A 118,110-nucleotide genomic window follows, 5' to 3' on the forward strand; every position below is an offset into this window, starting at 1 on the left:
GATCTCACACGATGTCTCTCACCCTAGAAGTTATGAGTGAATTGTTACTAATTAAAAGTTTTTCGAAAAGGCAATAAATTTTACGGTCGTTGCCGGTGAATCGGCGTTGATGGAAGATACATAAAGACTCACAGCCCTGGTTTTCTTTTCATAACAGTTGAACGCGTCTGGGCGAGTTTGGAGGTATTAGCAATTTAACGTATTATCAACCAAGTAACTAACCACGTCGGTAAAAAAAGTTCTTCATTACCGACAGCTATCCCGTGCAAAACGTTGGTAACATACCATCGTCATTGCAAAATTAATAAGTTGATGAAATCTTGCACAACAAATGTGTACACCGCAATTGTACAACGGAAAAATAAATGTCAATCAAATACACAGATGTGCATCGTTTATATTTACTCGAATATACCAAATCTTTTATAGGCATTAGCACAGCAGTTTCTATGAGATGATGAATTTATTTTTGCAAAGTTTTTTAAAAAGAAAACTTTAAGCTGGAGATATTTTTAAGAAATTCTGACTACTTTATTCTTAGTTCCAATCGATTCAAGAATGTTCCTATCAAGATTTAATTTTTTTCATTTGTAATTAAAATTATGTAATTAAAATTATGAATTTAAAAAATTGAATTTCTCATGTTACGAAAATATCCCAAAAATTGGGGAACACTTTTTTCTTCACTAGAAGTGCCTTGAAGATACGTCGAACCTATTTTCTGGATTTCTGGCAAAATTTGATAGCACTGATTGGGTTTTGATTGGGAGAAATCATGCAAGTGCTTGACTGAATATAAAAATGAATAATGAAAATGAACCTATCATGAAGTTCGTTGCAAATGAATAGGAATGAAGGATAGAAGTCTAGTGAATTTATTTTACATTTTGTTACAGTGTTAATACTACCTTTCAGTGAAACAAATTTTTGGAAATGTGAAAAAAAATAGCTAAAAACAATTTATCTTACCATCTACATGAGATTTTTAAGAGTACTGAATTCCATTCCATGATGTATATTTTGCAGGAGGAATTTATTGCGCGCAGTTTGGAATCGCTGCGAACAACAGATTAAAAATTATGTACAAAATACGTGACATTTGCACAGAATTGTCGCAGAGGTGGGGAAAAGGAATCAAACAGCTATAGCCACACAGTTTCAGACTCAGTCCAGTACAGTTTATTCAACATGCCTTAATTCTAGTACGAGTGTTTGAGTGTTAGACTCTAGCAATGTCACAAGTCGACAAATAGGATGGAAGTGACAGACAAGAAGAAATGCAAAAATATGATTCATGATTCCATAAGATATCTGAATATGATATGTCAAGATAGGTGTACTATATCAGATAGTGATTATAGCAGTATTCGAATATAGCTTAAGTTTTGGCCTGCGTTAAGGTACCACACACTTCTGTGAGACCTGATATGCGATGTATAATATTGTATTGCCACTATTTCATGTCACCTGAATTGAAATAAATGATGAATAAATTTTTTGCGTATTTTCTTTGTAATTCTTCAGCTGTTGGTGTTTTCCTGTTCTAGACATCTTCTTCGAATTCCTGAGGGACCGATTCGTCTACAAAGAATTATATAATTCGATTCAAAGACGGAAGATTTTTTGCTCAAAAAAAAGTAGGGACCGTTTGGATTTTTAGTGAAAATTTTGATAACACTTAGAAATGTGGGAAAAAATTCTTTGGCGCACTATATTCAGGTAACTTTGCGAGAGGAATCGATTAGGCGCAGTACAAATACGCTCCAAGCAACGCCTGAGAAGTAACAGCTGAAAAACTGAAGAATTTGATCGTCATTTCTCTGCCGCTGGTCCTACGCTGTTTTTGACGTGTTTTCTAAGTTCCTGAGGGTCCAATTACTCTAGTGATGGTCATACAGATCGATTCCGGAACGGAAAATTTTCGGTTCAAAAAATGACGGAAAAAGTAAGGATAACCCCTTTGGATTTTTGGCGAAAATTTCGCCGATTTTGGAAAGTGATGCAATCAACTTTTGCATGCCGTATTTCGACGTAATTTTGCGAGAGAAATCGATTAAGCGCAGTCCCAATACGCTGCGAGCGATAGCCGAAAAGTTGCGGCCGAAAATCTCATGATTTTCGTCGTCATTTCTCTGCTGCTGGTCCTACGCTCTTTCTGATGTGTTTTCTGAGTTCCTGGAGGTCCAATTACTCTACAGATGGTCATACAAATCGATTCCGAGACGAAAAATTTTCGGTTCAAAAAATGACGGAAAAAGTAAGGCTAACCCCTTTGGATTTTTGGCGAAAATTTCGCCGATTTTGGAAAATGATGCAATCAACTTTTGCATGCCCCATTCCGACGTAATTTTGCGAGAGAAATCGATTGAGCGCAGTCACAATACGCTGCGAGTGATAGCCGAAAAGTTACGGCCGAAAAACTCATGATTTTCGTCGTCATTTCTCTGCTGCTGGTCCTACGCTCTTTTTGATGTGTTTTCTGAATTCCTGGGGGTCCAATTACTCTAGAGATGGTCATACAAATCGATTCCGAGACGAAAAATTTTTGGTTCAAAAAATAACGGAAAAAGTAAGGCTAACCCCTTTGGATTTTTGACGAAAATTTCGCCGATTTTGAAAAGTGCTGCAATCAACTTTTGCATGCCCTATTCCGACGTAATTTTGCGAGAGAAATCGTTTAAGCGCAGTCCCAATACGCTGCGAGCGATAGCTAAAAAGTTACGGCCGAAAATCTCATGATTTTTGTCTTCATTTCTCTGCTGCTGGTCCTACGCTCTTTTTGACATGTTTTCTGAGTTCCTGGGGGTCCAATCACTCTAGAGATGGTCACACAAATCGATTCCAAGACGAAAAATTTTCGGTTCAAAAAATGATGGAAAAAGTAAGGCTAACCCCTTTGGATTTTCGGCGAAAAATTTTGCCGATTTTGGAAAGTGATGCAATCAACTTTTGCATGCCCTATTCCGACGTAATTTTGCGAGAGGAATCGATTAAGCGCAGTCCCAATACGCTGCGAGCGATAGCTGAAAAGTTACGACCGAAAATCTCATGATTTTCGTCGTGATTTCTCTGCTGCTGGTCCTACGCTCTTTTTGATATGTTTTCTGAGTTCCAAGGGGTCCAATTACTCTAGAGATGGTCACACAAATCGATTCCGAGACGAAAAATTTTCGGTTCAAAAAATGACGGAAAAAGTAGGGCTAACCCCTTTGGATTTTTGGCGAAAATTTCGCCGATTCTGGGAAGTGCTGCAATCAACTTTTGCATGCCCTATTCCGACGTAATTTTGCGAGAGAAATCGATTAAGCGCAGTCCCAATACGCTGCGAGCGATAGCTGAAAAGTTACGGCCGAACGTCTCATGATTTTCGTCGTCATTTCTCTGCTGCTGGTCCTACGTTGTTTCTGATGTGTTTTCTGAGTTCCTGGGGGTCCAATTACTCTAGAGATGGTCATACAAATCGATTCCGAGACGAAAAATTTTCGGTTCAAAAAATGACGGAAAAAGTAAGGCTAACCCCTTTGGATTTTTGGCGAAAATTTCGCCGATTTTGGAAAGTGCTGCAATCAACTTTTGCATGCCCTATTCCGACGTAATTTTGCGAGAGAAATTGATTAAGCGCAGTCCCAATACGCTGCGAGCGATAGCCGAAAAGTTACGGCCGAAAATCTCATGATTTTTGTCGTGATTTCTCTGCTGCTGGTCCTACGCTCTTTTTGACATGTTTTCTGAGTTCCAGGGGGTCCAATTACTCTAGAGATGGTCATACAAATCGATTCCGAGACGAAAAATTTTCGGTTCAAAAAATGACGGAAAAAGTAAGGCTAACCCCTTTGGATTTTTGGCGAAAATTTCGCCGATTTTGGAAAGTGCTGCAATCAACTTTTGCATGCCCTATTTTGACGTAATTTTGCGAGAGAAATCGATTAAGCGCAGTCCCAATACGCTGCGAGTGATAGCCGAAAAGTTACGGCCGAAAAACTCATGATTTTCGTCGTGATTTCTCTGCTGCTGGTCCCACGCTCTTTTTGATGTGTTTTCTGAGTTCCTGGAGGTCCAATTACTCTACAGATGGTCATACAAATCGATTCCGAGACGAAAAATTTTTGGTTTCAAAAATGACGGAAAAAGTAAGGCTAACCCCTTTGGATGTTTGGCGAAAATTTCGCCGATTCTGGAAAGTGCTGCAATCAACTTTTGCGTGCCCTAGTCCGACGTAATTTCGCGAGAGAAATCGATTAAGCGCAGTCCCAATACGCTGCGAGCGATAGCTGAAAAGTTACGGCCGAACGTCTCATGATTTTCGTCGTCATTTCTCTGCTGCTGGTCCTACGCTGTTTCTGATGTGTTTTCTGAGTTCCTGGGGGTCCAATTACTCTAGAGATGGTCATACAAATCGATTCCGAGACGAAAAATTTTCGGTTAAAAAAATGACGGAAAAAGTAAGGCTAACCCCTTTGGATTTTTGGCGAAAATTTCGCCGATTTTGGAAAGTGCTGCAATCAACTTTTGCATGCCCTATTCCGACGTAATTTTGCGAGAGAAATTGATTAAGCGCAGTCCCAATACGCTGCGAGCGATAGCCGAAAAGTTACGGCCGAAAATCTCATGATTTTCGTCGTGATTTCTCTGCTGCTAGTCCTACGCTCTTTTTGACATGTTTTCTGAGTTCCTGGGGGTCCAATCACTCTAGAGATGGTCACACAAATCGATTCCGAGACGAAAAATTTTCGGTTCAAAAATGACGGAAAAAGTAAGGCTAACCCCTTTGGATTTTCGGCGAAAAATTTTGCTGATTTTGGAAAGTTATGCAATCAACTTTTGCATGCCCTATTCCGACGTAATTTTGCGAGAGGAATCGATTAAGCGCAGTCCCAATACGCTGCGAGCGATAGCTAAAAAGTTACGGCCGAAAATCTCATGATTTTCGTCGTGATTTCTCTGCTGCTGGTCCTACGCTCTTTTTGATATGTTTTCTGAGTTCCAAGGGTTCCAATTACTCTAGAGATGGTCACACAAATCGATTCCGAGACGAAAAATTTTCGGTTCAAAAAATGACGGAAAAAGTAAGGCTAACCCCTTTGGATTTTTGGCGAAAATTTCGCCGATTCTGGGAAGTGCTGCAATCAACTTTTGCATGCCCTATTCCGACGTAATTTTGCGAGAGAAATCGATTAAGCGCAGTCCCAATACGCTGCGAGCGATAGCTGAAAAGTTACGGCCGAACGTCTCATGATTTTCGTCGTCATTTCTCTGCTGCTGGTCCTACGTTGTTTCTGATGTGTTTTCTGAGTTCCTGGGGGTCCAATTACTCTAGAGATGGTCATACAAATCGATTCCGAGACGAAAAATTTTCGGTTCAAAAAATGACGGAAAAAGTAAGGCTAACCCCTTTGGATTTTTGGCGAAAATTTCGCCGATTTTGGAAAGTGCTGCAATCAACTTTTGCATGCCCTATTCCGACGTAATTTTGCGAGAGAAATTGATTAAGCGCAGTCCCAATACGCTGCGAGCGATAGCCGAAAAGTTACGGCCGAAAATCTCATGATTTTTGTCGTGATTTCTCTGCTGCTGGTCTTACGCTCTTTTTGACATGTTTTCTGAGTTCCAGGGGGTCCAATTACTCTAGAGATGGTCATACAAATCGATTCCGAGACGAAAAATTTTCGGTTCAAAAAATGACGGAAAAAGTAAGGCTAACCCCTTTGGATTTTTGGCGAAAATTTCGCCGATTTTGGAAAGTGCTGCAATCAACTTTTGCATGCCCTATTTTGACGTAATTTTGCGAGAGAAATCGATTAAGCGCAGTCCCAATACGCTGCGAGTGATAGCCGAAAAGTTACGGCCGAAAAACTCATGATTTTCGTCGTGATTTCTCTGCTGCTGGTCCCACGCTCTTTTTGATGTGTTTTCTGAGTTCCTGGAGGTCCAATTACTCTACAGATGGTCATACAAATCGATTCCGAGACGAAAAATTTTTGGTTTCAAAAATGACGGAAAAAGTAAGGCTAACCCCTTTGGATGTTTGGCGAAAATTTCGCCGATTCTGGAAAGTGCTGCAATCAACTTTTGCGTGCCCTAGTCCGACGTAATTTCGCGAGAGAAATCGATTAAGCGCAGTCCCAATACGCTGCGAGCGATAGCTGAAAAGTTACGGCCGAACGTCTCATGATTTTCGTCGTCATTTCTCTGCTGCTGGTCCTACGCTGTTTCTGATGTGTTTTCTGAGTTCCTGGGGGTCCAATTACTCTAGAGATGGTCATACAAATCGATTCCGAGACGAAAAATTTTCGGTTCAAAAATGACGGAAAAAGTAAGGCTAACCCCTTTGGATTTTTGGCGAAAATTTCGCCGATTCTGGAAAGTGCTGCAATCAACTTTTGCGTGCCCTAGTCCGACGTAATTTCGCGAGAGAAATCGTTTAAGCGCAGTCCCAATACGCTGCGAGTGATAGCCGAAAAGTTACGGCCGAAAAACTCATGATTTTCGTCGTGATTTCTCTGCTGCTGGTCCCACGCTCTTTTTGATGTGTTTTCTGAGTTCCTGGAGGTCCAATTACTCTACAGATGGTCATACAAATCAATTCCGAGACGAAAAATTTTTGGTTCAAAAAATGACGGAAAAAGTAAGGCTAACCCCTTTGGATTTTTGGCGAAAATTTCGCCGATTTTGGAAAGTGCCACAATCAACTTTTGCATGCCCCATTCCGACGTAATTTTGCGAGAGAAATCGATTAAGCGCAGTCCCAATACGCTGCGAGTGATAGCCGAAAAGTTACGGCCGAAAAACTCATGATGTTCGTCGTCATTTCTCTGCTGCTGGTCCTACGCTCTTTTTGATGTGTTTTCTAAATTCCTGGGGGTCCAATTACTCTAGAGATGGTCATACAAATCGATTCCGAGACAAAAAATTTTTGGTTCAAAAAATAACGGAAAAAGTAAGGCTAACCCCTTTGGATTTTTGACGAAAATTTCGCCGATTTTGGATAGTGCTGCAATCAACTTCTGCATGCCCTATTCCGACGTAATTTTGAGAGAGAAATCGATTAAGCGCAGTCCCAATACGCTGCGAGCGATAGCCGAAAAGTTGCGGCCGAAAAACTCATGATTTTCATCGTCATTTCTCTGCTGCTGGTCCTACGCTCTTTTTGATGTGTTTTCTGAATTCCTGGGGGTCCAATTACTCTAGAGATGGTCATACAAATCGATTCCGACACGAAAAATTTTTGGTTCAAAAAATAACGGAAAAAGTAAGGCTAACCCCTTTGGATTTTTGACGAAAATTTCGCCGATTTTGGATAGTGCTGCAATCAACTTCTGCATGCCCTATTCCGACGTAATTTTGCGAGAGAAATTAATTAAGCGCAGTCCCAATACGCTGCGAGCGATAGCTAAAAAGTTACGGCCGAAAATCTCGTGATTTTCGTCGTTATTTCTCTGCTGCTGGTCCTACGCTCTTCTTGATGTGTTTTCTGAGTTCCAGGGGGTCCAATTACTCTAGAGATGGTCATACAAATCGATTCCGAGACGAAAAATTTTTGGTTTTAAAAATGACGGAAAAAGTAAGGCTAACCCCTTTGGATTTTTCGCGAAAATTTCGCCGATTCTGGAAAGTGCTGCAATCAACTTTTGCATGCCCTATTCCGACGTAATTTCGCGAGAGAAATCGATTAAGCGCAGTCCCAATACGCTGCGAGCGATAGCTAAAAAGTTACGGCCGAAAATCTCATGATTTTTGTCGTCATTTCTCTGCTGCTGGTCCTACGCTCTTTTTGATGTGTTTTCTGAGTTTTTTAGGGTTCCGTTAGTCAAGATAGAGTCTTACAAATCAAATCGTGGACAAAATATTCGGGGCTCGAAAAAAAGTAAGGCTACGCTTCTGGATGTTTGGTAAAAATTCTAATCATTTTGGATGGTGCTGGAATTTATTTTCCCAAGATAATTCACTGTACCTTGAAGCATGAAAAGTTTATTTTCTGTATCAGTCCCTTTTTTGCTGACGATAAAAATATTAGTCATGTATCTCAACCTCATCAATAAATACGGTACATATCAGTACAACTGTCTAATTATATCTCTCTGTCATGACTTCTTTAGCCATTTCCTACTGGTACCGGTTTTTAACATCTAATCGTGTATATCTATATTGTACGCGTATTTAAATAATTTATTTTTTCCGTCAATGTGATCGAGATGCAGTATAAGAATAACGTTGCTGAATTCGTCTGAAACGAATTGCCTCTCCTAAATAAAACTGCACAGCTGTAGAAGGTATTCGGCGTCTCTTCGACGGTACACGAAAATTTCAATCGGTGGTCATTTCATCGTAATAATAATATCCGACACTGCCCTATCCATCTGGTCACACGTGATGGTAACATTAGTTCTTATCGTCTTCACGTTCTGACCCGCTTACCGACTCAGGTTGCGCTACGCAGACGACGCCGCGCCACTTCACGATGTATTTATCTCGTCCATTTTTGGTCACGGAAAGCCCCCTAGTCTAGCAGTTTTAATACATCTTCAGTCGATGGAATTGGTAGGGATAAGTTTTCAAATTGTTTTAAGCTTCAAATGGTAAAGAGAGAAAACACAAAATTGACTGGACAGCAAAAGTTCCATGTTACCGACTGGGAAATACAGTAATAGGTAGCGATACTTCAAGAATATATTGGTAATATGTCAAGAAGCTGCTGTACTTAGTTTCTTACCGACCGAGTCGCCGACCCACGGTCACTCATTTCGCGCCCATCAATGCCGGACAAAAATATCCGAACACTTTTTCGTTTCACACGAGAACAATGCTGGAAATGGAGTTCTACAACTATCAGAAACAGAATTGTTTTTTGGATACCTCTTTGGCATTGCATGCAGAATTTTGTTAGCTGCCAAATTTCTTCGATCAACGATGCAAACTGATCTTGTCGTTAACCAAAACAAGAGGCCTTAAGATTTAAGGTGGTCGGTAGACACTGACCACAGCATCCTCTTAAAGGCTTCCAAGTCACAAGGTAAATAAAATCTGCCCATAAGTTCGCGCTTAGGATAAATAATGAACTTATTTCGTCTTTGTGCAGATTTATTGGTGATATAGGCCACGTATAAGATTCGCACGAATCAACAATTTGCCTGATCAGAATAGAGCTACAGACTAAACATATTTTATATCACCCGGATATGGTAAAAATAACCGTTCCATAAATCGTTGAAATATACGAAAAATTTATGTATATAAAACATGAATATAAAGCTGATGATATTTTAACTGCTGTGCATTTCATTTTTATTCATTTTAACTGCATAAGTGACATTGAATCTTGAGAAATTAAACATTTGTCGGAATTCCTCAAACATCTCAGTGACGAAACTCTAATAACTTACTCAGTCCGTGAGTCAGTAAGTCAGTAGACTTCTTAACAGGATTTGAAGAGTCTAAAAGTTGTTTGTTAGGATTGGAAGTAAAGGCGCACTCCGTTGTTCATTCATTTTAATACGGTATAAAATCAAGTCACATAATATAGTTATCGAATGATAAGAGATCACAAAAGATATTTAAATTGTGACAAACGGTATTTTTGAAAATATACCCACGTTTCCCATTCATAAATAGCATATTTTTATATTAATTAATCGTAGTATCTTCAATTATAACTTTTTTCATAGTACCATTCGTTACAATATTTACATAAACCATACGTACAACTTAAAAATTAATGGTTGAAATAAACGTGACACAATAAAATATTTCACTATTACTATACCGTAATTCAAAATTGAATATAATTTTGCCAATTGCACTATATATATGCTCGTCGAAGAACAATTGATTTAAAATCTTAATTCACTATTAATTTTCAATATTTCAATAATTTATCTAAACGTTAGGAAACATTTTGTCTAGGCGGTATGAAAACGATTTTATTCCTCAAACACGCATTACGGTAATTGTGAGTTCCACCCTACAAAGCCGATCACCTGAACGTGTCACAAAAATTACATATAAAAAAATACTCCATGTCCGAAGTAAATTTTAAGACAGCTGCAGACAATCACTCAAGTAAATTCAATCAATGAAAAACAGGATTAAAATTGGCTCAAGGATCTGCCTAGAGGAAACTTGTCACCAATTTATTCCAAGATAACTCAGAGTATAGCTCAATCCATGGCTCATTACGATATTCGCTAAGTTTGGAAATTGCAATATGCGCAAATGACCTTCGTAAAAAATTGCGTTATGAAACTACCGGGAATTCGGTGAATTAGCGGAAAGATATCCGCAGGGATACAGTAATATAACGTTACTGCGTGGTCGTTGGTAAATAATTTCTACTTTTCCACTGTGAATCATATTATTATCATCTATATGATTTCAGGTGCTTTTCTTATTTGCATTTTCTTAATTATTTCATAGTCTTCGTATTATTTGATGGTTGAAGTACTTATTGCTATCCGTCATGCCAAAGGCACGGATCTTTTTGTGCGGCTGCGCAGAGCAAAGATTATCATACGTTTAGTTATAGATTACTGTAAAGATTATTCGAAAAGTTGAGGAATAATGAACTCGTATGATTGATACTCGCCTCGCCAAACTCTAAACAATGTAATATGCAATCCTATTTAATCTCAATTGGATCAAAACGCGAAAAGTACTTTGGCCGCAAAGTAGGTATTTATTTAGGCTTTAGCAAGCCGTCTCACGATCAGTAGTTTTGAGAAGAGAACGCGAGAATTAAAAATAAGAAAGGCATTTAAATTTCTTTAACCTTGGAATAATTTATCTCGTTATACATCATTTCGATACACCCTGACTTATTATCAGTACCGTTGTTTACAATATCATGTATTCATTCAGAGAAATATCCGAATGGCTTTAGTTCATTATTTTTTTTTTTTTTATCGCAATATAGATTCAATAGCTCGTTACGAGATCGTTGGAACTCTATAGTCAGATATTATGGTTATTGCCGAACAAAAAAATTCGGGACACACTTAACAGATCATACATACTTACATTGTTAGAATTATAAATGTAGAAAGTAATCATAAAAAATCTTTTATGTCAATAAAACACGCATGTATAAATTCGTATTCATAGGATGCGCGTATTACACAATATACATATGAAATATGTGTATAATATAGAAGTAAAGAGAACGGAAGCAATATAATCGCCATGCAGGGCAGAGTAAGTTTTTGGCATTTCTTTCAATTGTCAATTGTTCGTATGCAAAGAATCAGACAAATCATGAATCCGAAACTGAAGAACAGAATCGAATAAATAATTGTTTCAAAATTATTCCCTTTCTTTGCGATACTGGAGAATTCTATTCGAATAAATAACATTGTCTGCATGGCAATTTCACATTATCGCCCTCCGCTCCTTGCGACACATCGCGTTGAATAAAAAAACATCGGTTTTTCGTTTTTCTACTTTTCACTCCGTGAATATATTAGGAGAAAGTATAATTTTTCATCTCTTTCCGTATTAAGTTCTGGATGAATAGCTAAAGAAAATCCACCTGGTTTATCCATCATAGATAGCTTAAAACGTCTGCAATGTATGTATGGACAGGTAGGTAGTTACGGTGGGATTTATATCATATTTGTTCATCAGCGTTACAGCGGCTTACCCATCACCGATCAAGTGACGCATTTCAGTTTTGACAAACGAGTATGCATACGTATATGTATATAATATATATATATATATATATATATATATATATATATATATATATATATATATATATATTTATATATGTATATTGTGCGTGCCTGTGTAGATACTTATAAAAAAAATGGCATAAACGAGATCTCCGTGGTTATAAGAGAAGGTTCGATGACCAAATGCTGTACTTGTTCCGGTATATTGTCACATTTTTACACATCAAACGCAACAGCAAGTATGCATAATGTTACATACGGTGTACATACATGTAGAAACTTAGATCACACGTCAAGAATAATCACCTAAATTTATATAATCATATTATGTTCACGTTGTGTGTTAATTGCAGACTGTAGGCTGTAAGGTAGTGGATTGCAGACGATATTCTATGTACATATTCGCATGTATGTGCTTGGATGTGTAGCGCGTTCATCGCTCTATGAAATTATAGCCTGTTCCATAATAATCTCACCAGCGTAATTTCATCCTTAAACGTGACAATGTTAAAACCACAATTTTTCTCCTTTATCCTGGATCTCAAAAGAAGACTACGGCTCTCCAAACCTGTAATATGAAGATTATAGTTTCAGTAGCTAGATTCATTATTTTTTTTTTTTGTCACAACTTTGTGAACTTTAACTAAATATGAATAAGTAATAATGAAAAGTTTAAAATAGTAAATAAATAATCAACTGTTTTGGCACCTGCAAAAGATTAGAAAACTTATAGTTTTCATATTTTTAACACGTTCATAAATAGGCAATAGTCTCAAGGATACCAGATAATGGAGAAAAATTTTACATTCGTAGCTAGGATGTGAGCATAATGACCCGTAGGTGACATTATCACGTTGCCTTTCCGTGGAACATTGAAGAGTCAATCCAAGAACACTTTATTACTGTATAGACGCTTGGGCAGTATGATTTAACATATTATTATTATTGTTGTTGTTGTTATTATTATTATTGATATTCTTACATAAACTCACAGTGTGTTACATGTTATATAATATATATTATATTATATATATATATGTATATAATATATATATATAATATAATATATACACACATACACACACACACACACATATATATATATATATATATATGTATAAAGCACCTTGATTAAAAAAATCTGTGGTCTATCTCCTACTTCGTTCCATTCGCACCTCCTTCTTTTCCTTCTTCGACGTGTTAGAAAGTGTAATAAAAAAAGTATCTGACGCCTTGTCTGTTTAACCATCATCTTTCCATTGATCTATCGTCTCGCTTCTTGAAAACAACATTGCCGCGAATTAATTTACGGAGGGAATTTGGTAGATTTAACACGAAACCATCACAAAAAATAGTTCGTGGTTTCGACAATAAATTTTTGTCCAACACCTCCAGGACACGTAATCATATCCCGGGATGTAGTCACATATAAAATATGCTATCTACCCACTGCCTCGGTAAACAGGGTTCCTTAAATTTCAACGAATTATATCAGCACGTTCTTGTGGTTCACCCCTGTCACTACCCTTCCCCTACCACGGCATTTCCACTTGGTGTTACCTATTTAATGCTTCCACCAGGTGCAGAGGCAGCAGGTCCACCCGCATCGGCGTCTCTCCGGTGCGAGGTCCTCCTCGAAGCGAGATTTGATCGTAGGCTATTGTCAGTGCATGGCTCTCGTGGTGAGGTGAGTTGTGTCAGCCCTCTTCGGGGGTGGTGGTGGTGGCCGTCGTTTCCCAGCAATGGCGTTGGCGATGTTGTTCGTGCGATTTTCGTCCGCGAACCTGACGCTCGCTGTATTTTTCGTCGGACTACTCGCGTATTCTACGGGGGCATTGGGGTCCGTAGCGTAAACGTTTTCGTAAAGATTGTAAGCACCATAGTGCTCCTGAACCCAGTTGGAAACGTTGGTTTCCCTGTAGTCAGCGATAGCTGGGGGAGGATCCCGGAAGCCGAGTACCTCGTGTGGAGTCGTCGTCGTGTCGAGTTTGCACTTTTGGGCAACCTGCCACTTCTTACGCATCACCCTCTGCAAATCCTTTAAGAAATCCCTAGGCGGCGCCTGGTCAGAGGCGGCCAACTTTTTCGGCGACGTGAGCTTCGTGCTGTTCGACCTCCTAGGAGGCATGGGTTTTCTCTGCGGCAACGCTGGACTTCCCTGTTCCTGTTGCGGTGGTAAATTGAAGGTGATCTTTTTCCCGGTACCGGTCTTCGCCTTTGGCGATGTTGGGGGCTCCTGTATGGTTACCCTCCTCTGTGGCTGGGGGCTGGCAGCTGCCTTTAGCTCGGCGAGGTACGGGGGCGCTGCGTAGTGGCTGTTGCCTTGCTTCATCGCACTGCGCCGCACCGTGTCCATGTTAGGGTTGGGCCTTATGGGCTGGCTGCCGTGCTGAAGAGATCCGCCGTATATCGACTCCACTTTCGAGTTTTGCCTGCCAGGCAGAGAGTTGTGCTGAGTGCCATATGCCGGGGGCGGAACGAACGGTGGCGGGGCCGCCGCGAAACACGGGCTACCGGGCATCGCCAAGGAGGCAGGCGACATGGGAGCAATGCTCGGGGGGTAGGAGTTGGTGGGCGTTGAGCAGTTCGAACCGTTCGAGCTGCTGGTCCCGTTGGCACCGTGGGATGTCAGGCTCTCGGAGTAAATCTGCCCGTTATTGGTCGCCGTCGCGTAAATCTGGTTCATCATCTCAAACGAGCGTGTCGGTGTTCCATCCGGCGATAGTGAGTTCGTCGGCGTTGACTGCTTCGGCCTGGCCCGTCTTATGGTCCCAGTTTCACCGACCAGGGGACTCGGCGGTGGCGGGAGAGACGCGAGACTCAACGAAGAGCCACTCAGGTCGGGACTATGGCAAGTTGGAAGTTCCCCAGGCGCGGGAGGTGGGGGTAGACTATCTAGGGAGAGGTTCGATCGGAACATCTCCGGGGGTGGCGGAGGCAGGGGTTCACCGTCTGATTCCGCCTCGTCAGCTCCTCTGGGCGGTGAGGGTGGTGGCGGCAAAGACGTTATCGAATCCATCTAAAGAAAAAGTAGGGACGGAATGAGTGTTAAGTGATAAATATGTTGCAGCCAGTAGGATTCTACGACTTGTGTCAGGTGCAGGGAGGAGAGGGGGGTGAAATTATATAAAGTGATTTGGAATAAGGTTTTCCCGATCAAAAATTTCAGTCTAGTTAAAATTAGGGTCTGATCAGAGGTATATCATGGCTCGTTAAGCAACTGCTTGATTACACTTTGGAAAGCGATTTATCACACATATGAATTGCCAAATTTCTGTAACTAATGATAGCATATTGAATCGGTACAGTGAAAAAGCTACCGTAAAGGAGTAATTGATATCTGTAAGTAAATGTTCATAAAAAAATATAATGTGAAATGATTTTTCGTACAATTTTGGAGGTAGACGGCCACATGTTATTACAGTCATGTGATACAAGTCTATCCTGCAATCCACTTTCAATGACTTTCTCAAGCTTGTACTAAATGGTTGCAGGTTTGGGAAATGAATAGGTTTTGACGTTTTACTTTGTCCTTGCTTTCGTTTCTCATCCTTTCGATATACGAAAGTGTACAAAGTGTGGAAAAACTTTAACAATTTTTATATTTTGGACATTTCAAGTAAGCGTCATATAGTGACAAGTCATAAGTCAAAAATAAATTCCGAGAACCTCGTTACTTTCACTGGACTGCCCACCAAACATAATCAGCCATTGAATAACAAACGAGTATCAAAAACATCTTCAAAACTGATTGATCATTCGACAAGGAGAACAAAAACAGTCCCAACGACAATCCAAGACCCAGTCTATAAACTGAACCGTAAGTTTTGTCGAACGCCTTGAAAAAAGCAAGAAATTCTTGTTTTTCATTTACCATGCATTGCTGTATTGGGCTGGTCGGAGTCTTAGATTCGATGCTTTCCGTCCTAGAATAGGCAATAGGACTAGCTCTTTCCCTGACCGGTGTTCCCGGAGGGACAGGGCTGACGGGAGTTGCATTTCCCGATCTGTGATGTCTTTTCAGAGTCCCAGACCCATCGGAGTCAGTCCCGCTTCTCCTTCTACTGTGTCTTCTGGTTAAAGTGCCTGAACCTGAACTGGTAGGGCTCGGACAGCTATCCGGTTCATCGCGTACCGTTTCTCCGACTTCCTTGAGCTGTCGAGTTATCGAGGTAAGCGGTAGCTTCGGATTCATTGACGGTTTCCGTTTAATCGTACCCGTCGGGAACTCCCCGCACTCAAAGGCCACCTGTCGGCGATAAATCGGTGTCATTGCAAGAAATTAGTCCAAATTAGATCATCGCGATCATACCGATGATTCAACCGTCTCAACTTACCTCACAACTGCTTGAAGCTCCATCGGACATGCAGCCAGAGGAACTAGAGCTGCTGGCTCTACTGAGCCTTCCTTCGCTTGCCGCGTTTCTAGAATTCTCTGTGAACTGTCTTGCGTTGTCGTTCGTCGTATTGTACTGTGTTTGATTTGGGGGCGTTGCTATCGAGCTGACCGAGCAGGACCTGGCGTGGGCCAACAGGTCGAGATCTTCCTGTGCCAGTTCGTCCACGAGAGTTCTGTAGTTCTCCATAAGTTGCCTGCCATATTTTGCTATCCGTATACCGACCATCCACCTCTCCAGAGCGGCACTGTCTTCCGCGCACAAGAACTTTATGTACTTTGTAGATTTTGGCTGCTGAAGCCTCGGGTGTTTAACGGCAAAGCAGAAGTCAGTTGGAGCTTTGTATTTCTTCTTCCAACTAACACCGTAGTACACTTGGTTGACGTCGAACGTTGCCAGGCACACGAGGTCCCGAGCGCTTCTCGCCTTCTCCTTCGGCCAATAATAAAGACCAGATGCTCGCAAGATAAAGTGATACCTTTTCCAGCCCTTTTTACTGTCCGATTTCAAATACAGCGGACCTTCGATCTGAGAGAGTAAAGTAATGTATGATGTATTGTAATTGTTAGATAACGATTGTCAAACTCTATATTAGAGTGCGTAACATCGGGTCAATTCAGACGTGAAACATCAATACGTTAATTTTAAATAATCAGCAATTCTACCTCAGGCACCCCCGCGTTACTGCTGGAGAAGAATTCCTCCAGTAAAATATTTCGCGAGTGATCGTCGTACTCGGCGTTACTTCTGTCTGATGGCCCAAGAAGGAATTTCTCTGCTGCGAGGAACAACTGCGTTCTGTCGGGCCGTTCTACGAAGAGTAACTTATTTTTGGAGTCCCTTGTCCATAGGAGCAGGTTTTCTACCAATAGCTCGTGGTCTTCGTATACCCTTTCTAGAAAATGCAAGAACAAGAATCGTTAATATTGACGTTTTAAAACAGTGTTAACAAATTTTTCTTCACGAGCTAAAGCGAGTGACTAACCCATGAAAAGATCAGGGAGATGCTCCACCACTGCCCATTTGGGGTCCATCGGTACGTGATTTTTGTCCGCCAATAGCCTGCATACATGTGCAACGGTCATTCCCTCATCGACCAAAAGGCTCTTACCACTGCCGTCCAGCGTGAAGGCTTTAATGAAAAGTTTCTGCACGCTTGCCTCTCGGATCTTTTCCAGTGCGAGCCGAATTTTTTCAGCCTTCGCCCTGCCTGCGGCGTCTGGAAACAAAGGCATCGGTTAGCTACGGGCTATACACGAAAATCAAAGTAAGAGAACAAGCAACTTACCCATAAGGTGATGCGGTTGCTGTTGCGGAACGGTGTGCATATTGTTCTGAGGTGGTTTGTGTCCGGAGCCGCTGCTGCTGGCCGAACTCTCGCTGGACAACATCGACACCGTGTCTGAGAAGGCGCTGTCATTGTCAGGACTATCCGTGCGCATTCCTGATATGCAAAGTTTACAAGTGTTATACAAGTAAAAGAATAATCCCGTTTATCTCATCATCTCGAAGAGCCTCGCAAGAAAACTTACCTCCGTCATTTTTACTAATGTCCGTACTGTCCGCGGGGTTGATTCTCGTACTGTTTGGTCTTCCTTGCCTCTGAGAGTCCGGGGCTGGAGTTGCCGCGATATCACCGTCGCAGCGTCGCTCCAAAGCACACAACTCACCAAGGATGGCATCCAGATCAACATCTTGAGAATCTGGAAAAAATATAAAACAGCCTTGTTGGTGGTCTCAAGATTGTAGAGGATATTATCTGCAGAAGACATCTCGGCAATTACACATGTACGTTTACTCAACCATTCCTTATTCAACTATATTTGCGCTCGAATACACCCTGCCGATCGTAAGACTATGCAGTTTATCCTCCCCGAACCGAATGGTGCAACCTGTGGCTGGCTAATTTACTGAGAAAACCAGTTTCACGCTAATTGCTTGGATATTTCTTTCTCTACTCCACGCCTTACCACGCCTATACCTGCGCTTCTAACGACGGTACGGTGTATCTTTTTACTCCGAACATCAGAATATTTTATACTTTTTCTCACTTAAGAATAATGTCTATACGACAGGATAATGAAAGTTTAAGTTGGAAGAATTTTATGTACTAACATTAAGGGGTGTGCGTCAGCAGAGTATGTGTTTTACATTTACACGAATGACATAAAAATAATAAAGATAATAATATCTGTTGCAAAGAAACTGGCAATTTCTGTGTTTTGTAGCATGACCTACACTGCTAATCTCTACTTGGAATGATTTGTTGAATACAAAAGTAGCGTAAATACGACATGGAAGTTAACTTGGATTATCAAATTCGTGCCATATCTCAAACTAGGGTAGTTCTGTTTGTGAAACAGTATTTCAGTATTTCCGACTGCTCTTTCGTTTCAAAGATGATCTAGTACTTAGCTTGTCGGACTGCAACACATTTACTCCATGTGCCCAGTTCACATTATACATCAGGCAATATAATAATACAAAGAGAATTAAATAGACTTTTAGAATAGGCAAAGGGTAAAAAAAAAGATTTCCTTCGCTGTCGTTGTTATATACCAAAAAAACCCAATTATTGCATTACTTTTAAGCTCTACATGCCTGTACGTATACACGACATGTACGATCAAACTCTTCGACATCAATTTCGTTCAATTTTTTCAATCTGAGCATAAAGCTACGAAGTCACATAACGCGATATGAGTGAAGCGCCGGATGGAATCTGCACAAGGAAGTTAATCAGCCAGGAAATGCGTAATTAGATCCAACGACAACGCATAAATACGCTGTCTTATCTGACCAGAATATGAACTGGCATTGTTCGACGGTGATAAGGATAACGGGATTCGATAACATTGAAATAAAGCACAGCATTTCATAAAAACACACGCACTACATGTATCCATCGGTGCAAAGTAGCGAAGGAGACCATAAGTACAGTAAAGAGGCTTCGAAGTCCAAGGATGAATAAATTATTCTTTTTTTTTCTAACATACTAGTACAACTAGTTGAGGGTAATTTGGGTGATTCAAGTATCATTTAAGTGAGCACAAAGGCGTAACATTCCATCGCGTAAATAGTCGCGGTCAGACGTCACTCGCGTGGGATTTCCGACTCTTCGTTTTACCCTGGAATGTGCGACAATTAATATGTATACACACGTAAAGTATATCATCTTTTGCAAGCACAAGCTCTATAACATTTGCGATCATAACAAGGTATTCTTCAGCATTTTACCCCAACGCACGGTAACCGCTGTTTTTCGACTTATTGTGCAGACATTCTTTCAGGGATTCTTGAAATTTGTCTATCTTTAGCGTATATCATCCATATCGAGTAATAAACCGTTCGCCCGGTAAATGCGTTTTCTTTTACGATTCAACATTCGGTCTGAGTCACCATTATTCACCTATAAGAAATTAGAGGTACGGTAGTCTGCACGCTCGAAATGAATACTGTTCTTGTTACACGTAACGGAGTCTTTTCAAATAGGTATACAGCGTTTTAAACAAAGAAAGATTTTTAGTCTCTCTCTCTCTCATTCTCCCTACTTCCCTGTCTTACGAAGAACAAAAAAAAAGCGAAGAATGACGACCGATGAAAAATGAGGTGGATTGACTGGAGTTTTTTCTGCATCGATGCTTGCATTCACCACATAACGCGCACATTTGCACATCAATGTGCCACGGGCAAGTGATGCAGGCGTAAGTGTTGAAACAGGCATGTCAGGAGAGCGAGAAAGGAGAAGAGGGGTCAGTATGAAGATTATTCTATCATACCATTGTATCATATGCAATCGGGATAACAGAAAAAAAAAAAAAAAATATGCGATGAGCTATAAGTACATGGATTAAATACAACTAGCAATTGGAATAATGTACGAAAAATGAACTTGAATTTAATAGACGGAAGTCTCCAACTCATAGATAGAGTATCGGGTTTGCATGTCACAGCTAGATAGCAGGCAGAATGAAAATATTTCATAAGTGTAAGAGATACGTCTCTGAACATTGAAAACGCATATGCGATAAATTATATGAAGCACGCAATAAGCAATTGCGCTATCCGAACTACGTGTGCGAATAACTCGTGCAGGTAGCTAGAGTATGGTCGCCATTTAGTGGCACGTGTAGGTGAGTGGCTCAGAGGCAGGAAAGAGAGAAAGAGAGGGAAAAGGCTTTGTCTCGAGGGGAAATTACCTTTGATGGTGAAGTATCCAAGTATGCTCTCGTTGCCGCCAGGATAAACGAGCATTTTCAATGAATTAGTCAAACTCCAAAGCTTGCCCGCAATGGTACGTATTTTTTGAATTTACCAACCAACAACTACTAAGCCGAAAATTATAGAGACTGTAATCTACACTCACTGGTTAAAGAAGTGAATGTTAAAGTACCATTGCACCACCCGGTAGCGTGAACTCCAGAAATCGGTCGCCGGGCAACGTTTCTTTCACTTGCCGGAAATTTATCGATAGTGATGCGGTTGTCGCGGTTACGGTACACTGAAACACTTTGTTCCATCTCATTTTTTATTACTCATCAAGTATCATCGCACACTCCACATTGATGAAAATTCAAACCACACATTCACTTGGACGCAAAATAACAATAGCCTTTACCTTGTGATTAAGGTGAATAAATGCAGACGATGATTCGAAACAGAGGTAACTCTCAATCAGGGGAGAAACATCCGATGCACACGAGTAATCCTAAGAGTTAAAATTCACCACTTGCAGATTGTGAATTACGTGAGAATTCCGGTACACAGGATGGCGTAACAATTACAATATTTCCGTCAGCAAATCAATTAACGTTCACTTTCACATGGAGCACAACATCGACTAATAAAATGTCTAAAAGTACACAGGTAGCAGAGAACAACGAAGGAACAAAACTGCAGAGCCGACAAATATTTTGCTAGCTTCGCACGAGGCTTCGCATGTCAGTGGTAGAAGGAGGAGGGGATGCGGAGATGGACTTTGTCAAGCGGTGACGGTACTACGTAGAAGAAAAAAAGGTGCGGGTCAGACGCGTTTCTCTCCCACGCAAAAATTGGTGATATCAGGCGGCGGGCCCACGTAAGAAATTTGAATGGTCAAGCCAAGCGATGGAACACGGCGTTCGCCTTGTCGTAGCCCGTGCGACACGCGCATGCGACGGCGAGTAACTAGCGTCGCGAGTAGCGCTTCGCTTCGCCCCTACTTCGCTCGCCGCGACCGGTCATGTGATCTACGGTGTTCGCGTGTGCGGGTGTACCGAGTGCCCATCATAAACGTACACGATCCAACCATTGTTACCAGTGCCTCGCCAGCGCACATCGACTCATAGCATGAGACGGTTCGATGCATCGTCACGCATCACACGCCACGCACCGCATCAACCTCTAGCGTTAGCCACTTTTTCTCTTTCTTCTTGCGCTGTCTTCTTCTTCTTCTTCCTACCGTTTTCGTTTTCATTAGCGCTATGTGATTATCGACGAGAAGAGTCTTATGTGGGACACGACTGCGAGCCAGACTCGTACTGAGTTCATCTAGGTGCACTTGGCTACTTTTGGCATTATGTGCCAAAACGGTAAGTGATTGGTCTCGGCGTCTTGGACCTCGCGAGGATCCATTAGTATCCGTCACGGTCATCGCAGGAATACTTGGGTTACTGAACTGTTGAGAGTTCAATTTTGTGTATTACACCAGCATAACAATTTGCTGTCACCAGCAAGACTCGAGTTCAAGTGATACAAGTCTAAGCACCTGAACAAGGTTTCGGAAATAATGAGTGATTGAATATATTCTAATAGGGCCCAAGCTTAAATCTGAGATCTTTGTTCTCGAATGCAATGTATAACCATCGCCGTTGAACGTACGGCATGCAGTACATGCTCGGGAATGTTACAGAATGTTCCATATCTCTCCGTTGTTGTTAGAAATAATTTTCAAACAATATAAACTTACGATCGCACTGGTTATACCGCGGTAACGGTAATTTCACCTTGGGCGTGTACAATGTGTTGTACGGAACCTGCAATATAGCGAAACCGTATTATTATTCGCGAATACTTTTTCGATGTCCGCTGACCGTCGTAATATATTTGCCAAGAATTTATCCCTTCTCACGAGGACGATCACCTCTGTGCCAAGCTGTTTGCTCCACGCAAACGTGTGCGTGAAATTTATACGTCTGTGCACCGCGCTCAAATAGACTACTCAAGCTCCTGTCGTAGCCGTACGATGTTGCTGCAGTAATTGAAGTTGTTGCGCTGAATTGCCAGCCGATTTCTTTTGCTGTGGTATTAAGTCTGTTGTCAAAAGAAAAAATCGGGGAACACAGCGTGATGAGACCATCGAGTCTGATGAGAAAAAATAAAACAATAATTGAGCTCTCCGCGTATTTGAATGTCAGAAAACCGAGTCAATAACACGCCCTAACTTTTAGGTATACAGCAGCTGGGAATAACATCAATTTTAACGCCTTTGAAATGTTTTCGTAAAAAATATCATGTCACGTCTATCGCAATTGTACTAATATGCTGTGAATTTGGCTTTAATTCAAAGTAGATCAGATAAATATAATCCAAATTCACGCTTAATAATTGAAATGAAATTCTAACTGGAAACGATGCAATTGTTTATTAGGTAAAATGCAATTGGCCCTTACAGATTCCGAGGATATAACAAAGATGCATTCATTGAATGAAAAAATTCACACATTTATGTCACTTCATGAATTTCATCTACAAAAAAACATGATTCCTCTTTTTAACGCCCTCGCATAACAGCTACAATTACCGAAGCAATTACGTATACTATAGTTATCGCTCTTCGGCAACGAAGTATCGAATTTACACGATTCCAAAGGCATCCCTGTCGCGAGTCCTTCGCATAGGTATGCTTTCACATACGTGCCTTACGGCACTCGCATAGACAGCGTCTATAGTAACAATCCCGTGAGGCGATATACACGCGTGTCCACGGCCGGTCAGTTCGTTTAATTAACTAACGAGCCCCGCCCTTGGTCACGCGGTGACCCTTACGTTCATACGTGTTTAACTGCGTTACATGCACGCTATCTGAATCAACCCCGATGTGCCATCGTTCCACACATCGTGTTTCCTTATATCTATAGTTATACATATATCCGCTGCAGTAACTGTCTGCTGATTGATCGCGCGTGTTTGCAGTCACATCGCTGTACTCGCAACCTTGGAAAAACGTCATCGCGAATTCAGAATCGGTATATACATAATTCCAGTCCCTATATTTCGTTTTTCAACTCTTATTCAGACATTTTTTTCCTCTCTTTATGTTACGCATTCACTTAAAATGTATGACTCGCACTTCAATCGTAGGTTTGAGGTTCACTAGATGATTTTTCAGTTCAGTTCGAATTGTGAAGGAACATCGTCCTCCGGGATACCGTAGCGACTCCTAACGAGAAGTAATACCTTCGCACAGCAGGGAGGATCTCTCTCCCGAGTGTTTACTCCGTATAGCCACCAACCTTTATTTCCGTAAACCCGCCCTCAATTCTCGTCTGCAGTAGAGTAGAGAATCTTTTCGCTAGAGAAAAAATTTCTCACTAGAGAATAAATAAATTATACAATTTGGAAAGTACTCCAGGCGCTGGCGCTTCTGGGAGGAACGCATTGGATGTGGTGAACGCTAGTTATGTCCTGCCGAAGCATGCAGACACTTCTAGCGCAGTCTTAGCGAAACTAGCCCAGAAAAATTTTCAGTAAAACCAGGTCATCCAATAATAACATAAATAAAACGTGAACGTGCAGAATTTGTTTCGGTGTTTTTTTTCTCCCTCTCTTCTTCTGATATTCGACATGAATTTTTTTTATCGCAGATGCAAACGACTAATTCACCATGGATCCACAAGCGGTAGACGGACGGTCGATTACAGGAAATATCAGAGTAATTACAGTTATCATTTGGGTCTGTGTATTGGTCGTAGCTGCTTGTTCAAGTTAACGAGATATTATACGATGTGGGTACAAAATAATCTGGACTGTCGGGATCGAATGCAAAGGTGCGCCGTAATCCTGATTTGAAAAAACGCGCGTATCTATGGATAACGGTTAGTAGTGAAGGTATTATAATTACAAATATACATCGTGCGTACACCTATCAGAAGTAAACGTTCATAAGTATCTACGCAGGCAGCCATCATAAGGCCATACTTTCGCTGTCCGTATAATAGTTACCCAATACCGATATCGGCGCCCATGAGGCTACATGTGTCACAACAAAAACTGAGCAAAGTGATAATATGAAAGAGACTTGAGTCAGGACCTGTGACAGTTGCACAGGCGGTTAGTAATAAACCATTAGGGAGAAGAGAATTTAGTAATTACGGTGAAGTAGCGCCCGCGGCGACAGAGCCCGTTAAGCGCTCGCGTAACCTTAAGCCACACTTCAACAGCCCAACCGCGGCGGTAATCGCAACTTCTGTCGTTCGCAACGAGTACAGGCAAAGATAGTCGGTTGCTGGCTTAGCAAGTCCCTGCATTGCCCGGAATAAAACCAGGTCACCATTCTCAACACTACGGATGAAAAATGGGGCTGAAATTGTCAGAACGAAACTTCTTCGAGGAACAGTTAAGCCAAGCGGGACGTTCTTACCCTTCATCCCCCTCTGAAATGAAAAGTATTTTCTCAAGAATAATTAGGTCGTTTCTTTAGGGTGCTGCGAAATGAGGAGAGCCATTTGGCAGCTGAAAAATTTTTCTCCGAGGGGGAGAAGGGAACTTTTTCAAGATTTAGTAAACAAAGACGTTATTCGATTTAGCACCAATATCTTGGTCGTGGTTTTCGTTGGCCGAAATATGCATGTAGCGTTAGTTGCCTAGGCTAAGGGGTTCCATCTTTTGCGCCGGAATTCTTACTGAAAAACTGAAGAAATGAAATTTTAATTCATATAAGAAGTTATGTTCTCGCACGTCTCTGTACTCAGCGGCGATAATTCTATAGCAATGGCATATTTCAGTTTCGCGATTTCTATAATTAAAGAAGACATACAAAAATCTTATAGCCATTCGCGAAGATTGACGAAAACATGTAAAATAGTGAATTCTATATCTACACCTACGTAATCTGGTGTGCAAAAATTTACTGGTCACGGCTGATATAAATGCCGCAATTTTGTGTATTCAAGCAAACGCGAATTTCGTTGGTCAATAAAGAGGTCGGAGAACAATTTCCTGAACATTTTCAATACACTGAACGCGCCGCATCTTTATCCGCGTTATTACCAAGAATAAGATGGTTTCGTTGTATATATGGTTGAATGTGAGTAAATTTGCACGGCGCGTTGATTCCAGCGCACTTTGATGGTCAGCTATACTCGTGAAAGTAGCCTGAAGTTTTATCCCCCGCCGTCGACTAGTTGTTGCAAAGATGGTACATGTATAAGGCTTCACGTGGCTGCAGGAATCACCGCAGCAATATCCCTGCAGCTGCTAGCAGAGCCGGAGAATATATTTTTATCCATTGCGGAATGGAAAGTAAAGAATTTCCGACGTCGCGTCCCGTCGCATTCCGCGGCCATCCAGCTCCACGGCGATCCTTTAAAGTGCACAGCGAAATCGCGACACAAGAAGGACCAAAGTTTGGCGCTCGTCCAGTGCTGCAGACGGTAGAATCGCACCGACCGCAAAATGTTTGGGACCCTTTTCAGACATCAAAAGGTCGAAAAGAAGCCCGCGCGTCGCCGGGTATGCTGGAGATAGAAGATTAGACTTGACTACGAGCCATTTTCAATTCTGAATAATCGACTCGGCAATTTTTAACATCACTCGAATAAGTATAATCCCGCTTTGACTAGCTCCTGGACATTTGACGCGGAGTCAGATTTGGTTCGGATTCAGGTAAACGAGATAAACGTTAGCGCATGGGTAGCGTCGGTATTGATTGCCGGACATTTGGTTGTTAGTGCAGATGGTGCAGATTAACGGGCAAATCCGGTATACATGGGGGTAATCAACGTGTAATATGAATGATGAAGTAATCATTTCAAAGTCCGTATACGTTGTGCACTTTGCCGAGGAAATGATACCGTGACTCATACCTTTAAATGTGTAAAAAGTCGCAAATATCTTTCAGTCAATTTCCGTGGATACAGAAGAGGAAACAAAAACAAGCGAACAAAGTAAGGCGTTGAATAGAAGAATTTATATTGAGAACGTCAAGCACTTATAAATTTTTTGCCATGGGATAACAAGAAGACGGGGAAAGTTTGATGGCGCCGATATGTCCACGTCTAGAATGAGTTGGGAAAGTTTTTCAACTTTCCGGTAAATTTTTTGTTTATCTACGCGTACGAATTATCCATCTTTTACGTGTAACGGAAACCAGCCACTACGACGATACCATTGAAAAATGTCTCCCCTTCCCAGAACGGAAATCGATCCATTAACAACTCCCAGAATTGGACAATTCACAAACCCTTAGTATTTGTCGTAAACTCACCTTCCAGATTGGCCATGGAAAATCTGTAGCTATCGATTCTCGGAGTGTTGATATCCGAGTTGAATGGTCTTAGCGTTGCCGAGCTGACGTTCTCCAAGCCCTGAAATAGAAAAGGAAAAAATCAGTAATCAGACACAAGGAGCAGAAGCAGAAAATTTCCGAGATATTTCATTGATCGAAGGAAGCTTAAATTTCCAATGTTCCGCAGATGACCTAGGGCATTATATTTATCATTTATTTAAATATAATTCTCATCGGCGAGATTCGCTCTCCTACTTCGTTTTAAGCTTTCCTATATAAATTTACACGTGTGTGCTGAGTGTGTATTAGAGATGCAACATTCGCGTATGTCACCCACATTCTTTCGGATTATCACCTGACGTAAGAAAATGCAAAGTGTGGAAGAGACATGAAAGAGAACAATGGTGGCGCCAGTGTAATACCTCTTGGAAGCGTTTGTCTCGTGCGAAAAGGTGTGGAAGGAAGGAAGGAAGGAACACAGGTGAAAGTAGAAGGTAAAGCTATTGCTGGTATCCATTTCTACGTGCTGAGGTGGAACAGCATTAGTCGCCGTGATATCGGCAGTCTCAAATTCTCTTCTCCGGCGACGAGCTTCCGCGTTTCCGAAGTTACCAGCTATGGATAACACGAGCGTGCGGCCATACCGGACCAGAGTACATGAAACACGAGGATCATAGATGCGCTCGGACGCCCCCCAGACACGACGCGTTCACTCGCACACGGAGGAGGCAGCGGAGCGCAAAGCCAAGCAGTTAATCGGGCAGTGTTCAGTGTTGTGTTCACCGTTCACCGTTCACCGTTCACCGTTCAACGTTCAACTTCATTCTTCGCTCCTCGCCCTCCTCCAGCTACCTCCTCGTTCTCCATGACGACGACAACTACGACGGCGACGGCGACGACGACGACGACGACGACGACGACGCGGTCGCGTCGGTCTCCTTGTTCTCTTTATGGAGCAACGTTTCTCGAAGGTACACATAACCGAACTATACCTATAGTGCATACCTATGGTATATACTTATGTATATTTGTACGAGCTGTGCGTTGTGTGCGTTCGTACAGACAAGTGTTGCGCACACTTGCGCACCCTGCGCTAAGCCGCGCTGGGCGACAACTACGGTAAACGTAAATATACTCAGTTGCGTGGGAGCGATTATTCAAAGAGCAGCTCAACAACTAAAGTCTATTATCAGGAGTGGAGTACGGAGTAGATATTTGTCTTTTTACTGGTTGAAGTCATCTTTGCTTTTTCACGGATCAATTGTCACTTTTGGTTGCGATGATAATGCGTACCGCGTACGATGGAAAAAGGTACATATAATGCTTGATGAGTTACAAGTTTCCCGTGAAATCAATTTCCATTCTCACATCAGCATTTGCTAGGACTCGTTTTCTTAGCAGGGCATATAATACGTGAAAGATTTATAACTCAAGGGACTCCAGAATGTTCTCTGATTGAGGAATCTAAGCTCAACTTATTTTTAATTCGTGAAAAGTTGGAATCAATTACCGAAAACAGTAACTATCTAAAGTTCACTCGTAAAGTCGTGAAAATCTGAATTACATTGTTAAGTGTTTATAAACATATGTTTTGTAGCAGATATACTGAGGAAGGCATCCCAGATGGAGGAGTCAATGAATTGACTTGTTTCGGTGTTAACGTCTAGAAACCTTACATCCATGATCTTGGTAGTTTAAACGCAAGAATAACTACAAAGCGTTTCACCAATTTTCTACGAGGATCATGATTCAGAATTTTGCTAGATCTAATTGAAATACAAGCACAATGAACGTCAAGATCCTTTGTGAGGGTCGCAAGATTCTGTGGCACATTTCTCAGTTGAGGGACGTTGACGAACGAGAAAGATATCGGGTTGAGGTTACGCTAACTCGTTTAAAATAAATAAAAATAAGGATAATGCAAAAATCGCTAACCTCCATAGATTGCTCGTTACTTCGAATGAGAAATGAGATCACTCTGCGTTCCTCGAGATCGATTGAGACATGCCTCTTTAGCCGCAGCGTAAGGGTGACAGTCCCTCGGAGATGAGATTTGAGTTATGTTTATTCGGATGGATCTCGGGGCGTATTATTGTGAAAGCATACTGTACCCCATGGAAATTTCACTCCATGAAAAAGATCAACTCAATCATTTATCCAGCCGGAATTGCAAGCAGTAACATTTCTGTACAAGCACGACTTGTGATAGCGCAATTGTTTCATTCGCTGACTCGTCAATTCTTCACGAAGCTTTTGCTTTACCTTAATATCACCCCAATGATAGGACAGATTAGGCCTCACTGCCTCAGTTTATGAATTGCTAATTGCTACTCGTTGAACATGCTTTGCATAATCGAATGGAAATCTTCACCCCTGAGACGTGATATATACCTCAACCCATCTGGCGGATTATACTCACGTGTTCGTGGATCTTATGGCTTTTCCAACGGAACAACTTATCCATTTGGTAAGCTTGAATGGCTCCGGAAGTAGGAAAAATCAAAGCCTTTTTCAACAAGTTTCTTTCCAGGTCATCTCGTAAGGTCCTATTCTCGGGGATCTTTGATTAAACCCGACGAGATCTGCCATCTCACAACCGATTAAACAAAAATGTGTGCTGTAGGCACGGTATTTAATCCAAACGTAAGTAATGTATGTTAGTTTATGTGATGTTATATTACAATTTGTTGATTACTTTCTGATTGTATCGTCTATAGTCAATGATGAAAATTGACAACTTTGTATAAAATTTCGAATGTAATTGACCTTGAATTGAACATAGAAGCGTTTCCATGATAGAAAAAACAGAGGCAAAGGAGGCTAAAGTTTTTAGATGATGCGAAAACTATTCATCGTCATTAATCATCCCATATATGCTGCCAAGTGAGGAAAATTTTATTGGAAAAACAATCGTGACGAGCTGTGTAAAACAGGTACGTAAAACACGGCAATGACATTACTCATTGTTATAAATTTTCAAACAGAGACTTCCTCAGCTTAACGGAAGCCAATAATTTTCAACCGTCACTGCAATATCTTTGGAGAACACTGCCAACCGAGGTATGTCATGTTACTGTTCATGGTTTAGTAGATATATTTCGGCCTCGCACCCGCCACTCGAAGTAGCTGGACCAAACCGAGTCCTCGTGCAGGGTATGGTATGGTCTTGACTCGAAATTAACTGGCTTTTCCTTATCCCCTATATACCGGTCCGACCCCGCGCACAAGACGGACTTCCGGTAGGGACGACTTACTCGACTGTCGGAGGCGACGAGACTAGCTTAGGCGAGAATCGAGGATGCAGCGTGGAGCCAGCACACGCAAACGCACCCGCCTACGCACACACTACAAGGTAGGTACTATACCCCGCCGGTCCGAAGCGGACAGAGCGCATGTGCCGCTATCGATTCCCTTTGCTCCTGGAGGATGAGAACGGGAACTCTCGTCCGCGTGCTACACGCCGATGCCCGGACGTTCTCGCTGTAGGAAGCGAAGGATTATCTGCGTCAACCGGGTCAACCCCTGCCGAAGTTACGGGCGTCAAAAACCCAGAATCTCGCAACATTTTTAGTAGGTTAACCCGTTCACTTTAAAATGAAAATACCGAGTCAAAACACCTTCATTTGAGTAAAGAAACACTTTTTGGACGATTTTGAGATATTTTGGACACGTATCACAATTTGAGGTTATTGCTTCTTCAAAATTTACGTTTTTCTCGCAATGTGAAAATAACTCTACAAAATCAATAGCGGCAATCGATTTGTCAGAAAATTTGACCCCTATTTCATATACTAGACAATTATTTAATATGTATTATATCTCGAGAAAATCGTAAAAAACGATAATAAAGATTGCACGCTACAGTGTGTATGAGAAAAAACGGGTTAACTGAATGCTTGCGGTGAATCGTGATAGGCGACTGATCCCTTGACACAACGCTCTCTTATAGTTCTTGAATCACGTTTCCTTTCATATCCAACTGTAAGAAAAGCTATACCTTACAGACGTGTATGATCGCAATTCAGCGTTCATTGTTTGTCTTGGCTCATTATACATAGATCTTTCCAGAAATTGTTAGTCGTTAGAATTTGCATAATGTGAAACACAACAGCCATTTTTATGAAAGTTATGAAATTTAACTTGAACATCACGGGGGAGTATGGTCGGAAGATGACTTGGCAGGGGAAGAGGGGGGGAGTTAGCTGTATAAAATTGCGAGATTGCCACACGGTGTCGGCTCAAGTTGATGAAAGCAAAGTAGCCCCTTTTTTCCGCCATTCATCAAGTCTGACAAAGGCTTTCTTCAAACACTAATTCCAACACCTCAGCTACTTTACGCGTAACAAAAACAGTCACCCCGTGTCGCATCATTCCGAGAGATTAATTGTTGGTGAAAGGGTATCCACGAACGGTTGTTTAATGAGCCGGAGTTGAAATTATTAAACAAAAAATACCAACGGGTAATCGATGATCCAGATTAACATATGGTATTGAATTACAAAATGGAGTTTTAAATAATCGCTGTAAATAAAAATGTAGAATGGATCATTGTAGTTACATACATTTCACTTTCCGTGGATATTCTATAACATGTGGGTAGATACTATTTGTCAAGATTGAGACTTGCGTACGCTATACGCACTTCACGAGAACTCGTTGAACCATCCAGGGAAAACAGGACACGATCGAAGCGGAATCCCGGGCAAAAAGGGAACCCTTGGAGCTGCGAGGGCTCAAGGTCACTCGTTTGTCATCCTGCACGCTTTGCTAATTGTAAATCTAGCGAATAGGTTAGAGTCCAAAACGGCAAGTCTGCTATCGAGGATGCGTGAACGATTTTACTAGATCTGAACGAAAAAATAAAAGGAGGTATATTACGAAGCATCGCGTGGCATTAGGTTTTCCGAAGAAATTCATGATACCACTTGCGTGCACAGGGAAGTGTGCGCCATTCAAGAATAATCCCACTATACTACAGGTATACATACTTAATTACTCTACCAGGCTGAAGCATTGAAGAACCCTGCGTTTACTTTTTGTATGATATTTCTGACTTGGTTTCATTCTTAATCAACGTTAATTTGTTGATTTTTATTTCCCATGCTACCTTAGACTGGGAGCATCGCCTGAATATTTTTTAAAACACAAAACAGATACTAATATTCCTGGGGTTTACTGTAATGACGTCATAAATAAAGTAATAAATTGTGTTTCATACACTCCTTCACTTTTATTTGTAGTCGGGTTCTTTTGCAATTTTTCCGTACAGTGGCTACAAACTTTCCTGTTGTTATTAAGGACCATCTGTAGAATGGTACACGCCATCCCAAAATTGCAAAAGTACATTTCATTATGATACGCACGCACTATTCGTCGGCCAATGACGTTCGATTGTTGGCTCTCCATTAGCTGCTGATTCTTCGCGTCGAACGAATTCCGATGCTATATTCTACGATCTAGAACGGGTTTCGCAAAGGAACTCGAAAATCGATAAGACGGGGTCTCCTGCTTCGCCGCCGGCATACCTGACGCGTATCTTGCAAACCTCTCCGCGTGAGGAACGAGCCTGCATGGGTACAATGGCCGTTCACTGCACCTTGAGACTTGCTTGTGCTTGCGCGATTCGATCGTCATTTAGAATTTTCTCCATCCTTTATCGGATTGTTCGTTGTCCTGGTCGACTTTACTTGCTGATCACACCGTATCGCTGTACCCGTTTTCAAAATTGTCTTTGCAGGGCTTGGTTTTCTCTGCTTGGAACTTTTCAACCAAGATTTTTTTCAAAAAATGTAAAGATAATGACTGGAAATCCATCAGGCGGATTATCTAGGTGTGACGAGTAGATTCAACTCCTTTTAACTTCACTGGGTTTCCGATCGTTGATCGAATTACGACACGCCGTTGAAGTTGCTAATTAGCGGATCAAGGAGGAAACTTCTATGTTGTTATACTTCAAAGAGAAATATCACAGGATTCAATCGGCAAGTCCGTATACCAATCCACCGTTGACTACTACGTGCATTCCGTTTATGATTTCTTCCGATGTTTGAGAGAAATATCGGATTTAGTTTTTTGTTAATCACTAATTGACGATACACGTATTTGTTTTTAACTTCATACCATGAAGATTTTTGAAAATCGCACAATTTTTATTTAAATATTACAGTCTGGTGCAACCCGAATATTTGTTTGTGTTAAATATGCGAGTTATCAGAAGTGTGGATCCTCCAGATACTTTATCTATCACAAACAGGCATTTATTAACAAGGGAAATGTTTGCGTATGGACAGAACGTGACCAGGCATCTTAATCAGCAAAAGCCGGGCTGTACGGTATATTCGAAAACATCCTGTGAAAGTTCCAGAACCCTCAGGTTTCAAAGTTCTTTAGTTAGTCGGTTATTGTTACAAGTCTGTGATATGCCATCCACACATCATACATAGGCTTTCAATTTGAGCAAGACCAACACGGCTATAAAAATCCTCGATGACGTTCGTTTAGTAAATCAATACTTAACAACAAGCTACCGAAACAGATTCACGTTATTATATAATAATATAGGTACAATGTAGGTGATTACCGATCGGCTGAAGTAACGAAAGGCAAATAATGGGTAATTTTCTGCTGCTACGTACATCTGGGCATGTCATCCCTGGAGAAGGGAGCTAAACGGTCAGTCGAACAAAAACGTAATACCCACCTCTGCGGGCCGGCCTTACTCTAGAGTATTTTAAATATATTTCGACAGCACATTAATTATATTTGTTCAAACGAATCTGTAGAAAAATGAAGAAGAATCTTTGAACGTATAATCGTTACTTGATAAAAAGAAATTACCTTTTTAAAACGCCGAATTTCTGTATCGTTTCCGTTTTTCTACTGCGCCGTGAATATTAATAATCTCCCCATGTCCAGCTGCGCGCTACTTCCGGTCGTCGATCCAACCACACAAGCATTTTCCCTTCAAACACTGCATCCTAATCTTTCGCCATTCACTGCCTCTTGCATCTCAATCAGACCCTGTCATATACCTATACAATGTTTACATGTCAACATAAACACTCCTGACTTTTCTATTAACTTTTTGATAATTTGCTCGCATAGTGGTAGAGAGTGCAGCAAGATTTGACGATTATACAATCTGTGGTATTCGTATAATTTCTTCCACTAAATTATTGTTAATTTTACGACAATGAAAATTAGAAACAAACTTTCCTTTCGAGAAAGTGATACAATTTTGAAATCACCTTTAAAAATTGTTTGGCAACTAGTGCTAAGTCCTTTTGTTACCAGATTTTTGGGTTACATTGGCGAAAGCATTGAATACTCGTTAGCTGGCATCGCGGACGAATTGACATCGTAAAGAATAACGAAAGCTCATTTTTCGACCTAGAGTATTCTCATTGATATATTTATCTTCATCCATCCGTAGTCACTAGGCACAGTTTTCTATTCTTATAGGTGCGTATACGGGGCAGCGGTTTTCCCTCCGATATGTGCTCCGGGAATTCTCCGAACATCCCACGGCTTTTGGGAAACTTTCATGTTTAATCGAAGGCCGAAAGCGATAGCAATGACACCCTTCTACACATCCATGCGTCCGTGCCTACACGAATAACTTGAAATTTCACACAAACACCTAGATACCCACGGAGAGCTAGCACATGCTCGCATGGCTATATTTACTCAGGTTCTCTCGCTCGTCCCTCCGGTGCATTACACTGTCGGCACTGGAGGTATTTTTGGCAACGTGATTCAAGTACGTGGTCGACCATTCAGACTGGAGACAGGCGCCAGCGGCTAACGTCGCGCCAAGATCATTTATTTACTATTATTCATCGGCTTACGAATATTCGAACACCACCGACCCGAATACGAAAGCTGCTGATGCAATGGGACGTAGCCATTCACTCAGGCTAGCCTTGTTTACAGAGTCTTGTTTGAGCCGATTAGAGTAGTCAATGAAATGAAAACAGAAGCTTGAAACGATGATCAATATTTTGTTATTGATCCACGTGCTATAACATTATGGATCGGAGTTTAGTTTTCCAACTACGAATGCAGCCGAAGAAACATATGAGGACGGAAACAAACGGACATCCGGTGTTATTTCTGAAAAACCGGCCTCGCACAGTTCGGAGACGAAGCTATAGTGATATTGGAATCCGTCTGATCTCAGGAGGTCCGATAACATCCAAATGTTATAAGGATAAATCGACTTTTATTCTTGCGATGAAAGATACCGGTTCGGACAGAGAAGGGATAGTTGATTTGACGCGACCTCATCTGCACTGATATACCTTTTTGCTGATTCCCGATATCTTTTGCCTCAGCCATTCGTTTTACTTCATGTTGCAAGGCTAAATCCGAATTACCGATTACGGCAAGGAGCGATAGTCGATATTTCAGAATTCAAATAACGGATGCGAATAAGTCGTGGGAAAAATGTATGTTCACCTGCTTTTGACACTGTCGTGAAGCCTGCTATTTCGATAATGGAACAAAGGCTGTTACATGTGCCGATATCAAGAGACACGCCAGAGTAGCAAATAAGAATATTCATTCACTTTACTACGATCAAAACTTTTTATCAACCTAGCTCAAGGGATTCTGGACACATGTAAATCCTATTCTTTGTGAAAAAATGGGTATGAGACCTCCGCGGTGACCCCAAGGAATCGTGTAATAAAAAGGCTAACAAAATAACGTCAAGTGAGTCGTCAAAAATATAGCTACGTACGAAAATGGCCGCCGTGAGCCATGCAACAAAGCCTTGTTAACGAAAGTGCGGGTGGGCTGACCGGCTCCGATTAGACCCTCGGCTAGGCGGGCCTCGAAAACTACCTGCTCTTGCCCTCAAGGAATACTCAAAAGCATGAGAAAGGTGTCTAGGGGTCTAAGCCAACTGAGGGTCTCTAAAACCAACGGTTAAAATAATACTCTTAGTATCTTGCCTCGAGAACTTTATGTACCATACGATTTTTAGTACAAATACTCACGTCGATCTTCATATTTTCCTTCCAATTTTTGTTTATAATTGATGATGGATATTCATATGCGCGTGAACCCTTTTGGAAACTTTTTATCGCGTACGTGATTGGGTGGATAATTACATTGAGATAAATTATCACAAAAAGTGTCTGGTTGATTAATGATCCGTTACTTGGGTAGACAAAGTTACAGTAATAGGAAATCACCATGCTTCTTTCCGTCGTTAGGGGTGCCATTGAGAAGACTTCACATGACGGCAGTTCTATATCGGTGGCATCCACCGATGCAGGCGTAGAGATATATTTTTTTTTTTTTGCCTGTAAAGGTATCGGGTGCACCACCTTGTCAAAAACTGTCCAAAAGTATGGATTCTGAGTAGCTGAAAACCTTAACTCAATCTAACGGGTTTTGGTTAGTGCTAAATTCGTACGCAGCGTAGATTTCATGAATGCCTCGAGAACGAGACAAAGAGAGACGTGACAATACCTGAGTGGTAAAGCGGAAAAGAGCCGAAAGTGAAATCGAGGGGTCCGCGGCGACTGATGCCTGGGTTTTTTTTCACCGCGGTGGAAACCGAAGCTAAGGACGAGGGTGGCGAAGGCGTGGGCACGGGCTAACGCGCAACTCGTCTGCAGGCATCCTGCAACAACGAGTTATACAAATGGGAAGGTTTTGTATTCAGGATGCAACGCAATCCACAAAGAGCAGCAACCATCCATAGAAGAACCACGCCTTGAAAAATTAAAAACACATCCCCGCACTGAGCATGAATGGTCCTTTACTCGTGTTGCGTAAAGACGAGGATCGGCGCGAAGTGCGCAACTGTAACACAAGAATACGTGCGAGCGTATAAAGAACGCTAGACGCTCAATTAACCATTTTCAGTTTTTCAAAATGAACAAAGGGTTCTCTGCTGGGGGAACTCCTGAATATATCTGGTCCGCCACTTACTTGCCTCTTCTATGGTTTTACGCATGTCTTCGTGTTTTGTCAGTCCGTTTTTTCACTGTCTAATAGAGTTAAGTCTTATACTCGGATAGTGACTCCTTTCCAAACTTTGAACCACACCAAGTCCATCACCGTTCCAAGCTTTGAGGCAACTTTGGAATATTGTAAAGGTGTTGCGCAATTATCGTGATGAATCCTCCGTCGAGGTGGTATCATATGATGAAATCCAGCTTTGCAAACAGGTAAACAGCCTTGTAGCAAGAATGTGAGCTAGCTTCACCGTCTGTTTCAACAATAGCAGCTATAAGTTGAGAAGGTTGAAAAATGACCGGTTCGCATAAGAATTTGGATATCTTTCACAGCTTATGCATCACGGTACCACACTACGTGGGCACGCATAATTTCCCTTCGTGCCGCAAGTCTCTTTAGCCAAGGGTCTACTCTAGGCCATAAGAACCTCTGGCTAGACTCTATGTACCGGGAGTGCGATCAGGTGTTGATCTGGCGAAATCATTCACATTACGAAGCACTACCGTATTCTTTGTTAACTTACACCTTTAACTAAAGGTACTATTGAACGAATGCTATGTGATATTTGTATTCATTATTTTTTCGCTTAATTTTTTATAAATTTAACAATTCGTACTCGCCTCATTAGTCTATCGAATTAAATGATAACTCTACGCAACATGAAGCTGACAAATTCTGGATGGAAATCAATGCAATAAATATAAAACCACACTTCAGAGTAGACCCAGTAATCTTGTGTTAATAATACGGACTATGTTAGGTATACTGACCATTATATCATTTCGGATCGCAGATGCAGCACCATGCCGTAGAGCCATCGGCGTAACATCTGCTCTCTCTATTAGACCTAGGAATTGGTGGTGACATAAATGAGCACCACTATCGACTGGATTAGCAAAGACAATCAAAATGGCGTCCAGACGCATGGATAAGCGACCGAAACACGAATAAATTTGACCAAGCTTAAGAAACAGCTGTTAGACATCTGCGGGTGACGCAGCTCGCCAACAGCAGCTCCGTGCTTTATTTCAGTGGCATTACTGCGTTACACATAAAGCAGTGAAAGCGTGCAGAATTACGTGTTTTTTTAGCAAAGAACGAAATCGATTACATCGAACTACAAATTGTCCGTAGACAAAGTTGGAGAATAAATGTTTTCGCGTTTGCAACACTTTACACTATACCTATAGTTTTTTAAAACTACGATTTGAATTATTTTCACCGGCATCGGTACTAATGGACTCTGTACCTTATGTGCCTGATAAGTGCGCGAGACGTATCACCAAAATCATGGTGAACTAAAAATAACCACCCCAATACTGTTAAGTCTTGCGCATGCCTACGAAAATAGAATACTGCAGAACTTTCGAACGATAACGTTAAGAAAGGGTCTGGCCTGTGAAGATTTTTCGGGACGCGATAACCTCTACACCAAATGTACTCTTTAACTTGACTTTCATCATACACAAATGAATAGCCATAAAATGCTGCGTTCAACAGAGTCAGAAGAATTCTCGTACAGCAACAATTACTTAATTACGATGTTTTCTCGAATTTTCTTGGCTCGGTTGATTGTTTGGTTTTGTCAAATCAAAAGCCGTGGTCTCACTCGAGGAGGGCATTATTCTGTGTACAATGAACCACATATTTTGATGCAACTTAAAACTTTCGTTTCTGGTTGATCCCCAAGAATTAGACTAGAGTTTACATTTCCATATCGAGTAGTTCAGAAGATATTCGAATTTAGAAAAATGAAAACAATTATCCATCTGCCAAAGTTTTTCAGCTCGATATTTATCTACTGCCGAATCATTGCAAAGCGGAAACTTACTCCAAGATAAGCCGACAACCGCAATCTTGAGCAGCATATTCTACACCGGCTGTGTTCCTGTCCTCAAAAAGTTGTTCCTTTCGAACTAGGCTGTTCTCAATATAATAATTTCAACCCGGAAATATGCAGAGACGTCGGAAAAATTGCTGTGACTCACCACGGCGCATTATTTTCCAAAGGGCTATAATTCGAGCAAGTCCAAACACAGGAAGTGAGTATCACGAATAGAATGGCGCTGTAGCTAGAGTGAAGGACGCGAATAGCCCTAGGGGTGGCTACGTAATGGAAAACGCAATGGAGGGTCGATGGCGGTGACCCGACCCTACCATCCAAAGAGTCAGGAACTGCAAGCTTACAACGTCCCGCATCCCTAGTTCTGTGGCTTCCTTAACTGGCAACGTGTTGCTGAAGGACTGAAGAATTTAATTAACTGAACGGTAAACTCCTTATCTAAATTTCATCTTCCTCCACCCTTGTCGACGTATATAAGAACGGTAATTGACAAATTACCGCAAGATCTTCCTCAAATATTGATGCTTCAAAAATAATCTGCGGACATTTTAAGGAAGCTATACATGCGAGACATTGAACTTTGCATTCCGTATATAATAGAAGCGATAATTCTCGGGCTGTAAGAGGAGCACGTGAAATGCACAGAAACATACATTTTTGAGGCATCAGGACTATACTAAAAGTATCTGTTTTTCGCATCACGGTAGTTGCCTTGAATATAAGTAAAACGAAACTAACGGTTTTCTTCCGGGTGATCAACCCTTTTCGAAGGACGCTCACATAGGGTGTTCATTGACGACACAGCGGAAGAGGATGCCTTGAAAAGCATTGAACACGGTGCGTACATACGTGTAAAAAGATCAAAGAACAAAAGTTGTGATAAGTGGTTCCATAAATGGCAACTCGAGTAAGGATTAAAGCCTGGAAAAAAGTATACCTCTTAAGGGTGGGTGAGAACGATTGGAAAAGAGAATAACCATTTGGAAAAAGAAGAAACTGAATTATGCGCGACAGTTGTAGGAATTTGCTGCTGAATCGGAGTAAAAATATTTGTCAACTTGCTTAACGCTACCGCAAATCGTGCGAGGCTCCCCAGAAATGATTAGTTCGTCATCGCCGAAGAAACAAATACTTTGATTGAAGGCCGATCAATAACTCATAAACCGTACGTCATTCAAAGCACGTTCGATTTCGTGCTCGACATTATGACAAATCATGGACCTTGCAGTCAACAGAAAATTAATATGGCAAGCACGCTATTCAGCAAAATTGAATTCGTGTTTTTATTTCTACCGCTGTGGCACACAATACTATAATTCTTTGAATCGGCATTCTTCTTATGCCAATTTGAATGTGAAATGCTTCCAGTTGAACTTTTCCAGCACGTTTCTCATTACTCTGATGACAGTAAACACTTTACATGAATAGCTACTGTTTACAGCTGGAATCATCTAACCGCAAAACGTGACGTCATCGCGGTAATGCGTACACGTGTTCAAATTACACCAAACCCTGAAGATGCGGGTTTCAAATCTGCTATCTCTATGCCGCAAGGCCCCAATGAACAAACAAGTTAATTAAAAATATCTTTTTACCAGATGGGCGGTAAACCATCACGCCTTGGTGAGTTAATTTCCAACGGAATGTTTCAAAAAGTGAAACATTGTGCAAGGTGCCGTAAAGCTTATTCAACCAATTCTATGAGTTATGGAATGTCTGTTGTATCATTAAATGTTGGACGAACGAAAATTAAGTACAATTTATACATTCCCGCTGACTAGAATCTCAAGAGTCCGATAAAATTAAAGAAAAACAATGTAATTATGCCTAAATTGTAATTGACGAGTTTCGAAGAAACGAGTTTATTAAACTAGGTTATTAAAGAAAATTCTTTTTCCAGATACATCAGTCTGTGAGCAACTTCAAATGAAAATAAACGGTGATTTTCCGCGGTCTCGCGTCGGACCATCGCTTCTTTCTCTTCCGAGTTACACGCACTAGTGTCGGAGGAAAGGCGGTTGATAAATGGCATTCTACGGTACACAGCGCCCTAATCAGGAGACTTAAGGGCCTGTAAGGTCCGTGTAAGCTCTGGGCCTCACGGCACAACCCACGACAGCGTCGTTTCACGAGAGAACCTTTCTTTCTCTCCTTCTTCGTTCTTTCTCTCTATGCGATCGCCGCGTGTATATACGTATACACACAGCATACGCATCTATATATTACATGTATATGCTCGCTAGTAAAATACGAACACAAAGACACCGGCAACTAGACGGGACCGGACGGTGAATTACAAAGCAAGGCGTCGTGACGGCAACGATATCGAATCTTCCAGACGTCGTTCTAAAAATATCCAAGCTCCAGCGTGTTGCCGCCATCGGGACCCTTGGCCACGGGGCCCTTCTCACTCCCGATGCTGATAAATTCCTATAGATATGTACGCCGTAACGCGTTTACGCTATGACTACAACCAAAGGCCTGCAACATCCATGCACGGTGCGCTTCCGAGGAGAGAAACTGATATAAAAGCGCATGATTTATTGTTATTCCTAGATGCTCGCGGCGATCCCTCGCATGGAATGAAATCCGCGTCGAATTGTCTAGTCGTATTTTGACAAAATTTCATGGAACTTCATTAAAAATTTCATGAAATGTATGGAAATAGAAAACGAAATGGATACGAGAAGAAAACAAAAAAACACATTACGGGGCAAAGATCCTGGCGAGATGACAAAATAATGAGAATGATAGAAAAAATGGTAGGCGCATGAATAGCAAGTAAGTCGCTCACTAGCCCGCTTTGGTTGTCTCAACTCATTTCATATTTATAAGGCTCGACCCACGGAAAATGTCTATCCACATCGTACATACCTACCTAGTAGATCATTCGCCAAACTAACCTGAGCACCCTCATTCACTCTTCACATCCCGTGTTCATCTACTCCAACCTATACGTTATAACGTGTCTATAGATCCGATCCGTAAAGTCTGCAATTATGGTACACCGCGCCTGGTTATCTAATTTTTCCATCAGTCTTCTCATCTCCAAACTCATAAACCACGTAGCCAATGTGCATTATGTATATAATTCCAGATGTGATTCTACTTATTGTGCAAAAAGGAAGCATGAAAAAGTATTATCATAATGATAATAATGGTAAATAATGGGACTAATTTGTTTACCACCCGCTGCACTGCTCCTTATATTCACTAGCACGCATTATGTGATCCAATATGGGTTATTCTGCGGAAAAGAGGAACACTTGTTATTAGACATTCCGCCACTCCAAGCCCAAATTTATCAAAGGGATACCAGCTGCGTTCTCCTTTTAATGCAATTATTGCCTGTAATGTATACGCAGCATTTCTGACTATCCGATTAATGCGCTTGGTCGAGATGTGATAAGATCTCATGGTTGCAGACATATAATTTGTGAATAGAGATACAGCAATATCGCGGTTAGAGTTTAGTTAAAATGCTAGTGAGTTTCTGGTCCCCGGAACAATAGTTAGATATCTCGTTGGTAATAAATTTCAACTGATAAGTCGATAAAACTTAAACTATGTAAAAGAAATTAAAGTGCATTAGGCTAACCAAAGAAAAGGAATATACAGTCATTGCATAATAATAAGGAATCCGTGTCCTATACGATATAATAACTCTGCCTGGAAAATAGTAATGAATGCCATCTATTTTCGAATAAACTACATAATGGATTGGAGGAGAATAATTTTTTTAAGCACGTACCACAATCTCCCACATAGGTAAAAATCTTACACCGAGTACTTGGACCTTTCGAACCTATTCACAGCCAGTTTACCGCGATTTACATCACGAATAGCGGTGATAAGTTTTCTGGCTAGCGCGCGGAATGAAATGAGTCGCCGGGTAGAGAAAATGAGGGAAAAGAGATGCGGGGGGTAAGAGAGGGTGAAGAGGAAGGCTTTCGGACGATGAGTCACGCTTCATCCCCCGCAGGGGGTGAGCTCGCAGAGCCGGATGACTCGATAGGTGGATGGCTGGCTGCCCGGCTGAGCTTTCCCTCTTACGTGTTCAATGCGCACACCCCGAGGACACTCTGATCAAAATTGTAATCTTTTGTTCATCAGTCGCTTGATTTGTCGATAGCAATGGGAAAAATGATAACGCGAGTTTTCCAATCAAGACGAACATGCTGCGGTGTATAGGTATAGGTATAGGCCGTATCCCGAGAATCAAAACGGAGGACACCGACGGTTACTAGAAGAATATTGGAATATTCAGGGAAATGGATCCAGAGACGTGACTGTGGCTGTGACTACGCTTACGATGCGAGAGACAACGGTGATTCATCCTCCAGAGGGCAGAGGCGTGCCGCTGGTACTGCAACGTTGTCAAGTTTTCTTCTTGCCGCGTCCGCGCTGCATGCAACATTTCGTACCGATTCGACCCCTTGCTCCTCACCTAGATAGATGGTGATACGCAAGTCACAACGATACGGAACATGATTATTCGCCGAAAATCATTCCAAACGGGCGAAAGAAGAATACTCTCAAGTCCCGTCCACAAAATTTTTTGGCAAGTGGGAAACAGAACCAACTCCGAACCATATCCAATTTTTCATGGAATTCCACGATCCTCTACGGTCATAAAGCGCTTTCGTCACATTGTTTTCGCATTACAGTAAACGCCGATGCCATAAACCGGTGTCTTCGACCGTTCACCAACGTACCTACACATCGGCATATACTAACTCTCCTCACACAAACCCTGTGACAAAGCCCGCAAATGTAGTGGAAGAAACGAGGTGGTACTTATTAGAAGGTAAGTTGAGTAAGAGACCCTCCCCCTCATCGCCCTCGACCCCTCTTACCTCCCGGTAGAAAGGTGTGCACCGTATGGCGTGTACATATACGTACCTCATACCTGCATCCATCACCCGGTGGGGTGAACACGTGTTCACTCCTATTCTTATTCGCGTTGGGTTTTATGTGGAGGCCCCCCAGCGGAGCCTATAGTTTCGATTGGTAATTACCGGTAAATTAAAGCGGAGTGTTTATGTTTCGTTCGAACATAACAAGGTGGCTTGTATTGTAAGGCTTCGGGAGATAAATACATAACGAGCTTGTATTTCATTTGGTGAAATCTCAATACGCTGCGGGTGAATTGAAGGTATTGGAAAGCAATTTTGACGATAAATTTCGTTCCGAATTCGAGGAAAGTTTCAAAGTTTTGTGAGAATTAATATGACAGGATAAGGGAAAGGTCAACATACCATTCCTTCGTCGATGGATGCGTCCTCTTCAAACTGACAATCGTCATTTTCTTCGGTGCATGTTATCAGGGTGGAATCTTTAGCTGCCTCTACCACCGAGTCGTTCAATTCTACTTCCTCGCTGCAATTTTCATGCCTCCTAAGCCAATCCATATCGTGAGATAAAACTCTGCGATACTTGTTGGAAAATATTGAACGAACACTGTTTCACCCTCACCCTTCGTTCAACCCCAAGTTGTTATTATATGTGTCAAGAAGCTTGTCGTACTTGATAAATTATCTTTACGACTCATTTGACTTTCCAATCTACCCGGCATTGGGTTGCTACTGAAAAACACGTCGAATATCCCACAAGAAAACTACAGCAACGCAGGAGCCTTAGGAACTTAATAAAAAAAACTGGAGCACTGCACAGAATCGACTACGAAACGAGATTAAAACGGCATTATTTCGCGACACACTTTCACCCCGGACACCGAAGGAATCGATTACGCTTTTCGAAAAAAGGCAATCAGGTAAGGTAAGGGGAAAGAAATGACAGGAAGTGAAGCGATCACCAGCCGTCGTGGGTAACTTGTGGCACGACGCTAGTACTCTGACCGTGTGTACGCGAGTTCGTCTGGCAGAGAGCCGGCTTGCCGAGCTCCGACCGTCCCGACCGCGCGGAGATTGGCGGGGGCGGACTTCTCTCCTTCCCCCTCTGCCTCACCATCACCCTTACCCATCCAGCCATCCCCATTTCTCTCCCTCAGATCCGTCCTCTCTTTCTCCTTCCTTCCCTCTCCCTCTCTCTCTCGGGTTCAGGGACGATCCTTACTGCGGATCGGCTGGTAACACGGTGCCCAGGACCACGATACGCGAACCACCCGAGGAAACGTGGGTGCACGTGACGATCGGGGCTAGAGGATTGGTACCGTTGTTCATAACGATAAATTGCAAATCTAAAGAGTATTGAATTGGATAAACGCAGAGGATGTACACAACAACCGAGGACTGCTGGGGATATGAGAAACCACGTCAAGCCTATAGTTAAAAGATTTTCGAGGTTCAGTTTCTAAGGAACCGCGGATCGAGAAAATACTTGTTGATATCATTAATTCCGACACTGGGCGCGAATTTGATGGATTTCGAGTGCGGTAAAGGTACGACGCCGGAAGTGTTAGTGAGTTTTTCTGCGAGAATATGTCGAGGGGGCAATAAAACATCGGATTAACAAGGGTCAGCTGTACTGTGATTTCAGCCTTCGATATTTTCACACTTTCACTATCGTTCAGCCAACAAAAATCAGTCTTTGGCCGTTCGGAGAGTTTGAAACGCGATGGAAAAGTGAAAATTCTAAAAGCCAAAAATCAGAGAATGGACCCCCATAAGCGTGCGGGCCTGGCTGGTTGCGGCAGTGATGTCGGTCGTGCCGGCACCGCTGGGGTTGCCCCTAGCAACGACGCAGCAGCGTACACGGGTGCAAGGGGGCCGGGGTGCACGGCAAAAGGCGCCGCAGGGGGCTCGTATACGTTCAAATATGCATGTGGATAGCCTGCATATACATATGTGCGTATACCCACCCACGTGTAGTAGGTACGTAGTATATCCCGCCCACGAGTACGTGAGATATAATTGATTTTACTGCCACGGACAAAATGTTGCGAGTCGATCAAAGCTTCCCATCCCCTCCTCCTCCGATATCATCAATGCAGGGCCATTCTCTTCCCTTTGTCACTGTTGCCGTCCTATGACACTGTAATATCTGTGCATTGTAGCCTGTGCATACAGGTAGGTTACGTGCGTACGTTTTCCCAATTTCAAATCTCTTGTGCGGGATCACGTATTCATAAGCGCGAATGCAGTCAGATTATTCCACAATTGTATCATGATTTTTCAGCATTTTTCTCTGGCCTGCGGCGTTTATTTATCTTCATGAATTGCGCCTGTAATGGTCTTTGTCAACAACTGCTAAATCTGTAAGCAGCGCAAACTGAAATTCATAAGCGTTCATTTATCAGATGAGGTTATTTTTACGTTATCATCTCCCTTGAGAAATTGGACATCGATCAAATGGTTTCTTCGATCAAGATTCAAAAAAACAGAGTACGTCTCGCGTTCGAGATCTTTCTTTTCAATTGCCCTGATTGACAAAAAATTGTACACGACGATCACATCGTATATTCATCGCAACGGCAGCCTCCACCCGATCAGCTCAACAAGTGTGGACTTATACTCAGGTGAGAATAAGTGCATCCTATTACAAGGACGCAAATCGTAGGTCCGAAACGACGACAATTACCTGCCAACATCTTAACACCCTCACCTACGTTCCATTTTTTCACGAGTTATCGTTTGTCAATGTAGGTACTTTCACGATCTGTAGAAAATATTTCACACATTGTCTATGGTATGCATGAGCACATCACCATGAGGTTAGGAACATGGTCGAGTGACCGATACCTGACTGGTTAAAACTTGAATAAAACACCACCAGGTATACGCAGCAGTGTATAGGAGCCAGCTTCGATGGTGCAGCGGTTGGCAAAAAACTTCAGCAATGTCCGGTAAAGGGGCGAAGTTTTCGCTGGTTAAGTATATACGTCAAGGCGGCGAAGTAATTTTGGGATGGGTTTGGTCAGGGTTAGGTTAGGATAAGTTGAGTTGGGCCGAGTTATTCGGCTCCCGATTCGCCCGCGGAATGCGTATCCTTATAGTCGTTCTAATTTCAGTTTCGGAACGCGCGCATGGATTCATGCTTGGTATAATTGGTTTCTCGCAGGATTCGACAGAACTAACAGTAGAAATAAAAGTGATCAGTCTAATAATTTTATTCCCGTGCCTTTGTTAGTACCGCGCAATTTATACAATCGAAACTCGCTTCGTGAATCAGTTCCAGAGCATTGCATTGATGAACGAAAGCAATAATAAGAATTTTGTGATAATGGGCAGTTTAGCAATGAAAGACAAGTAGTCAAATACTTTTCTTTACTTTGGAGCCGGGCGATATCCATTCGCTCTGGTTCAACGAATCTTGTCGTGGCAACGCTGGCAACGTTTCAAAAATACAAATCCAACTGTGCACCGATGACATTATACTCGGACACCCAGCAGCTCGAGATTCGTACATCGCCTTCCGAGTGTCGACTAATGACTCAGAATTTAATTTTACTTGCAGAAAATGTAAAAATTCGCGGTAATGACAAGTTTCACGATCACGTAATAAATTTTTATTCTTTCTTTATTCATTTTCTTACTCTGGTGCGAAGCAATGCGCTCCGAGAAGTAAGAGGACCAACGATTAGCTCCACTTAACTGTTACTAGAAGAACCATACCACTGTTAAGGGGCGCCACGCGGTTGCATGAGATCCGACAAAGCGGCGCCGATTGTTTGATTGAAACGAATTGCTCCGAGTCGGAATGTCGACTGGTCAGTTTACGAAACCCCCGTCCTCACCGAATATTTCGCGCCGGTCCCGTGCGGCGTTTTTCTTTGCGTGCACTAATGCGCCTCCAGGGTGAATTCCGCTCTTGCTAAATAATTCGTCGGGATTTTTATGCGCTTGAGATAACTGGACTCCAGCCGCCAGAACGCCGAGCTGAAGGGATTGCCTCAAGCGAAACTCTGAACAAAGAGGCACTGAGGGGAACTAGGGGGGGGGGGGGCATACACACACACGCACGCATATATATAAATATACGTATATATGGATATCGTGTGTGTATGTGTGTGCAGGTACATAATGCTATTGTATGCAGTGCATACCTGCACAAACTGGCAAAGATAAAAACACGCTTGCGAGTCTTTTTTTCAGGAGGATTCATGAATTCCCCTTGGGCTTACAAAGGGTGCAGAAGGCGATCAAAGACCAAATCCCTAAGCCCTAATTATTATCAACGCAAAAGTATTATTCAAGAAAGATTGTTGATTAACAAACGATAATGCGTTGATTATACGGTTTGGAAGAACGAATCACTTACCCGGCCTCGAGTAGATACGGAAAAAATAACTCTTTCAAAACACCACCGAAATTGACCTTCGAAATTTCGAAATTTTCGCAAAGCATAGAAAACAAAGATTTGGAAAGATAGGAAAAGAATGAACTACATTTAAATTTAACAAGACGATCCCGCATCCTGTAATACGTAACTGATTTTGGAATTTGATGGGATGTGATTTCTATTTCCTAAAACTCCATCATACCAGGTATATATTCTAATTTATTGATAACAAATCCGGGCTCAGTTTCGATAATCTCCGGAAAACATAATATTGAGTAAATTTAGCATAATCATAATCACTAAAGTACACGTGCATGCACCACCACATGATGATTGAAGAAAATTTTCCATTCGTATAACTGTAAACATGGCACTGGAGAATTTCCTATACACTTACGATTAGTTAGCCAAGAGTTGAACGATCTTATAAGGACAGCGATAAGAGAGGCGAAAGAAGAGGCACCATGGCCTACGGTGTGGACGTTCAAGGTAAAAGGGTATGCCGTTTTTGTGGCTAAGAAAGAAAAAAAAGAAAGAAAGAAAAAAAACAACAACCACCGGGACCAGCTTAACAAAGAGTTTCTAATAGATGGTGCAGCGGAACATCACGGACGACGCCTTATAAGGTGAAGATACGACAACCTCGATGTAAACCATCGTACTGCGTCTTCGCCGCGCGGCCGTCCAGCATCCTCCGCCCAATCTACCGCATCGGTGCACGCTGATGATATTTGTATGCGAAAGGATGAGAAACGTATTTAGTATTCTCTGCGTGTATGTGTGCATTACTGTCTAAATATAACACTTCGTGCTTCGGTCTTACCTCACGTTATCTTCGATAATGATCGATTACAGAAGTGTGAAGTATTGATTATGTGTCCGTACTTTGATTTAACATATATATTATACATCAATGATAATGACAGTGAAAATACATATACGTTCAAGCAGTTGAATTTACAGAAACAACTATAATCGTCAAGAACGAACAATTTTTCGAACAACAAAAGCACTTTTCAACAAATGTAAATAACTCTGTAGCTGATATCCGATTTGCTTACCGATTGTAGGAGATCTTTGATGATGACGGTCTTCGCCCTGTTCCTGCGAGCGCCGTTTCCCACGATTTCTTTTAATGGCGCAATTTTTGGCTGATGCAAAGATAGCGTTTTGACCAGCCGATACTCTTCCCCGGTGTGTCTACGTTTGTTTTTATTGAATGTTCCGCACAACATGGTCTCTCGATGATGTGGTGCGAAGCGACCAATTCACTGTACACGGAAAAGTTCTTTCTATTCTTGGTAGACGTAGTAAGCCGCCGGTAAGTTTATCGCATGTATAATAATGGCGGAGGTGTTTTTCAAGCGTGCAGTCTCCGCTCTTTTTCCTCCCTTTATCCCATTTGGTTCTGGCGCCGGGCAGAGATTCCTTTGTGAGTTGTCTATATCCTTTTATTCTTCCCCACTGACGCTTCGTTGTCTTCTTTTATTTCTCTTCGCCACCTTGCGAGATCGCTTCGTGAATATCTTAACTTTTCTCACCCACCTCGGCAATTTGATTCTTCAAGCGGCAGGTTCCTCTCAGGTTATTTGAATAGGGCGTTGAACGTTTTACATTAATTAATGGTTAAATTTCAATCGGCTACTCCCTACTCCAATCGTTCTTATCATTCGTGAGATTGAGCAATAAGAATTTATTCAATGCCACTACGGTGCATTGGTATTGTAGGTATATCAACGATGGACGAATGAAAAGATGAAAGTTCGATTAAAGGATTGAATAATAACGACTCTCCCGTAATCCGTCAATTACTTGATCGGTTTCGATGGTGTATGTTATAGTGGAAGGAAGTTAAGACAGAAACATGAAAGAGCCGACAGGACTGACCGACTGAATGTCTGAGGAAAAATAAGAACGTAGCGATATACGGGGCCGATCAATTTCTTAAGCTAGAAGATATCATCGACGGGTCCATCGGATGTCAAAATACTTTTTGTTCCTGCCTTAGTAAATCGACTTATCGACGTGTCCCACGTAATCTCTGACGAACGTATCCTGTTCGATCGTGTAACGATGGATGCCGAAGCCTTTGTCCTCATCAAATCACAACAGGTATCGTTCCTCCAATTTGACTTCAACGTTTCGTTCATCAGCATCCACTTTTCGCAGACTAATCCGCGGGAATAGGCGAAAGTCAAATCTCACCGAAGCGTTACATGGTCACTGCACAACGGCATGTCGAGGTGAAAAACAAAACCACACCAACACTCCATACGTTCCACACTGACCACTGTGCATCAAATTGACTCGGAATTATCGTTTTTCAGTTATTACTCCAACTCGACTTTCAGCTCTCGCAGATACTGCCGGATAGTACTAATTAATAAAATCTCAGCCTTAACTCAGTGAGAGCCGGGAGTCGACTGAGGGCATAAGAGCATCGATATAGAGAGGTTCCCCAGCCCCACCACCGTAGTTGATTTCAACAGCACCCGGCAGCCTGCGAACGACCTGGTCGCGTGGCGCCGACGAAAGATAGACTTGCAGCTCGCAGTGTTTCTCAAGGTGTTACTTTATACTTCCCTGTTGCATGACGAATATGACACCTATGAACTTAGCGGAGAATTTTTTACGTTATCCTAATACCGTCGACAATGAATTTTCAAGTAAAGAATTACTAGCACAAAGTTAAAGCCATAATAACGATATACTTCCGCCGATAGCCAGTATTTCCGGTAATAGTTTATGACATCTCATCTCCGACTCCATGATGATGAAATGGATTTGTTAATCAAATCATAGGTACACCTTCAAGTACCTTGTTTGCAGATAATTTCCAAGAATAGTTCCAATGCTACGATCATAGAATTTTTACAAGGACTTCTTTCTTTCTTCTTGGTAATGTGACGATAAAAATATTCCAGTGTATTTATTCCTTAGCAGAAACCAAGTTTGAACCGATGCTACAGCGATATAATTGGGTTCATTCAACTTTCTTGCGGAATTTCTCATTCACATTCCGTTCGTGTGTATGATCCGCATGTTCAACGCACAGACGCTTGCGGCTTAGCTCTATACAATAAGAAAGAATTCATGACTTTAAAGGCTCTGAAATTAGGTCACATATGATGTGCCTCACCACCGCGAAGCAAGGACTTCTGCGGTTTGCGGGACGGCCAAGGAATTGGTAAACAACATTTCCACCGTCTGTCACGTGTCATCGGTTAAATTAGATCACTTTACCACTTTACATGTCGGATCAACCTGCTGTGGATGGTTTCCTGAGTAAAGAATTTTGTCTTCAATAACTTCACTCTTCTCAAGTGGGTGAAAAAATAAATTTTATCTCAAGAATTGTCACAAATACCAAAAATTTTCACAAAGAGAATAAATTGTATAAGAATGATTGTCATAAATGTGTTGAACAATGGATCCATAAGAATTGCTGTAGTTACATCTACTTACAACTAAGATTCTCAAAAAATGTCTTCGTTTCTGCTCGATTTTGCAAACGATTTGCAATATGCCCATCAGCTTAGCTGATAGTTTAATGGAACTCGGAATTCGAAAGAATCCTCCAGTTCTCCATATAACGTTCGAAAAATGGCATAGCTGAAGATTGACCACCGCACGACCTGTACCGACTGATGTGGGGTTATAATTTCCATCAGAATCGCTGTAGGGGGACAGGATTGGTTACACGGTTAGATACGGTCAAACGAAACTACCATAGGGGTGCAACCCTACAGCCTCGATAAAACAAATGTTACAATTTAAAGTGAGTCATGTGCCGTGAATATATCGTGCCAAAGTCCAAGTCAATGATTCAACGAATGAATTACGTAATGTCCACGATCAGAGGGGTCAGGTGAGGGAAATCAACCTTTTTGACTCACGATTTATTGAGAATTGGTAGAGGCCATGCGCCATCATGTTCCAGTTACAAATATGGTGCAGTTCTACAGTGCAAAGTGTATTCTGTATATTACCGAACTTTTCAGTCTTATCTCCAGATAAGCAGACGCATTAGCTGTCACAAGAGGAGTTTGATAAATGCATGGGTATACACTTGCGTGTAAATACATGTAATGGAAACCTTTTCCCTATGAGGCTCCATCGTTATGTTCCGGTACTGTTTTTTTGTCTTCAGTTATGTCTTTACTAATCACGGGCGGTGTAAACATTCCGTCCACCAACTAGTCGACTCACCTCTGAGTATGATTTATATTTGTATATAATTGGGGGCTCGATAAATGCTGTATTCGAGTGAAGCCCGTAATAAAACGAGAATGAAAGTGAAAACGAAGAGGGAAGATAATCGGTTTAGATTGTTAATCAGCTGGTGTAGGTACGTCGCGGTGGTCGGAAATATAATTTATCGACGTTTTTCGAAGATTTCAGTTGAGAATCTCTGCGTGATCGTACCAAACAGGTAAGCCGTATAGAAGCACCAATGTACAGTTGTGTGCGTATACAGTGTATGTATGTATGAGACGTAAACGCGGCAGATGTTTCCTTCGCGCCAACTGTTGCTGCTACCCGAGCAGCATCCTGATTTACGAAAGATGAGAAAAGAAAAAGAAAAACCTTTCTTGGTCTCGCTCTTAGCCTCGCCTTCATCTTCCTTTTAATTTTTTTCACAAAAACGATTCTCGCTAAGAAGCGATGGTATATTAAGGAATTGATTTAGTTTTGCATCAACCTGCGTGCAAGCTGACGTTATGACCGGTTTGGTGTAAATGCACAGAAAAAAAAAAACTGAAAGCCAAATTAATACACCTCCTCCCCACCCAACCATCCAAAAAAAAAAATGAAATTTCTTGGGCAATCGATAAAATTTCCCACAAGTTATAAACTTCCTTAAGTCAGAATCATTGCAGAATTGTGATTTTGAGTTAGCGTATAAGTAACGATATAAGTAACCTGATTCCTACCCTAATAAAAAATAATGAAAAATATTTATGCTACTCACCATGAAAGAAATGAATTACCAAATTACAGTTTCACCAACCAAATATGTACAGATAATTACAGTCTTCCAAATCGTGTTGTTAATTGTAGCATAGCGTGACGCTCAGCTTCAGCTATACTACAATTCAGCAATACGTGATATGTGGGGCTAAATTCACCTCAACTTCGAACGATGGAATGTTTGGCATATAATACGATCAGCCTGCGGCAAAAGGATCAATAAATTGGCTCATCAGTTCGCACCTGCCAACTCGATCGTCTTGGTGTACGTATCCGAGGTGGTTATAGAATACACGTTGGGCTGTATACCTCAATCGAACCATCTACCAGTTCTCAACACCTCAGACGTTTCTCTTTCTTAAATCTTGCATTACTGTATTAGAAAACAGTCCACGAATTTTTTGTCAGAGATTTCCAACCTATATCTATTTTAAAAATTCTGGTCTCGTGTCATAAGCATGGTAGACAGAAAAAAGTATGAAATCTATATCTCTGTGCCAAGACACCTCACAATCAGTGATCAATCGTAAATGCTCCTCGTGCGCACAAAGTAAACCTGCACCACCTGTCCTCGTACTTCTCGTATCGTGAAACGCTCGTAGGAGGCAGAGACCCCCGTCTTTCTTGCAGCCTCCCTTTTGAGTGCGTTCAAATCAGTGCTCGCCCCTCCTCCTCTCGCCCCGCGGATCCTTTCGTAAACCTCATCACCGGGACGGCGACCACCTGCCCCAAAGGAACACGTGCGGCCAGCAAGGAGCATTCGAGGAGCAGCTGCATCGGGCCGATTCCGATCTTCTCCACAGTTCCGTATGCCAGAAATAATTTTACAGATTTCTCAAGCGGAAAAAAAAACCTCCAAACCGCTTGCTCAGCCTTCGGCTGATGATAATCCATATATATGCGATAATCGGTAGGTAATTATGCTTTCAGGTGGCGCGTACTGGACTGTTGGAGACCTTTTATCTGACGAGTAAAAGTACTTCGTGCCGGAGATATCGATAATGATGGGCGCATAAAGACACAACAAATACGTATGAGGTAAATAACCGTTCCGTTTTGCAAGGACTACAGGCTCCTTGGAGATGCGTTTTATTTTAAGTTGAGGTAGGTTGAGACTCGTCGAGGGTAAAACCTTCCCTCGGAGTCTCAGGGGCGCAACAGATGGCGAGCGTGGCGCGTGTCCTCTTCAAGAAGAACTCTCGCCTTTTAGAAATGATCGCCCTGCTCCCGGAGGGATGAGCCTTAACCGCCGGCATCGCGTTTTTATGACAGATTAGAAAATCGTCAAATTCAGCAATGGATTGAGGATATTTTCTCTTGCTGGTAGTTTTACCCTTACGACAACGTAAGTTCAGCTTGTTTTCCGTTTACAGCGGAAGTGCAGAATGCGGTACTTCTGCAGCAGGATGCAGAGATTTCTTGTCACTCCAAAATTATCGCATAACGTGCATCTTCCAGATCCTACCAGATCAATTCAATACTTAAGCTTTACTGAGATAGAAGGTAGGGAAAGAGTTATTTCGAGTGCCTTTTTCAACCGGTTTATACAGTGATCGAAACCAGCCCATGAATTATCCGCATCGAGTATAGAAAGGAACGGATCGCAACTAGACGGTGGATATAATAAGGACTCTGAATAAAAAAAACACGCGGAAGCGAGTATCGTTTTACAAGGGTGACAAGCGACGTGATGAGGGTGCCGGAGGGACGAGGACGGTGAGACAGCCGTTGCCAAGACGCAGCTGTCCTCTGGCGCGTGTGCAGCAGAGACCCGTGCGCTGGGTAGGACTGACCAATCCGAATCCAAATCTCGTTCCTATTTCAGTCTTCAGTTTTGTCTAGAATTCTTTTGAATATAAATTTGAGAGTGAAGAATGAAATTTTATCGATAGACTTTGCAAGCCATGTGATACAAGAGCTTGAAATTTTATCTTCATTCTTTTTTCAGTCATGAATTTTCGAAACATTCTCTGATCTACCTAACTTTTCGGATAAATACAACGCAAAACCAAAGAGAGATGTTGAGAAAAATTTTAGGGTTTTTTTTTTGTCTCAAATTAAAACGTATAAATAAATATATGAGGAAAATATGTCTCCTCAAAGTCATCACCTTTTTTTAATTTCACCCAAGAAACAAATGTTTTACACCATGTTGGTCTTATTTCATTTTTTGTTGCGATGATATCTCGAAAAGTTTTAAGTTCATCATGATTTCCGAGCCAAGAATTATTATAATATATTACATGAGTTTTCTCGAGTTTGAAAATTCTTTAAAGAATAATGTTTAGAGAAGAAACTTTCTAATTGAAGAACAAATTATGATGAAAAATTCCGAAAAACTATCAATGCTCCTTTCAATAGACAGAAGAAAATCTAAACAATAGAGCAAATGAAAAATACGATCCTACAATCTTGTCTAATTTCAGAAAAAAAATGCTCCACTGGCTTCCCTCTATCCAGCGTACAATTAGGAACCAGCGTTACAAAGAAAGTAATGATTGTCTTAAGGAATAGCTCAAAAATAATAACACAAAAATCACTTCAACGGATCGGAATACATAAAACATAAGAAAATATATCGACTAAATATTTCAAAGTATTATCAATGCTGTGTTAGAAAACTCGAGAGTTGTTCCGATGAAGGCAAATTGAAAATAGCGATTTTTTTGTTAACCGTGATCGTTACGTTAAATGGAATATCGTTAAATGAGAATTGCACGAGATTTCAATGGCCCCTAATAAAATTCACCTAACTTTAGAGAGGCTAATTGTAAAAGACCTAACTCTGGCGTTACGATTTTAATTCAAGTAACTTTACGAACCCGGATGATAAAACAGTTGACTCCAGTGATAGTTAAAGATTGAAGATAATTCTTTTATCATCGGCGTCCGTAGAGTTACTTGGATTATAATCGTCACGCCATTGCAAAGTTAGGTCTTTTATAATTAATCAACGTTTCTAAAGTTGAGTGAATTTTATTAGGGGCCATCGATTTGTAGTATGACGCACGGCTTCCTGTGCAGGGACAGCAGTTGAAATTTTGAATCGCCCTGCATCATATGATTGCTCTGGCCCAGGGTTTCATATTTCTATAGGACAAGCTAATTAAGTCTACTAAAGTACTGAAAGGCTTCGACACATGAAGCTAATCAACTCGATCGAACTTGATATTACATGGTATCACCATAGTGTGATCTATTTTAATTATCCGAGATAATTATTCATCCTGAATGAAAATTCTATGAATCTATCACAAGGAGGCTCATATTAATAATTTTGTGACCTGTGCGGGTCTGCAACCAAAAACTTTCGTTCAACAGAACTACGCACGAAAAAAAGTATTGAAAGATTGCGGCATTAGTATTTTGCAGCAGAATCTGCAGCAATCGCGGAGAAATTTGATTACTGAATTGAAAATTCCAGTTAAAAGTTGCGGTAGATTTTACCAAAAAATATTGCTGTCACGATAGTTATCACAATTATCGATGTAAAATATAACATCCATTTTGTTCCGCTTGGACTTTTTGTAGCAAGATCTCATAATCGAAATTAAATTCCTACTACCTATCGGTGATAAGCGTGAATGAAAAAGAAAGGAAATGGCCGAAAAATCAAACGAAATCTAGTAGCTTATCAGGTGGACACAATTAGGATGCTAACAACGAAGCGTTGTTCTTCAGAAGCGGATATAGTAGACGCAGCATACTAATTCGGGCCGGAAATCCTTAGGGGTTTATTACGCTTATCAAAAGTGTACGAGAATACTCGAACTGAGCGTCAACCAAATTTTTCCACTGCAAAGTTACACATGGTCCAACTTTTTTCTAAATGATCTTCAAAATGTAGGTTAAGGTTGCTATCGTTGGACTCCCTGAGCAAAATTGTTAATAAAATTGATTTTTTAGTCAAAGGTGAAAAACCAATACTGAATGTTCTCATTGAAACCTATTCCATAAAACATTGACATGTGAAAGACATTGTCGTTAACCTTCTAATCAGCAAAACCGAATCTGCAATTTTTTACATTTAGTCCGTTCATGGCTGTCTCTGTAGACTACTTGGTCTACTTAGTTTGTTTGGTACATAGATATATTAAAATGGTGGAGTAAGCAGATTTTTCAACTCAAAAATTATGAAATCATATAGAATCGTACTTATATTGGTAAGTGAGATAATCTTATAGCTAAAACTATGACAGATAACTCAAATACTTTTTATTTTTTATTTCACATGCCTGGAAAAAAAGAAATCTGTCTGATGTTATTCCAACAAGAAGCAAATGATAATTTTTGTAGACGTGCCTAATCATCTCGTTATTACCATTAAAGAGAAAAAGATGAATAAGATATTCTGATTTTACACATCCACGAAGAATAAATGACATTATCTCATATCTACACTGATAAAAACTAATGTAAATGTCTTTTTGCAACACTGTTTTGGCTTCTTTTTTCAAACGCTGTGGAACGTGTGTAAACTGCCCCATTTCCGAACAATGTAGATATACATCTTATCTCATATTTATCTGTTCCTTTCTCTTCGACCATTCTAGACTAAATACGTCACAAAAAAAAAACTTGAAACTTCACGATGAACAAAACCAGCTGCTTATCCTGAACCAAATAAAAATAAGTTGCATGTGTTTATCAATGCAACTGTGAGTATACAATGAAAGAAACTCTATAAACTAACTCTTTTGGAGACTTTCAAGATAATGAATGATCAAAAAAAAGAAATTATCAAAAAATTATTGGCCCATTCATCGCACTATTTCGCGGGAAGTGCGAAGAAACAAAAAATGTCTGATACACTGCAGAGTGAAACGTGAGCTTTGGTATATGGGTCCAAGCACATTTTCCTGTTCAAAACAAACGAGACCAAATGGAACAAATCCCTAAATTACTCGATTTCGGTACGTCTATGATACCCATGTGATTTTTTTTAACATGGCCGCTCATTCTCCACGAAAACTCTTATTCTAAACTGAACGCAGTGTTATTCGCGAATTCAAAACATTTCCTCGGTTCATGAAATCCAACCTTGCCCCACATAATTCTGTGGTCCACATGTTACTTTTTCTCTGCCTGAAGGATAGTGTACATGCAAATAGAGTGAATTCTTCATTTTTTCTTATTAATGATATCGAATGAGAGATACTTGTTCCGAGGAGAATGGACTGGATGCTCACCCAGTAACTGCGATCCCGAAGCTTGCAGGGTAACCGATATCTGCATAAGGTAAGGTAGAAACCTGTAGAAAGCTCCGGTAAGTTCGGAGATGTACCAACTGCTGAACAGAGCAAAAGCTTGGCAACCATTTTTTCACCATGTACCGAAAGAGGAGTATATTTTCAAAGCCTTTTCCACACCCTAGTTAAAAGCTCGCGAGAGTGTTACAGACAATTTGTTTATTCATCTCAGCTCGGCTGCACGTTGTAGGTAAACGTTCATGAGCATGAATTGGAGCCGGCAGCCTGTAAATTCTAGAAATAACTTCACGATTTACTAACGAAGGGAAAATACGAACGCGGGGTCAACGGTACGACGATTACGACGTAAGATGAAGACGACGACGACGACGACGACGACGAGGATCGCTACGTACAGTAATAGCACGAGTTTCCCATCTCTGACTAGAGCGCTATCGATCCATACTACGACTATACGCCTTGACCGACCTCCGATGCAAGTGCAAGTGCAGGCGTTGCCCGTACTTCCGCCTTCCAACTTCCAACTGACGTACAAAAATACCGAAAATAATCTCAGATTCCTTATCGGTTGGCTGGCAACAATGCAGAAGACGAGGTCGTTTTAATATTTCATTTGTAATATCTCAGAATGCCCACTATTCATTATACACTTGTGAAGTTGAGTGAATAAATTTAACATCTCTCATCAACTCCAATCAGGTCGTTCATTGGCGAAATCATATTGTTTACATTTACCGAACAGAACTCAAAATTCGATTCAAAATCAATATCTCTCAAGGCGCAAGGCACAATTTTATCTTTCGATGACAATTATTATTCCAAAAGTATTTTAGAGAAAGTACTGCATATCTCCAACAAGTTCAGAATTTCTTCCGATCGATCCGAAATTACGACATCCCTTAAAGTATATAAATCTATCGTTTCACAAAACCATAAAATGTACAAGAGCTGGAGTTTTTGAAAACATAAGATCCGAAAGTTTTACTCAGGTAATCTACGTATCATTCATCGTTCAGCGTTAATCCTTGGGAGAAATGCAGGCGGGAATCGGAAATGCCGACTCATGAGCTACGCGCCAGAGGTCAAAGTCTGTCTTAGCGTTATAAATCATTTAGCCACAGGGAATGTCGGTATATCTTTGTATGAAAGACGGAGCTGGGCTGTTTCTTTTGGATTAATCTATTCAAATTAGCTATAGAATTTTTCATCTCCATGAGATTCCGATCCAATATTCAGAGTAAATTCAATGAACAACGTCAATTCTGACTTTATCGTTTCGTCGAACCTTTCAATAAATGTTTTAAGTACTACAGATATGTCACGGGTATGGCTGACGTGCGGATGATGATGCCAATGTCATTTAATTGCTTCATGAAGAGACCAAATTACAGATAGTAAAATATGTGCCCCCCTATTCAGTTGACACCAATTGAACAGCGTTTCACAATGCAGTAATGGCAAATTGTAAGCATCTGCCTGCTACTGGACATTCGTCTTCAAGTCTGCCGCTCCAATATAGGCCCCGTTTGTCCAGTATGTAATATGCTACTTGATTTTCAATAGCGTTCACGATAGTTAATAAGCGCCGCATAATCATTATACAGTCCCTACTACGGTCATCTATCGTGGGCTTCTGCTGTAGAAGACTCGGTAAATTTTGAAATTTATATCCGAACGTTCGAGACCGAGCAATAACCGTATAATATATTGGAAAATAAGTGCATATAAAACTGTAGTAATACAGAACAAAAAAAACTTACCACAGTGAGACTGTCCAATTCGCCTAGCCATTCGTTGAGCAGTTGTTCCGGATCTGTTTCATTGTCACTGTCCTCGCCGCCTTCCTCTTCGTATCGCTCCATTATTTTTTTTTTTTTTATATATTCTATGTATCGTCACCCTGTTATTTTTTCTCCTCCCGAAACACCGGGAACAATCACTGCAACTGCGTGGCTCGTTTCAGCTACCGTCTTTCTGTAACAATTATTTTAAATCATATACATAAGACCTTGTTAATTAATGCAAACACTTTATGGTTTGAGTGAATAAAAACGGTTTTTAAATCATGCCAATCAGCCAGATGATGATTAAAAATTTATCAAGGTAGAACAACTTCCGGTTGCACGTAGCTACAGGAAATAACGCTGTGAACATATTCATCTATCGCCATCGTAATACATCAGTTATGTATAGTGTATCAATATATGTATATACGATAGTATGATCGAGCTTGTAAATCCCACGTGTATAGTTTGGTGGACTTCTTGTCGAAGTAAAAATGATGTATTTATACATTGAGAAAAATAATTACGTTCAAGATCGGTCGAAGACCTGCAGAGTGCAGACATGTATCCATAGTCACCACGACGATATTGTCCCATTGAATAGTTATTATTATCCGACTTTTTGTTCGATACAGAGAAAAACTGACATACTTCATCCTCGACTTCATCAATAGAAGTTTTTTCTAAGGCTTTGGCAGATGAGCGGGGATCAGTGATATCGTGGATACGTGTTATACATAATATGCATATCTAAATACAACGGCAATGAACTTGTGTGAATACACACGTTGACAGGATCGTTGAAGCAAATAATTGCCGGTTGGCGCCAAGCACAGTCGGCCGGTGCATCGTGCGAAGCTACCGCGGACACGTCCGCGACGTTGGATTATTCAAGCCGTACTTTACACACGTCCAGAGCATCGACGAATGCAGGCTCGCCGGAGCCGTCGGGCCTGCCTGGTCGTCGCCGTTTAACCGCCAACTGCACTCATCGGAAACTGCAATCGAGTGTCAGTGTCAGCGTCCTTTGTCCATCACTATAGCGAGCCGCTCGATATCGGGATATTAACAATTGTATACACGGTGGGATCAGCAATTATAAAGGTGGCAGGAAGCAGGAAATACGTTTATGCATTCAAGTATGCGTGAATACCGTGATCGGTAGAGTGAATATCGGTTCGCGTCGCTACGATATGGCACGGCCTTATAGGTCTATACAGCACATTAAATAGCATAGGGTCGCAGCACCACGCCCCGGCACCACGTTAGCTGTGCCTGCGGCAATACACGCTCCAAGTGTGAATGGAGGAGAAAAAATGGGAAGGGAGGAAGAACAGAACATGAAGCGTTTTATTGTCAATGAAAAGACAAAGGCAAATCACCCACACTACACGCCTATTTAACGCGGTGGTAATCGTTGCCCTAATGGCGTAATGCCTAATGGGCCACGACTCCGGCACTGCAAGGTGCGCCAGGCCTAAAGGAAAACTTTTACACACTCCTTTTTCCTGATCGACCATAGAAAATATAAATTGATCAAATAACAAAAGAATCTTTACTACCGTCTGTGCTCCAAGTTCTCGAGGAAAGAACCCGTTTACCCGTTTAATTGGGGAATAGGTTGTGCTGCAGGAGTTTAGAAAAATGAAAACACCGGACGTTTGAGATGGCAACTTCTTCTTTACTTCACTATCTAGATTAATATGTTATTCATTTTCTACTGCTACTAGCACAGTTTATCTTGGACTTATTTCAAATTTTTCCCATGCCAGCATAAACATTGTCGTAGGTATAATGGGAACACGAATTTTATCATCCCGTTGGTACATTTTCAACGATGAAGAATGCCATCCTATGCTCTAAAAAAGAATCAGCAGAAAAATTGAAACTATTTTTTTCTATTACAACGCTACAATCCAAGTACGGAGAAGATTCTACAAATTATCAAAGAAAAAACTCTGTGCAGACATTTGACTGTAGCACATCTGTAGCTGACCACTCGCGGATACGTTAAAAGACCATGACTAATTTCACGGAGTGTGTGTGTCACGCTTTTTTTAAAACTCTCCGTCTTCGTTTTGTACTTTTTTGTGTCGCTTATTATACCGTACAACTTGTTTTTCATATTAGAAATCTTTTTTTCGTCGCCCGAGTCATTTGTTCTCGTCTCTACGCTGATGTCACAAATTTACATGATCTCTGCGAAACCGGTGAAACAATTCAAGGCTAGACTAACCACAGCTGGATATGGAATTACACGAGTGTTCAGCACTGAGTCGTACAGCAATCTAGGTCGGTTTTTCGTGAAAAATATTTTTATTCCAACACACACTTGGAAAGTTAGATTTTCGATGCCTGTGGATTGTGCCTGGAGTGCACCATTTCTGAACAACGCGGTAAAACAACGCTGGCGCGTGCGTGTAGCTGGAATTCTCAACTTTACACATTAGGGCTTTCTTGGCGTACGCGCACTTTTCGATAACTCAATTCTACCCACGAAATTCACGCACGCGCCAGTCGCGTCATAGGAGTAATTCTGAATTCAACCTGAAGTTTGCGCTTTTAGGTTAAGTTTCATCAAGCCGGGCCTATGACAGTAGACCTCTTGACTGCCTTGATTTACTTCTTTTAGATTATTATATTACATTCGTTTGCTTGCGATATCTTATTCGAGTGCTCACAGCGCTTGCCATGGCTTATGCTGCATTCATAATACAATATATTATTTTCAATGGATCATAGGAATCGATAGGTGATACACGAATTTTATTGTAATTCTGTATCTTGTAATCCAACAATCAAAAAGGGATCAAAAGTGTTGCGCGTTTGAGTTTTGGTATAATGTATTTATTCGGTCAAAAGTCGAAAAAATCGCTCAACCAAAGGTGGAAGTGTTAATCGTCTGGAATATGCAATGAAAGAAAAAAAAGGAATCAACAAATCGATTCAAACAGGCCAGGTGCCAGGTAAACTGCGAAAAATTCACTCGGTTGTAAATGCATGAAATATGACACGAATGAGGTGGATGCGTGGAAAGAATCACCATCAAGTCCCGTCACTCCTTTCTCGAGTGAGTCATAAAAACATCAGCTATTCGAAGTTTGAGGTACCAAACCTTCTTAGGGAATACCTGAATAGCCTCAAGATATGAATTAACTGAACAACTTTACGGTCCATTCCACGGTTACATATCCACAACTATTTTGGAAGTGTAAGATATAAATTTAGGTTGTACAGTTTTTGAAAATATAGTTCAGTATTTCCTAACTGTGAGTTGGAAAGCGATCCCGTTTCTGTCTTGGAAATTACAGATCGAAATGAATAACCACTTTCTATATTCGTAACACTGGTGGTGTAGGGAGTGTAAAACATGGCGTGGGCGACGTCCACCTCAACACGTCGCACAGTTCTACCCACCACCCACTTCCAAGTATCCATAATCAGTGTTGGAGTATGAAAAAGGTCAGCGTCGCCAATAACGTGTTATGTAATGAGTGGTGTAGTATCGTACATATGAATGCATGTACCTACATACAGTGAGCTTTCCAACTCAACTCATCAACTGTATGCGTTTACGACGCGAACCTCTTATGCCATAGCTGTTAGATTTTCCATTGATGGGAATTTATTCATTCACATTCATGAAATGAACTTTTCTAGGTACTCTGAAAATCACATCTTTTGCAGATACACAAATTCGGAAAACTGTTTTATTTCTGATGTACTATGAAACATCGATCACTCCTTTTTTCTTAATAAAAGATGAATAAATAAGAGGCGTATCATGTATTTCGCGTTATGTTGAGTTGAAACACATCGTGATGCAAAAGTCGTATCGAGCTGCAGACGCCATTCTACCTGCTACGTATACCACCTGCAGTTAATACCACGCCTTTCTCCTATCCTATAATAAACTATAATGGGTGAAATATTATAAGCACACTTCACACCCCAATCCATAGCCTCAACGATTCCTTCACCCATATCCATGCATATCTTTTACAATAATTATACTGTAGAGCGACCATGAATTTAGTAATCAAGGCTGGACCTGCATTTCTCACCGATCACAGCATCTTCGTAGGAGAGATTATTTTTGGCGCAGAGAAAAACAGCTGATGTAGCTGGAATGGGAATTGTACGGCGACTAACGCGTAAAATGGTAATGGCTTATCGGAACAGCGTTAAGGCGTAGGGAAAATGAACAACGAACCCACTCACATCGACACTTAAGATCAATAAATCGAATTGCCCAAGCCGCATAAGTCGGTAATGGCTTCTTTACTTTTTAGGGGAGTGACGCCGTCAACCGTGGCACGGGACACACGCCCGCACGCACAACACGTACGCACTCACGCATGCTCCACGCGACAATCAACGTTCACTCGAAAAGGTACGAAGGCCGAGTTCAAATCGCAGATAAGTGAAATGAGCCCTGGTCTGTGCGATAATTGTTCCTCGGGCAGTTTTTTCCTGCCCAGTATTCATGTAAAGTACAGCATTTCTACTTTAATGGTTCCGTTTGCATAATGAAGCCCAGATAAAAACTATGGTATGGAAACGTGCGATGTGCCAAAAATGTATAGCCACTACATAAAAATGGTTCACAGCCCCTTTGCGATCACCCGGTACGTGATAAATATGCCCTTGGCAGAAAATCTCGGGTGCTGCTGTGAGGATGAATGTACGTTAAAAATTCACAACGTCGGTTTAAAATACTCCAGGTATAATGAAGTTCGTTTAAGTGCCAAGTATTGTTCCAGACTGGCTGAGTCATCTGCGACTCATTCAGATTCTGAAAGTCAGTTTTTTCTATATACGTACTTTTAACGAAGTATCTCCATAGGTATAATACCTCTTGTTCCTCCAATATGAGGCAAAATACCGAAAATAAGTTCTTTATCCAACCCTCGGGGTAAAAAGATTGAATGGTTCCTCTTGAGTTAGCGTTTTCATCTTCATCGTTTCACCCCCGATCTTAGCGATAAAATGATCATGCAGTTGTTCAATAATATCTCAACATTTGCTGTCATAACAACATTTATTAATAAACCAAGTCTTTGATATGATGCAGGTTTTTTTTCTCAAACAGTACTCAAGCATGTCCGTTCTAAGACATAGCTTTAAATAAATAGTAGGTGTAAGTCGAAAGGGTATTAAATATGTCTCAGGAAAAGAAAAGTGAGTCAGCAAACGACGGCTCGTTGCAGCTTTGGTATAAAATAGAAACTAGTCTAATGAAAAATGAACCAAAAGCCATTTCAGTCCCCCTCATTCGCATGTAGCGGGATTCAGTAACGCGATGTGATATAAAGAGCGGTGAGGAGCTAGTGCAGGCGGTAGAATAGTACCTACCCAAACTGTTGAAGATAAATAGAAGGCAAGAGGAGAGGGTTGGGCAAAAAATTAGACAAGAATATAGTTGGTCATCGTGTTCCAGAGCCCAACTACTCGTTTTTTATAGTAATAATTACCAAACACGGGAAAATCCCCCTTGAATTCCCAGATTGAAGAGCATTTAAACGGTGAAACAACGTTATTTGTGTTACTTGGAGTCGATAGTACATCCTCTATCTTCAGCATATCAATAGGGTAGAGACTTATTCAAGTGCTTTTCGTCTCAGATGAGATGGCATGTATTATGCAAGTCCGTATAGCTGGACCGTCAAACGGATCAAGCATTGTTACGTGAGAGATGTAGGGATTAGATATAAATCCGAGAAGTCGATCGGGACCGCATCATTCACATGACCTTTGGTACCCGCATTCTATCAGGAAACAACGAGCTGCACTATGAGCCTGTGTATGACTATCTGATTTTCATTTCGCCTCTTGACAACAATATAGGTGTATATTTACACCGACGCTCTTTGTTATGTAACAGAGAGTACCCAACTGGCATCCATCTAACCAGACTGAGTGGCCCCATCGGATGAAAATCAAAACTACGCCTCACTAGATGGGTTGCTGGAAAACGAGGGCTACGAATACTCTCATACACGGTGGCCTTGCCCACGACGAGTAATTTAGATTTGCGAATGTGTTGATGCAGCAGCAGCAACAACAGTGCAAACCAACCATGAGATAAGTTGCAGGTTAAAAAATCGATGTAATAGTAGCCCATTAAATAATGCACCTAAAGGAATAATACCGTGCACCAAGCAAGTATAAGTATAGTACGTACCACGTACGTGTACAATAATGCTTCATGGCACACTATATTACCTCTAACCTTTGTTCCGGCGCCATTCGTCTTACAGGACTATATAGGATTAATTCAAACCGTCATCCAATACTAACTTAATATCCCAAGCTATTTAACACAACAGTGTGATCAATGAACTGAAATGAATTTTAGAACGCGGTCTGAACTTCATGTGGACCTCTACCTTTTCTTCGTTCATTCCGAAAGTCAGTACAATACGGGACTGGATCAGTATGTCCTCAGTATATGCACAGTTCATGACTGTGGCTTTGTTATGTGTTTCTATGATGTTCTTATAAAAGCACGCATTATAAATACATGTCCCACAACAATAGCCTTGGCTATGATCCTTCCAATTCCCTAACACCATGATTCTTGATATGTCGCAAATGGTGTGATGGGACCCGGTTCTAAACTTGAAACTCCGAGACGAGTCTTGACTCTACTTGGCCACTGGCTTCTTGGTTTACACAGCCGAGAGACTGCGAGACCTTTTTGTACGGAAGCAGTCAACGGCCGTGTCCCGGTATCTTGTTACCACTTACCACCATTTCAGGTAGAAGTTCCTGACCATTCGGCCCAACGTCTTGGTGATTCAAAGACTATAATACTCAAACTAAACTCTCCCAACAACAACAACCGCAAAACTGTTTGGCTCATTTAAAACGAATTACCGGACGATGTGACGAGTTTTACATAACGAACCTTCCATGTACAATAATGCATTTTGTTCGCCTGTACAGTTATATACGCGTATGCACAAGAAATGTATCAACTGCCTACTGTTTCTCAGTCAAAAACCTTACAAGCCCTCATATTTTTATTTCCCGTATCTTCGCTGATACGAATACAGCTCGGTATTTAGTAGCAGACATGATAACAAGCGGAAACGGACTCATCGCTCTAAGAATGAAAGAATTTATTCTTACTTCAACATGAAAGATTTAGTTTGTGTTACCGCGTCTCTTTCCCCGCTTGAAGACCTAAATCTAACAATTAATTAAACTAGATTGAAGTATACCAAAAACCATTGCAATCTAAACGCACAGGTCACTCCTCTCTTTCATGTATGGCATAGCGAGTCATTGACCATCACGTCCTGACAACGTTTCGTACGGATGAGGTTGAGCTCTCTATGGCCATTGACCAACACCGCACCCCTTGCCGACCATGAATCGACGTCACAGAATCTCATTCATATTTCAGGAGGGTCCTTTTCGATTTATGGGAAGTCGTAACGATGCGGTAATGTTGAAGTGAACAGGCATCGTGCATGGTTATAATATTATTATACGTATACATAGATGCTGACGCTGGTGGTACACGATGAGGCGTCGTAGCGGAAATCTAGATCATGATTATTCGTGAATCTCAAAAACGGGGATCCGGGAAAAGGTTTTCCTCCCCGTCTTCCAGAGTTTCTCGGAGCCTGACTCCTCGTCGCCACGTTGTGACTCATCCAAAACTTCCCTCCGTAATCTTCGATCCACAACCCTGTTGGCGGTGATCGTTAAAATGAATGGCTCCCGTTGACGTAAGTTAACTGCATTGTGCACTTTTATATTGTATACCAGAAAGAATTCTAGTCTGAGAGCGAACCGCGGTAATGAACCTACAAGAATTTCATAGAACCACATAATCACTATGGTTTACAAATAAATAAGAACCTCCACGAGATATCAATCAAAATCAGAAGCTGAGGATTTAGATTTCCTCCAGAATTTTTTTCAAACAAAGTGAATCTATCAAGAGACTTCCCATAACTCTTAACTTATGCTTATACGTAACTGATTACGCGGTTATTGTTAAAATTGTCGCCGTCTGAGAGAATGAAGGTCACATCAAAAGGTTATAAAATGAAGTTGTAACCCGTCAGTTATACCGTTGAATGATAGATACGTACATGATATATCTGCGGATCAAAGGAGACCGAAGACAGAGCATTCACGGATGATAACGTGAATGAGATTGATTATTAACCGGGAATGGGATAGTATAATTAGCGCGATTCAGCCAAGCGACGATATAATAACTAACTTTGATCATTGAACATTACATTAGTTAGAGTGTGCATTCATATCCGTGCAAGTCACGTATTTCTTCGTGTTCGATCTTCAGAGTTCAGGGAACGGGGCCACTTATTGTCGGGCGATAAACTCGGTGCCAAAGTCTCCCTGGCGTCGCGCCACGCGTACATTATAATACATGCGACTGCAATTCTTGTCCAAGCGAATCCTTTTCTCTATGGCAAATGAAAGCCTTTGTTCCTATCCTCCGAGCCGAGCTTGTGACGGCCTACCTTTTTTCCGTGCAATGATAAATTCGCACACTCCACACGCGACGTGCTCACATACCTACGAATACTTTACACATTATATCGACTCAAACTCGACTAAACCGTGGCTTGCAGTGTCACATCTATACACGCGTGGTTTTGCCAAGTGTATCAAAGAGTTCCAGGTGTCGGGGTGAAACAGTCAAATCATTCCTTGAGAAGTGAGGTTTGTACACAGCGACAGTATATGAAAATTTTGAAGATTCTCAACCTTCTGAATTGTATCCGAAAAAATGATGATTACTTTGGAATCTCCTTCACGTCAGATCATTATACCGATAATTTCTTACGGATCAAAGGTGCGTGTACCCTCAATTTTACGACCAATAGGACAGGGTCTCTCGAAGTTTGATCCGTCCCTGATCGAGAGGACGTGCATGACACGCTCACAGAGCAATGCGGGCGCCTCATTGTGGATATGAAATCTCGGGTGACTTGGACGAAGCTGCGGGCGTCCGTCTCGATGAAACAAAATCGTTTCTGCTACGCTAAGTTTGGAGGCAAACCATATTTTCATTCATAAACTCCGCAGCGGCAGAAGTCAGCGACCCGGCCGCATGGCGGCCAAGGAGGGACCGCATGCCCACGCAAAACTATCGGCCTCCCTGCGCCAGACACGGACGTATAATATTCCTCCACACACGCTAAACCTCACCAAGTCGCGTGGCTTGCGGAATACATAAATAAACACCCACCCAATGGACAGCGAACTCCACGACGCCCGATTGCCGATGTGCAGTCCAACGATTGATCGATCGCCTGCTGGCTACAAAGTAATATTCACGAGGTGTCGATTTTGGTATGAAAACAGACCACGGTGCCTATTTGATTATGCTAATTAATGTTGATTGCTAATTGACTGAGAGCTCGTTTGAAGTTGTACGCACCTCTCACGAAATTTAGACACCTCAACAATTATTCTATACATGTACAAGCCTGCGTACGCATACTTATAGTAGCCATAACGCTTGAGTATATCTATTTGCTGCGTACGTACGTTGAAAATAAATTGGATGTTCGACACAACTGCCGAGTCATAGCTATGTACACAAACAATAAGTGATACGAATTGTATTCCATTATTCAGGGGAACTAGTCGATAATAATCGATAAATCTCAGAAGCGGGAAAAAATCATGGGTAAGATGTTTCGTCGGTTAGTTCGCGCGTGAGAGATGCGTGTAAGGTGTCTTGGAGCATTTTACATGGCGAAATATTACTCGTTTCAGAGACTTGAAGGAAGTGAGCTGCGGGTTCTACTTTTGGACACATACGCAGACTGATGTGGAATTCAGCGTGAAAAGCTGGAGCGCCGCGATGAGCAAGCGTGCAGCAATTTAGAAAGATCTTACAGCCGACGATTACATCCGGCTCACGCGTCGACGTGACGCGACGGGATCGATGCTACAACACCACCAATGACGCCGGCGGTTCTTCTTCTTCATTCCTACGCGCATCTCTCGCTCTCGAGTTTTTATTAATAAATCTTCTCTATCGCCGATCGGAGTAGGTATACAGATACACATATCTCGTCTGAATGCCAGGGACTGTTTGGCCCCACGCAATTTCGTAAGCGAGCTGCGCGCCGCCGGCGAGCTGCGCGTATCGCTGCACGCGACTGACTTTTACTACGCCTGCAGCTACGTCACCAGCGTCTCGACGCATGGCTCGATTTCGTCATCGCTGGTCCCCCTCAAATTACAAGAAGTTAGATTTTAAATAAATCCTTACCATTTTATTTATCCTGCAAGGTGTACACCTGCGAGTGTAACATTTAACACACAAAATTGGTCCGATCTCACGATGATTCGAAATCGTAGCGCAAAGATTCCGTTCACTAGCGATAACAGAATTTCACTTTCGTTCACTGATATACGATTCTCAGTTTCACGTTGCTGCAACAGCTCTATAGTCGTCGTGGGAATGATTAGTTGGTCCTAGATGATGGAGCTTCAAGGAACGAACTGATTCTGCGCTTACTTTGTCAGTTGCATCACTGCCGACCTGCGAAAGTAAAGATGTCACGTTGCACAAACATCGTTCCGAAATACTCGCGACATAAACAAACTTGCCCCTGCAGATCGATTAACGATCGATTTGAAAATTTTTATTACCTAGAAGTAGATTGTACAAACATCTTTGTTTACGTGACATCTCTGCGACGTAAAAGCGAACGAAGAGATTCGTAAGGTTCGAACGGCTGTACTTCCATTTTTCCATTACCGTACCGTGAATATGACTTTCAACCACGAACACGCGCACTGTTGTGGGTTCCCGTAATAGTAGATAAAAGGTTTGGTTGCCATAAAATATTATCATTGATAGCGGGAATTCAATTTTCGCAAGGTGAATTCATAACATAATCGGACTGGATATTATACTCTGAATATAAGGCGAGTGGCGACAAGTTTTATCAAGCATCTGAAACGATTAACACAACTTCTTCGTCAGCAATTAATTAGTAGGCCTGCATTTCTATCGTAGAAAAGGAGACGGTGCAATAAAATACTGTCAAGTTATTACAGCAATAAATCGAAAACTATAACTTTGAGAAAGCTGACAGTCCCCTCCGAACAGTCACGCAAGAGCTGGCGTGCATGCAACTCATGCTTTTCAAGGATGAAGTTTCGCCTTTACCTATACAAATACATCCTAATACATAAACTCTGAAGCTTAGAGTCTTGTAATTAAAATCAGTTGATCGAAGCAGTAAAAGCTTTCCATGTTCAGCTCATCGTTTTCATTACAACTACAATTTTGTTGATGTCTAGTTCGGTGGAACATGAACTGAAGTTCTTGGTGCAAGAAATTTGGCACATAATTGTTTGACATTGCCAAGTGAAAATTTGAACAAATCAAAATTTCAGGTTCGAGTATTATCTTCTTTCGTAGAACAGAACGTCAAAACGTGGCCGATCCGCAAGGTGAACTTTTTTTCCAATTCTTAGGTACTGTTCTTGAGAAATAAACGATAACTAAGCACCTTGGCTCCTGTTCAATTCGTCGCGAAAAACTTCCAATAGCTCGTTAGATCAGACATACAAACTCAGTAAAAAACTTTACCCAGCACAGATTTGGAAGGTTCTTTTTACCATGCTTTTATTACGTGATTTAATTTTACCAGAGAAGTTTTTTAAGCGACACGATTTTCTCCCATCTATCACTCAGAGAGACTTTTCAACTCCGAATTATAATAAAAATCGAAATTACATCTATTATTTTTCACCTATTATTTTGGAATGAAAAGTAGAATAAAAAAATTCTTTGCACCAATGCGTACACTATATTGTGTTAAACCGGAATTTCCGTGTCAGTGTTTCACGTAAAACTTTGCATCACGATCTCGTTCGTACGGATTATTGCACATGGATGTGAAATCCTACGTAGGGCAGTATTTCGCCTAGCTCAACCTGACAAGCTGCCAAGGAACATGTCAGGCGGCTTCTTTCTACATTTGGATACATGAAACGAACGGACGCGGGTCGAGTTTGCGGCCTGCGCTTAACACGCAATGCTTCGCATCGACTGATTAAACAATCCCGCATAGAACGCACAGAATGGTACGAACCTCTAAGTTAAACTTTGCAGACATACCTCACATATTGATTTGGATGAAATTTTATTCACGCATCATAAATTGAAATACACAATTTGTTTAGTTGCATTATGGTATTGCTTCAGTTTTTACGATTAATTTCGTAAAACTTCATTTTCACAAAGATATGCATGAAATTTGAGTTGACTGTACGTATAGAACTACTCTACCGCACTTTCTATTCTCACCACACAATTTTCATTTCCAGTGTAGTACAGAACTCCGAAGATAAGTACATATAACGAGTAATATGATTATATTATTTCTTACGTAAATACCTATACCGACAATGCGAGATAAGAGAAAAGTAAACGACTTTCTATCATTTATGCGCCGGCATTGTTCGATCTAACAATATAACGAAAGAGAACAAAGAAAGCAGATTATCGCTTCTGCTGCTGCTGCTGCTACAAAAAAAAAATATTATGTCTATTTTCACATCCGTCCAGTCAAATGAATCATCCCAATTAAGCGCGTTTAAAGATTGCATTATCATACAAGGACGAGAGACTGAGGGTTAATTTACTCGAATACTTGGAGCATCTAAACTTCCGTTAATCGGATAGGGGTTCAGGGTGACAGGACTCATTAGTGAGAGTAAATCGATGGAGCCACGTCTACGCTTGAAAGACCGATCAAATTAGACAGTCCTGTGGCATGACGGACGCCCAAGTTGGCCAAGTGCAGGCAAAGCATTTACCGTACCGTTGAAAGTCCCTCTAATTTCTACGGTTTCGAGCCAAAAATCTCCACGCGTGTCGATTTATTGCTCGCCTCATCAATTCACACCAGGTACCAGCCTGAAAAACTGCATACCTAAAGTGACACTGAATTTACCAAACCACGAATTTCGATGTGACAAGAATACGAAACAACGAATATGTGCCCAATTTGCGCGCAAGATATAACCTGCACCAACAATAAGTACCACATTTGTTAGCCCCAAATGTTCCGTGGCAGGGCGCCGAGCTTTCGTTTACCTACACATTTTTCTGTTCGTATAAGCTGCTTGGAAATTCAGTCGGAGTCGGAGTCGTCAAACATGTCGTTTTACTGTACACGACGGATGTAAAGAACGGGATGTTTGGCTAGGTTCAAACGAAAATACAGCGTCGACGGGAGGAATAGTAGACGTGGTATCGGACGCGTCCTAAGCAGTCTTTAAGCGTGGTGCACGGTGTACGTAGCATCGTAGTTGGGCAGATCGATTCGGGGGTGTTTCTCTGACGGTCAAATAACGAGAGGGCAAACAGACGCGGACGAATGGGCTTTTTCCCTCGGCCGTAATTCAACGCATTCCGAGCCATATATGGGCCTCGACGAGCATGTGGTCTGAGATCTCGTCGCTGTGAAGCCGAACCTCGGCTTCCTCTGATACCTACTCGTACATACTCCAGGCGCCGATGCATACGCGGTGGAACCAACACTACGTAATTCTTCTTCCGACGCTCGCACCGCAGGAATTGAATATTATCCTTGGCGATTGGTTTGGTGGATCAAACTCTCCGCAGAGAAAGAGGTGCTGCTTTTACTTTTCATCATACATATGACATCCTTCGTTCATAAATTAAGGGATTCTCAGCAGAAACTTGGAAGTAAAGCTGAAAATTGAATCTTGGATATTACACGACAAACGAAATATCGCCCGAGGATCATTTTCGAGAGCTCGGGGGCGAGCGTGTGAACGGAACCGTACTCGATCAGGTGTGACATTAATGTATAATTACGATTCAGCCTGTAATATATCCTACATCCTAACCCATTCAATTCTCTATCGTAAGTATATTCATATTGATAGATGCTCGTCGCGGATGATGAACCGCGGGTATTAAAAAGACAGCGTCGAAATTTATTTCAAGTCCGAGTGATCGCGAGTAAAGTCATAATTAGACGACTATACCATGTAAATAATTAGCAATTAGTATATGCATAATAATATTTTAACCTGCTAGAAAAAGTTGGAACGTAATGAGCTAGGGTTAACGAACTTTGATAGAACAGTATAGTCTCGTATAGACGCTGAGTACGCAGGTCTGAAGCGAAATCCTTCTTCAAAAAAAAAGTATTTTAGAAACGAAGGTTTTAATGAGCCGAATCTATATCTGTTTTCCAGTTTTTGCTATCACGTATATATTACATGATAAGATTTTTTACTTCTTTTTTATTGTTCGAAGTGCAGAATTTTTTGTATTTTCTTTTTGCATTTACGACTTTGATCTCGTTAAATAGTAAATCTAGAGCATATTACACGTAGAAAGACTGTACAGCGGGAAATGGTCCGAAGAAATGCTTGCAGATTTTATCGGTTGATTCGCCGTGAAACTCCAATTGATGATACGAGAAGAAAGAAAACTACAAAATACCCAGAATTGTATAAGTTAATAGATCTGATAATTTTAATGCTTAAACTTAAGTATATATAAGTTTTTTTTTAAATATCGTTACTGTCAGTAGTGCTTGATTATAATTTGTAAGAAAAACATTACATGAAAAGTATACGTGGTACATATTTTTTATTAGTATACTTCGATTCAAAAGCATCAAATCTATTAACATTACACATAATGATAGGAAGGAGAAAAAAACGATTATTTTTTTATTTCTTATCCTGCAGATCAGTGGTATCAATTTAGATTGCATACCAGATTATCCCGTTGTAGTTAAATACTTGTGGGATTTCACTGCCGACAAGTTCACAATTCTACGCCTTCAACTTTTGATCGTGACTACAATCTCTCGTATGAGGCGTCAAAATTTTATGCAAACTGCGTGTACATACACTTTGACGCTGGTATCACCCACGCCACGCAACGAAAATTAATGTTGACAAAATCCCAGACACTTTCTGCAATTGATCTCCCACCATGCGCTAATTACATGCTTGTCGATGCGAAGTGTTGGCAAAATCTGAGTTCCAGTGCAGGAGAAAGTCTCAGGGTCAATATCTTCTTTCGCTGATCATCATGCACACGTGATGATAATATTTTCGTGCAATCACAAGTCAGCATTGAAGCTACGTATTTGTTAGCATCGTCTCTGATTTTTCAGTTCACTCGCGTTTTGAATGGACGATTTCTTCACATAAAAAAAAAAAAAAAGAAAGAAATCACCGTAGCACCACCGACCTAAATGTGTGCATAAAGATAAGCATTCGCGTAATTGTGCAAGCGGCGAATCGACGACATTCCAGCGGCCGTACTCATCACCGATAAGCGAGCGAATGATACGGCAGATAAACAAGACGGGTGAGAAAAAAAAAAAAAAAAAAATATATGGGGAGTAAAAATTCCGCTATCTCTGTATTATAACGAGCGGTGTGGTATAATGTTCCCCGGCGTCAACGACGATTCCAGGGAGGCTGGCGGCGCGTGGCCGGCCGACCGGAGGCCTCCGGGAGGTCCCCGAAAAATCTTCTCCTCTGCACTCAAGATGCCACGATTCCGACGTAGGTATACAGGATCGTTGACCCACTTCTGGCCTACTCACGTGTAGTCCGGCTCTTTCGAATCGCCTTACGAGCTTGTACCTTCACATGTATGTATAGGCATACCGCATACGCCGTCGTGCAGCCCTTTTCCCCAACTCCCGCAGCCGCAGCCGCGAGAAACGGTCCTGATGTTCTCGCGGGACGGGCGGCAGCCCTTCGAACAAGACGGTGATAAATAACCCCCCGCCCGCGCTGCACGGCTCGCGCGCACCTTTATTCCGCGGGTATTCAACGATCAAGGAGGTTACGACTGCCCTAAAATCGAATGAAACTCCGTGAGGGACGTCGTTCAAGGGATAAATGCCGGGGGAACGAGCATGTAGTTGGCCTTTTTCTCGCTCGTTTTTGTGAACCATAAAAAACGAGGAAATTGTGGATAAAGCCCTTCTCACAGTTAACGGATGTAACGCATGTAATAATTCGATTTCGACTTATGCCTAGTATGAAGAAAATTTGCAGGCAAATATTTTCCGTATCTTCCATCATTTTCTCACTTTTCTCAATATTTTATCGGATATTTTGATTCGGGGATGAATATTTATTTATAAACAGACTCGTGTGGCTGGCAACTTTCCAGAATAATCAACTAGGGATTTCTTCCCGTCGAACGGTGGAGTTAAAGGAGGAGTAACTCACGACAGCCAAAAAAAGACAGGCTCGATGCAATTAATTTAATTAACGATCCATGCACTGTAGAAAATTTTCGTGTAGATTTCGTATAGTTTCAAGTCCGTACGGGTTCGTGTAAATTGTACCCGAGCTGACGAAAATTTACACAAATTTCTCTCTGAGTATACATTTTGCGCAAACTTTGCACGATTTGGCAGAAATTTTGCACAAATACTTATTGACACAAATTGAATGAGGTAAGATTTCCAGTTTTTTACACCAAAATGTGTAAAATTTTATGCCAAATTTTCAAGACTGTACGGTACTAGAGTAATTAAGGAAATGCATTGTATCCTCTATATACTTCCATCGAAAGGTAATTCAAGCTTTTTGCTCTGCTTACAATTAATCAAAGTCTAACTCGATTCGACCGTAAAAATTCAGTGCAAAATGCGACATGAGTCGTCGGTTAATTTTTTTGCTAACAAATCGAAGTTGATGCAACTTGCCATTAACAATTTGAAGGTTCTAAACACAGAATTTGACCGCCGAAGATGCCATGACTTGTTATCACTCGACGTTCGATTTTTGCATAACTCACGCTCGCTACAGTGCAATCCACCCGAAATTGCTGGAATAAAATGTTCCAAGACAGAGGGTTCTGAAGATAGCGGTTCATTCAGCCATATCTACTTCACAAGGAAATACGGTGGGTAGAATCGTTTGTCGCCTGGGGTTGGATGGTTCCTTTTTTTCTTCATCCCTTCATCGTTTTCCCTTTCCACTTGTATATCAATCGAATATCCCCTCGTCGTGGGCAACTGCACTTACGTCGCGACGTATCGCCATACCTTATACGGTACACATAAATACTAGGCGTACTCGCACAACTCAATATTTGATAGGAAAAAGAACGGAACTCGGTTCTTACGACTTACGTTCGTCACGCTCTATCCTCTGGATATTTTAACTCGCGGTAAGACAGTATTCGGATTTCTTTAGCTTTGCTCAGGACACCCACATGGGAGGATCACTATCCCGATCCATTTATTCCCCCGTTACGTATCTTCCTGATCGCAAGCCACCCGGAATGCCATGTTCGGATGGTATTAGTAGCCAAGCAAGTTTATCTATTAGGGTTCAATGAATCTAACTGAAAAAAATATGGTATGCTTACGTAGGTACATTATAGGTTCGAGTGTACGACTTCGACTCCTAATCAAGTCACGCGGGGCGCTTAGAAGCGAAACGCACGAGATTCCAGACTCTAACGCTCCAATCACCGCCTGCATCGTAAATACTCGGTTCTTCCAGGACTTCTACCGAGAACCCCCAACGTGAAAAACTGCAGCCTCTGATTACATTCGATCTCAAGAATTTCCGTTATGGAGGCACTTTTTCGTTTTCGGACGTGCTCGCTGTAATTTTGTTAAAGAAACATCGGTAACCACTTTTTCTCATATCCCGACGAAACGTGGCACGTAATACGTGTATGAGCAGCTAAGACGCGAATCAAATGTTGGTCAATTGAAACGCGAGAAGACGAAACGCGGGAGCTCACTTGACGACAAACACACTTCGCCTAAGATAAATCTAGGCCAATACAACCCGTCAAAGTGGAGTCAACGAACCAGTGGGAATTTGAATGGCGTCTTCCATGCATCTCTTGCGAACATCGAATGCAAGTTCAAGAATTAAATAATCAAGTTTTGCATAAATAAATATTCCTTCGGACACTATTTTAGTGAATCGCGCTTACGTCGTTTGCATAAAGACGTTCCGTCCGGATTAGACGATGGAAATGGAAATGGAACTCGCCTGAAAATCTTCCTTTGAAAGTTTGTCGTTAAAATATACGTGAGAGAATTGAGTCATTCATATACGTATAGCGCAGTTTAGGTGGAAATTTGGTGACATATTTCCCGCAATAGATCGACAGTTAATTTCAACGAACCACAAATGACAAATGCTTCCCAATCTTCCAATTAAGACACGTCTATATTTATTACTTCTTTTCATCCACGCTGCACTATAATAATTAACGGTTGTGCTCCAAATCCGCTGATGTCAACGCGTCTCGACGAAGTTCAGAGAACACGAACACTGTCGAAAAGAAAAAGCGTCGGGTATAGTCACGAATGTTGCTTCTATCAATTTAGGTCATTTGTCCGTGCAAGCAAGTATCTGAGCTCCAAGAATTCAAAGTCTAATTGAATAATTAGGTGTGAAGACCTCGGACTCGCTTATTAGGCAACCGACCAGAGTCTCTGATGAAAAAGTATTACAATCATTCCTCGGTACGTATCAACAGTTTCAAGAAGCACCACCACTTGCGACTTGTTGGCCCAGGCGACTTGATAAAGTTTCGTTAATGAACGGCTGAAATTCTAGGATGAAATTTGAATCAATGTCTCAATTTAACCTACGCATATTATATTCTACCCAAAAGATTTTACACAGTTTAGGCAAATTTTCGCAACCATTTTAATCGTGATTAGTGTTCCTTTGTAAGTTTTGATTTCTCGTCATCTCATCTGATAGAAATGACTTAGTGAGTATTTTCACTCCTCAGCTTTATCACTCTTCAAACTTACTGCTGAGCAGTCAAGATACCGAAGCCCGGGATGCAATGATCTTGAATTCAACAATGTTTCGCATTTCGCGCTGGATTATAAAAGATAATTCGCCATATCCTGCCAAGGGAAATAATCGCTACTCTAAGAGAAAATTAAAACACGCTCGTGTGGGCAGCAAGAAATTGATTCTCCACCACAACCTTAAAGCTTTATTAACTACGAGGCCAGATTAACAGGATGAAGTTTTGTGAAATTGAAAATTGTGTCAATTTAGATTAACGAATAGTCGTACGCCTTGCCAATGATGATTTCATTCGCCTGTGTTTTAAAAAAAAAATATTTCTGCCGCTTCCATCGATTTTTCTTCAGTTTTCAAAAGTTATCAATGTAAAGAAAATAAAATTACAGACACGTCCGATTTCACGGTACACTTGATCTGGGTTTCTCTCTAGATAAGAGAAGTCCCGACGTGATACGATATGCGGCATATGTATTTATTGATTTGAAAAAAGAAAATATATTCTTACGATACGTTTTATACACCTCTCGCTGGCTGGTTTTCTTATCAGTGCCAGTAACACACACACACACACACACACACATACACACACATCGTCGGTATTTTGTGTGCGTGCGAGGACACATTCAAGCGTAATCTTCACATGCACCTATACATATGACAAAAAAACGTTGTATTCGTTTGGCGTGGGTATCTTATCTAGCTGCAGCGAGATGACGCGTAGGTATAACGTTATATAAGGTAGACCAGTGAAAAAGTTATAGGTATACGATGCCTCAATGTGTAGCAAAACCGTTTCTAACAATAACTATGATAACAAAGATTCACGGTTGCACCGATAAGTATTTATCGTTAGAGAAATATGAATACATCTTGAAAGATGACAAAAACTTTGTGGTTTGTAGCTTCGAATCGGTGGAACTGTGATTTCCGTAGGCGACAGGTAGGTGAGTCTGGATAATGCATATTTCATGCGTAGGCTTACATATCTATCTTGAATTGAATTTAAATTGCAGCAGCCATTATAGTGTAAGGACTGAACAATCAAGGCAGCAATGTAAACATATTTCCAGAAAAAATATTTTGAAAGTAGTGTAAATAATGAATCTTGATTCATTCGCGAGTGTGAAATTTGAACAAGGTTATTCGTTCAACCAATTTTTAACCTGATTCGAACCCGGTTCACCTATGTTGCCCATTCAGGGGGGCTCATGAGTTTAGTTAACTTCAGTAAGTCCGAAACGAACTGTCGACCGTAGCTGAAAAATACAGACAAACACTTTTCAAAAACAGTTTCGTCATCTTATTGTTAGAACCCACGGAGTTCTGACGTCCTAAGAATGAGCTGAAACCTAACGTGTTAAAGTACTACTTTTTTCGGCTCCAACTTTCTCCAGCTTCACCAAGAAGAAAGGAAGTTCAGAGTCATTGCCAATCTGTGATTAAAAAAATCACCCGTAATCCACCGCAGTCGAATTATATTTTACTTCACAGATGAATGTAGCGATGAGTTTACAAACTGAAGACCAGTGTACTGCATTTAAGTGAAAAATGTCTATTGAACAATGCCTTACTCCTTGAACTACGGTACGTATATGACGTATTTATAGTTTTGATATTAATGATGTGGGATTATCCCTGCCACGGAACCATCGCAGGATATCTTGAAGCGCGTTCACCCTCTCTTTTCCTTCCACCTTAATTCATTTCATCGCTTGTCTCCCACGGGACCGTTACTGGACTAGTTAGTATAATTAGTGACGGATTAACACATTAACACTGCATCAATCACGAGATATAAGGCGGTCGATCTAACTAAATACCGAACAGAATAACGACTGTGCTTCCTTCTCTTCTAATCGATCAACGGATAGAGTACCACTGATTTAAAAGCTCACGCGTCACATTGGACTGATGGCAAAATTTTTCCACTGTCGCGACTGCCTCTGATAAATAATATCGATTCTATCTGCAGCATACGAATACAAGAATCCTTGAGAAAACTGGGATAATCTGTATGTGCAGCGCACACAATGATTCGTAATCGCATACAATTTTACTGACGCACATAACTGGAACTGAAAAATTTGCATAATTTAAAATGTCTGAAATCTCATTTAAGATATTCCAGTTTTGCACCCTGAGTTTACGAGACTGCTGGCTTAATTCTACAAAACTGAGACAGCAAAAGTAATAGGACGAGGAAGAGTTGGACGAATGGACGTGCGTAGCCGATGAGGAAAGGCGGAGGGAGTTGGTGCACTCGAGGGACTGGAGAGGCTATATATAGAAACACCCTTCTCAAACAGAGTGACTGAAGGAAAGGAAACCGAAGAACTGGATCAAAACAGTCTCCGGACTCCCGTTGCTTTCTACATCGATCGTCAGATGTATGAAGCCGCGTTAAATCGATAAATCCCAAATGCTATTGATTTTAATGCTTCAATGAACTCGATGCTCAAGAAACAAACCATGTTAAATGGTCCTGGACTACAGCAAATAATGGAATCACGCAGGGAAGCCAGCAATTTCTTGTCATCTTGGCAGGCACGGAAAAGCTTCTGCCAAATCAAATACATACTTACACTCTGATAAAAATCCGATGTGAACTTCTACAGACGTAAACTTGCTATTTATTTAACAGTACTTGATACTAATCTAAAACATCATGTGACGCTGAATTTCCGAATTGACCACAAAAATTGCCCTATGCTAGTCTGATTTTGATCAATTTTCACACAACCAGTTTTTACAATGCAGTAGAGTGAAGCGTGGGACGTAACCACGGGTTTGAAAAATTGAAACCAATAGAACTAACGGGCAATCGTTTATTTTTGCCTGGACTCCCGTCTTGGTTACTTATTCATTTGGGTACTTCTACAATTTATTGTGAATAAAACTTTTTTGCGGTTAGTTCAGCTTGCACTTATAGTTGATTTATAAACAAAATTTGTGTACTTTTCAGAAATATCCTATTTTTTTCATTGCAATAATTATATCATTAAATATAAATTTGTAATTAACTACGCAAGGTACGCACACTGCCTACTGCTCAAGCGCCTAGTCAATGGTAAAGTTATGCAGAGCATGTATTATCCCCAGAGTGTAGGTAAGAATCTCGAAACCCTGTATACAGAATTATAAACCAACAACGGCTTAGTTTACCTTGCTGCGATATCAAGTTTCCCGTGTGTAGCATTACATGAAATACAGAACCTGAGATGCTAATGTGTGCGTAATCCACTGTATCATGAGTGTAACACGTGAAAGAAGGTCCACCTTAAAGGTATATTTCCATCGTGCGATATTTGAAGCAACTTGTCGCAGAGTCATATCAAGAACTACTGCACACCTTATACACTACGTCAGATGAGTTTTAGTTTCAAAAGGTTGATCTTATTTTTTTAAGCGAGATATGCGACACGTTACGTAAATAAGATCGGTGAAAAAGCGTATCGTGGAAGTCTGAAGTAAAGTATGATCAGCAAAGCTTTCTCCGGCGCGGGAGTTTAAACTCCTTATCGCGAACCTGAGAGCCCCGAAACTCCGGTAGGTGCGGATTTGAATGAGAATGAAGTTAGTAACGATCACTCATATTTTGCAAAGCCAACTTCTTGAAAGTCATCATAAAATTGTGCAATAATGATTGTGTTCCCTGATGTTTCGTTACGTTAACGTTTAACGTTACTGCCTTCAGCCTCATGGATTTGAGCACCCCTGCGTTAGACTCCGGTAATCCGTCATCTCGTGCGTCCACGGACCCGTGGGTCGGATACCCATCTACCTATCCACCTATACGTAAATGCATCTGTCTGGGTTCGGTCACTCCGTGGTTCGTATCGTTATCCGTTACCACAGGACGCGACGGGCTTTGTAAGCCGCAGTCCTCGAATCCGTCCATACGGAGCTGCGTAGGTTAGTGTTTCCACGTGGATACGGGTAACAGTAGGTATATACCCACGCCACGTTCGCATTTCGAGAGTTGGAATTGAGCGCCGAGGACGGAGACGTGCCACTCGAAGCTGTGGGTGGTAGGTGCGTGGGGAGGAGGGGCAGACTTCCGGTCGTCGAGGAAGTTCGTATTCGGGAACCGCTGCTGCATCGCTGCGGGCGAGCGCGCGATACCGTCGCTATCGCGGCGCGGCGTAGGTGACCAAGGACATAACGTCTTTACGACCACGCCACCTTATATCTAGAGAGAGAGAGAGAGATAGAGAGAGAGCGAGAGAGAGATCGAAAGAAACCCTCAGTGTCGCAATAATCACTTTCACGATTCTTGTCAAACCCTCAAATTATTTAATGACCTCGAGTTCCGCGAGAGATTTTGTTAATCAGATGTACCCACGTACTGGCATGAAAAATTAGGCGACGAAGACTCGGGTTAGGTCCACTGGCTGTGCGGTAGAAACCGAATTTCGTCGAGTTGTGAGGTTGAAATCGAACGGCACCCGCTACTACAATCAACGAGCTGTCAATTAGGCATTACAAATGGCTCGACGTTCTAATAATAATGAACTCACAAGGGTCCGAACTTTCGTAGTCCCCGCGAGCAGCTAAAGGAACCAAGTACCGTGAAATACGGTGATTATGGATCTTCGAAACTGACCCCCAGCGTTTCGTCAGATAGGACTTTGCCCACTTCGTTGACGTGTAAAATGCTAAGCGCATTCACTGCAGATATAAAATGATGTGAAAGTAAAAAGTTGAAGGTGAACTACATATTTGGATTAAGTCATCTTGCCGCTTAGGCTCGCGACGAAAATAATTTTCCATAACTTTGGCTTCAATGAAGGGCTTTTCTGCTTGTGACATTTGCTTGAGATAAAATCTGCCGGACGTGAGGAGGTGACGTAACCGTTCACAGCAACGGTAAAAAATCAAGCGAATCTTAATGGGTTCACATACATATGTGAAAGAATGTCTTTAAATTGATATTTACCTGCCAATTATAATTTAAAAGGACAATAATGCAAATGTGTTTGTAGTGAATACGTACCAATCCGAAAAGGGTAGATCGGGTACGGATAAGTATATTTAAGCTTATTAAAATAGTTGAGGAAAGTGTCTGTGAGGGGGTTTTAGCGAACGGTACGTATCGTACGTACACACGCCAAAGCTGTGCTCCGATACACGCCTTTGATACATTAAAAGGCACGTGCCCCTATCATAACACGGCGTGAATTGTTTTCTGCAACCCTTTAAGTGCCATATCAACTGCAGGGCAAGGCAGCCGTCACGACGGTGGGCATCCATCGTAGCTGCATACCCGTACACGGGTCTGAAACGCACGGTAACACGCACGCATGTCACCTTACGGAAGCAGGGGAGCGCAAAGGCATGTCCTGACTATAAACATTTGCCCTATAACCGCGACCTCGGGCAAACGCTCCTCAACCAGCTCCGCAATTCTCCCCTCGAACTTGAAGATCTCGACTCTCGACGCCTAGCACAGGGCCGCGTCAAGTGGATCTTTGAACCACTGCTCCTGTAAATCGAAATTCTTTGCGGTCGATTGAAGCGGCGGTAGTTATACTTCCACTTGACCGATTAAAACCTCGATGCACAGCTTTTGAATTACTTGCCAACGGAAGCGTCCGATCAACTTCCCTTCTTACACTAGATCGTTACATCCATGCTGATCCCCGCAAAAACACGGTACCTCACGACAGTGTATCAATTGACCGTAAAAATTTATAAGCCACGTGCGATCCGCATTGAGAAGATAACTTGACGCCGTATAAACGTGACTGTATTCATAGCGTGCGTCAGGCGTACGTTCAAAATATGGACACTTTGCGCAACACTGGAATATCGTGTTCTTCGTGACACAAGTTTACATTAGACTTTACGTGCATCTGATTAGAAGACATTTTTTAGCCTCGCACCGTGTATCCACAAATTAGGTGGAAAGCACAACGTACGTGTAGAATTTTCCAAAGCACATATGCTTGATCTCTGCCTATTTATTCGCTTTTCCCCCAAATCAACATCTGACGGTGAACCTTTTCTCAAGAACCTGTGCAAGCCAATGTGCAGTTGTTACAGAAGTGACGTCAAGAGATTTTCTGTTTGCTTCCAACAAGTTTTCACATCGCAGCTTGTTCTGCCCCCCTAAAGAAACCACTTCAGGCGGTTACCTTTATTGGGTATATTTTTTTCTGTCTGCGCGCCGCTGCCTCAAGAGCGTGAAAAAGGGGTGTGCCTACCGCGTCTCATCGTTCAAGCCTCGCGTCTTGCCTCTTGCGGCCCACGACCCTCATCTCGCTCGCCGCACCCCGACACTTTGCTCTGCTTCCTTTCCCTGCGTTTCTCGGCCGCCTCCAGGAGCTATTAATAGGACCCGACCAGATATTTCTGGGACTCTTGCCACGAGGACCATTTTCAATGTGGTGGCAGGAAATTATATTTGTTTCTTTTAATTTTATTGATTTATTTTTCATCCTCCATTCTGTTCTATCACTCTAGACGCTTAATTACTTTCTGCGGAGAAGGAAAATTAATGCAGAAATGTTTATCCCCTCTTCCAAGTGGCTTTCATATATGTATTGTACTATCGCGATACTCACGTCGGTCGGATCACTTCTCAGTAAAAAGCTGAATTACTTCACCGCTGATTTTGTACGACCACGACATTACTAGCGTTTCCTCGTGACGATTCCTTCGAAGCGTAATGACGCTACGTGTGTATTTAGTGAAACCACGATATTAAGCTAGCTCAATGGGTAATCGATTCTACCTAGCTTTTTTCACCACTTCTCAATTCATTGGAAGCCGGAAATTCATCGCCGGAAGTGATAAGGTTGATAACCAGATGATTCAATTTTCTGGTCAAAATCAGTTTGCAGTGAACAAAGGTGGCATACATAGACATATCTATTACGTGTACGAATAGAGGTGCATATATATTCATCCCTTTGTGCTAGTACAACACTCTCAGAAATAAATATATACCTATTACGTGTCAAGCCGTCTGAAACTATCGCCTTCACCCTACTCCTCTTTATTTGGCAATGCAATGCCGACCGCAGCTGATCGTGAGTAAGATTAATGGCGCTTGATAGAACCGTGATCGGATTCGTAAACACCGATACTACTTACACCTGCGTGTCTTCTCCGCAAATGAGCGAGCGAGTTTCTAACAATTCAACGAATTCTATATGCAGTTGGTTGTCAAGCAAGTAAATAGGTAGGTGATAGCATTGATATCCAGCTTACCGAATTACCGTCCTCTCGTCATCCACCGCGTGACGGTCTGTTAGTACTCGGTAACACCCGAGGTACCAATCGCCAAATAAACCTTCGCCTGATCTGATCACGTTCTGTGTTATTTTGATTCATTCGACAATAATCCACAACCTTGGGTCGGTGGACAAGTATACGTATGTCTATAAGTAGCCGTATCAAATCGGCTGACCCTGATAATAAAACTTTTTCAATTTTTATTGTTGGGAATCTGTGCCAGCCATGAAATATTTCATACCTTTTTGCGAACGCCTATTTAAAACTAGTTATTTCGTGCATTCGACGATACGCCTAATCCCTACAAACGTACGGCATTAGAAGCAGTAAATATCAATAAAAACTCCCCTACCCCGTAAGTGAGAGGTCGCCGATGGTTCGAAAAATCTTGCTTTTGACGAAAGAGAAAAACAGAAATAAAAATTTATAGTGATTCAGAGTGATTAACACCTTGAATGCCATAAACATTGCCACTTGGGGCAAAAAAGAATCACTCACAGACAATATTTCTGAAATAAGGGAAAGCATTTTGCAATTGACGTTGTGAATCCTGGTCGGCTCATTGTTAGCATACTTATAGCTTACAGGGCTTCCGACATCGAATGCCATTGACAGTTTGTTACGTGTGTCCTCGTGTTTATCAATTATACTATGCCGTCAAATAACAAGAAAAGTATAAATATCGATGTATCATCCAGTCGACCTGCAAGGTGCGCGCAATGCCTATAGATATACACGCTGTGAGAATTCTGTGTGCAACGCCTCGCCTCAGAACGGAGCAACCGATTACACGACATTCAAAGTGACGGTGATTTTCAGATAGCAAATGGCATGTCGGAGTGATGGTTCGGTTTGAAACGTCATAATATACTCACGTGAATACCGCCTCACTCTTCCGAAAGTACTCTTTTCCAGAATCACTTTCCAGCGAAGAGCCAAAGGCTGTACGGGATGCAAAGTAAAACAGATACAGTTCGTCGATAACAGTGGATAAAAATAAATGTGTAAATAAAGAACAACAACAACAAATTGTCACCACCACACACTTTCCTGTACTCTGACGAAGGCACCGCGATACAATACTCGATGGTATGAGGAGGCAAGTGCGGAGCACGAAGTTGGGCCCCGGGCCGCCATGCACTGAACGTGAACTCGCCTTCGACGTCGAATCTTCGCGCATGCTTTCATCGAGCGCATGGTCGCTACTATTATAGGAAACCTCTGACGCCCCGACATCGTCGAGGAAACAGGCGGCCTCCGATATCGACAAGTCTGTCAGGAACTACCATACCGACTGTAGATATTGTCATGTCCCATTACCAACCACTAGCAGTCCCCTTAATGTGCTGTTTATCATCGTGAAGTAAGGTATCGGGTAACGGTTGGCGGTTCGACAAGGCATACTTGTCCGGTGAGCAGAAATATTTCCGTGGCGTGCTTCATTCACGGTTTTGCCTTGAAGTAGTCACGCGATGTTAGGTACTTGTTCTTGTTGCACAGTAACTGGGTTGGCTTATGCAAGGTGATACGAGAATTTTCTATCGCATAATTTATTTGAACTGTAAGAGCTGAACTTGGGCTCATTGTTAGTTACTCATTATATTTCAAAAACTATCGACCGCAATATTATTACAACTTACATCGCTACTTCAACCGAATACACGATACATCATATTTATTTATTATCATTTTTCTTTTCTTTTTTTAGTATCAGCTCGTGTCTTCGGTTTCGATTTCAAGACATGGGATAATTTATTCGAATTCAAAAAGATTTGTTACCAGTGAGATTAAATTCAAAGCCAACGGCAATTGCAAAGTGATTTAACACTGCCCCTTCACTACTCGCAGAGGTCACCGACGTTTTTTATATTCTTTCTTGTTTTGAGCTATCCTACTTTATAGGGATCTCTTCGTTTTGTTCTTTCGGCACGACAAAACCCATCAAGGCTGCCGAGTAATTGCCAATTCCAGGATCATCAAATACAACCTCATCGTCAACGATCCATCGACTGTACTGAATGATTGAAAATGTTTCGAAATTCAGAGTCTCTGCGACTTCTTGATCCACCTTGGATGTGAATATCCCAAAAATAATAGGGGACTTCAAGGTCCTGCCAACGGAAATTGTAGCCTGAATCAGCGCCGCTCTAACTCCTTTTCGTTCAAAAGATGGATGAACAGACAAAATATAGATCATTAAGTACTCCTCGATGTTCAATGTCTTGTAAATCTCCGCTTGCTTTATCAAGGTGTTCTTCAAATGTAGAATCTTTGGAAGCGCCTCACCTTTCAGAACCTGATTTAAACGTTCATGATGCAATAACTTTGATCATAGAACTTTCCGGCATGAAATTTTAACGACGCCAACCCACGAATCTACGTACCTGCATTCGATTGTAGACCTCTGCCTTGTCACACAGAGCATTTATCCTAATAACCGCAACTCCGACTAGTCGACCAGTGCGTGCGCTCAAGGCGCATATGCTTAAAGTGTCTTTTATCCAAGTAAGCGCCATTTCCAAAAACCTCGTGACAGAGCTAAGGTCTTCGCTGAATTCGCACGACGCACACATTGGATCCTCTTTGATGTAATGATGCTGTGAGCATGAATCATTGAGCAATCTTATTATTCCCGTATCGATGTCTGGACAATGTACGTAAAAGAGTTCCATGAGATAACGATTTCGCTATTCGAAAGCTGCCACCAATCACCTGGAGGTCAAGCAATGTCAGCTGCTACGATATCAGAACCACGAACTTTTATAAGATTGATGGCTTCGTCATAACGCGTATCTTTCAGACTATGAATCTCAAAGTCTGGCGTCATATCCCAGATTAGTGGCGCAAACATCCTTGCCCGAGCCACCATCATAGCTTCGTTTTGCGAGGGGTCGTTGTCGTCCATCTTGATAAATCAAATTTAATCAAATTCAGCTAGTTTCGCTTCACCTTTCGGTAAAATAACTCATAATTTTATATTGAATTGAGTTACTAAGTTCGGGTTAAATTATTTTTTAAACCGACTTTCATGACATTTACGCGAGACAAAACTGAAGCAATCTTCGGCCATATCGATGCGTCCAAACGAATAGACTTCGAACAACAAGTGACAATATATACGTATATACGATCTGCCTGAAAATATCAAACCTATTCACCTGAAAAGTTTGACATAAACAATTGATACAAGCATGGAGACTTTTCGACCATGTAAAGGGAAATAACCTAACTGAAAATCATTTCAACGGTCCAAATATGGATGCAAATGACAAGACCACTAAATATGACCCTACCGCTGAACTGTTCCAATGCTCTTCAGATTACATCGTCGATGTGGCATGGAAGGAATCTTCTGTCAGCTCTCATAAGGCAAAAAATATCAATGCTGCAATTATCTGGGGGCGAATGAGTATCGGTGTCAGAATCGTCGATCTGACGAAGAACAGGTTCGACGAGGCGCTTAAACTTATAAAAGTATTATCCAAGCCACGGACTGCAATATCGAATAAAAGACATTAGTCCACTTACCGAGTGAACATGTTTGGTGATATTCTTCTAGGAACAGTTCTTCGTCTCAGAGCCGATGTGTAAAGCGACCCTACTAAGCAGAGACAATACATCCATACGGACCTATCTTAACCTGATATCTGTCTGGATGAGTGAGATGCAATGCATATGTGCCATACACGAAGGTAGTGGAAAGCTGGTTGGAATTGCAGTGGCGACTGTCAACAAGAAAGCCGATCAATCAATGGACGCAAGTCGAATCTCTGTGAGATTTTAAGAGTGTTCAATAACTTTGTGCGCTTATGAATGTTTAAGCACACTTTCTACGAAGTTATTCGCTCAGATGAGAAACTCATCAATTTCAAAACTGACTCGATACTTCTCTCAACCCAGATGAGTCAAGGGGAGGCAATTTTCAAAATTCTGAGCCTGAAAAGCTGCCTTTTTGGGATGGCACGTCTTTACGACAAATACGAAATCAACGAATACTTCCGTTTGCACCTTTTATGCGTGGACAGTGCCTTTCAGAATATGGGCATCGGTACGGATTTAATGCGTTCTTGCGTTGATTGCTCTCGGCGATTACAGATGCCGGCGTGCATCGGTGCATTCAGTTCAGGAGCTACTCAAACCATTGCGGAACGGCTCGGTTTCGAAACTTTGGCCGATATTCCATACAAAGAATACGTCCCACCAGAAAACGTAAGGACCCCATTTTTCGATGTGGCTGTTGGGAATTATTCAATAGCATGCATGGGTCTCCGGACACCGGTACCCAAAGAACACTTTGAAGTTGCGGCCAAGACAACTTCAACAACGCCGTCTTCCAAGCAGCAGAAGAAAAAAGGTAAATAGAATCAAAAACAGTTGACATGAAATACCAATGAAAGGTAGAAAATTACGGTCCCTACATCGGATAGATCTCTTCAGGGAAACCTTGTAATCACAGTGTAAGGAGGGTGGATACACAATGAATGTTGCGGGGAAATTTGAATAAAAATCTCGTAACTAGACGTAGACTAAACTTATTTTCCATTTGGGAAGAATATACTCTATTATACTTCAAAGTGTGCCATCCATTACTTTTATTCTAGCATGAAAAAAAATTTCTTTCATAATATCAACAACGATTCTATAAACTGAAACGTGTTGATTTCTGAAGAGCACTAAGTTTTTCAAAACGCAGAAACATGTTAGAAATTTAAACACTGCACTGTGTCGCACAACATACTCAATTAAGAATTAGCACCGTTATTGTTTATAACAGAATTTATACGAATATTTACATCATACTGCAATATTCCGTCGACTTGAAAAATCAACCTTTTGAAAATGTATTATGCTTATAAGTCTATCGAGAGTTCCTCCCGAAAGGACCTGCTCGACAATTGCAACTCATTTATGTTACAAGCGTAGCCAACTTCGCAAGAACATCGCCAGCATAGTAGGCACAATGCGGGGGATTGAGTTTTACTGTCACTTGTCAAGAATCAATGTGAGCCAATCAAAACCAAGCAAGTTGAATCGCGTGCGCTACGAGCAGGTCGTTTCATGAAGAACTCTCGGTATTACATATTTAATTAAGAACACTGTTGACGCAAGTTTCTATGCACCTTTCTGATTACTTGCCTTAACAGGAAAATTTTTACCCTACAATTCATCTTTCGAAGGACGTGCATCGTTTGCGTCAACATAAGATAGTCCTTGCAGGGGCAAAGTTGCCCAGAACTGCATTCTTTCTGGTAGAAGGTTGTAGGCCATATACAACTCTTGGGACCCTCCAATGTGCAAATACTCGAGATTATGTGTCCGTACTGGCAGCCACTTGACAGGTAGAGTTGGTGTTACTTCAGGTGTTGGATTTCTGCAAGTATTCAAGACCAGGTTATCTAATCAGTTGATCTAATTGATTATAACAATTGTCCACCATATGCTTACCCGGACTTGGCGAAATTAGCCCACAGGCTAGTGATGATGTCGACAATCTTTAAACTTTCCTCGCTTAAAGTAACATCTTTGAAAAGCTGCTCACCGACTGGGAACAAGTACTGGAGTTCATCAGCGTGACTGACACCATAGTCATGATCAGGATCCCCGAATATACTACTAAATGACACATCGCCTCGATAAGCGAAATAGTAGTAGAAAATTGGCGAAGCCATAGTGTCGAGGTAATCTCTGACTGCATTATCGGCAGCTACGTTGAACCACGCGTCCGAATACATCTGCGTCAGAGTTTCAAAATAGCAAAGGTATAACCTAGGATACCAGCCTTAACGAAAACAATCCCAGCGACCGCTGTGTCGGATTATGTTTAATTCACCATACTTACATCTATGATGTTGTACCTGGTCGAGTTGTCTATTGGTAGATCGCCAAGATAAAATTCTCTTATTCTTTTTGCAACTTCCGAGTGATGTTCTTTTGGGCAATGATGCTGGTACATCAGTGTTGTCGGGGCCCATTTTTCAAAATCTTTATCGAGCAACTTCGCCTGCTCTCCGTTATTTATTCCATAGATTTCTTCAAAAATATATCCAAACTTATTTTTTGTATGTTAACGTATTGCATTAACAAGAAATAAAATGATGCACTCACCGGGCACTTTGAGAGACCCTTCATGGGACGTGATTCCAGTCATCCAAGGAACGTCAACTTGCCGACCAAATTTCAAAGCCGTTGCTGGGTCTTCAATCAGAAATGCTCCGGGATGAAGCGGTTCGACGACTGGCCGAAATGGGATCATCGGACAATATCCGAATTCCTAATGAAATAGTGTAACAAAAATCTCGTTATGAATATTATTAAACCAGCCGCATAGTATAGCTTATACGGGTAGATCGCGAAGCGAGAAATCGATATCTAGTCTTATTTCTACAGTCAGAGTATTAGAAATTATTTCTCAACGATTGCACAGTGTTACAAATAGGAAATAAATTGAATTTACTTTAAAGATTTTGCATATTCTATTAGCTCTGCGTCAATAACGATGGCGTCGAAAAAATGCTTTTGCAACATGTATCCATTTCAGATTAATTCAGAATATGAATCGATCACCTGCATACCTTGATCACTTTCAAATTGCTCAATGGCTCTCTTAAGAAGTATTCTAATACTCACAACCGGTTAAGAAACCCACATGTAGTTCCCTTTACAGATCACTTATGTTCCAGTATTCATTGCTCTCCTACTAAGCATTCATCCAATTGGATTTCATCAATTGACGAGGCAAGAAAAAATGTATGCTTTTTACACAGTGCGACTTGTAATTAACGTCGCTAGCAAATGATTACATCGATCCGCAAAGAAAGTAATGACATATTCGCTCTATTTGCTATCTGTAGTATATTATAATTTAACCACAACTACTATACTCTGGGACATTTTGCTTCACTCCGCTTATCAAGATTTAAACGGTCGAGTGAACTGCAGGATGCTTGTTTATTCTACTTGCTTACTCTATACAGTCCTTAGTTATTATTTTGCAAACAATTTATTATCTGTATTGTCAGTTTAACTATCAAACTTTCAAAATTCTTATTCGTGTGTTCTTATGCGTGTTCAGCCGCACACTTAAAAGAATACTATAGTCAGTATTCACTCAAAGAGAGTAAAATTTCACTCTTTTTCGCCATTGTCCCAGCCTACGCAACACTGAAGCGAAAACAGTGTAGTCAACTCAATTCTACGTACAATTTTGAAAAGAAATATTCAAAAACTTTTTTGTTTTACATGAGAATAAATCCAGGAAATGCATATCTGCAATCAGTGGTAATTGTATTACAGGAATGCATTTGCATTTTACCATTGCATTTAAATTGCGCTGACTGCGGCAATTTCACATTATCGCTGCGTATAGGCTTTAATAATAGTCGAGACGAATGACATTTTACTCATCGTCAATCGGTAAAGACTGACTATAGCATCCTGTAAACTCATACAGTGCTTACCTGAAAATCGCGATCCGTAGCTGTGATATCGACAGCATCTTTTGTACGCAGGCATTCGATAAGTTTGGCGGTATCATCCTGGTCGCAATCCATGAGCTGCCCGAGGCGCCGCGTCTGTCTGATGGCGAGCCCTGGCCTTGTCAATACCCATGGACAAATGGCTGTACCGCTCTCAGAGATACCGCGATGAAACAAACCTGATTTAAATACCTTGATTTATATCGTACCTCTAAATTGAAACAATCAATTATCGAGACCTTATGAGGCTCCTACACAGAGTTTGAAGCTAGTATTGTGTATAAATTTATAATGTGTAATGTGAATCTCTATTCAACAAGTGTTTGCGAAACGAGATGTTGAGAAACTACCGAAAAGTTGACAAAATACACAATTCGCGATCAGCTTTAACAAAAAAAGATTGATGCAGAATATTACACCTTGAGCGGATCTTAGAAAAATCGAATTGCGTTTCATAGTAGAGGTCTTTAATGAGATGTGAAAGTAGATACATGGATCTAATTGACGCTGTTAATATACCATTTTATTTCCTTATTGAGGTGAATCCACCGTGAAGTAGAACGACTATTTCCTAAACCTGTTTAGACGTAATATAATATTATAAGACAGTATCATATGCATTTACTGTCATGCATACTGGATTTCTGAAATATGCGTGTTTATACTCAGACGCGCGGTGTATCGTTGCTTATTTTATATCCTAAATCTATCATTTTCTGGAATATACACAGCTACAATAATTACGCCCAGGTCGTTGAATCGCTTAATACCCGATGATGCAGCGTAAACAAATTTTTTTAATACAATTATGACTGATGAAATCAAAATTTGATCACTGTTTTTTCCACCGAGTAGAAAGATTTTTCTGTATCGAATCAGCGGGTATTAAGGGGTGCCATACCCTTAAAATTTCACAAAATCGATTTTTGCTTTACTTAATTATTTCATTACGTGAAGTGTTAATTTTCACTTGCGACAAAAATTTTGTAAAAAATCGAACGAGCGCCATTTTGAACGTAACGTACAAAGCTCATGTTTGAAGAAATTCTTTCTTTCAAGCGAAACAAACTTTTCAACGGGTGTCACGATAAAAATTTGCAAATTATTTTTCGCGCAACGCCCTAATGTATATATAATATTCAAACAAGCTACGCTGCGTGTTCGTTAATCGCAGAGATCATCTCTTCAACGAAAATTCAATGGGATTTAAAAAATATTTCACTTCTGTCAGACTCCAACCACATTAAATGATCAGAAACAGGGATCTCTCACTTTGCATCCACAGGATGAAACATACCTTTAGAGAGAGGGCTCATCATATGGAAATTTACGCTAGCACCGCCAGCACTTTCGCCGAAGATGGTCACCCTGTTTCTATCACCACCGAAGGCGGCGATATTTTCTTGAATCCAGCGCATTGCTTGGTTCTGATCCTTCAGTCCGTAATTGCCAGGGGACGCCATGTCTTCCGTGCTCAAAAACCCTAATGGACCTAGTCTGCAAAAAAATGATAAAATCACTATCATATAGCCATTCTATTGTTTTCTCAAATTATAACATTGACAGACAGTACGTACATTGAGTGATCTGTACGTCAGCGAGTAATTGTTTTGTAAATGCAATAATTTAATACTCGTCCGTTGTTGGTCCTTGAAACAGTATTCTGCTTAGTCACGTATAATAAGCACCTCGCTAACGTTCAATGTTACTTTTGCGAAGACAACGATAGAGAGGAATCATTGAAATTATTTCAAATGTCGGTTGAATTTGAAATTAGACATAAAGATTCGGAATCACAAATCACCTGAAGTTCATGGTGACGAGAATGACATCATGATCAAGGAGAAACTTGGCGTTATAAAACTCGGAGTGACCAGCTCCCGCGATCCAGCCGCCCCCGTGGAACCAGACAAGAACCGGTAGAGCTGGATGCGGATTATCGAGATTACCCGGACCAGAAGTCGGTAATTTCGGAGTATAGACATTCAAATACAGGCAGTCCTCGTTCCCGACAATCTCTTCCTGATGAACGTAGATGTTTCGCTGTACACAGATTTCCGCATCTTCTTTGGCTGACCGAACGCCGTCCCAACTGGCTGTTGGCCTTGGAGGCTACCAACATTGAATAGATCTATCAATATCATGGACTTGCAAGGTTATACCGTCAAGAATATAAATTATTCAATACTTTCAAATCAGTGCTGAAAATCAATAACGTACGCATGAAAACAACGACGTGCAAGTCACCCATTCGCATCAAAATTTCGTAAGTTGAAGTATCAAATTGTAGACAACTGCCCTTGACGAGACGGAAAGTAGGTCTTTCGATTTCAGTTACACCACTTTTCCTCTTTTTCTACCTACAATTGCCGCTTAGATTATTTATCAAATAGGAAAGAGCTAATGTTTAAGATCTTTGAAGCGTCTTCGAATCTTTAGTTCAACGGCGTAGTAACGGTGAGGTACTGGAAACTTTCACCACCATCATTCCATCGCGCGCTAATAATGATCAGTAGCTACCTTTATAAAGTTACAGCTTAGAATTTTCAAGCATAAGCGTCGACCTGTAATTTAGAATTGTGTTTAGATAATTCAAAGGCAGTAAGAATGAAAAATTTCGTATGACAATAATGGTGTCGCGTTTACGTCCTGGACTTTATAGTTTCGTTTCATAAGTTTATAAATATGAAAAATATATATTGGTCCAATTCTTCTGGGACTGATTAATACCTTTGGACTCTTGATTGTTCGAACGTCTTATCAGTAGGCTTAGGGAATGATAATAGTCGATTCGAGGGGCCCAAGTGCTTTTCTACGATCGTATCTGGTGATTTCATAAAAATCGTAAAAGCTTTAGACACACAAATCGTGAAAGCGAGAGTATTATTCACCGGTTATTATAAAGATGTTGTATTATTACGTAGACGTTTTATGCTCTTCACATTAGCATACTATTTTTCTCGATGCACCTTAATGATCGCAGAACCTTAATGAAATGCAGAAATTTGAATCTCATACCCGACTTACCTATACAGTCAGAGCCAGATCAAAAAGTTCTTGGATTTACAGTTAGGGCAATTTAGGCAACTAAACAAAATTGGTAACAGCGAGATTTTTTTATAATTCACTTATCCTGAAGTAATTTGCATATCTCGCAAAGAGTCTTAAACTCAAAAGTTGTCCTGCCGACTGGTCAGCCCGATATAGATGAAGCTTGATTAGATGGATTTACAATGCGTAAAACTAAATATCTACATAACCGGTTTTGCGCCACACGTGCGGTTGAATTGAGTGAGAGAAAAACTAAATATAATATCTTCGCAGCAATGTATCATTTTATACCATTCCTCATACCGTACGCCAATTTCCAATTTTCAACACTGTTCTGACGTTGAGTATTCACTATATAATGATCGGTATGGCCTACTTCAAAATGTTAATAGATGATTTTCGTTTCACTTGAATGGAAGAATTCATTAAGTCATCTAAATGTGTGGTCAAGAGAGCCAAAGTAAATATTTATTTGTTTTGATTGAGGATCTATCGTTGTGAAATTGTTTGATTAATGCAGCTAAATTTTGTTAGACGAACAAAAGTATTTTATTGAATTCAGTAAGTATGTCGTTCTCGCCGCATTTAGTTGCGTCAAACGAATATTGCTTAACGCAAATAATAGTTCTTTCCCTTCGTGTATATGTGCTAGGGATATATAATGTAATTCTGATACAGTACCTGGAATCTAAGTTCTCCGATAGGCGGAAGGGCGTAAGGGATTCCCCTGAATCCAGCGTATTCTCGCCCTTTTCTCGTTTTCATCAGGACACCCACGAGTGTGCCGTTTTTTATTTTCACTAGCGGGTCGACGTCATTCGAGGAGTTTCCTTGCACTGCGATGGCGAAACAGCAGATTACACCAAGCGTTGCAAATGCACTTGTCATTTTTATTACAAATCTTCTTTGGTTCGTTGGTTTCCTTTGACCACCACCCACGCTCAGACGTAAAGTACGCTATTATGAACCACGGCTCAGTAATTTACCAAAAATCAGACCCACGTGAATCAGTTATTCTAATCCTATCATCACCGAGAATTTTATCGATGCAAATTTACACCGACCAGTTGAGCAAACCGATTCAGTGAATAGATGCAAACACTTTGCTTATACAATACGCTACAAATGATAAGATGAATACGAACCCATGTAACCACCTCCCGAACGGTGGAATAAGGAGTGGTGGAACACCAAACTACGAAAAAAGAGAGAGGGAACGTACTGACGCAATGTAGTATATCAACTTGTATGAAGGACAAGCCGATAGAGTCATAGACAACTTCCCAACAGAATTCCCAACCTTATGATTAAAATAATGTAAGTAGCGGTGAATTCAAAGTCTACGATAAGCCAACTTAACCTTCTTATCAGGGATAAGCCTTAGAAGTTCGAAAATTTAACCACTCTTCTGTTACATTGTATACAGAGTGAGCGAAAACTAAGAGTTTCAGAACCGTTTTATTCCACATGTTGTTTAATCTGGGATGTCATATTCTTGTGTTTTCAGATTTCATAGATATTACAAAACCTATTAAGATCTTTGCAATTAAAACGGTTGCCTTGCTTTCAACAGTACGTAGTTCTGTAGCCGATAACGCTGAACAACGATTCCTATGTCAGTATAAATTGTAAATATCTCAGATTTGTACACAACTCTCTGAGGGCTAGTCACATAAAAAATCGAAATTATACTTGAGAGGTGAATAAATACAATTCCCCGTTAACATTTTTCATGGTCCACTTTACCGAGTGTCTCGTCTGTCGACGATCGCTATTTGGTATATTGAGCACCTATTGACTATTGTACACTGTTGTATTTTCGAATGGTAAAGTATGGTAACAGCGACAGGTTTTTGAAAATCCCTCGAGAATTTCCTGCACCATCATGATTCACAATCAGTGCTTTGGTATTCTATCGGGAAACGTGGAAAATTAAATCCGCCGGTCAAACAGAGATCTCGTAGTGCGGCGGTCGAGTCGCTGAATAATCTGAGAAGTAGCTTCGGAAAAGAAGATCGGTCTCGACTCTACCTACTCAGGGTAATGTATGATCCACAATGTGACTCGATTTCTATCCAGCGGTTCGTTTGAATTTTCGTTTGGCGTTTCTGACCAATCTTTCTCACGATGCGTCTGCATTTAACTATCGCGATGGCTGAGGGGTTCCCCAATGATCAATCCCCTCATTGCGTCAGGAGAATGCAACTCTGGGCACTAGGGGAGACGCGCTGTATTTTCGGGGTTGGATCAGGGAGAATCAACCCTCAGCGAATCACCTCAAAGAGGCGATGCCAGAAGCCTAAGCATCAATGTCTACCGCCATTTTGCCAGCACGAGACTCTTTCCATTGCAAGAATGTACAAGCCTCAGCAACTCTTTAATGCTGTCACTCAATAAATTCCATATCTCATTAATTAGCGTGATTAGAAATCTTGACTATTTAAACAATTCGTAAAATGGAGAAAAAGATCAAGTTGAAGACCAAACTAGAAGTATACCTACATTTTCTTCTGCAAGTGGTCACAATTTCTAGGGCACTTGGGGACAATTATAAAATCAGATATTTACTATTTTCTGATGGGTTTTGCGCTCGACTACTTTTCAGTAATTGTAAGCTGTTAACAATACCCAACGTTTTTAGATATTTCGAAGAACCTCAACTCGTCAGCTACGAAACATGACGATAATATAACGAAGAGAGTTCAGAACACTAACAATAAATACAATCAGAAGATTAATTTTGAAACCACCGAGAATATTAGTGATAATTTAATTTCAAATGAGACACGACGTTTTGTACAAAATTGTTCTGGACAAGGATATTAATAGAATTAATTAGCACGTAAATATCCTTTCTATTCTGACACTACCTATAATTGATAGCAACATAATCTCAGCTGGTATGAACGAAAGAAATTGCATCAAAATATAATATTTCCGATGAATACTTCAGCATCTACTTCATATGAAATTATTCAAATTAAGAATATTGAAAGAGGCTGTATAGTAATAATCTGGCATTGAATTTCGGCTACTTGCACAACTTTGCCATTATACTTTTATACACGTACACGTCTATACACAGATGCAAATACACGCGTTAGAGCGGATGAAACATCGTGGAATTATATAATAAATAGCTTATCGCGTTACATTCGAGGTATGCTTCGGTTCGTTGTTCGGATATTTCGTCTCGTTATTTCTACTGCTCATAATTGTCGAACATTTATTACTTGAATTAATAGAACTACGATTAAATATTTGGTGCCTATGTTGGGATCATTACTATTATTAGTAGAAGTAGTAGCAGTATGAGTAGAATTAGTAGTATGATATTTTTCTTAGATGCGAATAGATTGTTGAACCAAAACAATATCAGTGTCTAATTACACTAGCTGTGTACGTCTTCCTTAAAATATCACATCCGAAGTCAATTCCGAATGTTAAGAAAGTACGCGATTAGAAATAGATTGACTCGTTGGAATTGGAAAAAAATTATAAGATATCAGTTCTTTCTGAAAATAGATCCAAACTATTGCAGTCAAGTTTTCCAATTGGTGGCGCCGTCTACAGTAAGAACCGGGACCTAGTACGTAACTCGTGATAATCCCGTATCTTGCCGCCATTTTCATTTCGGAGCATGACTAGTATTTTTTTCTTCTTCTAAGAAACAACGAGCACGCCGCTGATACGAAAGTATGAAACGTTTTCGTCGATAATATGAAATACATTTTTTCCATTATATAGTAAACTTGTCGCAGAATGACAAATACGTACCAATGATATTTCCCAGTTTTCTTGTTTTTAAAGCTTCTGCATAAGATCTAATTTGGATGGAATGCATCGTCCCTACGAAGAAACATGTACCGACACAATCATTTTAACGCTTCAAAGTTCACGCCCTCATCTTCCCATATTACATAAGACGGCTTGCGAAAAGGCTGCTGGAGTATCGTACCTTCGAATGTCACGAGAAAATATAGAATCATCCGGTCGAATTAAGCAATGCCTCGATTCGCTCGCCAGCATGTGCCATTGTCTTCTATTTGAATAGATCCAATGAGTATTCTAGTAAACTAGGCTTATACCCTAGACCTTGACAGGGGCGGCCCGAGATGAGAGGGGTGATTTTGCCCTTCACCCAAGCTAAGCAGTACAACGCCCTGCAGTACAACGCAAGATATCTAAAAACTATGCGCTCGTTCACTGCATTATTTCTCGAAAGTATTTGTAGACTGCGCCTCTCCTCCTCTATCCTCTTTGTTACTAACGAAATACCTCAATAGAAGTAAAAGTACAAATTACAATAGTAGGTATCTGTATGGACGTATATGTTTTACTAACGCGGACTACCAGATTTTCGATTGCGACGCAAAATACGCTAGGTCGAATTTTAATTGCTTCCTGTTTTCCTTGACCTTCGCGGTTCTTGCAATCACTCCGTTTACCTACCTCTCGTCGCAAGCAATTGTTCAATCGATTCAATGCCACTGCGTTCTTTGCAGTTTCTTAATGTATCTTGCTTTGCTTAATAATCTAACCAGCTGGTATTTTAGCCGTGTTTGCTTGAAGATTCGAATTTTTATACAATTACCTTTAATAGTGGGCACTATTTTCTTCAACGTCGAAATTTTCCCCTCAGTATTTGTATGGCTGGGACCTAAAAAATCAAAAACCACCGTCATTCATCCGAAAACAACGTCGGTCAATATTTTTAATAATAACAAGTTTTGTTGCAATTACGCAGCATTCTGGAAATGTTAGTAGCTCTCGGTCCCATTTTAGCAATTACACTAATATGCGACTGATTCGAGTTGGAGTCGAATTTTACAAAGCTGCAGGAACTCCTGGCTGTTCCCAACTCCAAATAAGTTAGCTCATCAAGTATTAACTACAGATAAAAAGTAAGATTCTTTCCAATGAGTTGCATTCGACGCCCACTTTAGTGATTGGGATGATGTTATTTTTTGTGTTGATCAAAATGAAATTTTTCCGTTTCTTATTTTCTGCTTCCAAAAGATTTGTAAAGTTTGTGTTTATTAAAATAATTACTGGTATTCCTAACAGAAAGAGTTAAAAATCGTTTTTTAACAGATTCGTAATAGACTAATAAATAAAGAGGACACAATTAAAAATTAATAAGTGTGTGATTACACTGGGCATTAAATTAGATTAAAGGGTATGTCATGTGTGAGAGGGTTTGTCTGAATTGAATATGAACCTGTAATAATTCATTGCCTTGGCAAATCTATAAATTACGCATCATACTTTAGTCGTACAGCCATCTATCATGGCTGGTATAATGTGATGTACATCTGCACAAAGAAGAAATTATCCAACTTTGAAAATGACTACATACATGATATAAAGCCGTTGAACAGGCTTTAATTTTCACGCGCACACACTAGTTCTTGATAGCTCGAAAAAATGCATCGCTCGTCGCAGCACCAGCATCGCTCCTTCGAACCTGTAGACTTGTTTTCCCCAAGCAGCGACATTATCTTATCTGAAAAAGCATACGATGTCTCTAAGAAAAATTTTAACTTGGCCTTTGCCTCTTCGGCTTCGCCTTCGCCTCTCCTCAGCCGATTTCCGAGCGTTTTAAAGTACCTAAATATCTACATAGAAATATACCTGAAACAGGTATTTTAGGATTCAAGGGTTGCAAGCATATCCCACGAACAGCGAGGGTTAGGTACCTAGAAAATAACCAAAAGAACCTTCGCAGAGTGGTAAACATTGTCATGAAGAAACGAATATAGGTGTGTACAGACCCACGTATATTACAAATGAATACTGCGCGATAATAATTTTGCGAGCAATTAGGAGAAAACATTTCGTTCATGCGCTGCATTATCGAATGAAGACCAATTTTCGTTCAGGGTCGCTCAGGGTCGGTGAAGGGTCGCATTTTCCTGAGGTCGTTGACCACCTCATGAGAAAATGCAGCCTGATCGATATCGCCCCAACGACGGAACCCCAAAACGGGGTCGCTTGGCAAAGAGAAGTTCGAAGGAGCGAGCGAAGGTGGGGCTGGGATCAGGGTTGGGATCGGGGAATGGGAATGGGATTCAGTTGAACGCATGACACCTCTCCCCCCCCCTCTCTCCCTCCATCCCTCCCTTTCGCCCTTCCTTCGCCCCACTCTCCGCTCACCATCCCTTGTCCATCCTGACGAGCTGCAGATCTTCCGGCCTGCATGTAGATCCACATTTCAAGCGAACCTAAAATCCATGAGCTGCAGATAATACAAAGAAATTCAGTTGTGAGAAAATCAAGGGATCAGTAGCTGATTTCCGTTGACGTCACAAAAAATAAAAAGTAGTATTTGACGCGATACTGTCAAACTTGATTGACGAGCAGCTACGATATTTCTGGACGACGGTTTAGATGCATCAACTAATAAATCCGCGTCATTGTTCTCGTTTCCTCGATACCTGGAACTAATAAATTTCAATAACGTCGAAAAAGAGTTCGAGATACAGCTGCAAGCCTAGCTTCGTATACCATTTCAGTACACCTGGAGAAAAAATGTCAAATTTGTTATGTATTCTCTCGGTAGAGCACCGCAAAACTATCAGCATTCTGATGACGAGTTCGGTACGGTGGCGATATAATTTTCGCGCTCAATAGGTCAACAAAAATGAAGAAGTATAGAAAAGTTGAACAGTGAATACTAAGGACAACATAAACTTCGATTTATTTCCGCTTAATTTTTTGCATTTTTTTCAAAATCCCTCCCGTCGCTAAGAATTGGTATGCAACGCACGCTATGTATACAGGTTTATCGAATCATAAGGGGGTAACGACCTCGTGGATACTGTGAAGTGAGAAGGGAGAGAATCAGCGGCCAGGGGCGGAATGGGAGGATCCGAAAAGGGGAACATCGCGAACGAAAGAGAGTAAGAGTGTAAGGGGTAGGAGAGGATACCATCCTCGTTTCTTCGGTGAACGTTTTTTGTTTTCGTTGGCAAATGGCGGTAGTCCTTGAGCAATATGGCCTCGAAACTAGGCCAAGATCGGTATGCGTGCTTACCTGCAGTGCACTTAACGTCCACGTGCGCGTAATAGGCCGATGAAGAGGAATGCGTGCAGAGACTGAACATAGGTAGAGATGAGGAGATACCAGCCACGTTGCGTTGACTTCGATGGGTCACCGATAGATTTTCGTCTTTGCTTTTTTGCTTTGACGGTAGCGTCTCTTCATGGTACGTTGTAAATACCAATACCGGTTGTCATTAGTAACGATACCACGTACACCGATGATGAATTTTCGATATCGGACACAAGCGCCTACATTGTTACACACAGAGCCTGGAATTCGGATTGATTGTAACGTTTGCCAGATGAAAACAGCCGTTTGTCGAACGACGATAACAGCGCGGGTAACGGACGAAGTATATATCAGCCAGACCCGAGCCAATATTCTTCGAGTATTCTCAGAAGGACACGATACCATTTCTCTATTATTCATCGAACTCCTGAATCGACTGCTGCCGTTAATTAACCACTAGGCTGGAAATAGGCAACTGTACCCGAGCCCTAGCCGCACAGAATAGAGTACACCGAGTACAGACTCCGTAACTCCCTCTGCAATTATACAGTTATTTTCGGACACCATTGACAAGTTACAATTCTGCGTATACGCGGATTCCTATGTCGTGGAGTTCGATCGAACGGCGAATGTATACATATAGGGAAATAAAGGGCTTGCGTCGACACACCGATATACCGTAGACAAGTAAGGCCGTCGTTTATAAAACTGAGCACGATTTCGAGATGCTCCGACCATTATACTTCACTGCGGGAATTTCCGGTCGTGTTAGAGTGTTGGTAGGTACGGAACGGAGGAATAAGATAGAAGCGAGGGGAGTGAGATAGGGAAAGCTGGAAAGAGCAGAGTGATAATTTTTGTGGTGTTTGCCAAGGAGGCCAAGGATATCCGGCCAGCCCTCGCCTCGGTATCGCCGGCGTCAGGCACTCGGGGTGCAGTTCCGTGCGGTCGGGGTGCCCTGGGACGAACGGGCAACGACCAACTACCAACAACCGCGTAAATCCCATCACCCTGTGACGTACTGCGACCGACCAGCCGCCTCGATTCTAGGAATCCATGGGCGTAGAAGCGGGCTTACAGACTGCCTGGAATTCCAACCTTGCGCCAACCGAATATCATTATACCTAACTCGAAGACGCCACCCGGTCGTATTACGTACCTCACCTGACTCGCTCTGCCGTGCCGCGGAGCGGAGACGAATTAAATCGATGCCATCTCTCGACTGCGCCGGTTAATTACGTCAAATCGATCGTACTTTAAGTATGAGTAGAAAATATATACGTGAACCCAACGGCCTGCGCATAAACGTATGTGGATTTGAAAACGTAGTAACGTCAACCACTTCCAATCACACATTGCAGTGTATACGTGTACGATTATTCGTTTATCAGCTGGGTGCACAACGGTTGACCTACGGCCGATTGACCAGCATGATACAATTGCATCGTCCGAGGATGTGCATTACGAGAAAACGGAAGCGTGGTCAAGGGCACTGAGAGCGAAGACCGGCCTCCTTATCCGTGGATCGATAAACGCCTGCCCCTCCGCCATATAGTTTTGTTTCTTAGCCGGGTTGACGCGCGGGGGTTGAAGTGAAAGTATCTCACCAATAGCTCCATGTATATCTATCGGGAAACCAACCGGTCGCCGATGGTACAGTTCATCTTCGTGATCGAATATTGTAATACATTTGGAAAAAGAATTTCAACTCACAATTAGCAATGCCAATCACGTATAATCTTTGTAATATCCTACCACAGTTTCTTTCGGCAAGATGTATGAGGCACCCGCGTTACTCGGTTGCTACAATTCCAACTACATGACATCTCAAGTGGGTATCCACGCATTGTCAGTGCACGAGGTACCAGGCGATGACTTGTAGGAACCGTTTAAGGTTTGGTGAATTATTATTATAGCTAATAAGCAGGTATACCCATATTTCACATAGACCTACGGAAAATATTATAGGTAGATATTATATCAATTTTCCGGAGATACAGGCCAACTTGTCATATCCTCTTACATACCTGTTCCGGTATGATGAGTTAAAGAGGTCTGGAGGGACCATAGCGTAAGAACTAAATAGATCCACTTAATTCGTCGCCTTGAAATATGACTATTCACAGCCAAGGGCTGATGCGGACCTTGGCTGATGTGAGACCGGGGTTGGGAATTCGTCCCTTTAGAAATTTTCACTCGAAAGGACGGAGGGAGTGCAGGGCCATCGCCCTGTGTTTTCCCGCGCGCCCTTCGTCGGCGACTCCGATTGGTCGTCAGTCTGGCAACCATCTTTGTTAGAGGCGTGTTCCGGTTGATGCAAGGGGTGACTCACCCCTGCCAAAACGAACCCTGTACACTACAAACTCGCTCGCGTGGATGATGTGTGCGTACCGATATACGCGTACGCACGTAACAACGTCCTACGCACACAGCATACGGATGATCCGTATGCCGGGTATATCTGATACATGTAGGTATATAGGTATCGCGTATATAGGCACCGCCTTCCCCTCACGTCAGACCGCAAGCTCTGCGATCCCTAATCCCATAGCTCCCCTTATACCCAGCAACGGTGAGTAGGAACGGCAGGCATGGAAGCACGCCATTCGGAAAATGGTTTGTCAAATTTTCTTGCAAAACGAGTGTCCAAAAACTCAAATTATACGTTATGTACTCAGTAATTCGACAATAACGTATCCCTATTAACACATTCGCTTCACAACGCGATGATGGTATCAATTAATGTACATTATTTTTATTTCTAAGGTTCTTCTTACAAACCGTCAACTCTCATAGCAGCCAAATAGATACGAGTAGTTACTGTAACATTTGTGAAATGACTTAGGGAAAAATTTTGAAGGGCGTATTGCTGTGATCCATTGCCTCAAAAATCTTCACTGCGACAAGAACACAAATCTCACGAGCTAACAATGCATTTGCTTTCTCATTAGACAATAACTCAATTTCCTCTCCTTTCTTACGCTTTCAAACACCCACGTACCTGGATCCAGCAACGGAAACAGACCCTCGATGAGAGTTCACCCGCCCCCGCAGGACAACGTTAAAGGTGGGTTCCGTGGATAATTCCTGCAAGTTTCCGCAGGCTTAGGATTTAAACCGTGAAGGTCTTCGAAGGTCGAGATTCGAAAACAAACTTGGTACAAGACCCGTTGCATCTCGATAAAAATCCAATGGTTGGCAAGCAGATTACAAAATATGTAAGGCTCGCAAGTTCAACATCAGCGGAAATAGTTATTTTCGTGGGAAGTCCGTATATGTGCACATTCCACAAATTCTATTTTCTGTCCTACCTCCAGTCAAAAATTACAAAGTAGTCGATTTGTTGACGGAGGTAGCGCAGAAAAATTCTTCTGCACCCTCGTACTATACCGAAGCTTAATAGATATTGCAGAAGCGAAGCATCTGTCTATACTAAGAAAAATCGAATCATATATGTAGTCCTGAAGTATCAGTAACAACTACTGGAGAAATAACTTTCATTAGTCAATGCATTTTTTACTCAGAAAAATAAGCAAAATAATTACATTTATGGACGTTGGTATTTATTTTTACCCATATAAACCAAACCAAATAGATTTCAAGCCTCATACCCTAAGTTAGGTAAAAATAACGTTTGAAAACAGTGCTTCTCCTATAAATAAAACTAATTCAGTAACCTCCGGTTTGGCGGTCTACGCTGACCTTACGACCGGTTACGCAACAAAAGCCGTTCACTCACGCCGATCTTACGAAGTAGTGCTAATTGTATTGGCTGCATGTAATAACCTGGGCTCCTGGTCTAAATTCTATCAATTTTCGTACACATATTATCACGCCGCCGTATCAGTGAACTGCGTGTATCCGTCCGCAGCCTTACTGAATTACGTTGGACATACGTGAAAACTATGTATGATAGAAATAATAATATCAATACTCAAAAAAAGAAGCCCTAACAAGACTTTTGATTTTGTTCATGAGAGACGATTCGTTCAGTTTTCCACTAATAATTCAAACGGTTGGAAATACGTGACATGCGTTGAAACGGTGTTCGTTATCATCGATTAACAAATAAATTATAGGTTTCAGGTTTAATTTAATGTTTCTCTTGCCAGTAAAAGTTTTTTTTCTTGTGCTCAAGACCATCGTGGCATCGTAATTCTTTAGTTTCGTTGAGGGTCTCGTGTTGTCCCGTATCTTGAAACATCCAGCCTGTCATAGGGCGATAAGCGGGGCTACACTGATTGTGAGAACGTCTTTCACATCAAGTCTTCAGCGTTGCTTCATAAGTCCCAACTTCGCCCATTAATGCTTCTGTTTTCTACCAGTTTCATAAAGTAACATCTACTTGATGTAGATCAAACTACTGAAAACTTATCGCAAACTCGAGGTTCATCAATACCTCCACATGCCTCAAGGGGGGTCTTCGGTGAAATTTCGGTGGTATCGAGTATTTTGTTTTTGAAATGTGAAAAAAATATGTGCTCGAAAATTCGTTCCTATAAAATTTAGATTATGGTAGTATGTGTCCTGAAGAAAAATTTCAATCTCTTACGATAAAAGTGTACGCGCAAATAATTTTTGGGAGCAGTACGCTGGAAATTTTCTGTCAAAAGTTTCTTGCGCATACACTTTCATCGCAGGAAGTTGAATTTTTTTTTCAGGACACATACTATTATAAACTGAATTTTGTTGGGAGGAATTTTTTCAACCTATCGTTTATCATGACCTCCCGTATAAGTCTTCTTGCATACCAATCATTTTCCTTTTTAAAAAGGTTGTTTCGAAAATTAAATTATCATTCGAGAGCGTGAGTTAAACATCAATTCGGGCTTATATTTGCGATCGATATTTTGCGCCATTGAGAACATCCCTGGAAAAATCAGCAGGAGACTTATATGGTTAAACTTATTGTTAAAACCAGTACATTAGCAGCGAATGGTTCCATACGCAACAACTCTCGATTCAGTTTCTATCGAGTATTATAGGCAAAGCCCCAGAATTGATTGGTTTGTTAGAGACCGTTACAATAAAACACAGAACCTTTAACGAATATCTGCAAGGGCTCACAATATCAGGGATTTTCGATTCACGTTATGTATTTTTATTCTCTATTCCAGAAATTCACTTAATGACTACATCCTAAAGTATAATAATACAATCACTTGTTTTGCTATATGAAGATAAAATTCGGTTTCTTTGACAAAGACGGAAATGTGAAGGAAAATATTGACACCCGCATACAAGATATTTAGCTTGTTGTTAAGGCAAGTGCTGCAGGAGCTTGACCCGCGCAATGTACATAAATTTGTCGTGGAAATTTCCCTAACTTTCCACAAGATGCCCAAACGATTTTTCTCTCTGTCTCTCTCTCTCGCGCTCTCCGTTTCCGCTCCCTCCCTTGTTCTCGCCGGCGTCGAGGTTCCTTGATGAATTTCTGGCGTGCAGCGTGGCGCATAGACCGATGGGCCCCACACAACGACGAAGCTAGGAAGAGGCTGCACCACCACGTGGCGTACAAATGTCGGACGCGCGCACGGTACAACCATGTACGCGAGATACGAACCTAACTGGTAGGTATACACATATAGGTATATACCTACGTGCCGTCCGAAAGTGCAGCGCCGCTGCATCGCGTTGCTTCCCCCCCCCCCCTCCTGCCCCCCTCGCCGCTCTCTCTGATCCATTCCTCGTTCCATTGATGCAAGCTTTCCTCCCCACCCTCCCCTCTATGCCGCGCAGGGCTGCACGACGCTCTCCCCCCCACCTATCACGGCGTCGCGATGCAATTCGCGCAGCGTTGCACCACGGACGGTGTTATACGCACGAAGGTATGCATTTGCAAGGCCGGCGGGGAAATTGCAGCGACCGGTGGTTATCCCCTCCTGCAGCGATTCATTCGATGAATCAACCAATCGGAGATCAGCAACGGGGGTAAGATGCAACCAAGTCTCACGTCACGATGACTCTGTTTGTGTGTGTGTGTGTGTGTGTGTGTGTTTGTATGGCGGTGCAGGATGCGTACAGGCGTAGGGTCGGGATGCAGGGGCGAAGAAGGAAGAGGGTGCATGGCACTGGGAAATATACACGCGGCCGCAAACCTTCTCCAAAAATAGGATAGAACCTAGGGGTTGCTGCTGCTCGCCCTTTGTGTACAGTCGGCGTAGAAAGGAAAATTCAAAGAGGACCCTGCCTTTAGCCGTATATCTAGACCTATACCTATCTGTATATATATATGTATGTATGTGTGTGTGTGTGTGTGTGTGTATAGGTATGGTAATAAATGCGCTTTCATAAAACACCCCGATACCGCCGCCGTACCCGACTAGGTATTCGATTGCATGTAACGCGCGGCACACAGAAGACTGCACTCATGCACTCATATAAGCGCAAAGGGAAAGCGATTCCTTTTAATGTCGGACTGCGCATGTTCGCTATTCTATATCGTCCTTTCACTGTAGAGCTTCTGGTTCTACGAGTTATTTGTGTAGTGCAGATAAATATTGTGAAAGCATGATTTTCCGGCATAAATACCTATATGATAGTGTTGAATGTTTATTAAAAATTGAAACCTAGCAATTGGATTTAGACTTGCGCAAAACTAGGGTTCTGCGAATCACTCAATTTTTTGGTGAATTAAACGATGATTCAATTTCTTTTGCTGCACATACACCGTGGGAAGAGAAAGAGCAGGTTTTACTCAAAAGTCCAGGAAAGAAGAGACACTTCAAGGTTTTTACTGAAAAATAACCATGTCAACTATAAATTTTACCACACATGCAGTAGCTAGGTTTTACCGTGTACACAGCGGTTTTCACTGTTTCTAAAGTAAATTCTACATTTTACGAAGTAAATATTAGCCAGAAAATCTGCTCTTTAATTTTTTCAGTCTACCTATGCATTTGATTGTCATATTTGATAAACTGAACAAATCGTTTCGACATGTGTAAAATATACCTGATTTACATTGAAAATTTGTCTATTTAATATCAAATCTATCGGTTAAAGTTGCATTTCTATTCTCAATTCGACAAATTCATAGTCGTCTCACATATCAACGTCATAAAACAATACGATATTTTTATTTGAATTTTTTCCTTACATTAAATTTGAGAAATGATTCAATCAAATTTTTATTTTCTTCGTAACTTGTAGCGGAATTTCCCATCATTGATGCGAATCAATCTCAGAGCGTGGCAAGGCGCTTCATAAGGCAGACATACGTGCAGGTTATTTATATTTTTGCAGACGGTAAATGACAGTAGTAGGCATTCCAGGCAAGCGGTAGCTAAGATAGGAAATTCAAAGTGCCTGCTCGAAGCCACCTGCATGATGCATGAATTGCTCAATAATAATATCTTAGAAAATAAAATTCTTATTGCATGCATTTAAGAAGAAAGACAATAGGTATATAATGTACTCAACTCAACTCAACTCAATGAATAATGAATTCACGATGTACTGAACATGTTAATGTGTATTAATAATCAATAATAATAAATATTCAATAAAGTAGGAATAACTTGATCAGGATGTGACTATACATATCATTTCTGCCATTGCCGCAGGTAATGAATCGATTTGCCACTAAACATTCAAAAAGCGTTAGGTAACGTTAAGAAAATAGTATAATAGGCAAAACAAGCAAACATCATTAATCGCTATCATCAGGAATGGAATGGAAAAATTTGCAAAAAATGCGATTGCTAATACTTGCATATATAAGGCACAGCCTGCGTGCGCCCTATTCGAGCACGCGGCAAGCTTACAAGCGCAGTTCATCGCGTGAAAATTTAAAAAAAGGGAAGAAGTGTTTCTCGGCTCTCTGGACGGCGGGAAAACTTGGAACAAGTACCCAAGTATTTGCAAAGACTCGTAGGAAAGCCGACGTCGTCGTGCAGCTCGATCGGCCTGCTCGTAGCGGGGCGCTGCGGCGCCCTCCCGTTCAAAGTTTGCTGCGCCGCCATTTGTACGCTGTGCTTTTGCCGGCAGCAGGCCTCGAACCTGCTCGTGATCACGGTACGTGTAAGCCGTGTACCAATCCAATGCAAGCATACGTACACGATGCATACGCGCACGTATAAGGCCGCATCTATGGCCGCTTGCTGTAAAAATCTTGAGTTTCGAATTCGCAACATACTGCAGGATTTTTTTTTATGTTAGTATCCTAACAAGTGAATCGTCATCGATCAGAAAATATTTTTTTTCGGTATTGCAGGAGAAATTATGAAAATCAATTGCTGTTTACGCTAGGTATGAGCGATTTATTCGATACTTAAACCTGGACGCCTGACAATATTCAATGATTACAATATGCGATACAATAATGTCAAAGTCAGAAAAGGCGTTGGAATTTCTCATAGGTGCCTATATTCGTTCAAATATTTTATTAATTCTTCACGCGATGGATCCAAGGGCTGATGTTAGTACATTAATTGCTATTCGTATAACGACCTAATTCCGAAGCTCATAGTAAAAATCGAATTATATTTGCCACGTTGTTCAACCGAAGAAAGTCATTGTTTCACTTTCTCCTTATCTCTGACGATATGGTAATTTTTCCTTCCCGCGATATAAACTTTCGTTCCGGTACCACAAAGTTGAAAAAAATTTGGCTGTCCGGGCGGCGAATGTCCATCATATCGCCTTGAGAGTCCTCCAGGTAGACGCGAGCCCACAGCAGGAGAAAAGAAAATAAACCGAAGTCAGGAGGCTGTTTCCCCGTGGCGCAGGGTCTCGAACTATCTCTTATTCCGTCAGAAATCCTTGACAATGAGTGCGCCCTACGAATTTTGTCACCCTCAAATTTTCCGTGACATCTGTTCTTTCAGCTGACCGCTCAGACACGCAAAAAAGACTATTTTTTTCACGTCTTTCATATTCTTTCTTTTTCGTTTCAATTTTTCATTTAATCTTTCTTTTTTACCCCATCTTTTCTTCCATTGAAAAAAACTCCCCCATACCCCCTTTTTCATTTCACAGCAGTATAATGCAGGATCCGTGATCCTTTCGATGCGCTCGTTATCCCTTATTTGAAACGGCTACAGCTGCTTTATATTATTCATGCATAAAATATCTGTATCTGAATAAAAAAAAAAAAGCAAAAAATGTTCCCAAGGCTTCAAATCATGCAAATTATCAACCCACCTCTAACGTAAAAATTCCTTTTAACCCTATTGACGTAACGTTATGGCGCACGGAATCACACCACACCTCGGCAATGGCGATTTACGCATCGAGAGGCAACGAGTATTAAATTTAGTAACAATTTTACAGGTACAGCTATATATTATGTACTCATGATTTACGCCTTTTTTGCAACATGTTCGTCATCGTGTACGGATAAATACGACGCTAGTATGTGGTGCTTATTTGCCTGTAGGTGAAATCCCACCGAATTGCACAGCACTTCCAGTTATTTTGCGATTAATCAATTTGCTTCAGTTAACACAAAAGATTCAAACGCTTGGACCAACCAATTTTTTCCACACAATATGGGAAAAACCATATCCAACTAATAAAATAAGTACTGCGTTCGCGATTTCAGGGATGTGAGGAGGGTTAAAAAACAGAAAATTATTTGTAATCAAAATGAGAGCCTTGAAATTCGCATAACCGGTTGTATGAGAAAAGAGAAAAGAAATGACGTAATGAGTGCGGAAAGAAAGTATAGATTCGATAGTCTGATGGGTATATAATATGCGATACATGTGATGTACGACGTTGTTGCCAATTCACGATAAATTATTTAACGACTGGATTCACCTCGACGTTGTACGCCAACGACAGGTATGTAGGTATATGCCCTCTATCCCGGAGCTTGCGATACGAGGGGGGTATGTCGTACATACACATACGTGTATGAGTAGTCACGGATATTCCGTTCAAACTCTTGTCCATAAATAGTCAAGCTGAGACCGTCGTTCGCCGTTATCTAACGGAAGCAGGTAATTGCTCATGACCAAGAAAGAAAACAGCCAATCAAGAGCAAACAAAACGTTGCATATGATGGAAATTTGCTGTATAACTTATACGTCGCGGTTACGTATAGATACTCGTGAGATTGATATTACATCATGAAGAGAACTTCTCCGTTCATTTACAGGAGCAATTCTTTTCGTTCCTATTTTAAAACGCACAAAACCTCGGAAAAATAATAAATAGAAGAATTGGTTCGTATGGATAGTAAAATTTGCAAGTGGAGCTGTACTGTGTACATCGTTGCCATGGACTACGTTTGGCGTTTGAAAGTTTGGTGAGAGAAATTTAGATCAGCGTCACTACATGTATGAAATTAAATAACACGTATTATGCGTCTGGAAGACGCATCGCGTCATATTTCAAGTAACTTGACGAGTTGTACTACACTTCCTAGTAGGCATCTAGTCAAACAGAAATTGTTTCTACTTATGCAAACACTACGTGTAATTGAAAGATCACTGATATAGAAACGCATGAGGCTGATAGGCTAGAGTATACATATTCTTATACGGTTTGTTCCAAAAATAGTGCGGGAATAGAGTTCAAATGAGTGTGAATTTTTCAGAAACGATTATATCGCGTATCTATGATGGCATAAGTTCGCGGGTGAAAAAACGGTTGTAACAACCTTCTGTTTTGATCTTTTTTTTCGTGTATTTATAAATGGAAGAAGGTCGTATCTGCCTAACATACGACCTTTTGCCTTTATATTTTCAAACGCTTCATTTTAATTGAAGTATAGGTTTTGATCATTTACAGAGCGAATGATAGGAAAAAGAATTATACGCTCTTTTGCTATTAAAATCGCATTTTCGGCGGTTATGGCCTCATTCCATTAGACATGCAACATTACTGGCTAATAAACCAATACTGATAACAACAAAATAATCTATAGGCATGAGTGTAAATATTGATACTATCATCTGTATAGAACCTGGTAAGGAATGTGCACTGTTGACTACTGTTGAAAAGCGAATTAATGTTACCGAGTGTAACAATAAGATTTCTGGCGCTATTATTATGCAAGAATTCAATCTATCTACTGAATGAAAAGTCAATTAAGGATTATTGATCATTTTTTGTTGCTTTATCCATTAAAATTGGAAGATTTAGAAATTGATTAGAACCCCTTATATCCGGAGCTGCTGATATAACTTTCTCTCGGATATATAATGGTAGATTGTGCACCAATGAAGCAAATACGCGAGGCGACAAAGACTGCGTCCATGATGCACACGATACTTTATGTAACAAAAGTGTAGCTTACAAATTTTTTTTTTATATAAGAGTATAAAAAAGCGTACTTCTACGTACTTCTTGCTCTTTTTTTGTAATGTCGCAAAAACGATTACCTTACGTGCCTTACGTTCACTAGTGTTATATAAATAACATAAGACTTTAATTACACCACCCCTTTTGATGTTCTATAGATAAGTTATTATGCTACAAAGAAAGATACTCCCACTCGCGCGAATCGCAGGTTATCTGGTCATGATTCTCAGGTTCCGACTCGACGTACGGATGTTGTACAATTTACAGATATATCTTTCAATTTTATAGCATTCGTATGACGCCTCCAAGAGGAAGAGTCAAGAGAAGAGCTGTCCTCCATTACTGCTGTAATCGTAGGTACAACTTGGCTAGGTATACGTGCGAATGCAACTTACTTTTGCAAGTGACTATACGCGCCTCGGGATATTTTTCTGAGCCGAAGGATCTAGAGGCTGTTCGGGTAGATCCTTCCAGGGAGTGGAAACAGCGGGGAAAGCATCATGGCACCACCGGTGACAGGGATCATTGAGGGGGAGGGCTGGGGATGCCAGCTGCGCTATAGCATCGCCTACCGCTTACGGTTCCTTCCAACGAAAAAGCCTGTGTCTAGATGCATGCAGAATACGCCTATCTATTATTCCATCGAAGTGAGATAGATGGAACTTGACGTCGATATCCTTGACCTCGTGTTTGTGTGTTCATTGACTTTAGTGCCGTCATTACAGCTGGTCGAGATGAAGGAATTTTAACCGAAAAAATGCATGCGACACATGGTTAGATTGTAGTTTCCTCGACACCAAATTCATGCGTTTATGAATACTATCGGTACGTCTACCTAAACCTACCGACTATTTCAGGCAATATATACCTATCTGTGCGTGTATACATAGGCATGCGGCAGATGTTACAAGCGAGAATTCGCAGAGCGAAACTTTTGGTGAGGCCTCAGCTGCTTCGTTGGCACAACTAAGGGAGCCTAAGAATCTTCGTGCCAATATAAGGGATTACGTTACCGATGCCCGATAGTCGATGCGTAAAGTCTAATGATGGCAGAAATTTCTAATCTTACAGTTAAAATACGCAGAAATGCGTGAAAATACTGCTTCAAAGTCTTGTTCGAACTGCAAGTATGGATGCATTTTGATGTCTAAAGAAGTTGGTCTACTCACAATGTACAGTAGATGTTAAGGGGCGTCCTATATACGCTACAATATCTCGTGGATCAAATGTTCATCTTGTTTTATATAAATGTTCCGAACTTTTGTTGGTTATCGCTTTAGGATAGTAACAGATACTATCATTTTTCCAATATTGAAACGATTTCGTTCTTAGACAATAAAAAAGTGTGCAATAAGATTGACTCGCTTCATTTCACTTAACTTCACTTCACTTTCGATACTCTGACTTTCCCTTACGGAATGATATATGTATATTTCTTTGCCGATGCAGAATTCCTGTTGTTTTATTTTCTCTACATTTTGAGGTGCAGAATATTATTGATTATTAAATGTATCTGAAATGGACGATTCACAGCTATTGTTCACTGAGGCAAATTGTGAATCGTATACGTGTTGGAGAGAGTGTAGTGAAAATGAAGCGCTACAGTTCCATGTAGGTATGCGTTAGCAGCTGTGGATCCTAATTCTTTCAACCCTCGAATGATTTTCATTTTCCCTAACGCGTAGGGGTAAACCCCATACGGTTTTCCTCGCATTTCCCCTGGCCTCCCTGCATGTGCATACGTAGTTATCGTGTATGCGTGCGTGCCGCAGTGAGACAAAGAAGACTCACCAGTCACCACCCTCGACATAATACATTTAGATGTAGAAAATCGATTTGATTTCCAATGGGATCGGCATCTGTTCGGCAATAGTTCTAAACGTGACCGTGTATCGAGTTTTGGACAGGTAAGCCTACATTTATGTACGGTACAAGTTTTGGGCTAGTTTATATTTGAAAAAGAAACGAATAAATATTTGAAAAATTATGAATACGAATCGGAAGTGTCCATCAATTCGTAAAGTAAAGTGCCCTCCTTCTTAGACAACGTTGTTCACAATCAGCAGTAGGTACCGATTGCGTTCAATTGCTGCTGAATAGGAAAAAATCTTTTGTCGAACTAAATGTATAACACAAATTTGATAATAAATATCAATAATTTTGTATATCATCAATATTTCCGAAAAACAAACGGTAATTTTGATTCCAGGATCCAATGTAAATTTTTTCAATTACTAAGCAAATTGTTCCGAGGGAATATTTCACATCAAATTTTTGGTGAATACCTCGTACAACACCGAGCAGAATATTAATTTACTGCAGGTTTGTCGGTGCCATTCAAATCGTGGTCTCTGTGATTCGCGATGCTCACAATAGGTCGGTTCTTAAAACAATCATTGTATATGAGCGGCCCGCTTTAAAAACTTTTTACAGTTAATCATTTGGAAGGTCGCAAAGATCTACGCAACCAAGGCAAGTATACCAATGATTGACCCTTTTATTTTCCAAAATTGAAAAAATTGACGGCACAAATTGTGAATTTCTCGATGACTAAAACCAATTGCTAGAAGGGCAGAAAATACAAATTTATCTTTTGATTATTGTAGAAGTAAGGATCCAACGGATACAACCAAATAAGGTCAATAATTAGGACAGGGTCAATAACTGGTACACTTACCTTACACAATGATTTTACTTTTCCCTATTTTCGCGGTCGTCACTGCAGCTTCCATGTCGTGGTGGCTGAATCCAACAGAAGTGAAAGTTCGATACGTCGCCACCCGCGGGGCCGTAAGAGCGAAGCTTCTCTCCAGGAATGGTAATATGGTAAATGGTTCTCTCGGGCAGATTCGCTCTAAACTTTAAGGGGGGTGAATTCTTATATTTACTCTGCACTTCAAAGGCAACCCCCGCCTGTTTTACATGGGTGTGAATGATTTACTTATCGATGTGACAGTTCCCTGCTACCAAAGTACCGCCATGGTGTGGGCTGTACGACGTTTCTTAGTGTCGATATACGTGTGACGAGGAAGGTGGCTGGACGAGAAGATGGACAGTAATAAAATATCTAGCTTCCCTTCGTTTCATATTTTTAAATTCGTATCATAGCCCTTTGAAAGGCCTGAAATTATTATATTGTGGTTCGTAGAAATTCATCCAAGCTCCTTTTCACGGCAACTCCGGGTTGTATATATATATTAATATATGTATAAGCATTTGCAGGGGCTCAGGCTAAATAATCGAAATGAAAAAATCTTTCCGTCGTTCAGCAACAAAGCTTTGTTGAAATTCTCGACTCCACGTTACGAGTATTTCTTGCTGCAACAATGTAGCTTGTCAGTTTCTTCATTCCTCATTGTTGCCATATACTCGCTTTGCTGTAATATTACAAGCTTCTTCCCACCCTTCCACCAATTACTTTTCTGAAGGGACCCTTTTGTTAGTGCGTAGTATAGTATACAAGCCCTTGCATTTACAGATTTTATGATTACTATATTATTATCTTAAGTAAGGATGCATTGCTCAACGCATAGGTCCTCATATGACTGCAGAACCTTTTTTGAATGTTTATTTTTTTGATGCTGATGTTACGATCATTTTTAGCATAAAAGAGCTTTCTGTAAACAATTCTTGGAAATGCACTATCTCATACA

The 118,110-nt window shown here is 41.2% G+C and overlaps 3 protein-coding genes across 11 annotated transcripts; all 3 read right to left on the reverse strand.

Moving 5' to 3' along the window:
- Positions 1-11,771: 11,771 nt before the first annotated feature.
- On the reverse strand, positions 11,772-86,559 carry LOC124408481 (amyloid beta A4 precursor protein-binding family B member 1-interacting protein-like). Of its 6 annotated transcripts, XM_046885427.1 has the most exons (10): positions 86,503-86,559; positions 59,540-59,753; positions 26,526-26,625; positions 17,593-17,763; positions 17,349-17,504; positions 17,046-17,279; positions 16,726-16,955; positions 16,001-16,588; positions 15,538-15,912; positions 12,790-14,682 (listed from the first exon to the last, which is right to left on the reverse strand). In XM_046885427.1, the coding sequence occupies exons 2-10, from the start codon at positions 59,639-59,641 to the stop codon at positions 13,327-13,329; spliced, it is 3,312 nt and encodes a 1,103-aa protein (XP_046741383.1). In that variant the 5' UTR covers positions 59,642-59,753; positions 86,503-86,559; the 3' UTR covers positions 12,790-13,326. The 6 variants fall into 6 exon arrangements, 5 of the variants coding, with proteins under 5 accessions (XP_046741383.1, XP_046741382.1, XP_046741384.1 ...); XR_006929446.1 differs by lacking the exons at positions 59,540-59,753; positions 86,503-86,559 and adding an exon at positions 11,772-12,231 and having other exon boundaries at positions 13,224-14,682; XM_046885426.1 differs by lacking the exons at positions 59,540-59,753; positions 86,503-86,559 and adding an exon at positions 43,617-43,928.
- Positions 86,560-87,449: 890 nt separating this feature from the next.
- Positions 87,450-106,801, reverse strand: LOC124408828. Of its 4 annotated transcripts, XM_046886066.1 has the most exons (4): positions 106,791-106,801; positions 88,921-89,150; positions 88,012-88,532; positions 87,450-87,923 (listed from the first exon to the last, which is right to left on the reverse strand). In XM_046886066.1, the coding sequence occupies exons 3-4, from the start codon at positions 88,297-88,299 to the stop codon at positions 87,519-87,521; spliced, it is 693 nt and encodes a 230-aa protein (XP_046742022.1). In that variant the 5' UTR covers positions 88,300-88,532; positions 88,921-89,150; positions 106,791-106,801; the 3' UTR covers positions 87,450-87,518. The 4 variants fall into 4 exon arrangements, with proteins under 4 accessions (XP_046742022.1, XP_046742023.1, XP_046742021.1 ...); XM_046886067.1 differs by lacking the exon at positions 106,791-106,801 and having other exon boundaries at positions 88,012-88,224; positions 88,921-89,423; XM_046886065.1 differs by lacking the exon at positions 106,791-106,801 and having other exon boundaries at positions 88,921-89,423.
- Positions 90,737-97,218, reverse strand: LOC124408827 (venom carboxylesterase-6-like). The gene is made up of 8 exons (XM_046886063.1): positions 96,835-97,218; positions 94,907-95,214; positions 94,400-94,599; positions 93,085-93,281; positions 91,733-91,898; positions 91,467-91,657; positions 91,073-91,359; positions 90,737-90,998 (listed from the first exon to the last, which is right to left on the reverse strand). Exons 1-8 carry the CDS (start codon positions 97,039-97,041, stop codon positions 90,785-90,787), a joined length of 1,770 nt encoding a protein of 589 aa, XP_046742019.1. The 5' UTR covers positions 97,042-97,218; the 3' UTR covers positions 90,737-90,784.
- Positions 106,802-118,110: the final 11,309 nt, after the last annotated feature.

The sequence above is a fragment of the Diprion similis genome, chromosome 8 (assembly GCF_021155765.1).
Source record: "Diprion similis isolate iyDipSimi1 chromosome 8, iyDipSimi1.1, whole genome shotgun sequence".
Taxonomy (NCBI): Eukaryota; Metazoa; Arthropoda; class Insecta; order Hymenoptera; family Diprionidae; genus Diprion; species Diprion similis.

Bases quoted from the DNA above. Each gene is read 5' to 3' on its own strand.
- LOC124408827 (XM_046886063.1), bottom strand. From the start codon at position 97,041: ATGACAAGTGCATTTGCAACGCTTGGTGTAATCTGCTGTTTCGCCATC. The intron at 94,600-94,906 runs GTGATTTGTGAT...ATTTTTTTGCAG, and splicing joins CTCGTCACCATGAACTTCAG to ACTAGGTCCATTAGGGTTTT. The intron at 91,360-91,466 runs GTAAGTATGGTG...ACTCTGACGCAG, and splicing joins CCAGGTACAACATCATAGAT to ATGTATTCGGACGCGTGGTT.
- LOC124408481 (XM_046885426.1), bottom strand. From the start codon at position 43,769: ATGGATTGGCTTAGGAGGCATGAAAATTGCAGCGAGGAAGTAGAATTG. The intron at 26,626-43,616 runs GTATGTTGACCT...TTTCTATTTCAG, and splicing joins CATCCATCGACGAAGGAATG to GGCTTGGAGAACGTCAGCTC. The intron at 16,956-17,045 runs GTTAGTCACTCG...TGCATTTTCTAG, and splicing joins TCTCCCTGATCTTTTCATGG to AAAGGGTATACGAAGACCAC.
- LOC124408828 (XM_046886066.1), bottom strand. From the start codon at position 88,299: ATGGAACTCTTTTACGTACATTGTCCAGACATCGATACGGGAATAATA. The intron at 87,924-88,011 runs GTACGTAGATTC...CGTTTAAATCAG, and splicing joins AGGTCTACAATCGAATGCAG to GTTCTGAAAGGTGAGGCGCT.